The following is a 140,970-nucleotide window of genomic DNA, read 5'->3' on the forward strand; positions in this document are numbered from 1 at the left end:
TCATGGAAACATTCCCGCGGAGTATGTAAAATAACATGTATTTTTTACAGTGTATAAAACACAAATGAGTCTGACACTTGCTTTTCTCATTAATACTTCATGGAGGTTCCTCTGAGGACAGAACAGACTTAACTCATTCTATTTTTTTTATTTTTTTATTTTTTTAGTATTGGGGCGCCTGGGTGGCTCAGTCGTTAAGCCTCTGCCTTCAGCTCAGGTCATGATCCCAGGGTCCTGGGATCGAGCCCCGCACCGGGCTCCCTGCTCCGCGGGAAGCCTGCTTCTCCCTCTCCCACTCCCCCTGCTTGTGTTCCCTCTCTCGCTGTGTCTCTCTCTGTCAAATAAATAAATAAAATCTTTATTTTTTAGTATTCTCTGCACCCAACGTGGCACTCGAACTCAGGATCCCGAAATGAAGAGTTGCATGCTTTGGGGACTGAGCCAGCCAGGTGCCCAACTCATCGTATTTAACAGCTGATTCTCCATAGTATGAATAGAATACAGACTATTGGGCCATCTTCCTGTAAGTAGAATCAAGGTGATTTGTTTCTCTGTCTCTCCCCTCCCTCCTTTATCACTACAAGTAATGAACACTGATGTCCCTTTCACAGAAAGCTGGGAAGTAGGCTTAGGGTGGGAAGAGCTACAGCCATTCGAATGCCTGCTCTTGGCCAACAGAATCTCATAAACTGTGGCTCCTGGGCCTGGTTGCACTTTGGAATCTCTCAGGGAACTTTTCACAAACAGGATTCCAGAGTCCTGCCCCAGGTCTCCAGGCTCAGAACCTCTCCGGGTGGGGCCCAAGATCCCCCAGTGATTCTGACACCACCATCCATGCACTGGCATTTAGATACCCCTGGGCCCTCCACCGGCTGTGGGAGGTAGGTGTATTATTTTCATTTTGCCAGTGAACAAAAGGAGACGAGTGACTTGTCCAAGGTTCCAGGCTTGGTGACAAAGCCAGGACTGGGCACAAAGTTCTCCTGACTCCCAGTTCTCAGGTACTAGTGGTGTTAAGGAAACACTTTCTCTTCTGCTTTCCCACCTTCAGGGAGGGGTTTTCACTTGCCCAGATTGGGAAGCTGCACTATTAATATTTCAGTGGCTTTCATGACTTAGGCCGGGGGTGGGGTGGGGGGGAACGTGGGTTTTAGAGCTGCACAGATCTGGTTTACATCCTTCCTGCCCCCCCGAGTGGTAGCACCCCTCACGGGTTTGCTGTGAGCATTAAATGAGGGGACATAGGGGAAGTGACTCACACACACAGCACAAAAATCACTTAGCAAAAATCACAAACCCCCGATCACCCTTTCATAATAGGAGCTCATGTGGTCCAGTGTTGGCATTTTACCTGCATCTCATTTGCTTCTCAAGACAGGCAGGTGAGATAGGTCTCGCTGTATTCACGTTACAGGTGACAGAACTGAGCCCCAGAGAGGTTAATAACTAACCTCAAAGGCAGAGCTACAAAGCAGAGTGGAAGGATTGGAACCCAGGGATCTCACTGGAGTCCCAAAGATTCACTGCATCCACTAAGTAAATTGTATCCCAGAATCGGCTCATTTGAGCCTAACAGGGCAATGCCATCCTCAGTAAAGCTGAGTCTTGCATCAAACAAGGTTCAACACAAAGATTCACACACCAGCTGCCCAAAGCTCACCCCCCACATTCTCAGGACGGAGACCAACATCCGAAACCAGTCCCTTCCACCACCACTTCACCCCTGCTCCCCACCAGGCATTCAAGAGACAAGCAGGGAAACGTTCAGCTCCCCAAGGGTAACAAGAGCCCAAGAAAAACACTTCCAGTTACTATCAGGCACTGGAGTTTATTATTTCACGCAAAAGTTAGAGGCCAAGGCCACAGTGTTGTTAAACACCTCCCTCCCAACCCCACCCCCAAAACTCCCCCCAACTCTGCTATAAAAACAGAACACAACAAAATACCACAGTTCAGGTGGAGCCAGTAACAAAGAGTGGCTCCAAAAAAAACAAGACAAACACAAGACACAACATCGTTGCACATTTATATGAAACTTGCCATGGCCCACAGAGAGGCGGTCATGGCATGTCAAGGAGACCGTGAACCCAGGGCATTTGGAGGTTCAAGAGAGCTGCCACTTCTGGCCATGTCTTCTGGGCTCTGCTGCAGGAACTGGGAGTGCTGAGGGGCCAGGCAGGATGCTCATCCCACTTTGGAAGTTCATGTCAGTGAGCTGGATGTGCTTTTGGTTGGGGAAGATGATGTCACAGACTCTCTTTCCAAAGACAGGGATGCAGGGAGAGGGTGGGGGGCACAGACAGCCCCCCATGTCTAAGGTAAGGAAGCCAGCCAAGAGAGATGCCTTCTCCAGAAAGCAGGCCCTCCACTGGACACAGCTCACAGTGTAAGGAGCCAGCGCCCTTGCATTCACATGACATAAAGCCCCACAGCAACCGTTGCCACCAGGAAGCTGAGCGTAAGGACCCATCGGAGGAGCGGTGCCTGGGAGAGAAGGCTGAGCTGGGGCTTCCCTCTGGGAGTCTCCGTGGGAGTCGAGTCTGAAAGAGAGAGGGGGCAATGTCACCAACAGGTGGACAGAGGTGGGGGGTATGGGAGGTCACAGAAAAACACAGCAAAAGGGCCTCAGCAGTCTCTAGTACAGTCCCTGCTCAAGGCCAGGATTCTGCTAGCGCAGACGGGGAGCCCTCTGGCCACTGCTTAGATGCCTCCAAAGACAGGGAGCTTACTACTTCTCCAAGCTGTCCACTTTTCCATTTTCAGCCAGCCCACATTGTGAGAACACACCCTCCAGGAGCACTCGAGGGGACCACACTGCGTGAGGGTAAAGACCCCTCTCCCTACCAGGTAGCTCATCCCATCCCATCAGGACTGGCCTCCTTCCCATGTTCCCAGGCACAATTCCACCAACAGAGGGTTCCACGTGGTCCCCGCTCAGGTGGGGAAGCCACAGGGCAGGCGGGGGAGGGTGGCTCCAGGAGCAAAGGCATCAGTAACCTGCCGAGCAGGCAGCTGGGCTTCACCTCTTTGTTCACCCCCGCCAACCGCCGAGCCACAATCCCGCCCAACCGTGTGTCAGGCTCAGTGAGGGTATATTTCGTGGAGCACTTTGGTCTTTCTGGAAGTTTTCCAGATATTCTCTCAGCACATGTCTCCCTCTGAGGCACATGAGAGAGGAACTGACATGCAATAAGACCCAGGGGGGTTCCTTGTCTTCCCGGTGTCCCATGGCACGGTTAACAGCTAGGACCGCTCCCAGCCACCCTGCCCCACATCAGGCAGTCTCTGCTCAGGAACCCTGAAAGGGCCGAAAAAAAGTATCTAAATTAAGAGGCTCATGGGGCACCTGGATGGCTCAGTCCGTTGAGCATCCGACTCTTGCTCTCAGCTCAGGTCACAACCTCAGGGTCGTGAGTTCAAGCCACACACACACACACACACACACACACACACACACACACACACACACACACACATGCTCTGCCCATGACTCCTGACACACACACACACACACACACACACACACACACACGCTCTGCCCATGACTCCTGAGGGTCCTGTGTGCCACACACACACACACACACACACACACACACGCTCTGCCCATGACTCCTGACACACACACACACACACACACACACACGCTCTGCCCATGACTCCTGAGGGTCCTTTGTGTGCACGTCTGTACTTGTAACCAGTGAACTAGAACTTGTCGACTGCCCTTGATTTTATTCTTTTTTTTTTTTTAAGATTTTATTTATTTATTTGAGAGAGGCAGAGAGTGAGAGATAGAAAGCACGAGAGGGAAGAGGGTCAGAGGGAGAAGCAGACTCCCTGCCGAGCAGGGAGCCCGATGTGGGACTCGATCCCGGGACTCCAAGATCATGACCTGAGCCAAAAGCAGTCGCTTAACCAACTGAGCCACCCAGGCGCCCTCGACCGCCCTTGATTTTAGAGACTGAGGTTGCACAGCTGGCCCTGAGCCACACTCCGAAAGATGGCCCCAGGGCCCTGTGCCCGCACTCTACTTCTCACTTAAAATACTCAGAAAACAGAGACAGACAGCTGGGCCCCGGGCTCGCCTTCCACAGAGCTCATCCCGGCGGGGAGGCCTCACCTTGCACCCCACTGTCAACACGCCGGCGCAGCCCCGGGGCCTGCGAGGGGCTCTGGTCCTCGGGGTCCTGGCTCAGCAGCTCCTGCAGCTCCTCAAACAGCTACAAGACAGAAGACACGCGAGCCCGCCCCAGTGAGAGATGGCACTAGGCCCCGGCCGAAGATGGTATGTTAAGTTGTGCTAGGAAATCTTGAGGATTTCACAAAATCGTTAAGAAAAACATTGAGCAGTCCCATTCCCGTCACCCAGCTTTTGAGAGAAAATGTGACAGGTGCATCTGCGTCACCTGCTTGCTCCTCCCCTCATGCTCGCAGGCAACCAGCATCCTGTCATGAGGGCATCCTGTTCATGCCCTTGTCCCGTGTCCTGGCCATGCCTGCACCGCCTGGGACCCTCCCCCCGCCATGCCAACCTGGCCACACACACACACGATGGCAATGTTGTAGCGGAGTGCTGTCGCAGAGGGCTACAGCGGTGCCCGTCACATCCCCAAAAGAACACAGCTGACACAACAGGGCCGGCCCTGTGGCAGCTCCTGCCATCGGGCCTCGATGGGTATGAACTCACTTGAGCCTCCCAACAACTCTAAGAGGCGGGGGCTGTTATAGCCCCATTTTACAGATGGGGCAACTGAGACGAGAGCAGCCAGCTAGTCAGTGGCAGAACTGAAAGCCTGGCTTCACCACAACCCACAGCCCCTTCCGCTGCACAGAACCATCCCCAGAGTGTCGGGGGGAGGGTGCAGGGGTGCAGGGAGGGTGCGGGGGCGGGGGGGACGGCGGCCGCCCTGGGCTGCCAGACCCTCACCTGAATGTTGAGCAGGAACGCAGCCTGGGCCTCCTCGAGGACTCGCTGCCTGACCTCGGGGGTCATCTCCAGAGAGTTCATGCGGGAGCGGTAGAGTTGCTTGAACTTCGTGGGGCTGGCGATGTTGGGGAAGGTGAAGAAGTCCACGCCCTCCCCGGAGCTGGGCAGGGCCAGGGCCTTCTGAGCGATCTTCTTGAGGACCTGGCCCCCCGACAGGTCGCCGAGGTAGCGGGTGTAGGCATGGGCTACCAGCAGCTCCGGCTGCCTGCGCCCCACGTCCTGGAGCCTCCGCACGTAGCGCCGTGTGGCCTGTGTGTAGGGGATGGCCTCCTGCCAGTGCGCTCCGTACCAGAAGGCCATGTCCCGCTCCAGGGCAGCCTTGCGGTGCAGCTCTTCTGGGAAGTAAAGGGGGGCGTAGACCGGGTTGTCCCGGTTGCGCTCGATCTCCTCCTCCAGGGCCACGTAGATGTGGTAAAGAGAGGCCATCACCAGCTGAAATGGTCAAACGAGTAGGTCAGGCTGCTGGCCTCGTGCAAGAACCCCACCCAGCCTCTTCGTGGCTGCCTTAGCGAGACCCTCGGGGACTCCCCAGGCTGGGCTCCCGCCTGCTGCCGCCCCCCCCAACTCCAGTGGAACTGAAAACCCTTTCACTCCACTGGATGAACGTGCAGCCTAACTTATTCCTTATAAAACCCCAACAGAGGAGTTGCTATCCCCGCTTTACGGAAAAGGAAACTAGGCTTGGAGAACGTAGGAGACGGTGAGACCTCACAGGAGCAAGAAATGAAAACTGGAGTCAGGCCGAGGCGTTGCTAGGAGCCAGCACAGCTCTGGAGCAAGGGAGGACCTGAATGAACGCCTTCCGGGGAGCCTCCCAGCCCCTCTGGACTTTGACCTCCGATTCTCCTTCCCTGAGACCCACTCTGAACCCCACCACCTCCAGAGGCTGGGCTGGGGGGACCGGCTCAGCACACCTTGGCTTGGGAATCTCCCGTTACACATTAATACTCTAGTCTGAGTTTGAAGGAGGACCACTGGTTGAGGTTTCCGACTTATTTCTGAGCCATGAACCTTCTCAATGGGGCAGAAAGCCAGGCAGCCAGATACAAAACAGCCTGGGTTATCGAGTGTGCCAACCTGGTTCTAACCTCAGCTCCCTGGGCTGTGTGACCCTGGGTAAGCCACCTGCCCTCTCTGGGTCATGGAAGGTCTGAGCGACTGTCCCGTCAAGCCCTGGTCCCCTCCCCTGCCAAAGGGGACAACGATGTCCTAAAGGGGGCTGACGTGAGAGTCAAGGAGGGTGACACAGGTCAAGTACTAGACAGAGGCTGGCACTTGGCCCTCAGTTCCGAAGCTGTGGTGATAAATGCCCCCCTCCATCAGCATCCTCTACGTGAGCATGGGGTTCTCTCCCGGATCTTCGTGCCCACTTTGGACTCAGTGGCTTAGAGGCAAGATCCAAAGTCCCAGTGTCTGGGGATGGGATACTCCGGCAGTCACCTCCCTGGATCCTGCTGGCCCGCAGCCACAGTCCAACAACTGGGTATATGCCATCTTCTTGGGGGGGGGTGGACGACGGGGAGAGGAAGCCAAGACTAGACGTGGCAGCCAAGGGCCTGACCCCCTGGAACCGTATGACACGTGTCACCGAAGCATCTCTCCGACTGGAAGTGGGGGGAGGGTGCAGGCCGCAAAAGGGAGGGAGGGGTGTCAGGAGTCAGGGGATAGAGCTCCCCACCCCAGCACCTTCTGTTCAACCTGAACAAGCCTCTCCTCGCACTGATGTCTGAACACCTGACACCTGCCCGATTCTTCGAGCGCTCGCCTTCTATTTGCATGAATTCCTCAGCCGTGCTGGGAAACAGCAAAATCCGTGCCTAGCAGAGAGCGGGTGCTTAGGAAGACCCTGCTGTCGAAATCCCACTTCACAGAGGAGATGCCCACAATCTTCCTGTGAGCCAGTGGTTGTGCTCGGCCTCGAACACATGCCACCCCTTACCTGAATTCAGAGGCACATCAGAATTAGGTCAGGAGCACTAGCTTTGAAGGGAAACCAGCCTTGGTCTGATTGCAGCCTTTCCCATTTACCTGCTGGCTGTGTGACCTTCCGCTAGCTCCTTCACCTCTCTGAGCCTGCCCTTCCTCATCTTCCTTACCCAGAGCTGAGGCACAGATTAGAGATGGAGTGCGTAAAATGCCCAGCACAGAACAGGGGCTCAGGAACTGGCTCTACTACCCTAGCCCCTCCACGGCACTACATGGCAGGCTGTGAACTTGCTACGTGACCTTGAGTAGGTCACCTGCCCTCTTTAAGCCTCAATGTCATCTGCAACATGATTCCCTTGGACATGCCCCTCTGGTCCCTCAGCATCCCTGGTCCCAATCCCCACTTAAACCACTGGCCTGAGCACCTCGGACACACTCACACCCGTCACACCCTCCAGCGGTGCTGGTCCCACCAGGCCACATACCTTAAAGCCTTTTTGGGTCACCTGGCCCTTCTGGAAGTTCTTCATGAACTCGGCATTCTCCGCCTGGATGTGCACCTCCTTGGTGGCCTCCTTCAGGGCCTCTGACAAATCCTGGGGCATGCTGCAGAAGGGAGGGAGGGAGGGAGGGAGGGAGGGAGGGAGGGAGTGAGGGTGGGTGAACACGGATGGCTCCGAGCAAGGTTCCTCCCAACGCTGAGTTTCTGAGGATGCCACCTGCCCATCAGCAGGCCTTTGAGTGGTATCAGGCTTCTCTGCAGAAATAAGTCCATCCCGCCATCTGATACACAGGCAAGGTTCCTAACTACCTTAGGATGCAGCCCCATCAACATGCTCCAAGTCATATGACCAATTGGGAAATCCTGGTACCAGTTATTGTTTGGGGGGAGGTTTGCAACACCCAGGGAGAAGTAGCCCCGGCAGTATGAACGGTCATATTTCATATGAACATTCATATTTTATAAGAACATTCATATTTCATATCATAATTGCTTTGATTGGCTTTAGACCCAAATTTAATTCATCTATTCTATTGACATTTCACACTCAAATCCCCTATAATGTTACGCTCATCATAAAAGCACTTGGGTTAAAAAATCTGCAAAACTCTGTTTTACTCAAAGAAAAAAGTCCCTGAGAGTATTTCTGCCCCATGTCCGTCTCCACCTCCTGCAGAATTGTCATTTCTCTTTTCTCTCCCGTACTCCTTCCAGAAACATCACCGTGGTTCTATACATACTCATCAAACTCTTGGGAGAAGGGAAGGGGCCAGACTTGGAGGTGGACAGACTGTGGTTCAAATCCCAGCTTGGACACCTGCTAGCCAGGGGGCCTTGGGCTTCTTGCCTCCCTAAATTGTGCAGTGCTCATCTGTAAAATGGGGACAGGACAGCCACAGTGGTGTCTGGTTCAGGTGCTGGACCGCTAGTAAGAGGAGGATGTGGCCACCAGGGGGCTCTGGCAAGAGAACGAGCCACTGTCACCCAGGCTCCTCGGCAGCCCCAGGGATTCTAGATTAAGCAGACAGCACCTCCAAGGACATTAAATCAAAAAGTACAAAAAAAAAAAAAAAAACCATAGGGACACTCCCATCTGGTTACCAGCCCTGTGCCAGGGAGTCAGACGTGTAAATCACCTTTCATCCCTCTAATCACCCCCCACCGGACAGGACCGAAACCGGGCTCCTCCTTAGTCCAAAGCCCAAGGGAACTCAGAGAAGAGGCTTCCCGGCTCTGTCTCGGAGAGGGGCTGCAGACCACAGCTAGGCGGCACGGCAGGGGCTGCCCTCCCGGGAGAGACCGATTCCCCGCGCCCCGCGCCCCGCGCTTGCCTGTCGGGCTGCGGGCGCTCCATCCGGCCGGCGCTCGGTACGGGCTCCGGTGCGGGCTCCGACGTGTCCAGACGCGCAGAAGGACGTGCGAGAGTGACTGTGCCGAGCGCGGCCGCGCCGTCCATTTATCCCAGCGGCGGGTCACGTGGTGGCGGTCAGCAGCTGATCCCCACATTCGGCCAGACGTTGCAACACCCGCGCCGCGCCCGCCCCGGGCCAGCGGGGGCGGAGGGGGAGCGGTCATATGACCCAAAGAAAACAAAGCAATTTAAAACAGGACGCTTAAAAAAAAAAAAAAAAGCAAACCTCCTGTGGAAATCTGAGCGGCTGTGTGATTTCGTCCCTTCCAGAGGCCCCCATGGCAGGACGGGACTTGCGCACCTTGGGATTCTGAAAGGTCCAGAAAGCTGGGAGGCTAGTGGGCAACGGCCGGGACGTACGAGCCCCAGACCCTGCCTGCTGTCCCCTCCTCCCCGTGCTGCGAGCCTGCGCTCCCTAGACGTCACCTCACCCCAGCGGACCCTGCGCTGACAGCCTGCGTCCTAATTCTCACTCTATATGTACAATTAGGACCTGTTTTTTTTTTTGGAGCACCTACTAAGTGTTAGAGACTGTATTGTGTTTATGGTTCCTCCCTACAACTATTCTCTGGGGTAGATCACTACCATTTTACAGACGGGGAAACTGAGGCAGGGGGTGATGACGTGGCGTTCCCGGGGTCACACATAAAGCAGGAAACTGGGACCCAAACCTGGGAGTGAGTTGAACTCTGCCTTCCTCCTCCAAAGCTGTCATAGCACTTGGTGCACACGCAACCTGAGAGCCATGCCCGGCACACAAACTACTTCCCTGCTTGCATGCCTAGGGCGCTCTTCCAGAACTTGTCACTGCTGACTCCTCTCTTCACAGAGCCGGCCCTTTCTGGGCCACTATTGAACTAGGTCTGCAGGAGATCCATCACTTAGGACTGGGGGACAGCAGGTCCCTGGGTGAGCCCAGGTGAGAAAACTGGATGATTCCTGAAGTCCTGTCCCAATGCCACCATTCTGGATTCTAAGTTAAAATACAGAAACACAAACAAAAAACAAATTATAAAAAGGTGACTTTGGCTCAGGACAGGGATGCTGTTTGGAAACGGAGGTAGCAAGTGCCCCACATCTGAAAAAATGCAAGTACAGGCTTGAGCATGGTCTGTCAAGCATGGATTCCCCAACTGGGGGACTGTGGTGGCTGAGTCCTGCTGTTCCTTCCATCCTCGTGTGTCTAGGAGGCCCTGACGCTTGGAGACAGTCTTCAAGAAGTGGGCAGTGGGTGCATCTAATCCGAGGTCAGAGTTCTGGCCCTTGAGCCACCCTCTTGCAGGGTCACTTACCTGAGTGTCAGTCACCAAATCAATCTGGCGATCGGGAGGTTGCTGAGCCTTCCAGATAGAGGGGCTGGGTCAAGAAGTTTAGTCTATAAACTATAGCACCACCTCTGTTTCTGTGAACAATGGTTACCATACTAATAGCTAATATCCACCGAGCCCCGACTGTGCACCAGCTACTATTTAAACACTCATGCATTAGCTCAATTAATCCGCACAATTACCCCATAAGGTTGGTATTATTATTCCCATTTTACAAACGAGAAAACTAAGGCAGAGGAAGTTAAGGTTTTGAACCCAGTCTGGGACAAAGATTTTTAAAACTTCAAGGTGAGGTGTCCTCTCCCAGAGATGACAAGATTCACAGAGGTCAGAAGTAAAGCTGTAGCTACTAGAAGATTTGAAAAAAAAAAAGAGTTGTCAACGGGCACCTGGGTGGCTCAGTTGGTTAAGCGTCTGCCTTTGGCTCAGGTCATGATCCCAGGATCCTGGGATCCAGCCCTACCTCAGGTTCCCTGCTCAGCAGGGAGTGCTCCGCCCTCCCCCCTACTTGTGCTCTCTTTCAAATAAATAAATAAAATCTTTTTTTTAATTTTTTTTTTTTAAAGATTTTATTTATTTATTTGAGAGAGAGAGAATGAGAGATAGAGAGCACGAGAGGGAAGAGGGTCAGAGGGAGAAGCAGACTCCCCGCTGAGCAGGAAGCCCGATATGGGACTCGATCCCGGGACTCCAGGATCATGACCTGAGCCGAAGGCAGTCGCTCAACCAACTGAGCCACCCAGGCGCCCTAAAATCTTTTTTTTAAAACTTTTTATTTATTTATTCATGAGAGACAGAGACACAGAGAGAGAGGCAGAGGGAGAAGCAGGCTCCCAAGGAGCAGGGAGCCTGATGCGGGACTCGATCCCAGGACCCTGGGATCATGACCTGAGCCGAAGGCAGATGCTTAATCATCCGAGCCACCCAGGCACCCTCAAATAAATAAATAAAATCTTAAAAAAAAAAAAAGAAGTGTTGCCAAGGATTTTCTAGAAATGAGGGCTATTAGAAACCAATGGCCTCATTAGAATGCAAGTTTCCTGGAGGGCAGGGACTTTGCTTTGTTCTGTAAATCCTGGAGCCTGGAACAATGCCTGGCAGGTAGCTGACTGGTCTGCACTGATTGATTGGAAAGAATGAATAGATAAACCACAAGATTTTTCTGGTAAACATGATAATATCCCTAGGCTGCCCCGAAAGGGCTGGAATCAAGTTACAAACTGCAATCTTAGCCCAATTTTATGGACCACTTTCCATGGGCAGACGCTTTAAGTGCAGGATTTCATTTAATCCTGACATCGGACTTCCAGGTTATTGTCAGTTTCATCTCCATTTTGTCCACATAGACACTACGGCACAGAGAGGGTAATAGCTTTCTCAAGTCACACAGCTAGTAACAGCAGAGCTGGGATTCCAACTACAGTGCTTTGCAGCCAGAGCCCATGCTCCTGACACACACACCCCCCCCCCGCCTCGCCACATGCCACATGTCCTGTCACAGAGGGGCACATCTGTGCCCCAGGAATTTGGGGGATAAGGGTGCCAAGGTCTGAAAACTTCCCTGAGCACATCCAGAGCCTGTCAATTCAGGAACCCCAGAAAGCAATGCTTGTGTGATCTGATTCCTTCTTATCTAACATGGGGGAGCAGAGGGCCCTAGTGGGGACTGACTTGCCCCGTAGGACAACACAGAGCCTTCAGTGACCACGGGTTCCTGGCTCCCAGTCCAGGCTTGCTTCTCATTCTAACTGCTGCCCTAAGAGCCCCCGCCTTGACCAGAACAGACCCCACACACCGACAACCCCGGGGCCGAGGAGGCTGGGTCAGAGCTGATCTGGCTCTTTCCTCTGTCCCAGTGTTGAGTTTGCGGTCCTTCCGCGTGCTGATTCAGCTTCCTGACTTCCCCTTCCCTGCCCTCAAGCAACTGGAAAGATCCAAATGGTATTCTTTCTCCTCCTGTGGTAAGCTGAATAATGCACCGCCCCCTCCCCTCAAGGATGTCCGCATCCGAATCCCCAGAACCTTTGACTATGTTCCATTATGAGGTAACAAGGATTTGGCAGATGTGGTTAATTTAAGGATCTTGAGATGGGGAGATTATCCCGGATTATCCTCGTAGGCCTAATGTAATTACCGAAATCCTTCTAAGAGGGAGGCTGCAGGGTGACAGATACAGAACGGGACATGACAAGAGAAACAGGACTCCAAGACTGGAAGATGCTAGTGTTGAACAATGGAGTCGGGGGCCATGAGCCAAGGAGAGCAGACAGCTTCTAGAAGTTGGAAAATGTGAGGAAGTGGATTCTCCCCTAAAACTCCAGAAGAAGCACCCCTGCTGACCTGTTTCAGGACTTCCAACCTCCGGCTCTCCGGAGAATAAACATGTGTCGTTTTAAGCCGCTATGTTTGTGAGAATTTTTACAACAGCAACAATAAAGGAGGATGGCCCCCCTCGAGGCCTGCCTTCCTCATATGGGGAACAGAGCCTCAGCTTTGGGAAGCAGGACACAGATGGATAGACCCTGGGAGTTCCTCCTCAACTGCTCCCTTCTGTCACCTCCCAGCATGACGTGGGGCATTCCACCATGAGAGCTTGATTCCCTCGGAGGACCCACCCCCTCTTCTCCACACCTTCCTCCCGGGGGTCAAATGCTTGAGTGGCTAGAATGGGCCCGTTTCATACGAGTGCTAGAGATACAAAGCTGAAGAGGTTGGAAGCCCACCTTGACAGAGTCTGTGTGCTCAGGATCCTAATAGAAGGAGTCTGGGACCAAGGGAAAATGATCTGGAACGGGGGGCAGGGGGCACAAATGTGGGTAGAAACCGGGAAGGAATCCAGAGGTCTGCTGTCAGCCAGGCATTCTTCCCAGCATGGTCTCATTTCATCCTCACCAAACCCAGGAGGTGGGAGTTCCTCTGTGGTGGGCAGAATCACAGCCCCCGCCCCCCCCCCCCGGGAGATGCCCATGCCCTAATACCTGGAACCTGGGACTAGGTTATGTGACTGGTTGAATACGCTCATTGCCCTCTGCATCTGTCATGAAGATTGCAGACTTCAAAGTGGGGGAAATCCTGCTGGATTCTCTGGGTGGGCCCAATCTATTCACAGGAGTCCTAAAGGTTGAGAGCTTTCCGTGCTGAGAGGCAGAGGAAACAGGGCAGGAGAAGTCTGATGTAGGGTCAGGAGGACTCAGGAATTGCAGTGTTCAATCAGGGTCAGGTCAGGGTGGACTCACAGGCTAGGAGGTGTGGGAAGAAAGTTGTTCCAGGCAGCCAGGGAGAGGCAGGACCGAGGCCCGCAGGTGGGACAAACCCGGCAGCAGAGAGAGGGAGGTCTCACTTGAGATGGATCGCTGTGGATGCTGAGGGGCAGAAGGCTGCCCATCACCATAATCCAGGGCTCGGACAGGACAGGCTGAGAAGCAGCCTAGGACCTCCGCGTTCTAAAGGCAGAGCCATCAAGAATGTCAGAAGAATAGGAAGTGGGAGTGAGGATGGAGAGGAGTCCCAGAGAACTTGGAATTGCCAGTTTACTGCCACGGGGGATGCTCAGCGGTGCAGTCTGGGACAAACGGCCTTTGAGATGCCTGGGACAGGGCTTTGCAAACAACGTGCAAAGACCAGAGATAAACTGGAGGCTTCTGCTCTTTTCTGGAAGCTTCTCTTCTTCCAGACTGCTGTGAAAGCTGCCCTTTCACCGAGACGGCTCAGAGGGAGGCTGAGGAAGTCGCCGGTGACTCAGCAAAATCCGCCTTCCTTCCCTTTTGTCTCTGCGAGCCCCCCTCCCAACCGTGACTCAGCAGAAACGCAGTTGCTTGAGGGGAATGTGGAAATCTGGACTCAGCACTCGGCTGGCACCGCCCATCGCTTGCCTGAAAAACAGAAGTGGTTTTGGACGGAGGACAGGCGCTGCCGTCTCCCAAGGCTCCGATGGTGAAAAACAGAGGTGAGACCCCAGCTGAGGCTGGGGGACACGGGGAGGCTGGCCTGGGCTGGATGGTGTTCAGGGATTGCTAGGTGGGATACTGCCCGATTCCCAAATCACCAATAAAGCCAATTTGATCTTGAAATGTACTCAGTTGAATCTTGTTTTTTAACAGTAATAAAAGAGCTCCCAAGGGGCGCCTGGGTGGCTCAGTCAGTTAAATGTCTGCCTTCTGCTCAGGTCGTGATCCCAGGGTCCTGGGATCGAGCCCCGCATTGGGCTCCCTGACCAGTGGGGAGTCTGCTTCTCCCTCTCCCTCTGCCTGCCGCTCTGCCTACTTGTGCTCGCTCTCTCTGTGTCAAATAAAATCTTAAAAAAAAAAAAAAAAAAAAAAAGAGCTCCCAAAAGCAGTAGGACAAATAGTCACCAGGAAATGTTAACATTTAATTCGGGGAGCTTATCATCAGCCTCCTGCAAGGGCTGGGGAGCGAATAGCAGCTTCCAACCTGCCAGTGGAACACCTTTGGCTCCTTACCTCCTTCACTCCTCCGGCCCTGGGTTTTGCAGATAAGGTGACTGTGACCACATCACCCCTTTCTGGTCAACACCCTTCACTAGCTCCCACTGCCCTTGGCATAACATGCAAGCTCCTTTGCCTGGCACACCTGGCCCTCCGCCCTGGGCCCTGGCCACCTGTCCAGCAGGAGGGCCTCACCCCACCTGCTCCCTCACACCTTGCATGCCACTCTCAGAAATACCCCCTCCCAACTATCCAGGCACACACCCCTCTGGCCCTTTGCTCAGGGTGGTCCCTCCCACCTAGAATACACATCCCCCTCTCGTGCTCCTTTGTCAAGCTCTTCATTTTTCAAGACTCAGCCCGGAAACAGATAATAGATCTCAATGAAAGAGTGAAGCCTATAGGGGCGCCTGGGTGGCTCAGTCGTTAAGCGTCTGCCTTAGGCTCAGGTCATGGTCCCAGGGTCCTGGGAACAAGCCCCGCATCAGGCATCAGGCTCCGCAGGAAGCCTGCTTCTCCTTCTCCCCCTGCTTGTGTTCCTTCTCTCGTTGTGTCTCTCTCTCTGTCAAATAAATAAATAAAATCTTAGAAAAAAAAAAAAAAAGAGCGAAGCCTATAAAAATAAAGAATAAATCGGGGCACCTGAGTGGCTCGGTCGTTAAGCGTCTGCCTTCGGCTCAGGTCATGATCCCAGGGTCCTGGGATCGAGCCCCGCATCAGACTCCCTGCTCCGCGGGAAGCCTGCCTCTCCCACTCCCCCTGCTTGTGTTCCCTCTCTCGCTGTCTCTCTCTCTCTCTGTCAAATAAATAAATAAAATCTTTAAGGGGCGCCTGGGTGGCTCAGTTGGTTAAGCGACTGCCTTCGGCTCAGGTCACGATCCTGGAGTCCCGGGATCGAGTCCCGCATCGGGCTCCCCGCTCAGCGGGGAGTCTGCTTCTCCCTCTGACCCTCTTCCCTCTCGTGCTCTCTATCTCTCATTCTCTCTCTCTCAAATAAATAAAATCTTTAAAAATAAAACAAAATAAAATCTTTTAAAAAATATAGAATAAATCATAAAGGAAAATCTCAGGGACCTTAGATTGGCAGATTTTTCAAATACGACACTAAAAGCACAAAATGTAAAAGAAAAAATATTAATCGGCGGGACCTTATCAAAATGGACTTTTGCTCTTCAAATGACACTGTTATAAAACATAAAAGGCGAGCTAGAGACTAGGAGAAATTATTTGCAAACATATATCCGACAAAGGACGTGTCCTGCGTCTCTGGAATACGTAAAGAACTTGTACGATTCAATGTTAAGAAGGCAAATAAGTTAATTTTTAAAATGGGTAAAAAGTTTGAACGGACAATCCATCAAAAGAAATATATGGATGCTAACTAAGTGCATGGCAAGATGTTCAAGTTTATCTATCATCGGGGAAATTCAAAGTACAATGAGATAGCACTACACACCTATTTGAATGGCTAAAAATAAAAAGACTACCCCCGCCCTGTTGTGACTGTAAAGCAACCAGAACTTTCACCTTCTGCTGGGGGGTCTGGAAGGGATCTTAACCTGATACCGTAGTTAAGTGTTTGGGGAGTCAAAACTTATCATGGATTTTCAACTGTGCGGGGTGTCCCCGTGCCTCGGCTGCATTATTCTTTGTTGAGAGGCTATGTAAGCCCCAGTTCCTGGACTCTTTTCAGTTACTCATCACTGTTTCTCCCCCGTGCGTGTGTGCTACATGTGTTAATCAACTGTTGCCTGTTAATTTGTCTTTGTCATTTTGATTTCTAGGGCCCTGCCTCCAGAACCTAGGAGGGTAGAGGAAACTACCTCTCCTACAGTACAGCCACTTTTGAAAAGAGTTGGCAATTTCTTCAGAGACCAAACAAACACCTGCCATACAACCCAGGCATTCCACCCCTGGGTATTTACCCACGAGAAATAAAAGCGTGTTTCATCACAAAGACTTGTATACCTATGTTCACAGTGGCTTTATTGCTAATAGTCCCAAACTGGAAACAACCCATATATGTCCATCAGCAGGTGAATGGAGAAACAACTGTGGTATAAACATACACTGGATTCCCAGCAGTGAAGAGGAAGAACCATTGTTCCATGCAACAAGACACAGGAATCTCGAAATAATAATACTGAGCAATGGAAGCCAGATTAAAAGAAAAAACTTCTTACTGTCTCATTACATTTATGTAAAATTATATATAAAACGAATACAGGATTTTACAAAATTCGGGGAAATGCAAGCTAATCTCGTCAGATCAGTGGTTACCTAGTTGGAGGGGAGATTACAAAGATTACAGAGGACCATGAGGTCGGGCTCAGTGCTCAGCATGGAGTCGGCTTGAGATTCTCTCTCTCTCCTTCTGCTCCCCCACCCCCGCTCATGTGCGTGTGCACACAAACACACACACACTCAATCTCTCTCTCTCTCAATAACATCTTTAAAAACAAAACAAAACAGCAAAAAACAAAGGACTGTGAGGAAACTTCTGGGAGTAGTGAATACAGTCATGATCTTGATTGTGGAGATGGCTTCACAGGTATACTTACGTCAAAACTCATCAAATTAAGGGGCATCTGGGTGGCTCAGTCGGCTGGGCGTCTGCCTTCGGCTCAGGTCATGATCCTGGGGTCCTGGGATCGAGTCCCGCATCGGGCTCCCTTCTCGGTGAGGAGCCTGCTTCTCCCTCTGTCTGCTGCTCCCCCTGCTTGTGCTCTCTCTCTCTCTCTCTCACACACACACACACTCTTTCTCTCAAATAAATAAAATCTTAAAAAAAAAACTCATCAAATTATATACTTTAAGTATGTAGGGTTTGTGTCAATTATATCTCAATAACAACAAAAAAATAAAGTTGTAAAACAGACTGAGCCCAGCTTTCCTAAAGTTTCTCCTGCTCACCTTATAAGCCCCTCCCTGAGCTTCCTGTGCCCCAGCCGCCCTCCATTCCAACCGTGAGCTCCATGAAGGCAGTGAGGACTGCACGGGATCCACTCTCTAGGCCCAGAGCCCAGCATATGGCGGGCAAGCACAACAGATTTAACCAATGAGGCTTAGCCGGGTTGAACTCCCCACCTGCAGTCACATAGCTCCCTGGGACTTGAGGCCAGGTGTATCGGTCTCTTGTAGGGGAGAAAAACGTTTCCTTTCTTTCCTTATAGGTTCTTAGGCTGATTTAATAATTACATGGACATAAAACAGATTTACTGGAGAAAAACAAATTTAATTTTGTACTCATGAGAGCCTATAAAAATATGGGACTCGAAGAAATGACCAAATCGGGCGCCTGGGCGGCACAGTCAGTTGAGTGTCCGGCTCTTGGTTTCGGGTCAGGTCATGGTCTTGGGGTCATGGGCTCGAGCCCCACATTGGGCTCTGTGCACACGTAGCATGGAGTTGGCTTGGGACTCTCTCTCCCTCTGCCTCTCCCCCCGCCCCCCACTCTCATGCTCATGCTCTCTCTCTAAAATAAATAAATATATCTTTAAAAAGAGGGGGGGAACAGAAATGACCAAATCAGGCAGCTTTTATAGCTTTCAGACAAAGAAACAATAAATTTGTGAACAATTGACAAGCCAAGGAAGTCCGGGTTTGGAGTAGTTACTTGGGGAAAGAACAAGCTTTATTTATGCAGTCTTCTCTGCCTCGGATGCCCTATCTCTGGCGATAAGGATGCCTTCTACCTTCCTGGTACAGCGAGGGCACCTTCCACATGGGAGACTTATTTCCTGTTTTCAGGGGGGACAAAGGAGATTCAGAGTGTCCTTGGCACTGGCTGTTTCTTAAATAACTTTAACTCAAAATAATCAATATGCCAAAGTGGCATGTTTTGGGGTGGCATATTTTGCTCTCCTTCACCTTCAAGCACACTCAAGTTCTATAGCAAGCCGCTGTCTGGAGACCCTGGGCCCGCGGCAGTGAAGGTGGGTAGAAAGAGCAACATCTTTCTCAGGCACTGTCCATCTTCTGTTTGCCCAGATCCAGTGACTGAAGACTGGGGACCAGACCAGGCAGCCATCTGGACTCTGGAGAGTTCAGGCTGTGAGGACAGCATGGCCAATATGGAGCCTGACTCCAGCTCCAAGACCTGGTTCAATCTGGTTCAAGAGGATCAAGGCACTTCTAGGTGATATAGACGGGTTAAAGCAATGAATTCTAGAAGAGACTGCAAGTCCAGGATCCATGACTTACCACACGTGTGCATGTCAACTCTCTAAACTTTATTTCCTCATATGACAAATCGATAAGTAATAACAGCATCAGCTCCAGGGGATGTGGTCAGGATTAAACTGGTTTAACATATGTAAGAGGCTCAGAATGGGGCCCAGGGAAGAGGAAGGCTTCACTAAGCATTCCTCCTTCTGTTTGGTTAGAGAGTGGCATCCAGTTCCCCTTTCAGGATTCCGCCAGAGCCTTTTTCCTACCTAGAAACTTCCGGATGGGTCACTAAAATCTCACAAACCTTGCTCTCATTTGGGAGTTCAGAACGTCAGGGCCCTTGGGGGCACCTGGGTGGCTCAGTCGGTTAAGCATCCGATTCTTGATTTCAGCTCGGGTCATGAGCTCAGGGTCCCGCGTGGGGCTCCATGCTCAGCTCCAATCTCAGCTCCGCCTGAGATTCTCCCTCTCCCTCTTCCTCCACCCCTACCTGCTGCTAGCTCTCTCAACAAACAAACAAACAAACAAAGCCCCACCAGAACCTCAGGGTCCTCATCTTAATTTTTTTCTCAATAAGTAAACTTCCTTGAAATAATTTCAAATGTCCAGAAAAGTTGCAGGGATAGTACATGGAATTCCTCACCTGGATTTACCAGGTGCTAACATTTTGTCACATTGGTTTTATCATTCACTCTCTCTCTCTCTCTCTCTCTCTCGATTATAGATACACACACTCTCTCTCTTTTATATACATATATAAATATATTTCTGGTTTATTAGAGAGTGAGTTGCAGACATCATACCCCTTTGCCCCCAAATTCTTTAGCATGGATTATGCCAGAGTACAGTCTCTTGTAACCACGATTATAAACAAGTATGATTATAAACATCAGGGACCCTAACTTCAGCACAAATACATTATAAAAAGCCTACATTCAAAGTCATCAATTGCCCCGCAACTGTTCATCCCACTGTCTGGGTTCCAGTCCAGACCCTGCATTGCGTTGAGCCGCCCCGCTGCTCTGCTGTCCACAGCCCCCGCGCCCCTGTAGAGAGCAAGATGGAGTCACTCATGTCCAGCAGGTGCCTGTGTCTAGCAGTGACGCAAGCCGTGAAGGGTATGGCAGCTAAGAGATATCCTGAGACCAGATCAGCTGACACCCCAGAACTGGTAACAGGCAGAAGTACAGCAGGTCTGCAGGGGTCCGGGACTGCTGAAATCCCTCTAAAAAGGGAGGAGTTTGGCGGCACACGGTCAGACCCCTCAGACATGACCCCTCTCTGTCTGACCACTTAAAAAAAGCAGCTGCCCCCAAAGGTTCTGCCGGATTGAGCTCCGCTGCTTGAACATCACCCGCAGCAGGTGCCCAGGACTGACCCAGGCGCCACCCAGGTCTTATCTCCCCTGCGTGCCCACAGACTGACCTCAGGTTTGGTTCATTAACTTCCTACCCACTCTGTTATCTTGTTGACTGTGTGTCTTGTCTTGTGTTCTGCTTTGTGTGCCAGTAAGAACCCAAGTCAATCACGTCTCCAAATGCCACTGAGTTTGGAATCCTGAACCTGCTTTATAATGACGTTAATCTTGCTCAATGACTGAATAAAGCTGACCTCGTGGAAGGACACAACTCCTGTCTTCCCTAGCGTGCTGGTGACAACGAGCTTGTGGCTGGGAAGACAGGAAGGGGCTGCTTTTTGCACTGGACCCCCTGTTTGAGTAGACCCCCGCCTCCAGGTGGGATCACACGCCCAGCTCGCTGGGCTGCCGGGTTTGCAGAGCCGGCCCTCCGAGGCGCTGAGCAGGTCGGGGTCCCTAACGTGAGGCTGGGGAGGCCGGCGAGGACCCGCGGAGCAGGTGGCGGGGGTGGCGGGGTGGCGGGGTGGCGGGGCAAGGACGCCGGCTCCGCGGGAACGCGGCCGCCTGCGGGCCCCGCGGGCCCCGGGGAGTCGGCGCCTCCGCCGCCGCGGCGGCCCGGATTTCTCCCCAGGGGAGGGAGCCGAGCATCTGAACCGTGACTTAGCGAGAGCGGTCCTCGGACCGTGACTCAGCGAAAACAGACCTCGGGACCGTGACTCAGCGAAAACAGACCTCGGGACCGTGACTCAGCGAAAACAGACCAGCGATCGGGACTCCGCGCCGAGTCTGCCGGCGTGACTCAGCAGGAAAGGGCGGCCGGGGTGCGGGGGAGTCGGTTCCTCCGCGGGAGGCCGTCAGCGCCCCGACCCCTGCCCCCGGACCCCCGCTGAGCTTAGCAGCCGCCAGCGCCCGCGGGGCCGGGCCTCGGGGAGCGCGGGAGTGGCAGGTACGCGGGCTACCTGAGCAGGTGACCTGGAGCAGGTAACTCGGCCCCTCCCAGCGTCGTGGGCAGCGTGGGGTCGGCTGCGGCGGCCTGGGAGGGTCCTCGGCCCCACTGAGTGATCCCACCATTTCCTTCTGCCCAGCTCAGCCGACGCTTGGCTGCCTCAGTGTCCCCGTCTTCAAACTGAGGGGCAGAGAGAAGAAGCTCCCTTCACTGGAAGGCATTCCGTGGGTGTATGTTTATACTTTAAATAATCCATTTTTATCCCCACTGTACTGCCCTGAGGTCTATGATCCCCAACTTGCAGACCACCGTTGTTAACGTTCTAGTGTATTTTTTAGGATTAAAAAAATAATCCACTCTATCATGCCCACAAAAGAGTATATTCTACAGTATGATTCTGTACAAGGAACAATAACAGGAACATAGCTTATGAAGTAGCTTTTTCTCTTTTTTCTATGCAAATTCTATATGATTGTGATCCTAATGTCTATGGTATACCTTTGTCTTCCTTTTCCTTCATTAACACAACTGTTTTCCCAAATTGTAACAAGGCCCTTGTAAGCATTATCTCAAAGGCCTCACAAAAATCCATTCAGGAGACATTCATTCATTCAACACAGTATCCCGCCCCAGTGCCTGGGGCCTACTGTTAAACCTTTGGGTTGCTTCCTATTTATTTTTTTCCTATTGAAGGAGAAAGATAAGGACTATTTAAAACATTCTCAGTGGCTTTCACATACTAGGGGAAGGGCGTTTTTCATATCAGAGAATTGTCTTTATTTTTAAACATACGTTGCTGGCTTTCCCCTGCTCCCCAAGATCTGGATGGAAAGGTTAAGAACAAAGGAGGAAGAAGGGTGGGCTGTGAGGGACGTCTGAGACTAGGGCCTTCAACAGATGCTGGGGGCACCTGGGTGGCTCAGATGGTTGAGCGTCTGCCTTCGGCTCAGGTCATGATCCCAGGGTGCTGGGATCGAGTCCCGCATCGGGCTCCCTGCTCCTTGGGAGCCTGCTTCTCCCTCTGCTTCTCCCGTCTCTCTCTCCCTCTGTCTTTCATGAATAAATAAATAAAATATTAAAAAAAAAAAAAAACAGATGCTGGAAAGCAGCAGGTGAACTGACTTCTCCCTGAGGCTTACCTAGGGCTCACCATACTTCAGGGGGCCACAGAAATGTTTTAATTTTAATTTCTTTTAAAATCAGAAGAGGGGCGCCTGGGTGGCTCAGTCGTTGGGTGCCTGCCCTCGGCTCAGGTCATGATCCCAGGGTCCTGGGATCGAGCCCCGCATCGGGCTCCCTGCTCCGTGGGAAGCCTGCTTCTCCCTCTCCCACTCCCCCTGCTTGTGTTCCTGCTCTCGCTCGCTCTCTCTGTCAAGTAAATAAATAAATAAAATCCTAAATAAAATAAAATCAGAAGAAAACAGGGGCACCTGAACGGTTCAGTCAGTGCCTGTCAGAAACCTGACTCTTGGTTTCCGCTCAGGTCATGATCTCAGTGTCCTGGGATTGAGCCCCAAGTCGGGCTCCCTGCTCAGCAGGGAGTCTGCTTCTCCTCCTTCTCGCTCTCCCCCTGTGTGCACGCGCCGCTCTCTCAAATAAATAAATAAAATATTTAAAAAAAATAATAAAATCAGAAGAAAACAAAAGATACAATAATAATAAATATAAAATAATGAATCCAGTCGAGAGTGTATTCATCTCTATACTACTGCAGTCCTAAAATGCTATTTTTAATTTTAGTTATTTAGTTATTTATTTTTTAAATGGAGGAGAGGGTCCTCAAAGACAAAGGTGCCTTGGGCCCGTGAAAGTCGGAATGCATCCTTGCTGGTAAGCGGGGGTCTAGGATGAGAAAGTGAGCAGTAAGAAATTGCCAGGGGTGAGAAATGGCCCGTGGGCTTGCTGGCAGAGGTAGGCTGATGCTAGACTCCTAGTAGCTGCCTGGGTGGTGCGCCTGGCAGTGGTCCTTCACTGCAAACCCTCAGTCAAATCTACCCTTCACAAGGGCTCCAGGGGGGTTCTTTGCAGGAATGAAGGCATAAGCCCCCAGGGAAGAGATGGAGGAGGGGTCTGAAACTGGCCAGGGGAGCAAGGGGGGCTTGCAGGACAGTGAGCTCCCTGGAGGGTGGGTGGGGCTGGGACCTTGGCGTTTAATTTTCCTTTTCCTTTTTCCTAATTAAAGGGAACACCAAGAACTTGGGGGTACCATGGAAGCACACACTGGGTTACAAATCGTTGTAAAGAACAGCAAAAGGAACATCTTCAGGCGAAGTGTTTCCTACATTTTTGATTATGGGTTTAGATGGAAAACCAAGAGCAGAATTACTGACTGGGCCAAGCGTAGAACTAAATAATTTTAAGGATTTTGGAGTCTTGGGGCACCTGGTTGGCTCAGGCAGTGGGGCATGTGACTCTTGATCTCGGGGTTGTGAGTTTGAGCCCCACGTTAGGGGTAGAGATTACTTATAAATAAAATCTTTGAAAAAAAGACTTTAAAAAGATTTATTTATTTATTTGAGGGGGGACAGAAAGTGTGGGGGGAGGGCCAGAGGGAGGGGGGGAGAGAGAGAGAGAGAGAGAGAGAGAGAGGCAGACTCCCCACTGAGCATGAAGCCTGAGGCAGGGCTCGATCCCAGGACCCTGAGATCATGACCTGAGCCGAAATCAAGAGCCAAATGCTCAGCCGACTGAGCCACCCAGGCACCGCCTTCCCCCAAAAAGGCTTTTAGAATCTTTTGCCTAATTATAGGTAAAAGTAAATGATTACTTTTTGTAACTTTATTTCTCATGTTTCTATAGTAAATACGACTTTTGCCACTGGGGCTCAGAGTGGGGGCAGTTTGCTTTTGTTTGAGTGACAGCCGGGAGGAAGGACCACCCCAGCACTCTGCAGGATGGTGTGCTGTTTGGCTGCAAGTGAAGGCACTGAGGGGTCTGGGACTCACCCCCTAAGGTAGGAAGAACGGGCACTGGGGCTTCAGGAAGAGGCCCTTTACCTTCTACCCAGGGCTGGGAGGAGTCCTATCACAGGTTGGTTGGCATGACTTTGCCCCTGAGCAGCTGACTGGGCAGTTGGGTGCCCGTGGTGTGTGTGTGGGGGGGGTGGGGAGGGGTGGAGGAGGGTGGTGGGGAGAGGTGGCAGGAGTGGATGAGAAGGTTGGTGGTGGTCGAAGGCGAAGGAAACGCGCTCTCTCTCTGTCTCTCTCCTGGCAGGTGCCTGCAGCAGCCCCCTCTTGCCCGGAGCTCAGCTTCAGTGCTCTGATTTCCTGAAAAGCCCTCCTCATGCCCCTGTGGAGTTTGGGGTGAAGCTCCAGGGAGCCTGAGGGTCTGTTATAGGCAGAACTGTGTCCCCAAATTCACCTGTAGAAGCCCTAACCCCCAGTACCTTCCAACGTGATTGTATTTGCAGATGAGCCTTTACAGAGGGGATGAAGTTACAACCATGCTCTTCGGATGGGCCCCGATGCGGTCGAACGGGTGTCCTTCTAGAAGAAAGACACCTGGGCGCATGCACAGAGGGAGAACCTGTGAGGACACACCAGGAAAGCTGTTGGCAAGCCAAGGAGAGGCCGCGGAAGAAACCACACCTGCTGACATCTAGACCTTCGGCCTTCAGAAGTGTGAGAAGATCAGCTTGTGATTGTTTGAGCCACCCAGTCTGTGGCGCGGCGTCACGGCCCGTGGCTGGCACACTGACACCGGGCCCGAGACTCAAGACCGGAAGGGGCCCCGGAAGAGCAGGCTCGTTCAACTCTCCTTCCTCTCCTCTCCTCTCTCCCTTTTTATTTTGAAAAAATGCCAGACCTACTAAAAAGCTGACACAAACAGCACACTGCACGGCAGTACACCCTTCCCTTGGGTCCCACCTTGTCGGGAATTGGCTGCTTTTGTGTCTCTCTCTCCTTTTCTCTTCTTTTATTATTTTCCAGAACCATCTGCGAGTACGTTGTGGACATCCTGCCACTTCACCTGTAGGAGCAAGGACACACATCTGCATTGTTACCATCATAGTAAAGACAATGCTGACACCCTAACGTCCTTTACTGTCAGCCCACACTCACACTTTCCCAGGGAGCCCCCAAAACAGTCCTTGGGGAGGACCCCCAGAATCTAGTCAAGGTTCATGCCCTCCTCTTTTGCTGTCGCGTGTTAGGTCTCTCGTGGCATTGACTCTGGAAGAATTGTTTGGAGGAGACAGGTCAGTTGCCTTGAAAATGTGCCATGTTTTGGATTTGTCTTTTTCCCTCATGGTTAGATTCTGGAGGAACGTTCCTGGACAGAGTACTATATGGTCATGTTGCGTCTCCTCATCGGGTAGAACCAAGGAAACTGAAACCCAGCTAGTCAGTGGCGGAGTTTAGATGCATTTCAGTACCAGATTATATTTTTAAAGATTTTATTCATTTATTTGAGAGAGAGAGAGAGAGAGAGAGAGAGAGAGCAAGCGGGGTGGGGAGGGGCACAGGGAGAGGGAGAAATAGACTCCCTGCTGAGCAGGGAGCCCAAATGACACAGGGCTCAATCCCAGGACCCTGAGATCATGACCCCAGCGGAGGGCAGACTCAACGGACTGAGCCACCCAGGCGCCCTTCAGTACCAGATTTTTTATTTGCCTTTATCAAGCCTGTGACTGATTGTGTTGAACAGGAAAAGTGCCTTTGTGTCAAGTGGGGGGTGTTCATTAAACAAAGGAAAACAGAATCTATTAATATAAGCAATGCTGTTCTTCCTTGTAAAGCCTGGTGGTTAAACACACACGTAGGACACAGCTTTGAATCTCATTTGTAATAAGCCATGTGACCTGAGTAAGTCTTTTAACGTCTCTGGGCCTCGGTTTTCTTATCTGTAACATGGGGATAATAATGGTACCTACCTCCCAGGCTTGTGTGACATGAAATTATCCATGTCAAATGCTTCGCGTGGTGCCTGGCTTGTAATTAATTGCCCAATAAAAAGTAATTATTCTCATGGATGTGTTTTTATAATTACAATTATTGACAAATAAAAGTGCGCCGGCCTTATCACTTCCGTGCTTCCCCACTCCCTCAAGCGAGTCAGCAGGAACGAGGTAGAGGCCGATAAGAGTGGGCAGGCCATAGCTTGAACTTGAGGGAGCCCCCGCTAGGAGGAAGGATGTGGCCTGAAGCCTGAGTGTCCCAGGATTCTCCGCGGGGCACAGGACTCTGGGCGGCACACTGTGGACCCTGTGAGTGGTGTCTGAGGAGCAGCCTCTTTCCCCAGAGCCCTTGGGGGGGCTCATTCTCCATGTACCCCTGCTAAAGGATGGGGTTGCACTTCCTGCCTCCCCTGGGGGAGGAGGACTTATGTCAAATTTCAGGCCTGAGCATCCTGTGGCCAGTGTGAGACCCTGCACGGCTCTTGTTCTCTGGCTTGGAACAGGCCATTCGGATGATGGCTTCTCCCCCTGTCTGGGTCCCCAGGCGCCTCTCCCTGCCAGCCCGCCATGGACACGCGTGTGCACAGAAAACCACCCTTTCCTGGGGTGTCGTGTCCAGCACGACTACAGTCAGCAGCCCCGTCTTGTATGTTTGAAAGTCGCTAAGAGAGCAGATCTTAACAATTCTCATCACAGGGACACCTGGGTGGCTCAGTGGTTAAGCGTCTGCCTTCGGCTCAGGTCATGATCCCAGGGTCCTGGGGTCGAGCCCCGCATCGGGGCTCCCTGCTCAGCGGGAAGCCTGCTTCTCCCTCTCCCTCTGCCTGCCACTCCCCCTGCTTGTGCTTGCTCTCTCTCTCTCTCTCTCTCTCTCTGAAAAATAAATAAAATCTTTAAAAAAAATTCTCAACACAAGAAATAAAAAAGATAACTCTGTGAGGTGATGAACGTTAACTACATTTGTGGTGATCATTTCGCAAGGTATGCTTATATGAAATCATCGCGTCGCGCCCCTTAAAACTAGTATAAAGTTCTAGATTAATTACATCTCAATAAAACTGGGAGGGAAAAAAAAAGAAACGCTCTGTTATTGGAGCAGTAGAGGGGGGAGGCTTGTTTATGACCTCAGTGTCACCCAGCCCACCGGCCGGCGGCCCCTCAGCCACGCTGCTCCCTTCCCAGCTTCCCCCGTTCCCTTCCAAGGGCTGCCTCAACTCCCCCTCCTCTCTCGGCAGCCGCACCAGCCCCTCGCTCCTGCCCCGCATGCCTCTCCCCTTGCCCACCTGGCCACCCAACAGTGTGCCTGGTGCTTCCAAACCCACCTGCGAGGGGCCTCGGTTCTGCCCGCGGCAGCGGGACCCGCATCCCCCATTTTACAGACGAAGAACCAGGGCCCACAGAGCGGACAGGGAGAGACGGGGCCAGGATTAGACCAGCAGAGACAGGATGGTGGCGAGGGATGAAGCCCGTGGCTCACTGTGTGTCTCCTCCCTGCCCCCCCTCAGAGGGGAGCGGGTCTGTGGCTGACCGGGGTCCCCCCCGGTCCCCCGGCCTGCCCGGCCCGCTCCTCTGGTTTCCCAGAGAGCCACACGGGTGAGCCCACCTTGCCGCTCATGGCACGGCTCCTTCAGAGGTTCTCTGGAGGATTGGAGTGGGTGCTGGGTGGCCCCCCGAGAGTCCAGACCTTTTTGGTCCCCGATGAGTTACTGGGAAAGTCCCTCACCCTCTGGGCCACCTCCAGGTCCTCTGTCAGGAGGGCCGCGCAGGAGGCCTCCAGGGGCTGGACGGGCAGCGTGAGTGAGGGAAGTCGGTTGGGGCCCACATGCCCCAAGGCAGGGGCAGTTGGAACTCAGCTCCAGCCAACTCTTGGCCCTGTGAGACATCCCCTTTTCTTTTTTCTTTTTTCTTTTTTAAAAAGAGAAATGAGAAATATCACATTGGTTTTCAAACACTGGCAATAAACTCCATTAAAAAAAAAAAACACCACTCCAGGACTTGACATAGCCCTCCAGCGGCCAGTTTGAGGCTTCTGGGGTTTGGGTTCCCTCTAGCTCTCCGGCTGCTTCTCTGATTGATTGGTCTGTGATTCCTTGGGGGGGGGGTGGTGGTCAGGTGGGGCTGATCCCGGAGGGGATTTCGGAGATGGTCATTCCTGCTTCCTGTTTTTTGGCACGTCCCCAAGCTGCCCTGTGACACCCGGCCTTCCCTGGGGGGGGGGTGGGCACAGACTTCATCCTGCCAACACTGTGTGTGCCGAGCGTTCTGGGGACCGGTGTCATCTGCGCTGTTGTCATTATTCCACCCGAGTGAGGTCTTTCAGGAATGGGTCATCATGGTCTGGTCCCTTAGGAGTTTAGTGGCTGGTCTGGGTTTCATGGAGACTGGAACCCTGCTTCGACTAAAGAAGAAAAGGAAAGAAAAATCTGCTCATTCCTTGTGTGTCTGGGAAGACAAGGGCTGTGGCTTGCTTCTCGCTGAGTCCTCCGAGCCTAGCACAGAGCAGGGCAGGGTCACAGCGAAGGCAGCCCCTGCGGGGACAAGGCGGGACGGACGCTGGAAATACTGAGCCCAGCCTTCTGAGCTGGGGGAACAAGACTGAAGAAGGCAAATCAGGATCAAAGAGGGTGGGGTGTGTCTGTTTGCCTTAACCACCAGTTCGATTTTTTTTTTTAAGTGAACTTTAAAAAAAGGTTACTTAAGTAATCAAAGCCATTCAGCTTGTAGGTTGTGAAGCCCAGAGGTGGTGTTTTTTTTGTTTTTTGTTTTCATTGTGGTAAAATACACATAAAATTTACCCTTTTAACCATTTTCAAGCATGTAGTTCAGTGGCGTTAAAGACATTCATACAATTGTGTGACCAGCACCACCATCAGGCTCCTGTACTTTTTCCATCATCCCAAACTGAGACAAAGTACACATTGAACAATATGTCAGTTAGAGTTTATGGCTTCACCGATGGCTTCATGTTGGTGAAAAGGGTTCCCATAGGAAATGGTGAGTGTCCCATCACTGGAGGCATGCAAGCCTAGACTGACTTGACTAGCAGAATGGCACCACCAGTCTATGACTGTGAACTTGTCCTTACCAGGTTTCTCTTGGAGGGTGAGACAAAAAGCCTTACCTGTTGCTAACTGAGATGAGAAGTTTTGCCAAGTGGGGGGGGGGGGTTGTGTCCCAGGGGACATGATTTGACCTGCACTTTATCTGCGTTACAAGCTGCCCAATAATGAGGCTCCCTTATATCTCACACATCCCCCAGTCTCGTCAGGCCAGTCTGGGTCCAGCCCCCAGATGTGGCAAGTTCATTCATGCTCCTGCCCATGCCTTGCCTTCCAGAAACGTCGAATAGCCCCCCTCCACTTCTGCAAGGACTAGGAGAGTATGTAGTGTATGGTAATCGGAGGGATAATGTTGGTTTTCTACTCCACAGCCTCCCCCCTTCCCCTTGATGACAGACTCCCAAGCTGTTCAGGATTCAGATGAAAACATGCTCAGGGAAGGTGGGTCCAGGGCCAGGGCATGAATCAGGATTGGTCTAAGGTGTGGACGCTAAGCTGTCTTGTGGTTAATGCCATTCCTCTTTGCCAGCACAGTCACAGAGGTGAATTCCCAGATGGAGGAATGACATGGTCAGGAGGTTTGAAGTGACTTGTTTTGAGCTGAGTCCTGAAGGGTGAGTTAGTTAACTGGGGGTCAGTAGGGCTGTTCTAGAGGGAACAGCACATGCAAGGGCCCTGTGGTCAGAGTGTGAACCATTTGAGGTGTGAAAGCCAGCCTGTGTGTGTAGAGTGCAGAGATCTGGAATGTGGCAGGGCATAGACACCCCCTGACCCCCACCCCAAGGCCTGGGAGCCTAGCCTGGGAAGTGGGTCTCTAACCTGAGAGCAAGTGAAGGGTTTTAGGGGTGTGTGTGTGTGTGTGTTGGGGTTTGGTGTGGGGGTTTTAATGAAACCCGGTCAGATTAGCCTTTTGACATTTATTCTGGCTGCATGTGAGGAAGACGTTGTGGGGAGGGCAGAGTTGATGCTTTAATCCCCTCGCTTCACGCCAAGTCCAAGTCTGAAGTCCTCTGAAGATCTCTCAGAGCCTGGATGCTGACGTTTTCACCACTTCCCCTGCCCCCACGGCCCCTGCTTCTTCCTCAGTGATTCTGCCGCTCCTGTGCTGACTCAGATGTGAAACTTCACCCCTTCTCCATTTACACAATCCTACTCTTGACAAATACTTGTGAGCAGAGGATTTACTAAAGATCCTGAGGTCACAGAGACACTTTCACATGGCAACTGCGATAGGTCTGTTCTCCCGGACCTTTTGGGGATACCCTGTTCCCTCCCCTCCCTGGGTCTTCCCTGCATCCTCAGCTTCCCCTCCCCTCTTGCAGGTGGTTTCGGAAACCGGGGATTCCCTGTCACAGCAAAGCGGTTCCAGTCTCCCCAGCCTCCCATCCCCACGCTTACACATCCGAGGCATCGTTCACAAACCTGAAGGTGACATCGGTTCATTTTCTCCCACCGCTGCCTTCCTCCAGGCCCAGCCTCCCATCCGCAGCCTTTGTGACGCCTCGGGCAGTTTTGCTCACTTCCTGGTCACTTTCACAAACATGACAAAGTCCCTTCCCAAGCTCATCCTCCTCGGTTTGACATCCCCCCTGGCCCACCCCCCACCTGCCCCTCGGTACTTCGGGGCCTTGCTGGAGGGGCATGGGGGTGGAGTGCCTGCTCCTTCGCCCCCCTTGGCTCTGTCCTCCTCTGGGTCCCTTTCTTGTCTGGTGGGCTGTGGCAGGGAGGAGGGAGATGGAGGGGCCTCTCATCAGCGGGTGCCACCCTGGTTCTTGCTGCGTGACACCCCTCTCTGGCGGGCCCTTGATGTCCTCTGTGTGGCAGGTGTCCATGCAGGCTCTGGATGGACTGGGGTTGGGGGGTGGGGAGTGGAAGAAGGGATGGCTCCATCTGCATCTGTGCTGGATGAACGCACCTGGACCAGTGGTGAATGGACCTCAGGGCAGGATGAACGAGGGAGGGAGGTGGGGCTGGAAGGGAATGCTCTGGCTGGCTCAGCCAAGGGGCTCAACCACCCCCCCCCGGCCCCCCAGCTCTGCTGCAGCATCGGGAGACACCCCAACGCTGTCTGCCCTTGACCCTCAGCCGGTCAACCACGGCCAGGGCCACGGCCACGGCTGAAGGGCTGGTGGGACAATAACTGGGGGGCGAGGGAGGGAGAGGGGCTTCCTGCTGGAAGTTGGGAGGCTAAAAGCCAAGATCCCCAAGTGCCGGGGAGGGCGGGGCCAAGGGGAGAGAACCAGTAGCTCATCTGAGAGTCAAGGCGCCCACCCTAGAGCCAGGTTTGCAGAGTGGAGGGACCAGCGCAGAGGCCAGGGTGGTCCGGACAGGTGGTGTGCAGCCACGGTGGTGCCCCGGCCAGGGTGAGCCCAGCTGTCCTCGGCTCCTGCCAGTGTGGGTCAGGGTTCTGGGTGGGTAGGCCCCAGCGGGGCTGGACGAACAGGCCGGGCAGTTAGTTCCCAGGGACAAGGCGGCCTGGAATGCTCTGGCTGGAAGGAGAAACTGCCCGGTGAGCCACGTAGGACACACAGTCCAATGACGATGTATACTGGAAAAGAAAAATATATTAATTCCTCCACGCATTGTAAAATGTTTTACAGACAACAAAACCAAAACGGACAAGAAAATTTCCAAATCCAGGGTCCTTGGTGGAGAAGTTTATACCCCGCTGGGCCGGTTGGTCTCTGGGGTGTAACATTCTGGAGGAACCTGGTGCAGAGGGAGGTGCCAAGGGGGGTTTCTGCACAGCGACTTCCAGGGCCCTGAGCCCCCCTTCCTGCTAGGCAGGTCCGGTGGGAGGTCTGCACTCTAGTCCTGCCTCCCTGCAGGTGGCCAGGAAGCTTCTCCAGACTCCATGGTGCCGGGTGCAGCCCCGCATGGGGGTGCAGTCCCGCCCCCCAGCTTAGGACCCCACCCGCATTTGCCTGTGCAAGCGTGTGCGCACGCGCGCGCGCACACACACACACACACACACACACACACACACACACACACACACACTGTGCCTTTGCTGGCTCCAAAGCAGCCCCAGCCCTGGAATAAACTGCACCTCTCACACACACACACACACACACACACACACACACACACACACACACACTGTGCCTTTGCTGGCTCCAAAGCAGCCCCAGCCCTGGAATAAACTGCACCTCACACACACACACACACACACACACACACACACACTGTGCCTTTGCTGGCTCCAAAGCAGCCCCAGCCCTGGAATAAACTGCACCTCACACACACACACACACACACACACACACACACACACACACACTGTGCCTTTGCTGGCTCCAAAGCAGCCCCAGCCCTGGAATAAACTGCACCTCACCCCTACTCCTGCAAGGACTCTTTCTCCTCAGAAAAGAGCACTCAACAAGGCCTGTCCACTTCCCAGCTGTGTGACCTTGCTCTGGTCGGCTGACCCTCCGGAGCCTTACTTTTCTCCTCTTTAAAATGAAGAGTCCTTTTCTTTCCGTCTCAGGAGTGGCAAGGGCAGGGTCCCACCACCTCAAGTGCATCCCAAGGGCAGGGAGCATCAACAGCCCCCTGGCCCTCCTCCTCAGTGGGCCAGCTGCTTCCCCTTTCTGGGGGCTAGCTTGGGGTGGGGCCAGGGGTTGGGTGCAAGCGTGTTCCCAGCTTGGGTTTCACTTCCCTCCTGCCTCCGAGAGAGTGGGCCAAGCTCCCCAGTGGGCACCCAGCATGCTGCCGAGGGGGGATTGCCCAGGGGCCTTGTCACTCAGAACCGCCCCCCCCACCTCCCACGCCTGCTGCTGACCTGCCCGGCAGGTGGTTCCCCAGCCTGACCCAGGAGCCCCAGGCCAGGCTGGAACAAGGTAGCCTCCAGCCACCTTGCACTGGGTGGGGAGGCAGCGTGGTGCCGAGGCAGGCCCCTCCCTTCCCTGGGCCTCTGTTTCCCTGGCTGTGACTCTTATTACCAGGGATTTGAGGCCTGGGTAGGTGTGGACTTCTCCCCGGTGTCAGCCAAGTCCAGAGGTGCAGCGTGAGCATGGAGCGAGGCTGGACAGTGGGGGCGAGAGGAGTGGGGCATGGAGTGGCCTAGGGCAGGGGCAGGGAGAGGCCAGGGCCCTGAGTCAGAGGAGAGGGGGGCGGATGCTTCCCCAAGTGGGACCTTGCCCCGGAGTGGGCAGGAGCGAACCCTGCAGACTCACGGTCTTGGGTCTGCTCTAAGACATACACTGGGTGGCGTGGGGACCAGGACAGCCCATAGCCCAGGCTCCATCTGGGCACCTGTGACCTCTTTTCCTCTACTCTCCCAACCCTGGTCTGCCCTTGGCCCCAGTGGCGGCTCCTTCCTGGGCTCCCAAGGCCAATTTGGCCCAAGGATGGACCTTCGAGGCACCCTCACACCTGTCCCAGGGGAGGGGGGCAGGGGAGTGGAGGTGGGTGTTCCGCGGGGTCACCCTTCCGCAGAGCCCGTGTCCCCGTGCCGAGCAGGTGGGCCTGGAAGAATGGCCGGGTTCCGGAGGGCCCCGGTTTATCTGACCGGGCTGGGCTGAGGGTGTCCCACCCCTGATTTAATCTGTGAAGTCCTCGCCCCCAGGACCTCAGAATGTGACTGTATTTGGAGATGGGCCTTGAAAGAGGGGATCACGGTTAACTGAGGTCATGAGGGTGGGCCCTGACCCGACCTGGCCGGACATCAGGACCGTGCACACACGGGGACCGTGGGGTCGAAGGGAGGAGGCGGCCCGCAGGGCGGACACACACACCTTGCTGTGGTGGAAGCCCCTCAGCCTGTGGTGCTTTGTGAGGACGGTCCTACTTAACACGCCGACAACGCAGGGCTTTGGGGGGCTGTCTGACACAGGAGGTAGGCAGGGGCAGTTTGGGGGTGGAAATTCCAGAACCGCACAAACGTTCGGATGGTTTGTGGAGACAGTGGAGACGTGGACGTCACTTCAGAGAGGCTTCCTCGGACCATCCTTCTTAGAAGCAAACGCCCTCGGCGTTCTCCTTCTGCTCCTGACCCAACAGTGGGTTGGAAGCCAGTAGATGGGGATGGGGCCCGGCAAGGCAGGAGGGGTGCCAGGTGGGCTGCCGCAGCCTGGAGTGGGGTGCTGGGGCCTGCGCAGGGTGAGGAGGGGTCTGAGCAGGGGCTCCGGGGGGTCCAAGCAAGGAGAGGAGGACACCTGCGGGGCAGGGCAGTGGGGGCAGCGGGGGTGGGGGGCCAGGCTCCTCCCTGTTGAAGGAAGCGACAGACAGGGAAGGGAAGGCCCGGAGGAATCCCACGTGGCTGGATTGTAATCAGAGAGGCCGGTGTGAACGCGTGCGTTTCTGCTTGCACAGGCAAGCACCATCTGATCTGCACGCTCCGTCCAGCGGGAAGCGCGGGGCCAGAGCGCCCTGTGCTTTGTAGGAGGCACCGGCAGAGGACAGGCCTGTTTGCTGCCCACCCCCCCTCCCCGTTTGTCTCGTCCAATCCTTCCCATAACCCTGTGAGTCGGACGGAATGAAAGGGCTGAGGTCCCTTGTCCAGACCCACAGAGGATCCTTCCCACCGGAGCTCCCAGCCCCGCACCAGTCAGAGTGTGTCTGGGGGCCGGAGGCAGAGGGCAAGGGAGTTTGCGTGGTTTGGATTCGGGGACAAGGACCCTTGTGCGGTGGCGCTGAGGGCGGGGAGGGCAGTGCTGGAACTGGCAGCCACCTCGCCCTTCTCGGGGTCAACACCGGGACGAAAGGGGTCGCCTTGGCGGCGGTGGACCCTGTCCCCGCTTGCTGCTGGTGCGTGCGGCGCTGCTGCCATCTCGTGGTCACCCTGGGACACTGCACTGAGCCCCTGTCACCAGAGCGGGGAGGGCTCTGCAAACCACACACGGTCCGCTGAGCATGCACGGCCACCTGGGGCGGCAGCCCCGGCCTGGGAGTGGCACAAAGGCACTGTCGCAGGAACTGGGCTTGTCCTGGAGGCAGCGAGCAAGCACCCTGGAGAGCTGGGGTCCCTGAAATGACCCAGGAGCCCGAGGGCCAGTGCCCCTGGCGGGGTGTCGGGAGCAGAGGCTGTTCCGGATGCAAGGGGTACCACCTGTGGCAGTACGCGGGGGGTATCTTCTTGACAGGGGATGGGCCACTTGTCGTCTCAGTGAATCCTTACCACAGCCCCCTGAAGGAGCAACCGCTACAGTCCATTTTACAAGTGAGGAAACGGAGGCACAGAGAGGCTACTAATTTGCCTAAGGTCACAGAGCTCTGGAGCGGCCCGGCCCGATCTGCGGTGAGGACAGTTGGCGAGGCTGGATGCGCACACTCGGCTGGGGGACAGGTGGGGAGGTCAGTGTCTAAGCCCAGGGCGGGGTTCTGGAGGCTCAGGGAAGCCGGGAGGGAGTGCAGCGGGTGGAGGCTCTGCCCGTAGCTCTGGGGCGTGCTTCCCACGGCCCCCAGGGGCTGCCGGCAGGGCTCCATTCAACTTCTCCGTGTCCCTGGCCTGGTGCCACCTTCCGAGGCAGCTGGGCCCCAGCAGCAGCAGCTGGTGCCTCATTAATCCTGTCCCACCGCCCTGGGGCCCCCGCCGGCCGCTGGTCCTCTCTCCTGGGGGGCCGTGCGACTTCCGGCTGCTGCCGCGGGGGGGGGGGCGGGGGGAGGCTGCCCTGAGGAGGGGGGTCCCCCCAGTGCTGCCCCCTGAAGGGGGAGCCCAGAGGCCTTCCTGCCGGGCCCTGCCACGGGCCCGGGCTCACCTGTCCAGCCTCGGGCCGTCCCTGGCCTCCCAGCCCCGTCACCGCATCAGTCTCCTTCCCGCATCTGGAGCAGCACGTGGCGCTTTTTGTGTTTGTCTCTGTTGCCCCCTTCCCTGCCGAGTGACCCACCGGCCTGGCAGCGGGCCGGTCACCTCGTGCTGCCAGCGCGTAGAACCACGCCCGGTGTGCAGCCGGCGCTCGGGGGATCCCACACACAGGAAAGAACCAACAACTTGGCTGCTCTAGCCATTCACAGGGCCACGAGCCCCTGGAGCCGGTCACAGAAGGTCCCCTGGGCTTCGGGGCTTGGATCCCCGTAAAATCACCATTCCCCACAGGGGACCCCTGAAAACAGTGCCGTCACTCACCTGGGGGACAGATGAAGGAGGCAGGCACTGAGGGGTGAGTCGGGCAGGAAGGAAAGGCAGCAGTGCAGAGGACTGGGTCCCGCCCTTCCATTACTTAGTGGGTGACTAGGTAAGCCCTTGCTTCCCTGAGCCTCAGTTTCCCCACCTTTAAGCAGCGATCAAAACTGTCGACCACACAGGGCTCTTGTGACTGTGGAAAGGCCCAGGCTACGCTGAATGACGTGGGGAAGGCTGGGGGAGCTGCAGGGGAGAGGGAGGGAGGTCAGGCTTGGGGACAGAGGTCTGCGAGCAGGGGTACCCCTGCCAGAGCTCACCAGGATCGTGTGTCCCCCGTGCCCCGCCACGTGAGCGGGTATGCGTGTGTGTGTGTGTGTGTGTGTGTGTGTGTGTGTGGCCGTCAGCGGTCCAGCCAAGCCAGGAGCAGGGGAGTGGCCCCCTACGGTTGCCATAGCGCTCGTCTGACCCGCAGGGCTGCCGACCTCAACCATGCAGGGGCAGCCGGAGAAGGTTCGTATGCTGCCGGAGGTGAACTTCTCCCCACACGTGGAATCAAGCACACAGCTCAGCTCAGCGCCCGATGCCAGTGGCCTGCTGTGTTGTTGCCGGCAGTCAGCAAGGAACGGCCGGGTGAGGAGGGGGCCTCTGGAGGCCATGTGCTGGCGCGAGCACGGACCCAAGGGGGCAGCAGGGCTAGCGACATAAAGCCGTCCGGGGCCATTCGGAGGAGGCCAAAGTCGCCAACACCTGGTCCCCTCTGAGTGCTGGGGCAGGCTAGGATGGAGGGGCTGCTAATGCCCGAGGGGAAGCAGGGAGCAGAAGTGGCCAAGCCAAGCCACTCTGGCTTCCTCCCAGCTGTGAGTCAGAGCAGCCTGGGCAGGGCTGGCAGGGCTCCACACCTCGGCCTGGGGGTCCAGGAGCCCCTTAACACCTTGTTAAAACCAGAGTCTTCCCGTTGCCTGACCTCACGTGCAGCTCAGATGTGCAGGGGGCAGGAGGGCAGCTCGAGTCTGGACCAGCTGAGCCTGGTATGAGTGGAGGGCAAGGGCCCAGGGGGCCTCTAGCTCACCGAAGCCATCAGCCCAGGCTGATGGCTGGCTGCCTGGGGCAGTGGCATAGCTGCTCCCCCCTCGCCCCCCAAAAGAGGTGGTTTAGGTTGGAGGAAGAGATCAGACGCAGGGTGCGGCTGCCACCCGCCTCCAGGCTTGGCTTCTCTGCAAGCTCTGAAGCCTGGCCCAGACAAGGAGACCCCCGCCTCCCCTGCTCAGGGGATGGACAGGCCTGGGGCTGTCCCTGGAGTTCTTCACCCCACCTCCACCCAGAGGGCTGGCAGGGCCTGGTCTCCTGCGCACTCAGCCCAAGCCACCCCTTACATCATAGGTGCTGCCTGCCTGTCACAGATGGGAGCCCGTGGCTGCTCAGAGACAGACCTGGGCCACAACCCAGGTCCCCCTGGACCCAGGCATTCTGACTTGTGCTCTCTCCCACAGGCTGAGCTTTCAGGCAGGTCAATCGCTCCACCACTGAGGGCTGGGCCATGAGGTTCTAGCATATGCCTTAAGCACTGACTCTTGGGGAGCCTGGTGTGGAGATTCCAGACTGGAAAAGGTGGTTCCCCAAGACCTGGAGCTCTCAAGCTGCCATGCTGCATGACTGAATAAGAACGGACACCCTACGCCTGGCCTGTGGCTCAGCTCCCCAAGCTGTGTGTTAAGTCACCCAAACTGAGCCTCAGTGCTGCCTTCTGGAAAACGGGGACAAGGTACCGACGCACGAGGAAACGCTCAGCACATGATCAACAACTTCATCTATGCCGTGTTCTCTGGGCCGGGGCAGCTCACGTGACCCACTGAGTCACAGATTCAGCATCTGTGAGATGAGATGCTAACTTTACTTCCCCCGGCGTCTCGTGACAACTCCACGAGCCCGTGTGGACGCCCGCACTGTCTACACCTGCTCCCACGTGCTTCTTGTTGCCGGGCAGGAGCTTGCCTGAGGGGGCACAGCAGGGTGGAGGTGCCCTTGGGATGGAGGGATGCCACTCAGAGAGCAGTGCAGCCTCCTGGCAGGGCAAATCGTGGCTGACCCGCCCGTACCTGGTGACAGGTGTTGCTGGATGCAACCCGTCCTGCTGCTCGTCCTATATCATCTGCAGGTGCCTGTCTCCTGGACGGCCCCCAGCCCAGCCTAAAGCAGTCCCTGTAAGCCACTTCCCAGCTGGAGATGAACAGTGTCGCTAGCAGGGTGCTTTTCTACCTTTAATTGGGGATACAAAAGGCACCTCTCCCAGTACAAGGGGATCAATCAACAGGTGGGTGGGCCCAGTGCCCGGTGGAGCCCTGCCTGGGAAGAACAGAGGGAAGTTGCAGGAGAAGGCAGTGGAGGTCGTGGGGGTCACAGGTGCTCCAGGCAGCCCCGGACGCCTCCCCTTTGCGGCCTGTGGAGGTCTCACCCCCACCACATGCAGCTTCGTACCTGGACAGCGTGCAGCTTGGCAGCCCCCTCAACAGCTAGCCAGACAGAGCCTTTGGACTCCACCAGGCAGGTGCTGAAGAATGGCCCAGGGGCTGTGACAGAAGCTTCTGCTGTCTCTAGCCCCCAGCCGAAGCCTCGGCTGACAGTGTGGGCGCCTCTGGGGATGGGTCCAGGGAGGGGATCACCCAGGGCAAGGAGTCACACCAGGGCGAACAAGCAGCCAGCCTGTCACAAGACCTCCTGCTTCTCAGCAAAGTAGTGGTCGGTTGGGGTAGGGAAGGAGGCAGGAGTTGGCCGAGATCCCAACGTGGAACTGACCCGTTACCCCAGTTCATCCAGCTGCCTCTCCACAGCCCAGGCAGCTGGGCCCAGCCACAGCTGGGTCAGCCCATACTCGAGGAGGAGAGAAGGGGGTAACAAGCCAACCTCAAAGCAGCCTTAACACCGAAGGAGGGAAAGAAGCCCCAGCCAAAGGGTGCGGGAGCAGCAGGGGCTCGAGCTGCAGGCGCCAGGCCCCACGCTCATAAGGCAAACAGCGTGTCCTCATCTTTCTCCTGGGTCTTCTTTCGAGGGGCAGCGCCACGAGGGGGCCCCGGGGGCCCTGGGGGCCCCTCAGTCGAGGGGCTGGAAAGGTTGGGCAACCGATCGGCTGCTTTGGCCCGTTCTTCCAGGAACTTGTCAAATTCTAGAGGAACAAGAGAGGGGCTGAGGGTGGGTTCTGCGGCCACAGCTGGGGGGTGGCGGGGGAGGAGGGGCAGGGGGCCGGGGCCTTCTACCTTCGCTGGTGACGCCCTTGGGCTCCTCCGCGTCATTCCCCTGAGAAAGCAGCAGGAGGCAGAGGTTAGCCAGGGTGGTCCTGCGAGGCAGGCACAGGCCGCTGAACCCCAGGGGGCCAGGCTCAGGTTCTGGCTGGGCCCGGAACCTGAACCTCAACCCCACCCCTTCCTGAGCCGCAGCCTTAGGTTTTGCCCGACTGCTCTGTGCCTCAGTTTCCTGCGTGGCAGAATTGGTTGTCGGGAAGCTAAAATGGAATATTACACAGAACACCAAGCCCAGGGTGTGGGGCGCTATGGGTCCTCAATACCAGTTCCTTTCCTTCTGGTGTGTAGAGAGTGGACAGACTTGGCCTTGTGGTGGGAAGGGACCCAGAAATGCAGACCACGCAGGCTAAAGTTGGGGGTGGGGGTGCCTTCTGCCCACCACCTGACAGGGACCCTTGCCTGACCTCGGGCAGAAACAACGGTCCTGGCCGCCGGCAAAAGGCAGCCTCTGGGCCTGGGAGCGCTCAGGCCCTTGGTCTTTGGTGCCCAAAGGTGAGGTGGCAGATGCGGGGGAAGGAGCCCTGGACGGGAGGGCTGAGGCTGGTCACCGCTTCTGATCCCTGGGGGCCGTAGGGCTCTGCAGACGGCCAGAGCCCCTGCTTCCTCCGGGGCTCGGCACCCGTCACCGCTGCTCATCAGCCTCCTGATCTGTAAGATGGGGCTGCCGGTGGTTTCTCTCGGACAGGTGCTGGAGGGCTCCCTGAGCTGGTGCAGGCGCAGGGTGCAGCGTGCTCACGGTAACCCTCAGCCTGGTCTGCCTTCCCTCCAGGCGGCCAAGACTCCCAGGGCCCCACAGTGTGGCAGCACGCTCAGAAAGGGTCCGCTCCAGCAGCTGTGAGGCGTATGGGGCCCAGGCCCTCCTCCTGAAGGGAGCGCCCACCAGAGGGGTGGTGGGAGGTGTCCCACACTGATGCTCCCTCCTCTCCCCACCAGCTGTTCACCCTGCCCCTGTGACAGTCACGTCCTCGTGAGACGAACAGGAGCCCACGGTCAGCTGGGTGAGAAATGCACCTAAGCCTCTGTTCCTGGGCTGGGTGGGCCCCGGCTTACCACGTCCGTGGACAGCCACTGCTCGATGTCCTCCATGAGGCAGGCCTGGGTGACGGGGATCTGGAAGGAAGGGCAGAGGGTGAGGCAGCGAGGGGCAGAGCACTGGGCATCAAGATGGAAGGCCCCAGCAGCTTGGAGCCCACTGGCTGGCCGGCCTACAGCTGTCACCTCCCCCCCTCATGAAATGGGGCCACACATGCCGCACACCCTTCTGGGGTGGTCAAGATCCTCGTAGCCCCTCTACCATGGCTCCTGCCAGCTCCCTGGGACCCACAATTCTGCCCGCTGGGCCGGGCTGTGGGCAAGGGGGCTACAGGGCCACTAGGCTAGGCAGGGCGCGGCGAGGGGGCTCCTAACGGCTGGAGCACGGACATGAGGAAAGAACGGAGTCCTGCTGCCTCATGCCAAGGGCGCTGAGGAGGTGCCGGGCATCAGGGCCGGGCCTAAGCACGGGATGCTGGGGAGCATCTGATGGGAGTATCTGAAGCCCGGGGAGGGGCCGGCCATCGGGGTTGGGTAGGGAACGGTGGGGCAGCCAGCCTCTGTCCCCGCCCCTCTGCAGACTCAGAGCTCCCGAGCGGAGGGGCGGAGAAGCACCAGAGCGCAGGGACGGGCCCAGATGACCAGACCAGGCCAGGGACGGGCCCAGATGACCAGACCAGGCCAGGGACGGGCCCAGATGACCAGACCAGGCCAGGCTGGTGCGCTCAGGCGCTGTGGCGACTCACGGGGCCTTTCGCTTTGTGCCGCCGACACATGGGCTCTGCCACAGAGGCTCCCGCAGCGGCGGGGACTTCCGTCTACACTGGGAGGAACCTGGGGGGGTGGGGGATGGGGAGAACTCGCACAGAGCAGGTGCTCAGGAAGCGCTAGTTACTATTTACCTCCTTCAGGCAAGAGAGGGAGACTGACAGTCTTTCCCCAGCCAGGCGGGCTCTGTCCCCAAGCTCTGTCCCCGGCACCCGGCACCCGAGGAGCCCAGGGGCGGGAGGAGAGCCCAGGGCAGAGCAGAAGCCCACTACCCAGCAGTGGCGGCGGCGGCGCGTGCTCTGGGCTGCCCACACCAGCCCCCTCTCCCCCTCAGCTCTCTGCTGCCACTCAGCCAAGAACCGGCGAGCCCCAGTCACCTCCCAGCTGCCAGACAGGCCACCTGGGCCTGGCTTCCGAGGCAGGAGCCGGAAGTGGGCACCGAGGGGCCGTGGAAGCAGGAGCAGAGGGGGTGGGACCGTGCTGATGCTGGGTGGGGGGGGCACCCACAGCACCCCTTGTTCTTCTCTGCGGCTCACGGTCCTGCCCCTGCCAACGGCACCACTAGGTGGGACCCCTGCCAGCGGCAGCCTCCGTTCTCTGGGCTGGCCGGCCTGGCCTCTCCTCACCATGCCTTGTCTCCTCATCCAGGCACTGAGGCTCTTCTCACTGCTGCCTCCCATCTGGGTGAGGAAAGGTCACGCTGAGGGTGGTGGGAAGGGCAGGGCCAGGGCTGCTGATGTGCGGGCAGCCTTCTCCACCACGGACGCCCCTCTCAGGTCGGCAGGCCGATCAACTGCCTCAGGAGGCTGTGCACGCATGTGTCTGGGTGTGGGCGTGCACATGTGTACGCACATCTGTGCAGGTGCAGGTGCTGTGGTGCCAGTTGGGGCGGGGAGGGCCAGGAAGCAGGAGAGGGTGTCTCACTGTGGGATGAACCACAACGGCCCTGGGACCCCAGGGTTCTGAATACGCTGGGCAAAGCTTCTCCTCCCTTTCCAGAACAATCCTGGGGGCATGCCTGTGCAAGCCCAGAAGGGCGGAGTAGGCAGCTGTTAGCCCGTCTGCTGGCTCTGTGGCGATGCTGATGGGTGTCCCAGGATTAGAATATGGGCTTACTCAGTCCCCTCATGTATATCGATGGGCAACTGGGATTCTCGAGGACCCCAGAGATGACTGGTGGCAGAGAGAGGCCAGAGTCCTGCCTCCCTGACCCTGGAGAGACCGGCCCGGAGCCGGGACTTGCTGTCCAACACCCCCGCGACTTGTGGAGCCCAGGGGCAAACCCTGGCTGCCCCCAGAGCTGGAACTAGACGCCACTCTGCACTTGGCTGCTTGGAATCAGGCCTGTCAGCTTGGTGGGAGAGAGCCTTACCAGCACCCAGCCAGACGTACTCACGTTGGGAGCAGGTGTGTAGGGACAGTTTTAAGAACATCATACCCTGATCTGATGGAAGCCGCTTAAATCTCTCTCGAGGGATCAGAGAGGAATAAGCAATCATTTAGCAGCTTCTGCTCTTGTGCAAGTAGAGGTGTGTGTACGTGTCCTCTTTGGGGCTGTGAGGCTGTATAGGAGCCAGAAGATCTAGGCTCTAGTTCTTGTCATGCCCCTGACATGTGTGCCCCTGAGTCGCCGGGAGCCCCTGGGTGAGTGACACCTGTCTTGGGCAGCAGCTCCTTCATCTGCAACTGGAAGGAGTTGGCTATGGAGTTAGCCTCTGTGCATGAGAGGCCAGGTGGCCCGAGAGGGAAGAGCTTCTAACAGGCTTCCAGAGTGTTTGGATTCATCTGGATTCCGGGCGCCAGATTTTCTGGAGTGTTCCCCTCTGTTCCTGAGAACTCTGCAGGCCATCTGGGGCTCTTATTATCAGTTCCAGCTATGGAGCCAGAAAGACCAACGGCTGTGACATCTTGGGCAAATGACATCACCATGCTAAGCCTCGGTTTTCTCATCCGTAGGTGGGGGCAACCACCCAGCAGCGCTGGGAAGATCAAACGCCTCCCTATGTGCCAGGTACCACGCTAAAAATGTTACACCTGCTGCCTCCCTTGGCCTGTCTCTGGACCTCAGTTTTCTCACCTGTCAAAGGGGATAATAACATGCCCTAAGGGTTTGTGTCAGGACTCAGAAAAGGGGGATATGTAGAGGGTCTGGCACAGGGCAGAGGTTGGACAGATGACCGTTTACAAAGGAAAATCACAGAGGCTCTGAGATACAGGTGTGAATGTGCTCTGCTTGGAGCCCAGCCATGCAGCACGCACGGGAGATGTGTCATGCTCTAGCTGCTCCTGCCCCCACAGCGTACCACGTCTTGCTCTGCTCTGACTTGGGAAGGGCTCCTGAGATGCTGAGGATGCCTTTGGGGAATCTCCAGGATGCCCCACCCACTGGCATACCGGGCAGCTTCCGCCTCCTAGCTGCTCTCCCAGCCTCCCACGCTGGATCCTTCTAAAATGGACAGATAAAACTTCCCCTCTGCTCAAGACTGACCATGGCCTCCACTCACACAGTGCTCCTGGCTGCCGGAGGCCTTCCGGTCCCTGCTGCCTCTTAGGCTCTGTCTCCCGTCACCCAGTCCCACCCTGGCCTCAGAAACCTGTGCTGTCCCTGGGCCTCACCCCTGCCAATCCTCCCCTGCCTCTCCGACCCCTGGGCCCTGCCGTTTCTAGCCGCCTCCCAAGCAGCTACTCTGTCCACTTACTGGAACAGGAACTCTTGCCGCCCCAAAGGCATCCAGAGACAAATTCAAAGGGATGGGAACTGGACCTGGAGTTCTTGCCAAGGGGGAGGGGCCACCCAGAGAGCACACTCAGTGCCGGGCACGTGGCTCTCACTCTGTACGTGGCCAAGCACTTCGATGGAACTAAAATGGTGTCCCTGGATGCCTCCCTGCAGTTTTAGGGTCTGTCCTCTGGTCTTCTCTGTCCACACTCCTGCAAATAGCGGGACTCTAGAGAGGCGGTGAGGCAGAGTGTTGACGGAGCTCAAACTCTGCCAGGTACCTTACACATTCCCTGTCACACATCCTCCTGTAAGCCACCGTACAGGTTGGCCGCGTGCCTCAGGACACACAGCCAGGAAGCCATGGCGCTGGGACGGGAACCCAGGCTGTGGGAGTCCAGCTTCCCGGCCCAGACCCAGGTGCATCCGAGTCCTTGCTCCAACCCTTCCTCGCTGGGTGAACCTGGGCAGATGACTGAACCTCTCAGAGCATTGCCTCCACTGTGTGATGGCAATTACCACATTGGCGGCAAAGGGCCCAGCCCCCGGGGGTGGGGGGGAACCGGTGGGCAAGCATTCCCTGGCTTCCCTTCTGGAAAAGTGGCCGTAGGACCCTCTGCTTACCGATCCAGTGTTCTGCTGTCGGGCATCCAGGGCTCCCGCCAGACTATCTGCTGCTTGGGGGGCTTCGTATTTCACCCTGAAACACAGAGGCCACTGCCACCATGAACACTGCCCTTGCTGTTCCAGGTATGGCGGGATGCAAGGGTGGGTGGGGACGAGCTGGACTCACATCCTGGGTGGACCTGGGTCATGCCCGGGTAGCGGGTAGCTCAGGCCCTAGGAAAGGCTCTGACGCTGCAGGTCTGCAGGGGAGGGCAGACCTGGGCTCAGACGTGTGACCGTGACAGGCAGCAACGAGGCTGAAGTGACGGAGGGTGGTGGGCTGGCCAAAGGCCAAGAGCAAGCTCGCCAACGGCTCTCACCAGATCTGGCCCAACTCCAGGGCTGAGAAAGAGCGCCCATGCCCCCATGCCCATGGAGAATCCCATATCTAGACCCTTCTTCGAGCAGCTTCCACTTTGTAACGTAATAAATCGTGGTTCTGTATGAGGCCGCCTTGGACGGGGAGTTCCCTTCTGCTGCTGGAAACAGCCCGGCAGACGGGGTGTTCCCTTCTGCTGCATGGCTCCCCAGCACCAAGCTCCGCCTGGCCCGCCCTGCCCTGGCAGCATGGTGGAAGGCCCTCTAAATGTCCTGGGGGCTGCCAGCCAGCCGGGCGGGGCAGGGAGGGCAGCGGCTGAGCACCAGGAGGCTGTTTGCTGTGCCTGAGGTGAGTCTCAGTGGGAGCCAGAGGCGGCCTTGGGGACTCAGCCGTGAGTCTGGCAAAGAGTGGTTATTCTCCCTGTGCAGCGTCCACGGAAGGAGGCGAGGTCTCGGCACTGGCCCAGCCAGGTTCGAGGGAAGAAGGGCCCCGCACGATCACAGTGGCAAAGCGAAAAGCCCTGCACTTCGGGATGGGCCAGGTCGAGGCTTCAGGAACTGGGACCCCATCGAATGAAACCCTTGCAATGCCAAATGGCCTTCCTGGGAATGGGGCAGACAGGCACTCCAAAGGGCCTCTTGAATAAGAGCCCCAAGTCCCCAGGCAGCCGTTTGACAGCACTGTTGTCCACTCCCTCCTGCAGGATACGGAGTTAGCCAGAAGAGTGCCATCGTGAGCTGGCTCATCCCCCAGTGACGTGGCTCCCGACCATCGGGGGGCTGGGCACTGTCTGCGGGGCTGAGATGGAGCCAACCTGAAAGCAGGGTGGCGGGTGGTGTGCTCAGGCCCCTCTGGAGGGCAGCTTAGTCTCCGTGGCTCAACCTGTGCAGTGAGAGGGGGTGAGGGGGAAGTGATGGCTAACACCGGGCCACGCGTCCTGACCCGGGGAGGGCCTGCCCACTCAGGCTACGGAAGTAGCCCTGTCGCTTTCCCTCTTTCCCTCCAAGACACGGCACGTGTGTTCCGGAAAAAGGTAGGATAAGGCAGGTCCTGCCCTAGGAACATACAGAAACCCATCCTTTTCTTCACTCAAAAGAACTGTATGTTCTTTCCTAATTACGTCCCCCGTCTCTGCTTTTCTGTGTCTCTCCAACCCACCCGGCCCTGGGGACGAAGCTTGGCCAACCCTGGGGCCATGCCTGCGGCAAGGGAGGGCCGAAGACAGCCCTGAAAGAGGTAGCCCACAAGGCCCACTCCCAGCTGTAGATGCTTGGCCAGGTGTCTACTGCCCCACACCCGGTGCAGGCGTGGGGAGGGCTACCCCTCAGAGGGTTGTGGGGAGGCCGGTGGGCAGGGACTGGACCTGGGGTCACCTGGATGACAGTGGCACTAGGGAGGAAGTGGAGCGTGTCCCCAGGATGATGATACAAAAGAAGGTGAGGAAGAGCATCCCACTTTCAGCAAAGCCTGGCTAAGGTGCCCTGAGTCTGGCTCGTCCAGATGCTCCCTGTCGCTCTCCTTAGTATCCCAAGTGGAGGGGCCTGCTCAGCTGGAGAGGCCATGACCGTGCCAGCTGCGGTCGGGGCTGGAGCAGAAAGACAGGAGCTGCCAAGGAGCTGGGTCCCTGGTGAGCAGATGCAGAGCTGGCACAGGCTGGAGGGAAGGAGTCAGGGGGAGGGCGCCTGGGTGCCTCAGTCAGTCGAGCGTCTGCCTTCGGCTCAGGTCATGATCCCAGGGTCCTGGGATCGAGCCCCGCATCGGGCTCCCTGCTCGGCGGGAAGCCTGCTTCTCCCTCCTCCGCTCCGCCTGCTTGTGTTCCCTCTCTCGCTGTGTCCCTCTCTATCAAATAAATAAATAAAATCTTAAAAAAAAAAAAAAAAAGGAAGGAGGAGCCAGGCAGGCAGAGGTGTGGGCCAGACACCAGGTGGGCAGAAAAGGCCTTAAAGGGTTCAAGCGCCCCAGGAGACAGGGTGAGGAGGGAAGTCCAAAGGCCAGTCAGGGGGCTAGAAGATCCAGCTGGGGCCTAAGGGAGGGACTCCCAAGCAGAACAAAGCAAAGAGGAACTTGATGCTAGGGCACTCTCCTCCCTGTGGGCTGCCTTCTGCTGTGGTGGAAGCCAGTCCCCAGGGAGGGCGTGCAGGAGAACCCAGGACCCGAGGAGGTACAGGATGTGCCCTCCCCCCAGCATCTCATGCTTTCCTTGCCTCCGAGCCTTTGCACACACTGTTCCTATAGCCTGAAATGGCCTTACTGCCTCTCATCCCCGAGGTCCAGCCCTGAGCACCCTCTGCAGAGGTGCCAGCCACCACGCATGTGTCCACAGTGCCTGGCATGCCCCTCCAGGATAGCGGTTAGCACAGCACGGTCTCCCCATGAGACTGCAGGCTCTGGAGAGCAGGCGCTGGGTATGCTTTTCTCTGCCCCACCCAGGGCCCTGCTTCCCAAAGGAGCGATGGCACAACAGCGAGCCTCAGCCAGGCTGGTGGGCCAGGACGAGTGCCGGGGGCTCTCCGGCACGGCCCGTGTGCTCCGCCCTGGGGCCTGGCGGGCAGGCCACCCTCCTGGCTGCAAATCCCACTGGACTCATTAGCTTCCACCCACACAGCGGGCCTCACAGTGCCCCAAACTCCATGGCAACCGTGAGCTGCTGGTCCCTGAGCACCGGAGCTTGGGAGTGCAGACTGCTCAGACTAAAGACGCAGCTCATAGCCCAGGCTGCCTCTGGTCAGCGGGAAGGGCTGAGCAACCTCACGGAGCCAGGCCAGCCTTATCAGATCTGACCTGGATGTGGTGTGCAGAGGGCATACCTGGGCCCTCGGAGGCCCACTGACAGTTCCCAAAGACAAGGCAAGGTGGGGAGGGCAAAGGTCATTCAAATGACCAGAATGACCACTGGGGAGCCAGGGCCAACTGCTGAGGGGATCCCTTAATCCAGAGCTTCCCTTGGCTGTAAATCCTGGCTGCCCCCAGCTCAGTCCTGGGTCCTGAGCAAAAGGCTGAGAATACCAAGCAAACTGCTTCCCCTGACAAGCCTGTACGGGGCCAGTCTTGAGGAGCTGAGCCAAGGGGCTGGTCTGGGCTGCTGAAAGCACCTCCCTGAAAACACTGTCCCCAGGAAAGGACAGAACCCCAGCTCTGGTGCAGAGGGGTCAGATCCGAGTAGAACAACAGGGACCTCTAGAGGAAAGTTAAGGGTGGCTAGTGATCACGAGAAATGACTCGACAAGTCCCTGAAGTTTTATCAGGGATCTTCCCTGCCTGCCCTGGAGGGCTTGGTGTGTGGCCTACAATGTAGTGGGGAGGTGGGTCGGGCTGGAGACAGTTTTGGAACCAGCAGCCTTGGGCTCTCAACCTAGCACTGCCACGTATCAACGGCCTGACTTGGGGCAAATGACCCAGCCCCTCAATGCCTCGGCTTCCTCCTCTGATCAGATCATGTAAGACTCTGGCACACAGTTGCTCATCAAACCACAGGGGTCCCTTCCACCTCCCAGGCCTGCCTGTGGGGCATGAAGTCTACGTCTTGGCCACAGGACTGTCCAGGCTGCGAGCGACTGATCTAGGGAGTAGGAACTCTGCCGTCCTGAGGGGGTACAGGCAGGGGGCTGTGTGTCCTTCCACGTGGCATGCCAAACACCTGGGTTCAGGGGCCCAGAGAGGCTCTGCCCTGACTGGGGGCAGCCCAAACTGTGGAGGATGGGGTGGGGGTGGGGGCAGGCCACTCACTCTTTCCGTTGGTCAGCCAGAGAACTGCCCCGGGTCAGCGCAAACATGTCAAACTCGCCTTCCAGTTGGCCAGAGGCCTCCAGAGACTGCAGGCCAGCCCTCACGCTGCTGGAGCCCAAGTCTGCAGGGACAGAAAGGCACATGAAGGGCCCGCCACCTGTTCCTGCACACTGGGCAGGGGCTGAGCTGCCAGGCCCAGGGATGATTCTGGAGAAGCAGCGGGGTGGGGGGTGGGGACAGTGCGGGTGTAGGAGGGGGCAGGCCACCTGTTGGCTGAGGGACTGTGGGCACGTGACCTGCTCTCCCCGAGGCGGAGACCCCGGCCCCCTCCCAGGGCAGCTGTGCGGAGAGCAGGTAAAACGCGGCCCAGTGCATCTGGCGCAGTACATGGCTGAGCAGTGGGCGAGAGATGAGACGTGTGGCTGAGTTTTCAAACAGCCTAGCAGCAGTGGTTCTGGGCTCTTGATTACTTCCTAGGGCTTGGCACAAGCACGCAGCCAGCTGTAGGGACACTAATCGCAGCGATGGCAATGGCGACTGCTGGCGTGCTGGGGGCGCGCACCCCGGGCCCGGCGCCAGTCCAAGCCCCCTTCGTGCGTGCGCTTACCTAGTCCTCATGGCAACCCTGCCTGTTACAGGGCAGCGAGGGGGGCACAGGGCGTTCAAGTGACTAGCCCCAGCTCGCTCGGATGGCTCAGGTCACAGAGAATTCGGTGTTGAGGGGCGACCACAGAGCACTGGGCTTCTGAGGTGTGAGGGCGCTCGGGGGTTGGCGGGCTGGGAGGGAGAGCTCCATGTGTTCGGTCCTGGGCACCCAACCTTGCAGTGGGGGTCCAGCCCAGCGAGGTGAGGTCTGGGCCGACCTTCTGCTGCTGGCACTCCAGCTCCAACAGTCTAACAGGAGGGCACCCCCAAACTGCAGGGGTGCCCACCATAATGTGCCCTCGGCCAGAACCCCCACACGGCACTTACTCATTCCCGCCAGCTGGGATGAGAGGCTGCCAGTGGCCGCCTGGTCAGGGCCCATGTCGATCAGGTCAGCTGCCGCCTCGACCTCTTGTGGGGCCTGGGGAGAAGGGAGATGCCACTGTTGCTCGAGGATGTGTCAGGAGGGCCCCAGCAGCTAGGACTGGGAATCAGCCCCACGGCTGCCTCTAGCTCAGCAGCACCCCCTGGGAGGCTGGGAAGACCCTGGGGCATCAGCTGGTGGCAGAGCCTTAGTTATCTTAAAGGAACAGTGACAGAAAAAGTGAGAAGGGGACTTCTCTCTGGGCCTGGATAAGAAGGCACATCCTATGCAGGATGTCCAGGGAGGGAGGTGAGCACAGCCCTCCGCCTCCTTCCCATCAACACGGGCATGATCTGGTCCCAGAAAAGCGCCTTTACCTTGCCGGTCTGGCCTGTTCGGAACCGTTCAAACCTACGAAGACAGAAACAAGCCGGGTCAGAGAGACAGAGAGGCCCCTCAGCACAGCCCAGCTCCTCACGCTGCTGGCAACCAAATCCACGGCAGTGAGTCACAATTAGGGGGACCGATCCAATTTATGCCTGCTGTCCCCGGGGAACTGTTAACAGTACCCCTCGGTTCACTTGCCGGACTGTCGCAATTTGAATGATCAATCATCTGGCCACTTGTCATGACCAGCAGTAAGCGAACCAACAGAAATAGGCTAGAACAGAGGAAAATGGGGATGTACGGTACATGGCAAAGCTAAGTGCTGTTTTATCAAACGTGTTCGGTGATTCGCTTACACACGTGTACCTGTGTCACTGGCTCTCCGAAGTGGTGTCAGAAGACACGCATCTCTTATGCTCCTTCCTGGAGCCCCTGGGACTAGCCTCCGGGCTGCCGAGGTGGCTGCAGAAGGCCGTGGTCTGCTGAGGGCTGGCCCTGTCACTTGCTGAGTGACCGTGGGTACGTCCCTTCTGAACCTCAGCCTCGTCTATTACAAGGGGACAGCGGAACCTCCCGCCCACGTGTGAGGACCCGGCGAAGACCCTGACTACAAGCAGGACCGTGAACTAGGAGGCAGCAGGCATATGGCAGGCCTGACACCTGTGGGTGTCAAGGGGTCCTAGTCATCCCCAGATTGGGCCCTTGGGCCACCTCAGCCTACACCTCAAAATGGCAGAAAGCGACTCTTCTATTCCACTGGGCCAGGGAGCAGGAAGGGCTGGGCAGACAAGGCCCACAGCAGGCCACCCCCCCCCACTCTCCACTGACTCAGAATCACTCGGGGTCTGTTGCTGCAGAAAGACAGGAAGTGAACGAAGGCTGGAGAAGGCTGGATAACTGTGTCTTGACTCAGACATCCCTGGTTGCTAAGTGCTTACAGGTATCACTGCGCAGACTCTCTGTCACCCCACGGGGCAGATACAGAGAGCCTGGCACCCCTTCTCCCTTCTTTGGTAATAGCACCCGAGTGCCGTCTGGGGAGCAGCTCTTCCCCCATTTCCTAGGGTCCTGGTACAACCACCTGCAAGGGGCCCTCTTCCCTTCGCCAGCAGGTGGGTACAACAAAGCTGAGCAAATCCATTTCTCCTGGGGAGCTGACTCTTGAACGGAATGACAGAAAGTGGGCAAGTGTCTGGGGCCCATTTCCTGATGGCCACACCCTAGGAACATGGTCCGGGACTTTCTGCCTTGAGACCTCCGAGCCAGCCTGTGATCTCTCTTTCCTGCTCTGCTGGCGGGACTCGCTGTTTGACTCTTCTTTGGATTCTGAAAGCTCTCCTGTCCATAAAGGTTTTTCTTCTCATGAACTCTTTTCCTGCTTAACTGAGTTCGTGTAGCGTGCAAAAAGCCAAAGTCAAGTAAGTAGAGGGCCCACGGCAAGGACAGAGCAGCCCGCCCGCAGGGATGCGGCGGCAGGGCACACTCTGGCCTGGAGAGCAGTGGTGGCAGGCTGCGTGGAGCTCATGCCCACCGGGGAGGGAGAAAGCTGACGGCACACGTGTCTGAGAAGGCGGTGGGAGGAGGCCAGATGGTGCGGACAGGCAGGCAGGGGAGGGAGCGGGCTGGGGCACAGCTGGCCAGAGGCCGGGGGGAGGCGGCGGGTTACCGTTCGTGGCGCAGGAACACGTTGTTGAGGTTGTCATTGACGATGAGCAGCTCCTCGGTGAGCTGTTCATTGGCGATTCGGGGGATGAGTTCTAGGACCCGCTGCTGCATGGCTCGGCACGTCCGGTTGAGCTCCTGCGGAGGGAGGGGGAGAGATGGCCTCAGCCCCTGGGCCCAGAGCGCGGCTGTGGCCGGGCTCCACAAATGCGCCTCTGGATCCCGCCTCTGGTGTCCTACGCCAACAATGAGCACAGGGGAGACAAGCCACAGGCGAGACAGTGCGTGCAGACCTCCCGCTGCCGCCTTTGCTCGGGTGAAAACCAACAGTGCCAGTGGTCGGTGGGACACACCGCAACTTCTCTGGGTGACTGGGATCTTTTCGTAACCGACATAAAAACACCAAGCCGGACCTCTCCAGCTATTATCTGCAAACCCTGATTTTGAAATTTTCCATTATTTTCCCTAATTCTTTTTTTAAAAAGATTTTATTTATTTGAGAGATAGAGAGAGACACAGCATGCACGTGTGTGCGGGAGCCAGAACACGAGCGGTGGGGCGGGCAGAGGCAGAGGGAGAAGCAGATTCCTGGCGGAGCATGGAGCCCAACACGGGGCTCGATCCCAGGACCCTGAGATTATGACCTGAGCCGAAGGCAGGCGCTTAACCGAGTGAGCCACCCAGGTGCCCCTTCCCTAATTTCTTTTTAAATACTTTTTACTTTGGGGCGCCTGGGTGGCTCAGTTGGTTAGGCGACTGCCTTCGGCTCAGGTCATGATCCTGGAGTCCCGGGATCGAGTCCCACATCGGGCTTCCTGCTCAGCAGGGAGTTTGCTTCTCCCTCTGACCCTCTTCCCTCTTGTGCTCTCTTATCTCTCATTCTCTCTCTCTCAAATAAATAAAAATCTTTAAAAAAAAAATAAATACTTTTTACTTTGGAATAATTTTAGATTTGCAGAAAAGTTGCCAAGATAGTAGAGCCCTCCACTCAGCTTCTCCTGAGTTTGGCGTCTGTCAAGACGAAGACGTTAACACCGACCCCACGCTACAAACTCAACTCCAGACTTCCTTCGGTCTCGCTGTTCTCCCACTAACGTCCTTCTGCTCCAGGACCCCACACTGCACTCAGTCGCCATGTCACTGACTGACTTTTAATTGGTAAATTCTATATTTAAACTCTCTTTGGGAAAGAGAAAAAAACTAAACGCCACAGCAGTGTAAGTTTTTCATTTGTAAGACGGACTCTTTCTTCAGGTACCAGCCACTAGGCCGCCGGATGCCTGGGTCACGGTCTCAAGGCGCAAAGAGGCGGTTGGCACTTTTCTCCCACAAGCACCGTGAAGACCAGATGCTGCCCCACTACTGACTTCGGTTCTCTTTTGGACTGTAACCCCACCTCCTAGAATTTCCTCATCTGCCTTTATTGTGGGGCGGGGCGGGCCCGAGTGACTTTCAACACCCTGTGGGCCTCCCTTCTCTTCCTCCTGTGACCAAGCACACTTGTGGCTTTGTCCCCACTTCCTCACCCTCCCCTCTGAAGAGCAGAAGAGCAGTGGCTGGAGCCAGTCTCCTGGGTTCGAATTCCAGCTCTGCTGCTTACCAGCCATGTGACCCCAGGCACATTACGTGCCCTCTCTTCGCCTCAGTTTGCTGATCTGGGAAACGGGGATAACGACAGTACCTACGTCCTGTAGGGGGTGGTGAGGGTTAGGTGAATGACTGTATACCAAGTGTCTACATCAGAGCCCGGTGCACGGGAAGTGCTCATTACTTGTGAGCTGTCACCGCGAAAACCAAATCACTCACACTTGGTGGCTCCTGGGCCTTGGGGTCCCCCAGCTTTCTTGGTACCGCTATGAACTGACCTCCACAGGTAGGGTAGGGCCTTCGGTGGTCCCCATCTGGGGATGGGATGGTGGGACTATCGTGTGACACGTGGAGCGAAAACCTGTGGCTCCTACCGGCCCCGGGGGCCCGAGACCAGCTGCCCTCTCCTCCCCAAGCTGGCGCTGCTCTCACACCAGCCTGCTAAGCTCCGTACTCTGAAAGGGGGAAATCAGAACAATCTTACAGATGAGGAAACTGAGAGAGAAGCTATTCTGTTCAAACCAGAAAATGCTAGAGCCCTGAATTCCAATATGATGGAGCCCAAAGTCTCTGCCCAGTTTCAATCTCTCCCACTGTGACCACGAAGTTCCGAGTAAGCCGTGAGAACTGTAGCGTGGCTAGGGAAGAAATGTGTGTGGGCAAATGCTAGAGAAGTCACCTGGGGGCAGACGGGTGCCTGCTCACCTGTAGCAGCTCCAGGTCTGCAGGCTCTGCCTGGGTGGGCACCAGCTCCGTCAGCATCTCCGACATCACCCTCACGTTCCCACTCACCATCTCGAGCTCGCTGCGCAGCTTTGCGATCTGAAATACACCGGCGGCCCTGGTGAGCTAAGCCAGGGGTCCAGAGCCACTGTCGCTAGCGAGGAGAGCCTGGCACCACGAGCTGGGGTGGGGTGGGGGGGTACCCAGAGGAGCCGACCTGCCAGTATGCTCTAGGCTCTTGAGCCACAGTCCTGCGGTGGGTTGCCCCCACCACCCTGAGAACCCCTTACAGAGGTGCTACCAACCGTTACCATCTCCAAACTGGGGAGCCTGGTTCAGGGAAGGCCAAAAGCGGTGGAGCTGTGAGTAAATGCACACAGAGTACGGCTGGAGGCCGCCAGCTTTCCCTGGGTCCCAGGTGGCAGCTAACAAGGCCCTGGAGGGCAGCTCCCTGCCACGGGGAGAGGGGACCATCAGCAGACCTGCTTCCCTCCCTAGGGTGACAGGATCTCACTCTGGCTCCTAGGACGGCAGGATTTTACTCCCCCGTCCTGTCCTGTGAGGATGGGATTTTGTCTTGCTCCTGGCCTGCTCCTCCTGGTCTGTTTCGGTGTCCTGGGCTCTTCCAAGCAGGGGTCCCCGGGCCACCCCCCATCTTGAGTATGACACCGAGATTTAGCATTGGTTAAAAAGACGGTAGCAGGTTGTCAGTGACCCAAGGGTTCCAAAGTCTTGGCTTGGGGAATCTGTGTAAATCAAGTTGCAGAGTCTCCACACAGGGGAGGTGGTGAAGGGTCCTATGCTGTGGGGCTCTGTGGGGAGTGAGGTCTCCTCAGGAGCACTATGGACACTGTGAATGTCCAGGAAGCAATCAGTATGGAAGTTCTAAAATTAATCGGGACAAAGAACCCTTTGCCATGGAATACTGCATGGGTCTAGGATTAAGTGGCCTACATTTTGAGAAATGCACGTGACCCCGCTGATTCCAGAACAGGAGTGTCACTATATAAATTCACGATGCCTGTGTGAGCAGTGACCATTTACTGACCACCTACTAAGTGCCAAGCATTTAACTTTTATTGCTAATTCAACTTCACCACAGTCTTAGGAGGCAAATATCATTATCCCAGCCTCTGCAGGTGAAGAAATGGGGGTGCAGACACTGCGGCTCACGGACACCTTCCAAACCCTGCAAAATGCTTGGTGTGTTTGGCCTATCTAATGAACGCTCTCAGTATACATAAGTGGAAAGACTACTGACCATAAGCCCAGTGTGTCCAGGTCAGATGGGACCTAATTACAACGGAGTCTGGGAGTGGTATCACTGCCTGAAAGCCTTAACATGCCCCAGGAGACAAAAGGGGAGCTGGACATTAACTCCTACTCAGTTGGGTTTTGCAAACTGAGCAGGCACTGGACATAATCAGTCTTAAACCATGCAGATGCCAGACTTCAGGCAAATTGGTTAAAATCATAACCTGGTGACATAAAATTTAGATCACAAGGTGATTTTACAATTTTTATATACCTTTAATTATCTGTCCAGTCAAGAAAACTTTTCTAGTAATACTTGTAAGTCTGGGAGGTGATTTTATAATTTGCTATAAGGTATCAAATACAGAAGTCTCTCTTCAGATAGGCTGGGGTGCGAAGGGCTGCTGGGAGGTTTGTTCATAAATCCAAATGAGATAGTGCAGATCAGCAGGTGCGCTTTGGAAGGTCAAGTTTCACTTTGTTTCCATCACACACCTGTGTCTCTCTCACCAGTACCTTCAGCAGCTAAGCTTTCACAGTTAGCCGATAGGATGGCTCTGAAGTTCTTAACACGCCTCAAAAGTGGGCACCCCAACCATGCAAGGACTCCACTTGCATCCCAACAGCCACGGCTAAAATGAGAGCGCACTAGGGTGCTGAGTGTGTAACTCTTGATCTCAGGGTTGTGAGTTCGAGCCCCGTGTTGGGTGTAGAGAGTACTTAAATAAATAAATAAATAAATAAATAAATAAATAAAATGAGCACACACCCAGCGCACACTGGCCATGGCAGCAGACACCCCTTGTTGGGGCGAGCAGTCTCAGCAGGTGGCTTTGCCCCCCTGTTCCCGGTGGAGGAAAATGAGGGACAGAAGCTAAGTCAGTGGCCGTGTGTCTCTGGTGGGTAAGCCTGCAAAGCTACTCATAGAGCCCCAGACCCCGGCCCCTGGAATCTCACACTACACCTCAAACCTTCCTGGGGCTTGGTGGGAAGCATCATGGTGCAAAGGAAGGGTTTAAAAAATTTTTTTCTGTGCAGATGCTTTAGAACTGTTTTTAGCCAGAACCTCTGTTCAAATGGAATCTTATTTGAGCACATAAACAAACCCCACAAGGAAAATGGAGCTGCTGTTGTTGAGGAGGCCGCCTGCTGGGCACTCCGCACCCCCACCCCCTCGGGGGGCCGCCTGAAGGGCTCCGCGCACCACACAGCTTGGCAAACGGCTGGCCGAGGGGCAGGACAGAGCCTGCTGGGAGTCAGGCAGACCTGAGCTTGAGTCCCACTGCCCTCTCTGATGAGCTGTGTGTGGCTCTGGGCAAGTGAGTTTATCTAATAAGCCTCATCTTTGAAACGTGGGGCGGCTACGAGGACAGTACTTTTCAGACTGAGTGGGGTGCCCCCTGACCTGCGTGGCTCTGACTCAGGCTTGTTTACCTGCTCAGGGGTGGGTGTGATGGGGGTGTCACTGGGGACGGTGGCCGGCACGGGCAGAGGGGTGGTGTGCGGGGTGGAGTCTCCTCCATGGCTGGCGTCCGTGCCCACGGAATTCGGCCCTGATGGTGCCTCTGAGCTGAACACGGTCTAGACGGTAGAAAACGGGATCGGCGAGGCCGGTAAGGGAGGAGACAGCTCCCCCACCCCCGGCTCCCCTTCCCACTGCCCCCACCAGCTGTCTCTCCTCACCCTCTGGGGCGTGTGGATGGGTGACAGCATGTCCAAGTCGGTCATCGGGAATTCCAGGCCCTTCCTCCGCAGGTCCTCGTAGACGGCCACCACCCCTGTCAAGTCGGGCGAGCTGCGGAACGCGTCAGCCCAGGACTGAGAAAGGACAAGGGGACATGGCCGGTAACCACTGCTCACAGTCTCCCCTGCGAGCCCACCCCCTGGAGAGCAGAAATTCCCTTGCTGACTCGCTGGTCCTTGGACTACGGTGCCCAGGCCTCCCCACACGCAGAGCCCTCCAGTCAGCGGACGACCAAGACGGCCCCACACGAGAAACTGATGGAAGCAAAGGGACACAGAGCAGCAATGGCAGGGGGCACCAGCTCTCCACCCGGCAGGAAGCTGGCCTGGAGCTCGGCCCGGCGCGCCTGCCTGCCCGTGCTCACCTGGATGAGGTGGAGCACTTTGTCGTGCACGACGGTGGGCGGGTTGTTCTTGGGTAGGATGGTCTTCACCAGCACGCCCTCCACAAAGTCCTGGCTGGCTACCAGCAGGTGGAAGCGGTGCCCGCAGTTCTTGACGCAGGTTTCTAAGACCTGGAGGCCGGGAGGTGCCCGTGAGCACTCATCCGCGGACGGGGGGTGGGGGGTAGGGGGTATCCAGGACTCCCACCCTGGCACTCCGCCTCCATCCCAGAGGACAGGCTGAGTCCAGGCGGGGCTCCCTCAAGTGAGATCCTGGAACATGGAGAAGGGGGGACAGTGCCCTGATTCGGGGGCTGGTGTGCTGGCTAGCCCCCTCCTCGCCCCCGTGGGGTGGCCTCGGTGCCTAGAGAAGCCTGCCCGGATGCTGTTTCCGAGGGGGCCACAGCCTAGAGGGAAGGTAGCTCTCTGAGTGGAAATCAGAGCGAACTTTCATAATCCTATGGTGACCCTGCAGCCCCAGAAAAAAAGGTGCTGAGCTTCCTTCCCCATTTCTGCTCCCACTTCCCGGCAGGAGGTGCCTTGCTCTTCCGGGGAGCTGGATTCACCGGATGTAAGCCCTGCTCTCGTCTCCACCCCAGCCAAGCCCCTCCGGCAGCCAGGATGCCCACTCTCGCCTGGCTTGTCCTCAGCCGCTGGCATTTGCTTTATGTTCATTTCTCAGGGCACCAAGTGCCAGTCAGCAGCACCCAGTGTGGCCTGCCAGGCTTTCTGCCCCCCCCCCCCCCCAACGCCTGGCTTCACTGAGCTTCTGTGTCACCTGGCAGGTCCTCCGGCGCAAGCTCTCCGTATCTGGTTCTGGAGGGATGTGGGCCTCAGTGCGTCTGCTCCCCATGCCCGCGGGCTGGAGAGAATTTTTCCAAATGGCCTCTCTTGCCGCTCCGTGTCTGCCGGCACTGTAGACAGGACAGCGCTCTGCCCACAGACCTTTCCTTCCCAGCCCTTGGAAGAGGAGCCGCAGGGTGGCTGGAGTCCTGCTGGGCCTGGGGGACGTGTGGTTCTACCATGGATGGACAGATGGATGGATGGGGCACTCACCGTGAGAGCCAGCATCACCTCGTGGAAGTTCTTATTCCCTACGATTCTCTTCTTCACTGCTCGGAAGGCATCTTTGGGACTGGGCAGAAGGACAAAAGGAAGGATGGCCTGAGGAATGGAACCTTCTTATCCAATATGCGGGGCTGCCTACCTGAGATCAGGAGGCACTGGAACACAGGGATGGCTTTTACTTATCTGTCTTCCCTGTGTCCTGTTTCCTGTTGAACACACGAGTTCTAATCACAACACAAACTGCTTGCACCAAAGTCCTCAGTAGATCATAAATACTTGGCAGAGATTCTCTGTGTGGACCATGGGCGCCCTGCACCAGAATCCCCTTGGGGGGAAGTGTGAGGATGTGTTAAAAATGCAAAACCCTGGGCTCCCACCCTAGACCTCTGAAGCAAGCTCTCAGGGAGGCCCCCAGGGGCGCCCTGTACATACTGAGGTTTAAGGACCAGTCAGCTGCCAACATAGAGTCCCAACGCCCCATCCTGGCCACTTCCTCTCTCCACCCATCCTTCTACTTGGCTAAGTAGCCACACGTGCCGGCACCGTGCGGGGCGACGCGTTCCCGGGAGACCCACATCAACGTGGGAAAGAAGAGGGGCCTGCAGTCGGAGTGAGTGGGGGTCGGGGAGGGCGGCTCAGGGCAGTCCTCTCTGAGGAGGTGGTATCACAGCTGGGTGTGAAGGACGAGATGGAGCCAGCTGCGGGGAGCAGGGGAAGGGGTTCAGGCAGAGCAGGGAGGGACTGAATGGAGGCCGTGCGGGGAGGCAGAGGGAGAGGGAGAGGCTGAAGAGGCCCAGTGGTCACGGTAGGGAGGGTGGATATACCTAGGCGCAGGGGGAACCCTGAAGGCCCTGGTGGCCGCCTGCTCCCCCCGCCCCACCTGCTGCCCGTACCGCCTTGCCCCTGCATCCTGCCCTTCAGCACTGTACAGGTGAAATCAATGTTGCCCCGACGGCTCTGTCCTAAAAGCCTTTGTGGCCCCCGACTTCCACGTCTACCTGGTGAAGGCACAGATAAAATCTGCCTTACGCACGACTCTTTCCCAGTCCCCCATTTCCCTGGTGTGCACCCACACGGCACCCGCACGGCACCCACCCGGGGCTGCCTGGCTAAAGAAGCCGCCTCCCGGAAGGCGGGGATGGGATCCCCTTTTGACACTCTGCCTCCCCAGAGGAGCACTCTCCACCCACAGGAGCATAAGCAACATTTCCTAGGCTGGTCAGTGGCCCCTGGGGCCTGTCCTGCTGTCTGCCAGGCATCTGTCTGTTCGGTGCTGACCCCCTCAAGGGGCAGGTGAGGAAAGGCAGGGACCCTGATACGGGTCCCCCAACATGAGTGAAGGCGGCAGGCAAGGTGGGGAGGCGCCATGGAGGCCTATCAAGGCTGTGACAGACAGGACATGCATTGCGGTCCCTGACCGGTGGGCCCCTGTCCCGGAAGTGTGAGCGCAGTTTGCAACCCAATGCCCTAGGGCCCTTCCTCACCCTCAGGACTCCTCGCCTGTGGCCACTTCAGCTCCCTAAAAGGACTTGTCCCCGCCTCTCATACCGTGGCCCAGAGAAAGGGCATGGCATTGGGAATCAGAGGTCCCGGCTTAGGTGCCCCTCTCCCCACAAAGCACTACCAGGCTGAGGGGGACCTCGCAGGCCAACTGGATTATCCCAGTGAGAAATGGAGATGGAAGTGAGGTCTGCTCTGGCTGTTGATTCTGGTTTTCCGGAACAAAGGCCTTGTCAGACAGTCTTTCCCCGATCACCGTGGCCTTCACACCACATCCCACCCTTCCTGGGTTTTCCTGAGAAGGACAGTGACCCTGCTTTGCCTCTCTGCTCCCCTTAGGACCTTGGGCTTATTGCTGGAAGAATCTAAAAGAGCTTTATGTCTGAGGATATAGACCCAGGGAGGTATGGTGCCTTGCCCAAGGTCACACAGCTGGTCAGTGACAGCTAGTCAGAGACCAAGAGCCCAGGGCCACGATGCCTCCTCCACAGCACGTGCCCTGGTGTGACCTGCATACGGGAAATGTTCAGCAAAGGCTAATGCTGATGGGCTCTCAGTTCTGCTTTACTGTCACTGCCTTCTCAGTGTCCCCTGACCCAAATCTTAAGGAAATGAAAAGTCTATTCTTGCTCACAGAGAAGGCTGGGAGTCCCCCTGCCCATTCCAGCTCACAGAATGCAGAACGGTGCTTGGGGTCATGTCCCAGTGCCGGGGCTGCCAGCTGGCCTTGTCACAGGAGGATGTCGCCCAGGTGACATTCTAAAAGGTCCAGTTGGTCAGGCTGCCGGTGAGACACACGCATGGGCTGGCAGCCTTCTGGGGCATCTCTCTTTCGTCTAACTCATGACAGGGCTGCGTGGAATCTTGGTTCCCAAATACCTAAAATGCCACACTGTTGCCTAGGGTGGGACTCAGACAATGTCTGTAGGCCTCCTGGCACCAAGTACCACCAGTGGGGTCTACCTGAGCACCACAGCGGGGTGGGATGGGACTGCTCCGTGGCGGAGGGCAGGCTGGGTCCCCCACCCCCAGCCTCCCCTGCGGGCCTCACCCTTCCTCCGTCTCGTTGATGATGTCGCAGATCTCCATGTTGAGGGCCCAGTCCTCGCTCTGCAGGGAGCCATCTGTCGCCTTCTCTGTGGAGGAGAAACCACAAGTCACAGTGTGGGGGTGCCCAGGCGGACAAACTTAGCTGTGTGCAGGCGCGTGGTGCGGGGCCAGGGCAGGAAGGAGCCAGGGAGGAGGAAGACGATGGATGCTTTCTGGGCACCCAAGAAGGAAGGGCCAGGCAGTGCGCAAACGGCTACCTACCTTGTCTTGTTTTGTCATTTAATGTGTTTTTAGGCTGTACTTTATCTCTGTATTATTTTTACTTTTTAAATTGTGTTAAAATGCACCTAATATTTGCCATCTCAACCATTTTTCAGTGTACAGTTCAGTGGCATCAAATATACTCAGTGCTGTGCAACCATGCCCACCACCCTCTTCATCTTCTAAGTCTGCAGCTCCCCCTCCCCATCTCCCCTCCCCATCCCCCCCTCCCGCAGCCCTGGGTAACTACCACTACACCGTCTTTTTTTTTTTTTTTTTAAGATTTATTTATCTGACAGAGCACAGCAGAGGGAGAGGGAGAAGCAGGCTCCCCACTGAGCAGGGAGCCCGATGCAGGGCTCGATCCCAGGACCCCGGGATCATGACCTGAGCCGAAGACAGACGCTCAACCCACTGAGCCACCCACGCGCCCCAGCACTACACTGTCTTTGCAATTCTGACTCCCTAGGGGCCTCATTATGTGGAATCGTACAGTACATGGCCATCTGCATGTTCTTGCCAAAACACACGTGCTAGGTAAGGCGGTTCTTTTATTTTTACATTGAGGTGAAGGTCGCATCTCATACAATTAGCCATTTGGAAGTGTACCACCCAGTGGCACTTAGTGCGCTCACAGTGCTGTACAGTCATGACCTCTACCTCGGTCAGGTTGGGCCGAATCAGAATAGGATTTCCAGGCTGGAGACAGCTACAACATTTTCGAGGCCGTCAAGGCCAGGGTCACTCCAAGTAGGCTCTAAGCCCAGTGTGGAGCCCCACGTGGGGCTTGAACTCACAACCCTGAGATCAGACCTGAGCTGAGATCAAGAGTCAGATGCTTAGCTGACTGAGCCACCCAGGTGCCCCATTAAATAAGCTCTACCACAGCACAAAGACAGTCTGGTCCCCCGCTTTTTGGGGCCGACATTCTACCACACAAATTACCCCTGGCTGGCATGCGCTGTACCTTAGTTAGGACTCTGGGACTAGCCAGGGCTGGTCAATGTTTTAAGGTTCAGGGAGTAAGACCCTTGGTGTCCTGACCCTGGGCGCTATCCACGTCCCCCACCATCACAGCCCTCTCCTCTGGCTCCCACACCTGGCCCTGCCGGCACAGTGTCCCTGCCGGCCATCTGTCGTATACCAGCAGCACCTGCGGGACCAGGCACGTGCAGCTCGTTATCCCACGTGACTGTACAGACATCCCACACGGTAGGCCCCCTCGCTCTGTTCACACCGACAGCTGCCCCCTCACTTGCTGCATAACTGGTGCCCAGAGGGGCTGAGGCGTCCTCTGAGCCCAGGCCCCATGACCAGGCAGGGCCCGTCCTGCGGGACAATGCCTGGGCTGGGCTGGCGGTCAGCTCCCGAAAACTGTGGCTTCTGTGATGTCAGTTTTGAAACTGGCCTGACCTCAGTTCCGCCTTAGGTCCTGCGGACAGATGGATGCTAGGGGAGCTCAGGGCACAAGCCCGGCAGCTGGGGCGTCCAGGGAGGGACCCAGCAGCAGGGCAGGGTGCTTTTCTCCCTAGACTATGGCTGCGGGAAGGGAGGAAGAAGGCTTCCTTTAAAAGGGTTGAAAGCTGGGCTCCTTTATCCCACAGTGATGTCCTGAGTGGGGCTTCTTTTTGTCACACTCCCCACCCTTGGGGACTCACACACTTAGCCACGTGGGACGAACTAGAGAGAGCTGGACAAGTGCCCCTCTGGGCAGAGGGAGCCACACTCCATTTTGGACGGTCGGGGGGGGGGGGACGGACAGTGCTAATCAAACATGCGGGACCTGCTGCTCCTTCAGAAACCACACCTCGGCGACCCCCAGTCACATGGGCCAGACTTCCGGCCACAATGTTCGGCCACCTCCAGCTCCTGACTCTCCACCCTACCTGATCCTTCTCGCCTTGCCGCCTTGCCGGCTGCCTCAGCCTGGCCTCTTCCCCCCAGGCCACTGCCTCCGCTAATCCGGCCTCGCTCCTCCCCCTCCACGCCCCCTGCTGCCCCAGACTGAACTTTCTGCACCCTGGAAGTGACCCTGCTCCTCCCATGCCCCCAGTGCTCCGAAGGCTCCCCAGCCCTCGGCCCGGCCCACGTGCCCGTCCTCAGCAGCAGTGCACTCACACCCGTTACAGACCAAGCGCCGGTGAGCTGCTGACACGCGGACACAGCTGAATCCTCCCAACCCCGTGCGGTGTGCATCACGGCCGTCATCGAAGTGGTGAGGGAATGGGGACGCGGGGAGGTCACACAGTGGTCACCAGGGGCCAGGGAGCTCTGCCATCCCAGAAGTGTCCTCCTGCCCCCTCCTCCCGGATCCCTGGCTCCAGCAGCAGGCCTTTTGATGCTTCCTCAACTGGACCGTCCCAGTGACCCCTGAAAAGGAGGGGCACCTCACTTCTCCTGGGGGAGGATCCTTATGGTTTTAGAAGGGATTCAGGGCATTCTGGAAAGGCAAGCGGGCTGGTAAGGGGCAGCTGGGGCATTTACAAGCCAGAGGAAGGCCGCGGCCGGGAATCGGGCGGGTGCAGGAGGACCTGGAGCACAGGAATCTGGGGACATCTGTTTTGTTTTTGTTTGGAACCACAGAAGTAACTTAGCTTTGTGATTTTGGAAAGGAAGGAGAAAAACACTGGCACTGGTCACCAGTTCCAGGAGAATGATAACCGGCTTCCTGCCCTCTGGGCTGTGGGTTGTAACCTCCCAAGGTCCCGGGCAGCTACTCTGCTCTAGTCCCTAGCTCCTGAGGCAGCCAGGCCCTGCACTCCCCCGCACCCCCCCGCCCCCTGGGTTCAGGCTGCAGGGCTGCTGTCTGGGGCTGGTAGTCCTGTGGCCATGGATCACGCCCCCCCCGCCGTCTGCCTGTCCTCTCTGTGTCAGGCGGGGTGCAGACACCACCTTTCCGGAAGGCTCCAGGGAGTCTGCCTGGTGCGGTGGCAGGCCCAGTGGCAGAGGCTTTGGAGTGGGATGAGTCTAGCCCCTTGTCCTAACTTGGGGACCACAGGCCCACTCAGTCTCTCTTCTCTTCTCTGTGAAACGGAGATAAGATGGCTTGCCTCACAGGCGCTGCGACTTTTCAGGTAAAGAGCAGTCCTGAGTAATTGCTAATTACCGTGACTGTGACCCAGGCTGAGAGCAGGCAAAAGTGGCCCCCAAAGACGTGCCAGCTCCAGGCCCCTGGTCCCAGCCTGCTCATTCTTGGGGGGGGGGGGTCTGAACAGCTGGAGGGCAGTGGCCTTCTCGGCTCCTTCCACTGCTTTGGAGAAGTCCACGTCTTCAGGTGCTCCACACCATGCACTCAAACCCCACTGACCATCTGCTCCCACGTCAGCCGTGGGGGCAGCAGCCTAGAGCCTTCTCCCCACCACCCTGCATGTCCAAACAGCCACCAAGTCTGTGAATTCCAGCTGGTCAACGCATCTCTGAGTTGTCCCCAGTTCTGTCATCACTGTGGCGGCTCTCAGTCAGGCCCTGTCACCTCCTGCGGGCCTGGATGTCATCTCCACACTCTTCTCTTCAAACATAAATCCAACTAGTACTTTCTTCCATCTAAAAATTGTCCCTTCACCCCCTCAACTGGCTGAGGGTCAAAAACCTGAACTCTGCAGGGCGGAGAGGGACATGTGGGACTGACCTCGGCCACAGCTGGCTGTCCTCCCCTCCCTCTGGGGCCTTGTTCTTGCATGCCTCTGGGCTCCTGCCCGGCATGCCTTTCTTCCCTTTGCTTGGCGCCGGCATCACAGATGATGATGACAACCCCCGCCCCCAGTGTACTCACCCGACAGTAAGCACCAACTATGGGACTCAGCACTTCGCACTGACCCCTCACCACACCCTTAAGAAAGAGGATGAATAACTGAGGAGCACAGAGAGGTCCGTACCTTGCCCACAGTCACACAGCTCACACACTGCAGAGCAAGAGATTCAGACTCAGCGAGGTCTGGTTACCAAATCTATACTGTTACCACTACCTTCTGTGCCTGGACGACAACAAACAGTGTGTTCAGGGGGTACAGAACGTAGTGGGGAGCGCATGTGCCGACTCAGGGAAGGAAATGAGCCGGCTAATCCCGGCTCATCTTTTAAGGCCCTCACCCCAGTGCCAGCTCCTCAGTGTATCTGCCAACTGGGCGGACTGTGTCACTGTGACCTGTACTGTCATTCCGCACGGTGACAGTAACATTGGGAGGAACAGTGGCAAAATGACTGGCATTCGCTGACTGTCTGCTTGTCCAAGCTGCTCAGTAGACCTCCTCTCGGGTCACCTCCCCCCACTCCGTCCCTACCATGGAGGGGGGCAGCTGAGGTCCACTACCCGCAAGTGCAGGAGCGTGTGGCTCTGAACCCCTGCGCCTCTCACTCTGCTCGGGCCCTTCAAGGACGTCTCTACCCAACTAGGGCAGGCCCTGAGCTCTCGGGGGCCTCTCTCTCTCACCAGGGCCTTACCTCTGCTGGGACAGAGAGTAGAGGCTCGTTCAGTGTTTGTGGAAGGCCAACAGCCCTCAGACTGCTTTGATGCTCTGGTTCCGCTCTGAGTACCTGCCCCCTCCCTCCCCGCCCCACCTGCCCCGATGCCACACACTGTTTCTCAGATTGTAAGCTCCCCTCCCCCTTTCCACTTTGAACCCCTCTCATATTGGGGTGGCTCTTACAAACAATGACCTGCCAGAGCTCAGGTGCCAGTTTTTTTTCTTTTCATTCTCCATGGTGTCTTAGGTTCAACGAAATGTGGCTTGTAAGCAGTGAGGGATGGCCTTAAAGGCCAGTGACAGCCTGCAGACCTGGTCCCACCCTAGGCTCCGACCCAGTCTAGGGCAGGTTCCAGACCCAGGGGAGAGAGATGCAAATAGGAGTCAGCTGACCATGATAAAGAAAACAATGACATGGCGGATCAGCTCGATTGGCTCCTATAGGCCTTCTTTGAGACCTTAGCCCAGCAAGGGCGTACGCAGCCATGTTCCGTTTAGACCACATTTACTGAACACCATCTTTCCATCAGAAACACCGCCCTCTCATGTCACTCAAAGGAACCACAGTGATCCCTCCAGGGACTTCCTTCTAGGCTTTACTGTTTGGGGATTTTAAAAAACATTTATATACTTTTATATACTGGTACTGTGGCTAAGGCTTGTTTTTATTTATTTATTTATTTATTTAAAGATTTTATTTATTTATTTGAGAGAGAGAGAATGAGAGACAGAGAGCACGAGAGGGAAGAGGGTCAGAGGGAGAAGCAGACTCCCCGCTGAGCAGGGAGCCCGACGTGGGACTCGATCCCGGGACTCCAGGATCATGACCTGAGCCGAAGGCAGTCGCTTAACCAACTGAGCCACCCAGGCGCCCTGTTTGTTTGTTTTTAAATAAGAATCCGATTCCTTACCTTTTAGAGATACACTGAAATATTTATGAGTGAAATGATACGATGTTTGGAATTTGCTGTAAGTAACACCCGCCCTCTGTTCGCTTCCCTGCTCCCTACCCATCCACCATCTGCCTCCATCCCCTGCCTAGTGCCCCTTATCCCACCCACCCACCCTTCTACTTGCTTTCTGTACACCTTCTTCCCGCCCATCTCCCTCGCATCCTCCTCTCTGCCCTCCCACAACATTCTCGGAGCCGTATTATTCGTCCAGCCCTGTGGCAGGTGCTAGAGAGGCAAAGATGAAGAACAGAATCCTGGTCCTAAAGTGGTCAGGGATGACAGCTGGACAAACATTTTCAGAGCAGAGTGACGTGACTGAGGCCAGCTCAGGGTGCTGGAGAGCCAGGAGGCAGGGGTGAACACCTGCAGAGGGAATAGGAAAGGTCTGAACTGAGCACAGAGCACAAGGCATCGGGGGAGGAGGTTTTTGGGAGAGGAATGGCATTTGCTGAATGAATGAATCAATGATGAGTCATGGAGGATGTTGGGAAGAAGAGGAGAGAAGAGGGGCTTGCAGGTCAGTCTCAGGCACCGGGGAGAAGTGACCTGAGGGAGGGAGAAAATCCCAGGGGGCGTGAGGCAGCCGGAGGAGAAAGGCGAGGCTGCTGAGGTAGAGGGAACTATGCCAGCAGCCCAGGATGGCCCGTCCTCGAAGCGGGCACGGACCCGTGCCAAGCCCCACAGCGGCAGACACTGTGCAGTCTACCCAGCAGCCGTCCTCCCTGCCCCGCCCAGAGTGCCAGTTCCGGTCCCCTTCGCAGCACCTGCTCCAGAAGTGGGCAAGAGACCCTGTTCTGGTTCCTGGGGGGAAGAGGGCTGTCTGCTGGCCAGTGGCGGGGAGAGGCATCCCTTCTGGAACACAGAGGCACAGCTCAGGGAGGAGAAAGCCTTTTCTCCTCCTCCTTTTTTCCTCTCTTCTGGGAGGCTAGCAAGGGAATGTGGTGCCTGCAGCTTGGGCCCAGGAGGTGACAAGCTCAGGACAAACACCTTGGTATTTATTTATTTATTTATTTATTTATTTTTTTTTTTACAAGATTTTGTTTATTTGACAGAGAGAGACACAGCGAGAGAGGGAACACAAGCAGGGGGAGTGGGAGAGGGAGAAGCAGGCTTCCCGCTGAGCAGGGAGCCCGATGCAGGGCTCGATCCCAGGACCCTGGGATCATGACCTGAGCTGAAGGCAGTTGCTTAACGACTGAGCCACCCAGGCGCCCCACCCTGGGTGTTTAAAGACACTGTTGAACAAACCAACCCTGCAACTTCAGACCAAACTCGGCTGTGGGACCTGAGCTATCCTGGGCTGCACCAGGGCTTGGCAGGCAGGACTTGGGGTGGAGACTCGACTCAGGCCTTCTGTCCACACCCCCGGGTCCTGCTCCTTCAGGGCTCTGTGCTGGGAGCTTGTCCCCCTTCCAGGAATGTGCTCCTCCCTGCCTCCCCACCTTAAATCATGCTGCTAAGCCCAGCTCAAGGTCAGGTCACCATGAGAAGCCTGCCCTGACCGCCTAAAGGGCCTGCTCCTTCCCTCCTGGGGCCAACAGCATTTTGCACAGGTCCCAACTGTTAAGTTCTGCTTGGTGGGGCTGTTAAAATAACTACAGAATTGATTTCTTTGTTTCTGTCTCTCCCATTAGGCTGCGAGCTCAAGGGTGGAGATTATTATGGCTCAGGAATTCGGTACATCAGACGGGACCTGGCCCCTGATAAACCTGTGGTACATGTTTGCTGAGTAACTAACTGAATGAAGGATGAGGTCATACACACCAGGATAATAAACCTTTGTAACACTTTAATTTAAATGAAATACTCCCACCCTTTGGCCTCCATTGGTCCCTTAGTAGATGTTGTGTAGAACCTTAATCTTTCTCCCAATTGGCAGTCCTTCGAGTATTTTTTTTAAAGATGTATTTATTTGTTTTAGAGAGAGAGTGAGCGTGCACATGCTTGAGCAGGGGCAGGGGCAGAGGGAAGGAGAGGGAGAATCTCCAGTAACCTCTGCGAGGAGCCCAACATGGGGCTCGATCTCACGACCCTAAGATCACGACCTGAGCCAAAATCAAAAGCCAGTGGCTTAACCGACTGAGCCACCGAGGCGCCCCTCCTTTGAATATTTTTAAAAAGTGCCATGTCCCCCCTTAATCTGTCCTCTGCACTAACGTCCTCAGTCCCTGCAACCATGCCACCCTAGACACGATCTCTAGAGCCTTGCCATTCTGACTGATCCCACTGGGGAGCAGACCCGCTCAGCAGTCCTTCTGGAAATGCAGCATGGGAACTCACTCACCTGCCCACACTGGATACTGCATTTGTATTAACGCACTCTGTGACTACGTGAGATATTTATTAATTCCACCTTGTGGAGCTGACTCCTACAGAATTTGTCCTTGTGAAAGGCACTCATTCTCCACTGGCCACAGCACTTAGCTCTTCCAGTCTCCCCTGCAGCCAGAAGTGGCTGATGACGCAGGTCTGGCCAGCTCCTGAGGAAGGTTCTGCTCCCCTGATAAGAGGGGTAGGGCAGCTGGCTCCTTCACCTGCGCCTCCTGCCACACAGGGACAGGTGACAAGCATGAGGATGAAAGCAATATGCTAATGATGGGGGTGGGGGAGAACTACAGAAAGAGCCATTACAAACAAAATCATTCCAGATGGACCCAGACATTTTCACTCAATGGGAAACCCAGCACCCTCCTTCCAATTCTAAGAGGAAGCAATGAGGCGAAAAAGTTAGAAGAGTGGGATCTGGACAAAGACAAATTCCACTTTAAGTCCCGACTCACTGGCTGTGGGACCCTGAATGAATTCCCCTTTCTTAAAAAAAAAAAATTATTTATTCACTTATTTGAGTAAACTCTACACCTAACATGGGGCTTGAACTCATGACCCCAAGATCAAGCATCGCATGCACTACCGACTGAGCCAGCCAGGAGCCCCCAACCTGAAATGAATTCCTTGAACTCTCTGTACCTCAGTTTGTCCCCTGCAGAATGGGGATAAAGAAAACATTCACCTTCCAGGGTTGTGTGAGGAGGAAACGAGAGAATGCATTTCAAGTGCTTTGTATCCTAGCACACAGCGATCATGAAAACAAATGTTATCGACTACAAAAATGTCAATAAAAATATGTTTGAAAATTTCAAGCACTCCACAAAATGGATTTTTTAAATTTTTTTTAAGTAGGCTCCACATCCAGCATGGAGCCCAACATGGGGCTTGAACTCATGACCCTGAGAGCAAGACTGGAGCGGAGATCCAGTGAAGGACGCTTATCCAACTGAGCCACTCAGGCGCCCCATACAAATTAGATTTTTAAGTCACATACATGCAGAAGCCATTTTTTCTCAGCAAGCAAACTGACTTGAGGCCTACACTCCAAATGAACAAGTCTCTCCAGACCCAGCATGGAAAGTTCTACCAGTTTCCTAAGTTGCTGAGCCATCCTTCCTCAAAACCCTGGCTCCCTCTCTCCTGCCACTCTAACCACAGTCCACAAGAGGAACTCTAAAATACCTTAGGAGGGCATTACTTCTGCAACCCACAATTTTAGAGCTGATGTAGCTAACTATAGTAGCTAACAGAAGAACAGTTTCGGTTACACGGAGGAGGGTTTGGTAAAACTGTCCAGGTAAGAGGAGCCCAGGCCGTGAAAGCAGAGGCTTGGTGTGGCTGGCCAAGGTGCCTGTGACATTCTCTCCCTCCTCCAGCTTGTGAGTGTAAAAGATGTTACTGACGACACCCTCTCCCCTCCCTCAGTCCTTCTTTCTCTCATCTCTCTTTACCTGCTGAGATTAATTTATTTTATTGGATTGGCTCCTGTGAGTGTGGAGGCTTGGTAAGTTCAAAGTCTGTAGGGCAGGCCAGCAGGCTCGAGTCCAAAGGCTGTCTGCTGGTGGAATTCCCTCATTTGGGGAAGCCACCTTTCTTCTATCAAAACCGTCACTTAATCAGACGAAGCACACCCACACTATGGAGAATCATCTGCTTTATTCAAAGTCTACTGATCTCATTTGAAAAATACCTTCACAGAAACATCTAGAATAATGTTTGACCAAATATCTGTGGATATCATGGCCCGGCCAAGTTGACACATAAAGTTAACCACCCCAGGGTTTATACTGCATCAACGCCAACAAGTTCCCATTGAACAGGGGACACCTCTGTTTGTTCTGAGATTCTGCGGGTCTCAGCCTCACGCAGTCTGGAGGGCTCTGTTCTCTTTTCCTCTCTCCCTTGTCCCTGGCTCTTCCCTTCCCTCCTCCACCTCCTCCACCTTCCCCGTTTGCGGAGGCAGGGGTCTCTCTCAGAGGTTTTGTCACTTGCCTGGGGGGCACAGAAAGGGCCAGGAAAGGGCAGAGCTGGTGCTGACACCAGATCTTCTGATGCAGGATCCAAGCTCTGACCCTATTCACACTGCTGTCATCGGAGTGACCAGAAGGTGCTACGCAGGATCACATCAGGTGGGCTCATGGGCAAACTTGGACATTGTTGGAGTTGTGTTTTTACTTGAACGTGGAAGAGAAAAACAAACATGAATTCCTCCATGATTTCATGGATATAATCACACAGGATGAGGTCATATTAACAATGGCGAGCCAATAAAAGGAAAACATTATGAAAATAAAATGAAAGGTGGCACAGGGCAGATATAAACCACAAAGGTGGTGCATGAGGGACAGAAGTCTGCAGAGTGCTAGCCTAGAGAGAGACCTCCTTGGTAAGGAGGTATAAAGAGTTAACTTGTCCTGAATCCCTGTTTCTCACGGCGGGGGGGGGGCGGGGGGGCAATGGTCCCAAGCTAATTAGAAGACACTGAAGGTTTTGTTTTTTGTTTTTTCTAAAACCAGAAGAGCGGAAATCCGGCACTTTATTCTTATTTCTTTGAGCTCAGTGAGGGAACAAAACCTATTCACCAGTTCTATCCGCAGGGTCAGGCAAAGGCTTTAATTCCCAAGGAAGAATGGGATCCACCCCACAGCCTGAAACCTGACCTGTCTATGAATGTGGCTGCCACCAGCCAGTGACTGCTCATTCGCCAGGGACAGCAAGACCAACACCAGAGCCACAGCCCTGGGTTGATACCTTGGCTCTGTCATAATTCAGACTATGCCCCAGCAATGAGGGTAACACCAGTAAAGAAATTGCAGCCGCTAACAGGTACGGACACTTACTACCTGGCAGGCCCTGGGCTGTGTGCTGCCCAACACAGCAACCTCCCAACACAGCAAAATGGCAACCACAAGTGATACATGTAAAAAATTCTTATTTTACAGATGTGAAACTGAAGAACAGGGAGGTTATGTGACTCGCCCCAGGGTAACAAAGCTGATGGAGGCTGAAGCAGGACTCAGACCATCTGGTGTGACTCAAGAGCTCATCCTGGATGCCTTACTATGCAGCCCCAGTTGACCCAAAGCCCTTTCTAGACATCATTCCCTGTTGTCCTCAAGACAGAGACTTGGGTTCTCAGCTCGTTCTAGCACTGAGAAAGCAGGGACCCAGAGCTTTATGACAAGAGCCCTCCACCCCCCACACCCCGAAGGGCACACTGTGGGAAGTAGGAGGGATTTAGACTTGGGAGGCCCAGGGCTGGAGCATCCTCAGACATCTGTGACGTGGGGTTCCCCACTCTGAGGAACACTGCCTTCCATCATTCTGCATCTGGCCAGCTGGTCTGATCCAGGGCGGCGAACTATGAACGCACGTGCCAGTTAAGTCTGCTTTTGTATGGCCCAAAGGCTAAGAATGGTTTTCACATCTTTAAACGGCTGAAAACAAATCCAAAGAGTATTATTTCATGACATGTGAAAATGATATGAAATTCACATCTTACTGCCCACAAACAGTCGGACTGGACTGGAACACAGTCTTGCCCATTCACCTACACACGGTCTATGCTGCTTTTCTGGTAGAGCGGCAGAGCTGAGCAGTCACAACAGAGTCCACAGGCCCACAAAGCCGTAAACATTTACTTTCTGGATCCTTCCAAAAAGTTTGCAAATCCTGGTCTAGTCCTTCTTGGCAGCCACTGGGGGAATCCTCCTTACAGCCCCCCGCCCTCCGGCCTCTACCTGTGCCCCTCCAGTGGTGGAGAACAAGCAACACCGAGGCAAGGGGCTGGGGCTGTGTGTGCTGACCCTGAGAGCCCCTCTGGTGACATCGCTCTCTGCCCTCCGAGTCCGCAGAGTCACTCTACCACTCCTCTCGAGGCCGTTAGTTCCTTTCCTCTCTCTGGGGCCCACCCTTCCCCATCCTCCTCCGTCCCCTTGGCTGCTCCTCCTCAGTGCTCTGGAAGGAAAGGGAGAACGGCAGCACGTTGCAGGCAGGCTACAGGCGAGGGGCATGTGCCATAGGTAGGAGCAGAACTGGAGCTGGGCCCAGGTCTCCTGCCTCCCAGCTTGCCGTTCCCTCGACAACATCGCTTGGGCGGCCAGTGTCCAGCTCCATCACTCCCAAAATGGCCCTCCAGAAGGCCCGAGGTGTTCTCTCTACTAACACCTGGGGTCTCCCCTCTATGATTCCTTCCTGTGGCTCCCCTGGCTTGGCCTTTGGGGATCCCCAAGGGCAGCTCTGCCTGACTTCTTCCCCTCTCCCATCCATCCCAGGACCCAGCCTTAGGCGCGGAGCTCTCCCGTCATGTCCAGCAGCCACCACCTCCAGTCCAAGCCCTGGGAGCTGGTCCTCGGGGACTGCCCATGTTGATAGCATCTGTCGAGCGCAGTGTGCTTTCTGAGTCAGTCGGGTCTCTGACTCAAAGCGCCAGGGCTGGGCTGATAGTCAGAAACGGGCCATGCACTTCTTGGGTCGCCTTCTGACATCTGTCTATGAAACAACCCTTAGGATCTGTCTTCAGAGGATACTGGAAAGGGTTCTGAAATCCTTGCAAGGAGAGAGCTGTGTCAATGCCACCTCGTACTAATGACCTGGCCACAGGCTGCTGCACTTGGGAAGCTCTCCTACTGAACGATAAGGCTGAGTGACCTGGCAGTGGCACGGACTCACGTGAACTGTGGAACGTGGAGGGCTGGACTAATGTAAATTCCAAATAGGTACCGATCGGCCAGATACAGCGTGGTGAGGGGTAGGAGAGGACAGGGGCTCTGAGCCAGAGAAACCTGGGTCTGGATCCCGACCCCAAGTAACTGTGAAATGATATGTTCCCTCACACTTACTTTTGGTGAAATGGAAAAAATAGCAAAACCTTGCAGCGTCACCGTGAATATTAATAACCAGGCATGGTCCGTGGCCCATGGTATTTGCTCCCAGGATGTTACTTTCTTTTTCTCCTTTCTTCCCTCTTATTATGGGCCCGGGACCATGCCAGGTGCCGAGGGTCCTGACCAGCAGGGTCCAGTCCTGGCTCTCAGGAAGTCTAGTCTAGCTGGGGAGACACACATGCACAAGTACTAACAGAACGGGACAGTGCTCTGTGAGTGTGCGATGGTGGAAATAATAAAGACAATGGTGGGGACAGCAAGAACTAATGTTTTCCGCACACTCACAATGTGCCAGGCACTCCCAGGGAGGCTGGGGGGCGGCTTGCTTCATTCTCACCACCACCCAGAGAGGTGGTGGATGCTCTTGTAGCCAGCATTCCAGCCAGGAGGAAGTGGAGGCTCAGGGCCCAAAGGCAGAGAGTGAAGAAGCCTGAGGAGCGGGGGAGATGCAAAGGCACGAAAGCAATGGCTGGATCTGAAGGGGTCAGGAAAGGGGTCAGGGAAGGCCTCAGGGAGGAGGTGACAGTGCCTGAGCTTTGAAGGATGCACACTGGAGCAGGCACGCCGGGGAGAGGGAGCAGCAAACAGAAAGGTGCTTGGGTGTGTGGGAGGATGTGGGCTTTGTGAGTTGAGTGACACTCACCCCTGATGAGCATCACTGGAACTCTCTGTGCTCAGGGAGGCCAACTCTACAGAGCCCTACTTGCAATAAAGGGGATGGAGTCAGCAGCCTGGAGATTCTTTTACTCCTACAGCTTATAGAACTACTAGGTCATCAATAATCACAGCCAATCAGCAGTCCTTCCATCTCTTTCTCTAAAAGAAACATATGGACTACTGAAGGCAAGGCGCCTGGGTGGCTCAGTCGGTTAAGCGTCTGCCCTTCGGCTCAGGTCATGATCCCAGGGTCCTGGGATCGAGTCCCACGTTGGGCTGCCTGCTCAGCAGGAAGTCTGCTCCCTCTGACCCTACCCCCTCTTGTGCTCTCTCTCTCACTCTCTGAAATAAAATCTTAAAAAAAAAAAAAAGACTCATCTCCTTTAAAAAAAAAAATACTGACGGCATTTATGCAAATGGCAGCTATTCTTCATTTAATTCTACTTTTAGAGCCTCTTCAGCTTTGCTTTGGTTCAAATTTCATGATTTCATGGGTTCTGGGGAGTTCATCACAGCTTCACTACCAATTCCCTGGGGGCTTGGGTGAGTCAGAGTCTCCTCCTGTGTAAAATGAAGGGGATGGGCTAGAATGGAGCTTTTCAACATGTGGTTTCCAATCCAGTGGCATTAGCCTCTCTTGGGAATTTGTTAGTAATGCATATTCTAGGGCTCACTCCAGAACCTAGAGTCAGAAACTCTGGGGGTGGGGCCCAGCCATCTGTCTTTAACAAGTCTTCCAGGGAATTCTGAGGAGAACCCTGAGTTAGAAGACCCCCAGTGTAAGGACCCCTTCAGTAGTAAAATTTGGTTTGGGCTCTAAGCTATTATAACTTAGTAGCATTTTCTCTGGGCAGAGTATTTCTTGTGACAGACTGGCAACCCTCAGGATAAGAAGAGAAGCTGTTTTCTTTGACAAACTAAGGCCCAGAGCTCAGGTGAGCTTTTCTAGAAAGGTTCAGAAAATGCGGCTGACTTTGAAGGTAAGAAGTAAGAAGTCTCCAACTTGGCATGTGATGAAAGAGTGGTATCTGTTGTTGGAGAAATAAAGATGAGGGGAGAGCCGTTTTCTCTTTTCAGCTCCAAAACAATGACTCATTGCGGGGTGTGCGTGGCCAGGAGCCGGGAGGGTGCTCCTCAGAGGGCAGCCTCCCCTTCTCTGGTCCAGGAGCTTTCTGGCTGTAAATAAATCCTGGACTTCCCCCCACCCCCCTTGGACAAATTTGATTACAAAACCTCAGAAGGGCCACAGACAGCCATGGTGCTGATTACATCATAGAGCTGGGGTGACAGTTAAGTGAGGTTTGGCTTCCAAGACAGTAAGAAAGGAAAGAATGTCTAAACGTTCCAATTTTTCCAGTCTGGACTGAATGCTAAAGGCCATCAAGAGGATGAAGGAAGAATTTCACAGTACTGGCCACAGTTTCCAAATTCGAGGAGGCACATCCAGAATGCCCCTGGGGAAGTGTTAGCTGTTTGGGCCAGGGCCTGTGGTTCTTCCCTCTGTTGGTGCACAACAAGGAGCACCTATGAAACCCTCCGCCCAGCTATTTCCAGGGATTCCTGACCCTCACTTGGTGGTATCTCAGTGACAATCCGGATAAATTTTACCACTTTCTTTTATATAGCAGGGCTACCTGCCAGGCACGGTTCTAAGTACTTTACAATTATTAACGAGCTGAACCTTCACAACAACCCCACGGAAGCAGGGACCATTAATATACCCCTAATTACAGGGAGGAGGCAACGTCACAGAGCTAGTAAGTCTCCCGTCAACAGGGGGCAGGAGAGCCAGGAGACCTGGGCTCCCAGTGAGTCTGTGCCTCCGGCCAGGGTGCTTGGCCCACCCGTCCACTGAGAAACGAGGGAGGCGGAACCAGGTAGTTCCTGAGATCACTTCCAGCTCGAGGAGTCTGCGACCGTGCGGTCGACCTGCTGCTGGTCTGGCAGGTTCGCCAGCGTCTGGCCCGGCCCCGGGAGTAGCAGGGTTGCCTGGCCCCGTCCCCACAAGTCGCCCGCCCAGACGCCAAGCCCCGGTCTCCTGGTCCTGAGAGAAGGGACTTATAGCCCTTCTCCGGTATCCGTGTCCCGAGAGCGCGGCGAGCCAGGAGGGAGTAGGCAAGAGCCTAGGCGCCACGCCCCGGGCTGGGGAGGCGACGAAGGAGACAGGCCGGGGCCCCAAAACGGTAAAACCACGGAGCCCCTTCCACCCCCAAACTTTCTCCCTGGATTCACCGACCCCAGCAGCCACACATTGGCTGAGCCGCGGCCGCCCGGACCCGCGCTCTCTCTTTAGCTATTGGCTGACGTAGGCATCCATCACAAGTCGAGCCTTCCTAATGGACCATGGCTTTTGTCAATCAAGGTAGGCGGGAGGCTGGGCGGGGCCAGGTCGGGGAGAGACACGCCAGCCTCGTTCCCCTCCCAGCCTCCCTCCAGAGGGTGGCTTGGGATCTGGAGGGGCCCCGGGGGACCGAGACCGGGTGCGGGGCCCTGCGGCGGGGCTAGGCGGGGCTCCGGGGACTCACCGATGCGCTGTCCCACCGGAGAGCTGAACGGATTCCCCAGAAGAAAGTCCATCGCCGCGGCTGCCCCAGCCACCAACCCGGGGAATCAGCTGACAGCAACCGCCAGCGACGCCGACCCGTCACGTGACGTGCCGGACGGTCCGCGAGGAGGCGTCCGTGGAGGCGGGGCGTAGGGAGTCGAGCGCGGCCACAGGCCCCGCCCCTGGCGTGGAGGGTCGGATGCCGGGAGTCGGAGGGCGATGACCTCCCTGCCACTCACTCGGCGTCTGCGGACATCGCGCACGATGTAGGGCTGGGCGGATCTGGGGGCGAGGCCTCTCCAAGCCACGCCCCAGCTTTTTTTTAAGGGTGCTGCTGTCAAACGGTCGCAGAGCAGGGAAATGACTTGGGTAAGGTTACACAGCAAGCTCAGACCAGTTCTCACCCTAGTGACCTCACTAGACTACGCCCCCGTCGCTGGGGTTGACAGCATCTCTGGCCTGTTGTCTCCCTGCCCTGATAGAGCTCTTCCTATCTGATGTCCAGGCCTCCCTGTGGCAAGATGTTGCTTGCAGCTGCTTGCAGCCCACATTCGCTTATCTCAAATTGGAAGGTAGCACCAGGGGATTGCTATTCCTTGACAGAACCAACTCAGTGACCTGCAGCGAGGAATGGGCTAGAGCCCAGAGTGGCAGAAAGCACCCAGATGTAGTCATTAGTGGGGCCCGGGACTCATCTCTACCATTTACTGTGTGATTCAGACAGCGAGCTTCCATTTTTTCCGGATGCTGGAATTAGATCAAAGACTGTACACCTTTCTTTTTTTTTTAGGTCACAGGCTCCTTTGAGAACTTGAAGAACACCACCAATCTTTCGGAAGAAAAAAGGGCAGAGATACAATTTAACTTCAGGGACTTTCTGGGGTCCCCGAAGTACAGTAGTAGACCCCAAGTTAAAAATTTTAAGACTCTCAAAGGCCCTTCCTAGTTCTAGGATTCTAATATCTTCTTCAGCCTTCCTATGTACCAGGTTTTAGGTATTTCACCCACACATTAGATCAGATCTGACCTATTACGTTTGTTTGTTTTTTTTTTTTTAATCATATGTAGTCCAAAAGATACAATAACCACTGCTTTGGTAGTCTGGGCTACTGCAGGGTGGCTTTCATATTTAATTGATCACAGTAATTGTGATTTTAATTAGGCTAGTAAATTGTACAAACTTAGGATGATGGAGAACCTAAAATCACTTCCTTATGTTATCTTGTTTGAGCAGCCACAGGGGCTGATAACTTTACTGTACAGTGTAAGAACTTTATGGAAGTCTTGTACTCCTGCTCTTTGAAGTGTTTTAATAATGCTCATGAGACCTATTCATAAATGCCCTTCTCCCCACTAGTCTAGCTACTCTGTGAGGGCTGGGATACTGTCTACTTTGCTCACCACTGTTGTCTAGCGTGGTGACTAATATATGAAAATTTATTTTCAAAGATTTTATTTGAGAGACAGAACACGGGTGGGGGGAGGGGTAGAGGGAGAGGGACAAGCAGACCCCCCTCTGCCTCTCTCTCTCTTTCATGAATAAATAAATAAAACATTAAAAAAAACCAAACAAACTAGTGATTGTTAAGGGGCACCTGGCTGGCTCAGTTGGTAGAGCATGTGACTCTTGTTCTCAGAGTCCTGAGAACGTATTTTTTTTTTTTTAAGATTTTATTTATTTATTTGACATAGAACACGAGCAGGGGGGAAGGGCAGAGGGAGAGGGAGAAGCAGACTCCCCGCTGAGCAGGGAGCCGGATGTGGGACTCGATCCCAGGACCCTGGGATCATGACCTGAGCCGAAGGTAGGCGCTTAACTGACTGAGCCACCCAGGTGTCCCCAGCTTATTTTTTTAAGTGTTTGCTAACAAGGAACAAACTCATTTAGTAAACAGTGTTTTAATTTTTTAAGTATTTTAGTAATATTGATATCAAATGCCTTCTTGAGGGCAAATATGTCCCTAAGACTGACATATTGCTTAAATGGGATGTAACCTGTTATATCCTTCAAGTCCTTTTAGACAAAAATCAAGATCCTCTACCTCCAAAGTTGAAAGACAATAGTATGACAAGAAAAGTGAGGCCTGTCTAGTAAAAGCCAGCCAGGACAAGCAGACATTTGAACGATGGAAAAGTCTTGGGTAGTCTTCCTATGATCTCATTTGCTCAGGACTGTCGATAACAGAGAAGGATTCTGATGGATTCCATACACAATCCGACTGTGAATGTGGTTTGGGGCAGAAGAGAGCCTAGGCCCTGGGTCAGCTGTGCCCGTGTGCTGCTTCTGGCTTTGCCATTTACTAGCTGTGTGACCCAAGGAAGAGCACTTTTCTGCATCTGTCTCATTTGTAAAGGGGGTAACACTCATAAGGCTCGTGGGAGGATTAAGAGAGAGAAAACATGCAAATCGCTCTTTCCTAGTCACTCAGCAGTCTTGGTCTCTTTCTTGTAGCCTCTCCCTAAGAGGTCAGCCTTCCCATTGATCGAATAGTCCACCATTTCTGACTAGTAACACCTTGGGTTTGCACTGAAATTTTTACCTTGAGAGGTCAGGTCTCCATATATTAAATGTTCACAGTGTTACTAGACACTCATGTCAGGCTGGCTGGCCGCAGGCTTGGGGGTGGGAGTGACCTTAACACTTCTTTACTGGTGGGACTTCAGATGCCCATAAGGACTAAGTGACCTATCCAACATCACTCATTTAGTCAGGAGAGGACTGACAACAGCATGAAATATATCATGTCTAAGCACATGGTTCAGATGTGACCCTTAATACACGACTGCTATTTTCCTGTGTTAGGCCAACACTGTGGTGTACATACACTTTCATTTATCAGTGAATAGAGCTTCTCTTATCAGAGTCACTGGTTTTTAGTTTGCAAGAGAGAGAACACGAGACTCTACAATGTAAAAGTTAATAGAGACAGAGCAAGATGTATGTTAGGAAAACGGCTAAGATCAGAAACTTGGCCTCTAGTCCAGATTTTTCTTTTTAAGAAAATCATGGTGGGATATAGGTGGAAAATGACAGGTTTTAGAATTTCATAGCAACTTGGTCAGGAACAGGGAAAAGATACCTGAGACCGGACTAAAAATATTAAAAATGTGATTTTTAATAATATAAGTACAAAATTTTATTTCTTTATACAACTGTAATGGGATTTGGATCAAACCGCTAGAATTTATTTAAAAAACAAAATAAAACAATGATATAAAAACTGCAAGAAGGTCTGAATCCAAAGTTTTTCCTCTAGTAGTACCAAATACCACAAGGTACAGATTATTATACAAATGTGTACAAATTTAAATACAAATACAATAGGGTTGGGTTTTAAAGGAAAACAAACAAAAAGCAGGTCCTCATCAGGATTTCATTAATGTGCACAAATGACAAGGGCAGGATTGACTTCTTCCGTACTAATCCGTGTCTTCAAGGCCCCTTGTTGATATACCCTGTGTCAAACAGGAAACTTCCATGGGTACGGATGAGGCGTGGCACAGGGTCTAACACATGAAATCAAACCCAGATTTCGGCTCTTCTTGATTTTGGTTCCCAAACATACCCGTTTCCTTCTGTTTCCCCAATTAAACTTCACAACTGCTCTGAGCTGAGGGCTGATCAGCAGCCAGAGTACCATCAGGAAACAAAGCCCTGTGACCACACTGGTGGGGAGAAGGGAAGGGATTAAGTCAGATGCAGGCTGGCTGCACGGTCCTCAAAGATCTACTTTGATGCTGTAGTGCTCCGTCTAGGCCAGGGGAAGAAAGCACAGTTACCCCGGAGCTTGGTTTTGGCAGGGAATCTCACACCAGATTGAAAAACAACCCTGAAGTGCTCACTGTCTTCTTTGGAACTGGGAAGCAAAAGTCTGGTTCTTTGGAAAAGTGGGCAGCTGGGAATGGTAACATTCCTTTTAACTTTGCTTTCTTGACATTATTGAATTATAAAGAATTAGAATCCCGACATAATTATTCCTTTTTGAGGCACAATACCTTAAAATGTAGATGCTTTGGAGTTCTCAGAGGAGACCAGAGGAAAGAAGGAGGGAAGAAATGACAAATCTGTATCTTCCACATGCTGTTGCTGGTGGAGGCTTTTGTTATTAAATTATATATACAGAAATTTACAGGATAAATTAAAATCTAAGAGATTTTAAAGAGTTAAATACACATAATTAAAACACATTCACACGCTCACATAAATAAACCTACATGAGAATCTAGTACTTTCTTTTGCAATTCACTTATGTGTGGAATGCAGAACACTGGGTATCTATCTGCCCACCAGGGGAGCCAACAGGATGAACCCAAGAATCATGCTGGGCAAAGTTCATCTTCCCCAACCATCAGGCAACTAAGCAGCAAAACCTTTGAGGACTCAGTGACTGAGCTAATGCTGCCGATGGAAGATATCAGCAATTAGTTCCGTAGATGGAATATTCTGGGTCAGCTCACAATATATGCAATTCAACTTGTGCAATAGCAGCTTTACCCTCTCCAAGGTGTTTTATGCTGCTGGGGCTCACGTAACTCCTTGGCCCCTACTGAGGCTGCTAATGGTACCGATGATTACAAGAAATTTTGAGACACGGACACCTGTATAGCAGGAATGGGAATGAACCCCCTACGAAGTTCACCTAAGCCACTGCAGTAACTGTACGATGGGAACGATTTCATCACTTCCTATCTAGGTCACTTAAGTTGAAAGGCTTTGTACGTTCAGTCAACTAGCATCTTCCCATAATCTTTCCTATTACATTTCCGACAGTAAGACAGGTAAGGCAAATGGTCAGTGATGGGTCTGGAGGTACAACTGAGTTTGGAAAAAATCACATTTTAGCTGTCCATAAAGAGATGCCCTTGGCACCCAGAACAAGCCCCCAGCCCCCAAGTTACATTGATTTTTAAGGCAGATTTATCCACCACAGGAGAAAAAAGAATCCCAAGCCCATATTCATGCCAAGGTTTCTTCTTGGCTAAACCTTTGCCATTTCATAAAATTATTAAAAGCAAAGTAGTTGCAGTCCTATGTATATATTGTACATTATATATATATATATATATATATATGTATATATATAAAAATTTAAAACCTACACCTGGAGGCCAGTGAAGGGATCTGGAACAGTCATATATACACAAACCGGCAATGGGGGAGGATAAGGTCTCTGTCCCGGGACGCCTTGCTGTCACAGTCCAGGCATGATGTAAGCAATGTTGTCTAGTGTGTTTGACTGCAAAACAAGGGAAAAGGTTCAGCTGAAGGGTACTTGACCTTAGGTCCCCGAGACCTATTTCTTTGTTCAGAGGCAAGAGATGAGAAAGGAAACTGGGAGTTAGAGAAAGCAGCGGGAGCCGCACCCTGCTGTCTGCTCTGCTAGGAGCCTCTCTGCTGGCTCTTCCCATTAATCCTCGGAGAAAAGGCAGAAGACTCCTGTACTTTCTTTGTGTGTAGAAGAGCAACTAGGCCACAGAGGCGTTGCGGCCCCTCCAGGGCGAGAAGGCTTCCCTCCAAAGGACTGTTTAGGGAAATGGCAGGATTTCTAGCTGCCCTGAAGGCATGGCCTGTGCTCAGCAATACGGTACCATGTTTGTGGGCCAAGAGACAGAGGGAGAACCATTTGCCAGGAAGCCTAATGAGCCTGGGCTCGACAGAGCTCATTAAGGCAGGACCTCTGCGGCTCCCGAGGGGTCTGGTTGAAAAAATCCAAGGAAAACTCACCAAGACCTGCTTGGGACAGCCGTTCAGTTCAGGTAGTTGTGTGGTCAGACAGGCCAAGGGGCCAAGCGCACAGATAATGGAATCCAGAAGCACTGACAAGCTGCCGGACACGGCCACCATGCCCTGAAAGGAGAGCAGTAAGGGTTGTGACTCGAGTCCCACTCCTGACACGCCCCCTCCACATTCTGGCTGCTTTCCTCACTGTTCTTGATGTCTTGCCACTTCTCTGCAACTTGCAGCAGAAATGGGAAGGTATCTGCTTTGAAAACTCTGTAAGTTGTTTAAAAAGAAAACTTCTACAGTACATTCCCAGGTTCCTTTTCTATATTCCCAACCCACCTTACCCTCTGTGCGACCCAAGGTCAGTCACCTAGACTAACCTACCCCGGAGAGCTCCTGGGAAGATTTGTGGAGGTCGTGTGTGCAAAAGTACTTTTCTTATGAACTCCACGAGTATAGCTCAAATGTGATAACTATGAGAGTTCTACAGCCCTACCCAACTAACATGTGACACACACATACGTGTACTTTTCCACCTACGTGGCTTTTTGATAGCTGACGATACCACTTTTCTGGGTTGAACTGTTAACTCTCAGAAAGAAGTGAATTGAGTTCATGTCAAATTTTAACACCTTGCACAATTCATAATGTCTCTCTCTGTGATTCAAATAGATAAGAAATAAGACTGCTTGCTGCCAGTGCACCTGCCCAGCTCTGGTATCATCTGCTTTACCTAGAAGCACTGGGGTACTATGCCATCTAGGGAGACAGCACAGCACAGTCCTTCAGAGAATGAGCTCTGGGCTCAGGACTGCTGGGTCCCCCACTCACTGCTTCTGTCCTGGGGCAAGATGCTTCCTATGCTGTGCTGTAAACGAGCCTACGCAGAGGGGATTAAGGGAAATAAAAGCTATAAGGTATTTGGGATGGTCCCAGTTACATGGTAAGTGCTCAAAAAGTATCAGTAGTTCTTCTCATGATTACCAAAATCTTCGTCTCCCAAACGGCATTTCTGTCTGCCTGCTAGGTCTCTCACTGTGTTTCCAGATCTCAACATGCTATAAAGAGAAATCACCTCCTCTCCTCCTAGAATCCCTTCTCTGCTAAAGTCACCACCCCTCACACGACTATCCAGTCTCAAGGCCTTGCCATCGCTGACTCTTTTTTCCCCCTATCCTAAGGAGGCTTCCCTCTCCTCCTCCCAAGGGAGGTGGTGCAGCAAGGGGTCAAGATTAGCCTGGACCTCAAGGTCGTGCCCCCAAATTCAAGCCTCTGTTTTAGCACTTGGGGCTGAACTCCAGAGCAAGTTACTTAATCTGTTTTTTTCTTCTGTAGGAGAGGGGGAACACAAATTCCGCCCCATGTAGCTGCAGTATGAATTACATGAAAGAATCCACAGGAAGCACCTGAACCAAAGCTGGCTGAGGCAGCAGTCAACCAGTTAGCAATTAATAGTATTATTCCATTACTTTTGCCCTATAGTTAATTATAGCTAATATTTTATATCTGACTCTCCTAATGAATTATAAACAACTTGAGGGCAGGAATCATGTCCTATTCCTTTTTATATTCTCTCAAGAACTGCTGGTGTTCTGCACACAGTAAGCCCTCCATAAATATTTGTTGAATTAATTAAAATCTTTGTCATTTCTGGACTGCATTACTGTTACATAACGTCTCCCCAGTTCTGGTCTCTTTTCACTCCCAATCTGAAAGAGAAGATATTTCCAGAGAAAACCAAATGCAAGCTCTGATCACATCCCTCCCCACTCAAAAAAAAAAAAAAAAAAAATCCCCATAGTTCCTCCATAGCAGAGTATAAACATTTGAGAGCGTCCAAGGCCTTCTGTAATTTGGGCTACGGCCTTAATTTTCAGCCTTCCTCCACCTTACATGTTGGATGTTCTAGATTTTCATCATTTTAGCAGTAAAACCCTTTTTTTCAAACAAAGCCTGATGTTGAAGAAACAAAACAAACAAGCAATGGGAAAACAAAAAGAGAAAGATGGGGCGCCTAGGTGGCTCAGTTGGTTGAATGTCCAACTCTTGGTTTCGGCTCAGGTTGAGATCTCAGGGTCCTGAGGTCGAGCCCCATGTCGGGGCACCGCACTCAGTGTGGAGTCTGCTTGAGATTCTCTCTCCCTCTCCTTCTGCCCCTCTCGCTCGTGCTCTCTCAAATATATGAAATCCTTAAAAGAGAGAGAGAGAGAGAGAGAGAGAGAGAGAGAGAGAGAGAGAGAGAGAGAGAGAGAGAGAGAGAGAGAGAGAGAGAGAGAGAGAGACGCAAACCAAGAAACAGACTCTTAACTATAGAGAACTGATGGTCACCAAAAGGGAAGTGGGCAGGGGGATGGGTGAAATAGGTGATGGGGGCTCAGGAGTGCATTTGTTGTGATGAGCACCAGGTGAGGTATGAAGTGTTGAATCACGATATGGTACACCTGAAACTTCTATTACACTGTATGGTAACTAACTGGAATTTATTTTTTTTAATTTTTAATTGTTTTAAAAGGTTTTATTTATTTGTCAGAGAGAGAGAGAGAGAGAGAGAGAGAGAGAGCATAAGCAGGGGGAGTGACAGGCAGAGGGAGAAGCAGGCTCCCTGCTGAGCAACAAGCCCGATGCAGGGCTTGATCCCAGGATCCCGGGTCATGACCTGAGCCGAAGGCAGACGCCTAACCAACTGAGCCACCCAGGCGTCCCAATTAACTGGAATTTAAAAAAAAACTTAAAAGAAACCCTGATATGGAATCCCAATATATAAAACAGCTAGAAGATCTGGTTAAAGTGGGAGTGGGGTCCACGGCCCCAGTGGGGCTCCTTTCATCCATCTCTGCAGAAGACTGCGAAGTCGAGAAACAGGGATGTGCACCATTTTCTGGTTTTGGAAGGTCTCTCTCCAAAGTCTCCACGAGACAAAACCCTCCAGACCCTTTCAGGCCCTGCTGGAAGAGTACCTCCCTTTGACAAAACCTCTCCTGACTCCCACTAACTCTCTTTGTTCTCTAGCTACTCTCACTGCATCAGCGAGCACAGAGCAAAGAGGGAGACAGGGTTAGGAGCAACGCATGCTGGGCTCTGCCACGGTGTGTCGACTTGTAATAGTCACTTAATTTTATTAGGCTCCTGGTATCCAATCTATAAATGAGTGACTTGTAGAAATCAATGTTCCTTAAAGCATAGTATGCAATTTCAGGTGGCATATAGGTGTACATTTAATTATTTGATGTACCCATTGTGATGTACTATATTAGAAAAATATTAGAATATCAGATTTGTGACATCAAGGATATCATTGTGAAAGCATGGATAGATTTATTCAAATAAAAATATAAGGTAAATAACAGTGTGAGTGGTGCAAGGAAATTGCAAAATCGTGAAGATATACGCAAGTGACTGAAGTCTGGGAAAAAGCGGCCTGGAGGGGGATGGAGAATTATGCTAATGTGTACAGAGTTTCTTTTGGGAGTAACGAAAATGTTCTAGAATTAGGTAGTGATGGGGCCACGATTCTGTGAATATACTGAAAACCGCTAAATCCTACAGTTTGAAAAGGTGAACTTTATGGTGTGTGAATTAGATCTCGATAAGACCATTTGTTACATAAAATAAAGTGGCTGGAAAACCTGTGCAAGTCTTTCCCTTTTCTGGTCACATGTATGTGTGACTCTCTCCAAGCAGCTGCTCACAGAGGCCGGCTTCTTTTAGTTGCAGATTATATATACGCTCTACCTTTCCAATGAGACTCGAAGTTTCCTAATGATATCAGCAGGAAACCATCAGGAAGAGCATCAGATTTTCTACTCCCCCAAGTTTTAGAATGTCTAGGTACTCAACAAATATTTGCTCAACTAAATGGAAATATCAGGGGAAGTGTGGAATATGGGAGGGGCATAAAACAAATCATTTTTACTTCTAACTTTTCAGGAAACGAAGAATCACTAAATATGAAAAATAAATAAGGATCCCAGAATATTTTACTCTGGAAATATCTATATCTATTTAAATATCTGGGTCTATACGAAAATACCCTAGTTGTTTTGATATCTACAAAGTTATTGAAATTAGTCAAAAAACCTGGATAACCTTCATCTTTTGTGGCTTTTGCCATTTTATTTGTTGAGTAATGATTCGACTTCCACAGAGAAGCAAGTGAATAGTTTTATATTCCTACACTGATTTCTCAGCTTAGAAACGGCTTTAGCAGCTGAGACTGATTTACTTGCTGGAATGTCCTATTAGGACCCAGTGGAAAACTGAAATACTAGACTATTGTGTTAGCCAGGGGGGCAATATGATTAGAAACTGAATATGGTAATAGAAATGGAACATGACAGCTTTGCAGGTTAAGTGATTTTGAAACTGAAGCTTAAAAGGACAAAGATCTCCCCAGGGCACACAGTGCTGTATAATTCAACGTGGAGTAATGAAGAGCTTGAGAATCTCAATTTCCCTATTTGTTACCTATTTTCTTTTCTTTCTTTTTTCTACCTATTTTCAAAGAAGTAGAGGCACTCTTAATCCCCTATACAGTTTACTCTGTCTCTCCGAGACCTTACTGGAAACGTGCAGAAAAATTCAACCATCTTAGAAGTACAAGTGAATAAAACTTCCATGGGATTTATATTCATTTTTCCCATGTCATTTAAAAAAAAATCAAAACGAGTTACAGGATCATATGTCGACTGTATCTCAATAAAAACTAGGAAAAAAAGTTATAGGAGATTCTAACTCCTTTTTGTGCCATTGTTCAATAGGATGGTGTAAGCGTAAACTTTGAGAGCCAGTAGGAAGATTCCAAATCTCTAGACGTTTTTACTAGCATATATCTTCTTTGTCACTCTCTCCTGAGCACCTGGCACATTCTAGCACACAGCAGTAGTTGCTCAATGGATGCACGTGGAAGGAGTACATGGACTCACATCCTACCAGAAACCAGCTATGCTGACAGTTAGTTATACTCACCTCAGTTTCCTGCAGGCGGTGTCCGATGAGGCTTAGGGACTCTCCCAGCAGCTGTAGATGAGCAGCGACATCAATGGGCTCTGTCTCAGGGGCTTTGGCTGGAGAGGACGGCAACAGCAAGGTAGTGGGCGGGGATTTCTTTTGGGGTGACAGTACTCCTGCAGAGGAAGCTGAGAACAGAGATGAAAGAGAGAGATAAAGCTTGTCTATGGCCTGGAACACCACAAAAATGTTCTTCCTGCTTTTCCCCCTTTTATGAGCTATACCAGGCATTAGCAAAACTATGGACTGTGGGCCATATCTGGCCCATGACTTGTTTTTGTATAGCCTGTGAGCTAAGAATGGCTTTACATTTTTATTTTTTAAAGATTTCATTCATTTATTTGACAGAGAGAGAGCACAAACAGGCAGAGAGGCAGGCAGAGAGAGAGAGGGAGAAGCAGGCTCTCCGCCGAGCAGGGAGCCCGATGCGGGACTCGACTCCAGGACCCTGGGATCATGACCTGAGCCGAAGGCAGATGTTTAACCAACTGAACCACCAGGCGCCCCTGGCTTTACATTTTTAAATGGTTGTAGAAAAAATAAAGAATATGTGACACAGAGTGTGGTATGGACAACAAGACCTAAAGTATTTACTCTGGCCCTTTACAGAAAGTTTGCTGACTTCTGATTTACATTTTCTAAATTTTTTTTGCAACCTGCAATATTCGGTCATAACATCTGGGTATCAAGATCCGCTTCTGAACAGACTGCTCTCCCGATTCCTAGTAAGGAAACAAGATTCACAACGCTCTAGGGAAGAGAGGGTCGCAATCACTACCTTTCACTTTCACGGGGACTTCTGAGCAGGATGCTTTTCTTTTCACAGTTGTAGCTTCTGCTTTGTTCTGTTTGTGTTGCAGATACTGAGCTTTTTGCTTCCAAATCTGCAGTCAGATCAGGACCAAATAAATTACGATAAATGAAACGACAAGACATAAAAGGGAAAGCAGTTATGGGAGAGGAGAGTGAAGGAAAAAAAGGGAAGCCTGGAGGGGAGAGGGCAGGGGCTGGACGGCAACTAAGAAGCTGAAAGTTACTGAACAGGCAGGCCTCAGACGCTGACTACTGTGATATCTTAGCAGTGGACTCTAAATGTTCCTCTGCGCTAACAGGCAGGTCTCGGCATGGATTCTGAGATCACGCGAAGGTCGAAATGCAAAATCATGGGGTAAACATGTGGCTCAGTACGCTGTCCATGGGGTTCAAACAGGTCTTTTGACCTGCTGGTTGGCAACGCCAATCAGAGGATGACAATGACACAGGAATGGGAACAAAAAATAACCTAACCTGGGTGACAAATATTTTCATTTCACCCAGATGAATTCCCAGACCACCTTCACATCACCTGATTGGAGAGTGACTGGGAATGATTCCGATAGGATTAGTTACCTTTGCCTTCCTGGTTTGTTGACAGTGGGGTACATTATTTGGTAATAGCCGATGAGGAGGATGACCTGCAACCAGCTCACCTAGTGAGCACAGCCCATATTTTTATGGTTGGCAGTAATCAGGAGGCAGGTGACCTCTCTCCATTCTCAGATCTGGTCTCACTAGTTGCTGTTTGCAGGAAAGGGCTGATTTTAGACTCTCTTTTCACCCTTAATCACTGCCCAAGTTAGGTCGTCTTTTGGCTCCAATGTAAGGTTGCTGGAAAATAACTAGATGAGGCTAGAAAAGATAGCCTTCCTGTAGCTGAATCCTCACTAGAGTAAACTGGCACCAGCCAGTGTTAACGCCCTCTGCAAAACCATTTTCTATTGATTTGTGATTTTTTTTTTCCCCCGCTGTTTTCACTATTGGCTGGATGGGCTATAGGAGAATGACACATTTTGGAAGGCATAAAGCAATGGAAACTGTGTTTGTAAGGAAGTGTACTCACCAGTTTGTCCTTTTCTGGCAATTGCTTCCACACCTCAGCCAGTTTTTTACTAAGTTCCCCAAAATCTGGCATAAAAGAGTAAAAAAACATAACACAGTAAAGGCTTGACTATAAACCAAAGAGAAGATTGAGAAGAGCAAAAACTAGAAAAAGGATTTTCCACTCAGATTTAAATAGCACAAGGTTCTTTCAGAAAACCAAACTAAAACCCCATCACTTTTCTTAATTCTTTTCTCTAGGGAGGGAAGGGGCTCTTTTAGTGGTCATGAGACAGGCTCAAATTCTCACACATCTATTCTCCAGGGATTTATCCCTTAAACATCTTTCTGGTGTCTTTTAATTCGATCTCATTTTTACAGAGCTTATCAACTTAGGTTAAAGAAAACCTGTTCTGTAGAATTTGACGAAAGCTGTTAGATTTTTACCGAGTTTTGAGAGCACAGAACCAAAGAATTTCCCTTGAGCAGTCCTCTAGATGTGCAATGTTGCCCTTCCATTTGTACAGCAAGGTCATGCTTTATAAAGCACTCAGATCTTTTATGGTACTTCATGGGTGCCTCACAACAACCTTGATGTGCAGGTTGGGAAGTTATCGTCCGCATTAGGCAAATGAGATTTGTAGAGGTGAAGTGACTTGTCAAGGTCTGTGGCGGAGTGTTTTTCTCACCTCACTAACTTCTGACACAGAGACAAATATGAGCAATGTAAGTCTTCTCGCTGTAACTCACACCCAAGGGCCAGATTAAGGAAAAGGTCAGCTGTAGGATCTTGGAAACAAACAACCGAGGATTTAGTACTATGCTTCAGAACATTTAATTTTATTCAGTTCCCCATTTTATCAGTTTAAAAGCTATAAACAGAAAGCTTATCTCTTTTATGGATGGGGTGGACGAAGACAAAATCTAAAGTGACTTCAGAACCGAGGGGAAAAAATGAGATGTGTGTTATAAAGATAGGAAGAAGCTGCCTGCTGATTAGCTGCATTAACCGCACTGTTGCAGAGATACAAATGGAAAGTGACAAAACCGAAGACCGGAAACGTTCTTACCTATACCCGGATGGTCAGCCACGATGGTTACGCGATACTCTTTACAGAACACCTGGTAGGCTGACATGTTCTTCTTTTTAGGCTAGTGAGACAAAAATAGAACAGGGTAAGACTTCATTAGAACACAAATCGGGTAACCCTGAATCCATGGTTACAAAACAGAAAAGCGACCTATACTTTTTCATCAAGGGAAGAGTTCTAAACCCCTAACCAGCTTCTTAAACAGGATAATTTTTAATTATATTTCATTTGTAATTATATTTATTTAATAAAATCACATGCTAAATTATTTTTAGATTTTTCAAGTTGCTGTAACTACTTGATAATTACTTGGAAAGCCATTCATTCTTCCTACATACAATCCCATGTTACATGTTTCTTTGAGGACTACATGTTGAGAAAACCTTATACCCTCTCCTGGGTTATTTTTCTTGTCTTTGAAAAAAAGAACGATATAATTTCCCTTTACTTTGGGACCAGAAAGCCAAGAGCCAAATGTATGATTTGTTTTGTTCCTCTGGTTTTGATTTCTAGTCTTCTAAGTTTCCTGATCTTGCTTTTCCTGTTACTTGTAGTTTATCATTATTTTATTACTCACATTCTTGTGGTCCAATGTGAGAAGTAAATAAATAACTGAAGACAGTTCTTTGGTAGTCAGTGTAAGATGATCCTCTCTCACTTCAACAAACTGCTTTGTGCTACCTGAAGCATGTTTATTCTTCACTGTATTATGACACCTTCACAAGCAGGAAGGGTAGAGTGACAGGATTTAGCAAGGTAATATAGCAAAATGGAAAGAGCCTGGACTTTGGATGCCACAAGGTCTAGGTTAGAATCCTGACCATACTACTTATTAGCAACACAAACTGTTTCATTTCCCGGAGCTTTAGTTTCCCGGTAAGTGAAACATGGATAATACCATTTAACTCGGAGGTGGGAATTAATCAAACAGTATCTGGCACTTCAGGAGGTACTTGGTAACATTATTACAGTATTATTTCTCTGATAGGCAGAATCCCAAGATTTCCACCCCCTGGAGTACACACCCTGCATAATGCCCTCCCAGTGAGCGTGGGCAGGACTGGTGGATATGGTGGGATATCACTCCCGTGATTGTTGTTATATGGCAAAAGGGACTTTGCAGATGTAGTTAAGGTCCCCAGTGAGTTGACCTTTTTTCTTTTTTTAAGATTTAATTAATTAATTAATTAATATGAGAGAGAGGATGCACGCATGCGAGTGGGTGGGGGAAGGGAGAGGGAGGGAGAATCTTAAGCAGACTCCGCACTGAGTGCAGAGCCTGATGTGGGGCTCCATCTCACAACCCTGAGATCATGACCTGAGCCAAAATCAAGAGTTGGATGCGTAACCGACTGGGCCACCGTCCCTAGAGAGTTGAATGAGTTAATCAAAAGGGAGAGCATCCTGAGTAAGCCTGACTTATCCTGGTAAGTCAGATGAGCCCCTGAAAGAGATGAGACACAACAGCAGACACCCTCCTGCTGGCCTTGAACTTGAGGAAAACAGTTGCCAAGAGTTCTACAACTGCAAGGAACCGAAGCTGCTGCCAGCCTGAAGAGGACCTCTCGCCTCACAAGAGAACCCTGCTCTGGCCAACACCTTGATACAGTCTTGTGAGAGTCCAAGCAGAGAACCCAGTTGAGCCCTGTCTGGACTTCTGATCTACAGAGCTATGAGATAATAGTGGATGTTGTTTTGAACTACCAAATTTGTGGTAATTTGTTAGGCTACAACGGAAAACTGTGAGTTCTTGTATTGGCTTCCAAAAAGCCGATACAAGCCTTTTTTTTTAAATTTAAATAAGGAATGTTGGTGAAGGATAATAGGGTAAAATCATTTGACCTCAACCAGATAAAGAAAACAGCAGCAAGGCCTTTACTTTAACCATTTCATCTAAATAGTGAAGGCCCTAGTTTTGGTGTTCTGGTGAAGGCAGTCCTGTTTTGAGATGCTACAGAAGTGAGTACTGGGTGCTGCATCTTTGTTATTAATTTAGGAGCAGCTGCATATCCACAAATGTTCCAAGGGTTCTAACTAAGGTTTGATTCTTTCAAATCCCCTTTATTGAGCCCCAGATACAATGGAGTGGCGCTGCACAGACGGGAGTTCATGTAAGTTCTACATTTGGCCACTTGCAAGAGAGAGAGATGGATTGATTAGTCTGGGTGATTCCATGAACCTATTTTTTGGCGCTAGTGTGACAAACAGCATAAATCTGCTTTTCCTAGATAGTTCATATAGGTCCCTCTTAGTGTGTGCAACTCACTACTCAAATGTGATTCTGATATTTGTAGTTAACATAACTAAAAAAATAATAATTATGGCTCCTGAACCTACGCCAATGACTTCACCTGGTGCTGAGAAGAAACCAGCTGCACTGGGCTGACATTCTGTCGGACTCAGAGTCTGTCGGCCTTTGTTGTGAAGCCAGCCTTCCCAAGGGATTTTCAGGGAAACTTGGACTACTTAAAATCCTCACCTTATGTGCTGATCTTAGAACCTAACCACTGTGCAAAATGCAACTCCCCTCTGTGGACTGAAAGTTTGGAATGCAAACTGAAGGGTTCAACTTTCTCCAGGGCACAGAGATTTTTCTAAATGTAGTTTAGTAGTTAGAAATACACAAATAATGGGTGATCTCTTTGCATACAAAACATTTCTACATGATTCCAAAGACAAGGCCCGTAATTCCACTCTAGACTTTCTAATGCAAGAAAACACAGAGTATTGCAAGTGAATCACAGTGGTTACATCTGGAGTAACAGGACTCCCCTTAATACAAAGGTACTATTTCAAAAACTTGGATACTTTATTATTACTAGCAAATGACTGCCAACAAATCCACTTACTAAGTGTGACTCACAATGTTGTAATTGTGCAGCCAGAAGCTCCTTTTAAGTGTTTGATGACATATACCACAGTATCAAGACCGTTCAAAGAGTAACTTCTTAATAATGCTCTTTATAAAGCAGTCATGCTTAAGTCTTAGGAAATAGAACTCTTTGACAATCTGATGAAAATCCCTCTTCAAGCCCACTCAAAACTCTAGTCTAAGAACATTTTTTAAAGGATAAAACATTTAGGGCCTAAGGCAAAACATAACTTGTAAAGCTTAAAAATAAAACTTGGCTTGGAGTATCTGGGTGGCTGACTCAGTTGGTTAAGACTCTTGGTTTCGGCTCAGGTTATGATCTCAGGGTCGTGATACTGAGCCCCGTGTTGGGCTCCATGCTCAGTGCAGAGTCTGCTCCAGATCCTCTCTCCCTCCGCCTCTATCCTTCCCGTACCTCATGCCCACGCCCACAAGCTATCTCTTGCTCTAAAATAAATAAATAAATAAAACCTTACAACAAAAACAAAAACAAGGAATTCCTGGGTGGCTCAGTTGGTTAAGCATCCAATTCTTGATTTCAGCTCAGGTCATGAACTCAGGGTCATAAGGCTGAGCCACGCATAGGGCTCCACACCGGGTGTGGAGCCTGCTTAAGATTCTTCCTCTCCCTCTGCACCGCCCCCCCCAATAAAACAAAAACAAAACAAAAAAAAACCCCACAAAAAACTGGCTTTCTTCTTCTGATGACAAGAATCCAATTGCCTCATTGATATTAATCCTATGTAGGAGATGCTGTATAAAAGCATTACCTGTAGAAATTCCCTTTAAACCTTACAATAACCCTATGAGGTAAATTCCGTTAGTACTGCCATTTTATCTTTCCAACTTAGAAATTTTTTAAAGTAACCTTTCTGCCCAACATGGCGCTCAAACTCACAACCCAGAGATTAAGAATTGTATGCTCTACTGACTGAGCCAGTCAGGCGCCACATTACTGCCATTTTAAAGACGAGGAAACTGAGCTCCAGAGTCATATGTGTTAGGAGTGGCAGGGCTAGCATCTGAATGCAGGCGGTCTGGCTTCAGAGCCCGTACTCGTAACCATGATACCATCTGATGTTCTTCTGAACTAACTTGACTGAGATCCCTAAATCTGATCTGGTTAAAGGAAAGGGTACCAGAGAAGTAAGGTTTTCACACCAAAGCTTTTATTTGAACCATTCTGAATGGAAATCTTTCTAAAACATACTCTATACTTCTGTTATCTCTCATAATACACCACTGAATATAATTTTTTTCCTTTTTATTGTTATGTTAATCACCATACATTACATCATTAGTTTTTGATGTAGTGTTCCATGATTCATTGTTTGTGCATAACACCCAGTACTCCATGCAGAATATGCCCTCTTTAATACCCATCACCAGGTTAACCCATCCCCTCACCCCCCACCACTGAATATAATTTAAATAACCTTTCTGTATAGTGGAAAGAGCATGGATTGTGCAATCACAAAGACCTGGGTTCAGATTCCTGCTCTGCCCCTGAAACAGGAGGGTGCCCTGGGCAGGTTCTTTCACTTCTTTGAGCTTATTTCTGTGAAATGGAGATGATACTGTCTTCACCTCATTGGGTTCCTATGAAAATTCACTGATATACCACAGATAAAACACTTAGGGCAGCGCTTAGAACATATTACAAACCATAGATATAGCCGTTCTTGTTGTAATGTACTAATTATGACTCAACTCCACAACCCTTTCCTAGAAGGCAGGCCTGCAGCACCTCTGCCTGCCTTTACGAGCTCACTCTAACCTTCTGCCAGCTTTACTTCTGTCGCTTGGACTTCCTGTGGTTCTCTGAACATCCTTTGCCTTCTGGCATCTCAGTACCTTCACATACACCTTTCATTCCTCAAATGAAATACCGATTCTTCATTTCTACCCGATAGTTCCTATTTGGCCCTAAGATTCAGTTCAGATGATACGGCCCACCTGAGGGAACCTCTGACAACCCAGGCTTCCCTTGTACTCCCTCGGCACTCCACACGTGCCTGCACTAAGGCTCGACTCACTGAAATACTTTCCGACCTCTCTTCCTACACCCAGAGCACTCTTTGAGCTGACAGGATGCCAGCTGGCACGCCATCTTACTCATCTTTAATCCATAGCACCTGGCCAGTGCTCGGCACAACTTAAGTGCAGAAGAAATATGCACTAGATGGATAATAAAGTCTCAGAATTGTGTGTGAAAAGGGCAGAGTGTGAATCCATAGGCTGGGTGCTCGTTTGCTCTTCTACGAAGAACAGAACAGGGGCAGGGAGGTCATGTGACTCATCTCTGGCCAGCAATTCCTTTCCCCAGCGCCCAGGAAGCGCTCATAAGAGCCGCAGGAAACTTGCTTTTGCTCCTTGCAGACCCTGTTTTCTTTCTAGATCTTCACGGTTGTCCAAACAGGTGAGATAACTGCAGTCTGCTTCCTACAAGGTAGGTGTTATATTATAAAGCAAGACAAAACAAAAACAAAACCATAAAAGCATAGTCTCCTTGCTTGGTCTAATATGCGAAATAACCAGATGAGAAAAAAGCTTTAAAAAGATGTTTTCAAGCATACTTTACGCTTTTGAAGAACTTGGGATAAAAAACAGTAATTGTAACCACAGCTATTTATGGGGCCAGGCCCTGTGTGGAGCATGTTCCATGTATCTGCTATTAATCTAAAACAATTGTGTTTTACAAGTGAGCTGTGAGGAAGCATCACCAAAGAACAAAGCTGGTAAGCAGCAGACTAGAACAAGGACCGAGTCGGTGGTACTTGAGCCCACGCTGTTTGCACTTCATCATACTCTGCCTCTTCGACTTAGAAACAATGTCTGTATGTCTTAGTGGGATGGATCTCAGACACTAGCACATGGCGTCAGTTTCCTCTGACCCAGAACCTACTTTTAGCTTTGACGAAGGCACACGGCAGTGGATGACCATCTCTCAAAGTTTTAGAAGGCCATGTGGTATAGTTGAAAGACTATGGGAGTGGGTTTCAAGAAATCTCTATTAAAATTCCAGCTCTGTGTCTTTTCTTCTCAGCTTCTTCCTCTGACAAATGGGGCTACTGATACCTATCAGTGAAAACCGTTAGAAATGCCAAATGCCTAGGATGTCATATGCCTAGACGCATAGCAGGCACACATTAGATGGTAGCTACTAACTTTTACCATTTATCACTGTTGTCACTCAACTTCGGTTTTACCAGAGGGAGAATGTGTGCAATACCATCACAAGTCTAGCTACAGCTGAGACTTCAGGGTATCACTTGATCAACAACAATGTGAGTGTGCCAGATACCAGGCCACCTGGCTGGACTCAGCTTGCTTAGAGGAAACATGAACGTTCTGGAAACATACTGATAATTGGAGGCATGCCTCTGAAGTGGCAACATCACAGATATTATTTTGAGGAGTAGTGAATGGGCTTTTATTGATTTAGTAAAACCCGAAGTAAGGTATCTTTGCAACGTTACTGGATCCTGCTCCTCCAATACAAAGACTTCCACGCCACTGGGATGATCTTAAAGGGGACATCATCAAGGTATTACCAGCTGATTGCTCTACTCCTTCTCAGAAAGCAGGATTCAACAACGAACCAACAAACAAGCAAACAAATAAAACCACAAAAAGCCCCTCCCCAAACAAAACTCAGCACTGGGAGCATGACCTTTCCCCGGAGACAGAGCCCAGGCCCCTTGCCCGTATAAAGAGTCTCCAGTGAGAATTTCCATCCCTGCTGCCTCTACTTCTCACTCCTGCGTGGACTCGGCCAGGCTGGTTCCCATTCTCCCTGCTGCACTGGAGCTCCTCATCCTCTCTACTGGAGTCCAGTCTGTTCTCGAACCATCTGCTCCCTCACTTCTGTGACACTGGCCGCTCTCCGGTTTCTCCTCCCACACCACTGCTCCCCCTTCCTTCTCCGGTGCCCCAAGCTGCGCGCCCTCCGGGATTCTGCTCCGGGCTCTCCACCCTCCTCCCCGCTCACAGATTTCATCTGGTGCAAAGGAACACTCCAGCTCTCACCCCAGTTCCAACTGCTCTACTGAGCCCCAGGTCTTGCATTTCCATTGCTCTCTGGAACTTCTCCCGTGATGGTGATTTTAACAACTAACTTTCACCGAATGCTCACGAATGTGCAAAGCCAGAGTTCCTGAACTCAGCTGGGTGCCCATGTGGGTTTTCATGTGGTACTGGCTTTTTACCACAGCCATCACTGCAGACCAGCATTGAAAAGACATGGCATTCATCGACAGATGAATGGATAAAGAAGATGTGGTATATATACACAATGGAATATTATGCAGCCATCAAAAGGAATGAGATCTTGCCATTTGCAACGACGTGGATGGAACTGGAGGGTGTTATGCTGAGTGAAATAAGTCAATCAGAGAAAGACATGTATCACATGACCTCACTGATATGAGGAATTCTTAATCTCAGGAAACAAACTGAGTGTTACTGGAGTGGTCGGGGGTGGGAGGGATGGGGTGGCTGGGTGATAGATATTGGGGAGGGTATGTGCTACGGTGAGCGCTGTGAATTGTGCAAGACTGTTGAATCACAGATCTGTACTTCTGAAACAAATAACGCAACATATTTTAAGAAAAAAGAAAAAGAAGAAGATAACAGAAGAGGAAGAAAAGGGGAGTATGTCAGAGGGGGAGACGAACCATGAGAGATGATGGACTCTGAAAAAGAAACTGAGGGTTCTAGAGGGGAGGGGGGTAGGGGGATGGGTTAGCCTGGTGATGGGTATTGAGGAGGGCACGTTCTGCATGGAGCACTGGGTGTTATGAACAAACAATGAATCATGGAACACTGCACCAAAAACTAATGATGTAATATATGGTGATTAACATAACAATAAAAATTAAAAAAAAAAAAAAAGAAAAGACATGGCATTATTGAAAGGAATGGAACATGTTAAGATGTTGCAACTGTGAATTACCTCGAGCTAGTAGTTCCTAAGGTGTCCGACCGATGCCACACACTGCTGTTTCTCTTGAAAATACATTTAAAATATCAGTGGTGAGTTCGCTGGGGCCACAGAGGGCCTTGGCACACTGTGGCCCTAAATAAACGCTTTTACATCTATTATCACCTCATTTAACCCTTAACAACCCCATCAGGTAGGCCTGTCGTCATCCACACTTTCTAGATGGAGAACTTAAGCAACATGCCCAAGAGCACATAGTTTGTGATTGGCACAGTCAGGATTTGAACTCAAGTGGTTTGACTCCCCAGCCCACACTCTTAACCTCAGATATGCTGAATCTCCTGACAGTTATATCTTAAAATCTAACCTGACTTATCTTCTCCGAAAACAGCCATCCTTCTTGCTTGTCTATTTTTGTTCCAGTCCTGGTCATAGGACCCAAAGTAGAAAGGGCACACAGAGGCTTTCAGCATTCCTACCAGTTGGCTTTCCCATCTCTGCTCGTTGTAGTTGGGGGAACGCTATTCCTGAAGCCTTCCTTTCTATCTTTTGGTGGACTTTTAGATAGTTCTTTTTTACTGAAACACAATCAAGGGAAGGATTTTTTTTTAAACTCCACAAGATGGGGCACCTAGGTGGCTCAGTTGGTTAAGCGTTTGACTCTTGATTTTGGCTCAGGTCATGATCTCGGGGTCATGAGATTGAGCCCCGCATTGGGCTCCGCGCTGGGCATGGAGCCTGCTTGAGATTCTCTCTCTTGCTCTGCCCCAACCCCCAAACCCTGCTTGTGCATACGCGTTTGTGCCCGCTCTAAAAACACCCAAAAACCAAACTCCACAGGAAATTTTTATGCATAGGTCAGGTTTTAAAAAACATGGTATATGTTCCATAAATACTTGTTGGATAAATAAATGATTACATTCCGAGTATGACTACCTGAAGTTTGGACAGTCATGATCAAATACCGATTCCTAGTAAAATTTTTGCTATAAATCAAAGTACCTTTTTTTTTACTAGCAATTGCTAGCTACATGGGGGAATTATAAATAAGTCCTACACTGGAGGAGATTATAATTTTATTTTCCAAGGCGCCCAGGTTCAAAACCTTAAGGGCCATTTTTTTTTTTTTAAGATTTTATTTATTTATTTGAGACAGAGAGAGAGAGCGCGTACAAGTGGGGAGGAGTGGCAGAGGGAGAGGGAGAAGCAGACTCCTTGCTGAGCAGGGAGCCCGATGCTGAGCAGGGAGCCCGATGCGGGGCTCGATCCCATCCTGGGATCACGACCTGAGCTGAAGGCAGACGCTCAACTGATGAGCCACCCAGGCGCCCCTTTAAGGGCCATTTTTATACTCATTTATGCTTCTGCTTTCCCAGACCTAAGCCCTACTGCCAGATCTTGTCAGTTTTTCCTTCAGAGCCTCTCCTGTCTCTTTAGCTGTTCCTATCAGGCTTTTATAGTACTCAAAACCTCAGACTGTAATAAGCTCCTGGGTGGTCTGTTACAATCTCTCCTCAGTCTCACCCATCCACTGCAGTGCTATTATTTTATTCTTAAACGATTACTGAAAGCACATCTACTAAGTCCTGCTCATAAGCCCAGAGTGCCTGCTGCCAAATCCTTAATTCAAGATTCTTTGCAATTTGCACCTGACCTACCTTTTCAATACTTATGTTTGTACCCATATATTCATTCATTTGACATCTATCACAAAATGCCGACCAAGGACATTGAGGAGTTGAAGATAGCAGTAAGGTGACTAAAACTGTCCCTGAGGAGCTTATAGTCTTTAACAGAGGAAATGGAATATGCACAAAGAAAACTCCAACATAAGGGACAGTAAGTGCAGTGACTTCCCACAGCAAGGTGTTATGGGAAGTCAGAAGTTAATTCTGACTGGAGGGTCAAGATGTCTTGGAAGAGGTGGCATTTGATTAGGTCTTGAAGGGAAGGCAGAGCTTCAGTAGATGAAGGAGAACAAAGAAGATCACTATAAAAAACAAGCAAAGGAAGAGGTAAGACTGTAAGGGCTAAGTTTGGTTTCCAAACAGTGTGTGTAACACAGACTAAGGGGTAGAGCGAGAAGGGAGGTTTAGGGCTAAATCCCAGACAATTATGAATGCTTGACTAAGGGTTTGGACTTTGATATTTATTCATTCAACAAGTATTTATGGACTAACTACGACAGGCCAGACTGTGGGTTCAGTGCTAGGGATGAAGTGGAGAGCATGACAGACATGATTCTGGTCTTCTCGGAGCTTACGCTCTAATGTGAAGGAGGTAAGGATCCACCGAAGATGCTGAACCAGAGGACTGTCCACATCAAAGTCGTACTTAAGAACATTCTGGCATCAATGTATACTAATTACATTGGGGAAGAAACAGAAAGGAGGCCCTTTATGACATTAAATACAGGGAGGGATGAGGTCCAGGGTGGGGGAGTAGTAATGGAGGACACAAAGACGTGGAAGTTATGAAGGAGGAAGAATATCAGGCTCAACACTTGAGTGGACATAGAGGAGAGGGAAAGCAGGGAAGAGGGAGATGTAAAAATGAGCTGTAAGACTGGGAAAAAATCAGAACAGTAAGGACTGACTGGGAAGGGGTATGAGAATGCTATTTCGGATGATGGTGATGTCTACATCCTGACAGAGGTTTGGTCACACAGGTATGTGCAACTGTCAAAACTCGCCCAAATGGTAAACATGTGTACGCTTGTGCATAAGTAAATTCTACCAAAACAAAAAACAAAAAACAAACCCTGAGAACAAATACTGAACTTAAGTTAATGATTTGCAAGCTGAAGTGTTTAGGGGTGAAGTGTATGATATCTATAATTCACTTCAAAATACATTATAAAAGATGGATTGATGGATGGACAGATGTGTGATAAAGCAAACAGCAAAACAGTAATTATAGAATCTCTTTGGGTGGCATATGGTGTTCACTGTACGATTTCAAAGCTTTTTGTTCGAAAAATTTCATAATGAAGTGTTGAGAAAAATGATTATAAGCATACAGTTTTGAGTTTGGGCTGACTGGAAGGACACGGGGGACATAAAAGCAGATGGAGGAGGAGATGCAGGTTCGGGAGGCTGGATGATGAGCTTATTAGTCAGTGACACATGGGTCTGAGGAATCCAAGGCATTAAGGTGGAAATATTTATCAAGCAGTTAAAAACGCAGGACTAGAGTTCACTTGTTCTGCTGTGCTACTTCCTAAACATCTTTCTGCCTTCTTGTATTCCCTTCCAGTGAAATCCTTTTTCTTCTGTAAGCTTTCTCTGACTACCCTGTCCTCCTGCATTCAGCACTATAAGATTAGTTCATGGCATTATCATATATTAATAGAATGGAAGTTCTCCGGATAAAAAGAATCTTACACAGAATATATATGATTTCATGAAGCAATTTTCAAATAAATAAATGAATAAAACCTGACCTAGTATTTGACTATCCAGTTCTTTATGCTCACACTCATTCTCGGCTGAGGAGGTATAGTTTCGTTTTTAATTTCTGAGATATACATACTTAAAGGGCACTCTCTGGGGTGCCTGGGGGGCTCAGTCAGTGAAGCGTCCGCCTCTTGGTCTTGGCTTAGGTCACGATCTCAGGGTTGCTGAGATCGAGCCCCTTGTCAGTCAGACAGAGCACTAGAGCCTGCTTAGAGTTTCTCTTCCCTCCTCCCTCTACCCTCCCTCTACCCCCTGTGTGTGCACGGGCACACACGTGCATGCCTGCTCTCTCTCAAATAAATAAATCTTAAAAAAAAAACAAAACACTCTTTGCAGTGGGAAACATGACTTGAACCTCAATTACAGACTGAAGTGAAACTGCCATTCCCAAATTCTTAATACACTTGACTTTCTCCTTCATAGCTCCTCTTTCAGACTTTATCTGACATTTCATTTTGCAGAACTCTAAACATGGGAAGAAAATGGTTGTCCTTAGGTGGTGAAACTAACCTTTTTGACCTTTTTCTTTCCATGACTCTGAATTTCTAAATTTCTATAAAATTAATATATTACTTTGATAGCAGGGGGGGAAAAAGCTTATTTTTTACAGAAAACCTTTAATGACATAGTGGTCAGCCCCTAAAGTACAACTGCTAGAAGATTTCTCGAGTTGCAGGAAAAGAAGTTAAACCAAGGTGGCTGATTTCTCCTTCTTACCTTCTCAGCAATCAGCACGCTCCCTAAGGTCAGGAGCTATGTCCTGCTCAGCTCTGCACCTCTCTCCACCCACTGGAGCACTGGGCCCAGCAAACAGTAAGCACCCACATAGGAACGTGGTCATTATTTTCCTAATTTTGAAGATCTGTTTCTCAGAAGGAACTCAGAATACCTCTTCGTCTCTCTCAATTGCCCCAGGCAGACAGTGCTGCTCAGTGAAAGAAACCAGGTTTGGGTCCCGTGAATTCCAAGTTCAACGGTATCCCTAAGCCTACGCTTGGCACGATGGGAGAACAACTCTATTAAGACAACCCAGGAAAAATTAAGATTGCTCCTGTTTTTGCACCACAGAGACTCGGCCACTGGCCACATTTTACCTCCTGTCATCCCATCAGATTGGCCTCACCATGCTCCCTGCCGTTCACCTCAGCTGCCTAATTCCAAGTCTGCTTACTACTATCATCTCTTACCACCACACTTTAAAAATATGGTTTACCTTTTCTCCTCTGTCTCTTTCTCTGTCTTTCTCCTCTTTTTTCTTTTTTTTCTCACTATGCCCGTCTGTGTGGAGGCTGGGCAGTGGCTGGGCAGGGGCAGCAGCTCCAGTGTGGGGGACGCTGGGAGGAGGGCCAGGTGCCACCGCGACTTCCCCCACGGCGGCAGCTGCAAGGCCTGAACTTCTCTTGGACTTGGAGTGCCGCTTCTCTTTATGCTTCTCCTTGTCCTTCTTCTTTTTGCTCTTCTTGGACTTCTTTTTCTTCTTGACTTCCCGGTAAGAGTCGTCGATGACTAACTCCCCAGCCTCTAGCTCCCCACCAGAGGACGAGTCCGATTCTACTAGAATAGGTTCAAGTCCTGAAAGATCAAGGTTAGCACTGTGGGATTCTGGGAACTGGGAGCCATCCGCCCCACAGGCTTCGGGGCCGGGAGAGGAATGTGGGTCTGAGGAGGACTTGTGCTTCTTCCGGGCTGTTTTCAGAAAGCTCTGTAACTCGTGACCTAGGAATAAAGCACCTTGCTCATCCCGAGCTGATTTCTTAGAGGATTTTTTCACAGTCGCTTGCTGAGAGGGGTACTGAAAAGGCTCCTCATCAACCGAGCTGCTTCCCTTCTCCTTTGGTGAGAGAATCAGTTTCATCTTTAAGCCATCGGGCTCGCGGAGGGTCAGTGTCTCCGTATTCACATAGAGCGGTTTCATTTTTTTTGATTTGTGGGAACCACCATCCTCCAGGGACAGCTCCCCACTGCTTCCGCTTACTTTCTTCCTGTGGTGTTCCTTTTTACTCTCTGAATGACTTGAAGAACTAGAGGATTTCTCCCCCGTCTTTTTGGAGGGCTTGGAGCCTGTGGCCAATGGGGAAGTGATGGCTTTCAACAGGTCCATGGCTGTATCGGTAGACTGCGGGCCGGACTTTTTCTTTTTCTTCTGTGACGATTCCAAAGACGAAAGGTCTGGAAATAATCAAAAGAAGTAATGTCCACACGACAAACCAACTTCCAACAAGTTTCCTCTCGCACCAAAAAACACTCAACTAACATGAGGAAGAGGCTCAGAGAAATGATTTGAGGGGAGGCCCTTCCACTGATTTCCTGATGACGCCCGTGTGCTTCTTGGCTCGGTAAATGCTGCCTGACCCTGGACACAGTTCTTGCCACTAACGTTGCTTCTCTTCACTGAGTCTTCACAGTAACCAGAGAGGGTAGACCCAGAAGAACGGACTAAGCTGTGGGATTACGAGCAGTTACAATTTAGGTTACACTGTAGACAGAGTGTCATTTGCTTCTGTGTTCAGGACAAGCCCATTCTAGTAAAGGGTTAGTCTCATCAGCTATGCACGTAAGAGAGCTAAGAAAAACTGGTCTTGTGAGTGGCTATGCACTGGACTGAGAAGTAACCCACAGGTGCAGGCCAGAGGGCCCAGGACTACATATGGCAAAAGGGATGCTAGGTAACAATGGGCAGAAGATAAGTGGATGATTGGGGGGAGAAGGAACCTGGTACCTGGTGTATCACAAATGAAGACTGTTCTTCTATGCTGAATCCTCCAAAATACCAGCCCTCCACCTCTCTCCTCCTTCACACTGGTTTATCGGCACTCAGAACAAGAACCACTGTCCTGTTAAATAGGCCACTGAGTCAGCAACATCTGGATCCCTTTCCCCTACCCCGACTCCAAGAACCAGTGATGTGTTCATCCCACCTGCTGCCCTTTCCCCTCCTTACCTCCATAGTAGTAATCATCAGAGGAGTGCTTCCTCTTCTTCTTGTGCGTGTCCGTCCCCAAGAAATAAAGCTCACTATCCTGGAATTGAAGAGGAAGAAGAATTGACCACTGAATAAGATGATGAGGCAAAAGCAGTTTGGAACCAATTTTGTTCTCTGATTTCTGACTTTGGAAAACAAAGTAAAACACAGGAAATACTAAAAATAGACAGCGAACGATGTTTATTTTTTTAAAGTTTTAAAAATATGCTTCTTTCTTCAAGTGCTAGGAAACAGGACGTGAGATAGTTAAAAACTTTCCTAATTCACATGTTTAGAATTTACCTTTAACTTCTTCTTGGAAGAATTTCTGACCTGAGCAGCGATTTCTTCCTCTTCCCTTAAAAAATCTTTGTAAGAACGTTTCTTTTCTCGTTGGCTTCGGCCAGCGGCTAGTCCTGTATCCTCAGAGCTGTGATCACCATCAAAGCAATCTGAAAGCCAGGTTCGTTTGGGAAACGGAAGGAGAAAGGCAAGTAAGTGACAACCAAATCACCACATATGTAATGCAACAGTCCCTCCATTTCCAAGTTAAAATAATGTTTCAACAAGTCCATTGGAATATAGGGCTAGATCGAGGGGGACAAGAGTATTTCTTGATGACCTGGCTGCAAATACAAGAACCAAACCTGAAGAAACAATGCTTCCACGCTATGCAAAGGCCCAGTGTGCATCCTCAGACATGGTTTCTTAGTTGTGATTTGGCAGGTGGACCCAGACTTGCAGAGGTAAGGCTGAAAAGAATAAGGATTCACGTGCTGTGCTGCTCTGTGGGAGTCCAAAACGTGATTCCTGTCCCCAGGCTCCTGCACACTGGAGCTGGCAAGGACCACGAGTGCTGCAGGGGATCACCCCAAGAGACTACAGAGACTTATATTTCAGACTCTCATGTTGGAACCCTGTCCTGGTTTTCGCTTCCATGGGCCCAGTCTGGGGATGATGTGGAGGCTGAGTGTCATAATACTGCTCTAGGCCATCACTTGGGAGTCCAGGCTGTGATGGCCAGTCCTGGTCTCTGTGTCCATGGGCTGCAAGGATTGAAGAGGACACCCCCTTTAGAATGCTTCTCAGAATAAGGGGTCATACCTTCTTTCTTCACGGAGTCATCATAAGCCATGGCGGTCCTGCAGGGCCTTTGTGAATGTGTCACTGTGTCCAGGCTCCTTCCCGTCTACAGGGCCAGGTCTGAGAAACAAAGAAGGAAAACCCTCCTGTAATGCGAAATCACTGTGGAGAAGCAACCTTCCAGATGGAAATGCGTAGTGATCCAAGGGCAGGCTGGAAGGGCAGCAAGAAATAAAGGAGTGTCTTGTCACCTCCTCATTCTGTTTGCAAATATACTGGGGTTGAAACTGCAGGAAGTGTACTGGGCTTAATTTGATGTGATTTATGAGTTAGAACTGTGGTTTGGTGAAGTATATAAAATACCCCCATATAATAAAAAATATCTCAAAATTAATGAGAATTTCTGAAATGCCAACAGGACTGACAACACTGAGATGGTAAATACTGACATTAAGTCAGAGGGATAAGTTCAATCACAGTTACAAAACGCACAGATAAAGCAGGATGCAGAGGAAGACAGATTACAGCAAACATTCCAGACCATAAAATCCTACCATGTGGCTCGGTGACAGGCTAAAATCTATTGTATTGCAGTTTAAACAGAAATGATAAGATTAAAGGGATATTAAAGACATTTAGAGTGTAATTTTTTGGCATGCATTTTGTTTATATGAATTTGCTCAAAACTGTGGAAGTGTAAAAGCAAGGACACTTCTTATATTGGTCACATGACAGCTTTCAAGGCTATCAGGCCTTTCTTAAAGACTAGGTGAAAATAAGGAAGAATTATCATTTGTCCATTGGTGGTGAGTTTTTATGATTATTAAGATTTTCACTGATTTGAAGAATTACTGTAATTTAAATGTTCTAAATATTATTTTGAATTTGTTAAAAAAAATTTTTTTGGACATCCAAGTTGTCACTGACTTTGACAATGACAAGCCACAGATTGTACTCTAAGGTAAAGTTCTTCAAATACTTTAAGGACAGGCAATGTCACAAATCCTGTAGGAAGTCTTTGCAGGAAATTTAAGAATGACATTCTAAATATATTAAAAATGTTCTCATCCGGTTAGTGAAATGCTTACAAGGTGATTGGATTGGTTATTTATTTACATTTTATTTTACCTTCATCACTATATGGGGATTTAGAAATGCTGAAGGGCTCTTCAGCGAGACATTGCCAGTCCCTTCAGGTGGGTATGGGTAATACTGAAGTATGTAATTCTTATCAAAGAAAATTTGATTAACAAGGGAAACTCTCCTAAGAGTTACATTTACAATAAACGAAAGGAAAAAAGACTTAACTGCACAAGTCAGATAAACTACAATGCGCAGACATGCCTAAGTTGAACAAAGAGAAAAAGCATTACCAAGAATGGTTTACAAGGAACGTAAAGAAAAGTAACATAAAAAAGCATTTCTCCACTTCCCTGAGAAGGAGAAGGAAGAATGGACTTGGTCAAAGTTAAGAGAATCTAGAGTGAAGTAAAGAAACCAAATGGATTCAGTTATTTTAGTGATAAACCAGAGAACTGCTTGCTCCCAGGGCTTTTCACAGGAAATGGAAGGGGATATAAGGTCAGAGCTCATGTAGAAATACAAGGTAATGTATATCATGTAGCCAGTTTTTCATGCTCCAGCATTCTCAACTTTCTCAACTAGAAGTTACTGCCCTCCCCTTTCCACACAAGTGGTGCTGACTCCAAAAGTAGTGAAGGAAAGGGGAGTCATGGGGAACCACGTCCATTCATTTGAAAATCGTATGCCCTCTCACTAGCACCACCAATATACTGACTTTATTAGAAAAAATATAGGTCCTGTTAGTTTTCATAGGCTGGTAATGCCAAGAAATACAACAACTTGAGACCTCAAGTTAAATGTTTTCATGCCAGATGAATTTTGGCTAAGAATGTTTGACAAGGAAACAATCTTAAACATTTATTGTCATAAACATGGCCATCAATCTGTTGTCAACAAGAAAATTCACTTCCAAAGGAAGCAAAGGCAGGCCCTGAGACTTACAGGCCAGCCTCCTTTTGACTAACATCAAAACTAACATAAAACAGAGTTGAATAATCTAACAGTCACAGAGGGAATAAGTACCTCCGGAGACAGTATGAGAAAGAAAACCATGATGTGACTTCTGAACTATGAAAAAAATGTTCATGGTCTCGTAACTGCTTTGAAAAACCACCAGTGGATTTAAAAAGTTGTGAAAGGGAACAGGAAATCAGTTGATCTTCAGAGGCACAGGCAACACAGAAAACACGTGCTGGTGTGAGCACTATGTATTGGAATTAGGCCTGCTGCTGTTTAAATTTCCATAAAAACATGAAAAGTGTTTTATAAATTACAGGATTAAATAACCTGTAGAGAAAAAATTGAGTGGGGCCTGAAGGCAAGGCCGATTTGCTAAAGAACTGGAACAGTTAAGAGTTTAAAAAACTAAAATTAAACACAATGGACTATGCCACTCACAGCTTGGGCAGACTTATGGACCTTGAATTTTTAGGTTCTTTAAAAATCAAGACATTATTGCAGCTCAGGGGTTAGTTTTGGTTGCTGACTCATAAAGGAAAGATGAAACCAGATAAAGAAGTCTCAAGCAACAGTGTGGAAGAAAGGCAGAGTTAGGACAACATTTATATAGGATCAGATGACCCATTGATATTCCTTCCAGGTCTTGCATATTATCCATGATAAACTCAGAGTTCAGGGTTAGGCAGCAGATTGTGGGATTAACGAAAGTAAAAAATGTTAGGTTTGATTTTCACATGAGAAAGCAGAGGCCATAATTACATTAAATGTTGGCAAAAGTTAAACAGGTGTCAAATCCCATTCTCCTGAATTCCATCAAATTCAATGTTGTCAACTTCAAGAGGCAGGGATAGTTTTACAATTATGTTCCTCTCAGTGTGCTAAGAAATGACAACATAAGCGAAAGTTCATTATTTAATGTTGCGTACGGAGGCCAGATACAAGCCATCACAAAGAATGCGTACTTATGCAATGTGCAAAATGTTAAATGGCTCTTCTGGGACTCTTCAGGATATGAAAAAGGGAAGGTGGAGCTGCTGTTCCACGTGTAGAGAAGTGTCCACATTTTGTTCAGGCAACAGCTTTCGGGTTTACCAAAGTGATGAATGAAAAAGCAAAAATCAGCAGGTATAGTACTTTCTTATGTCGCAGGTCCAAATGATAATTACTGGGGGGGGGAAAAAGGTTCAGAAGGTGATTTGTTTGAGGTCATCTGAGCCCCAGCAATCGTTAACAAGCTTCTTCATTCCAGAATGTAAATGAGCGTTGAAAAAGAGAGAACAAATTAATCCCCCTGATCCGAGCAGTAAGCAAAATCCTGAATTCCGGGTCTAGCCCGGGATGAGAGCCTTGTTCAAGAGTCCGAGTTCTCTTCCAGCACTCCCTCCACGAACTCAAATCGCCTCTCCGTGCAGGAAAAGAAAGGAAGGTGCACATCCAGCTGTCGGCAGTTTTTTAAATTGTTGCTGTTGTTGTTTATTTCTGGGATAGTGCAGGTGCTGTCTTGTCATTTTTGTAGAGATCTCCTCCAATCTCAGAACACAGATACTCCGAATTCCTGCCACTCCCTTCTCCGGGAACCTACCTATGCAGCACTCACAGCCCCTGCCAGCTCTGGAAGCTGCAGAGATCCCGGCAGCCTGGGATGGGGATTGAATCCTATCACTGCATGGCAGCTAAACGGAACCACGACCACCGCACAGATCGGCTGACAACACACATTTCCAAAAAACCACCAGTACAAATTTTGACAAGCTTTGTCCAATCAACAGGCTTTCCTTTGAGTTTTTTATTTGTTCTGCTGTAAGGGAATATAATCAGCCACCTGCTTAACCGGCAGAGAGAGGGGGAGATGGTGCATGATATAAAGTGAATCTACAAGTAATAGCTGTGGGGGGAAACGGGCCTGTACGGAGAAGATCGCACTACGAAGGCACGTTCCAACTGGGTCGCCCGCAAAAAGGACACACAACACCGGGTTATTTACACAGAGAGCCCCCAGGACCACCATTTTTGCGGTCCCCACGCAAACCAAGGGGATTCTCCCGGCCGTTTTGCAGCAACAGCTAGTTCAACAAAGCTCTGTGAAGAGGAAAAGAAGAAAGCTCCTCGCATCCTCTCCTGCCAGCCGAGGGCCGGGCCCTCCCGCCGCCCCGACCCCGGGGCCCTTTCGCCTTGACAGCCCGGAGACCCCGCACCCCGGGTCCCGAGCCGCAGCGCGGCCCCGACCCGGCCCCCGCGTCCCCGGCGGCCTCCCGGCGCCCCCGAGGGCGGAGACGGCCCCGGCAGGGGGAGGGGCGGCCCCGGCCCGCAGGCCCCCGGGGCGGCCGCACGCCCCCTCCCGGCCCCGCAGCTTTCCCGCCTTCCCCATTTGAACAGCTCCCGCCCGCCTTCCTTCGGCGGCCCGCTCCAGCCCCTTCCCGGGGGCGGACTGCGGCCGCTACTCCAGTCCCCGGCTCGGCCTCTGGGCTAGGCCGCACCGGGCCTGACGCGCCCCCGCGGCGGTGTCGCGGGCCCAAGCGGCGGGTGGCGGCGGGGCGGGGCCGCTGCCGCCTCGGGGAGGGGGCCCAGGCCGGCCTCGTGGGGGCTCCGCTCGCCGCTACCTTCACTCGGCTCGCCCGGATCCCGCCTCAGCGCCGCCGACCGCCGCCATCTTGGAGAAGGAGAGAAAAGCGCGAGCGGCCAGGGAGCCTCAGTCGAGCCCAGAGCGCAGGCTCCGGCTCGGGGAAGGGGAATCCCGCTCCTGACAGAGCGCCGAGCGCATCGAAAGAAGCGCGCTACTTGCTAAGCCCGGGAACTGGTGTTGATTGAGAATTGGCTGTGGGGCCAGGCTTGGGCTGGAAGCTTTATGAACATTGTATCATTTAATCCTCACTGCATCCCTGTGAGGTAGGTTTGGTCACATTTTACAGATGAGAAACAGGCTCAAAGAGGGGTTAGGTGACTTGCCCAACCGTACACAGGTAGTTGGAGGAGAAGGCAGATACTACTCCAAGTCTTCTGATACTTAATGAAGGGCTCTTTCCTCAAGACTATGCCATTTCTTTCGAGATATTTTTGTACATAAATGCTCTTTCTGCGAAACCTAGATCATGCAGGTTAATAGCAGCGGTGCTTATTTGGAATTTGGCATCTATGTTTGGGTGGTTGGCATATTTCGGATGAGGTGGAAGGACATAGTTTTCTAACAATGCACTATAACATAATTTGCATGGTGAATCCTCTTTATTTCTCCTCACGAATTGTTTGCATTTAAAAGTTGGAAACAGCCCTCAGACAAACGAAGAGGTGCCACACACAGGAGAAAGAGGGGTTTTTCAGATTTGCTCTGGAGAATTTGGACTCATAGGTAGAAATTACTGTTTGAAGCTCTTGGTTGCATATGAAGACAAACTCATTTTTCTAGAGCAGTTCAGTCGTGTTTGGCTACCTTGTAAGGTAGTGAGCTCCCCATTACCAAAGGAATTCAAGAAGAAGCTAGTGCCTTCGTTACCGTAGAATGGAGAGGTTGGAGATCTAGATTGGTTTCTAGCATTGTGAACCCCATGAAACTCTGTGCAAAATTATGCTTTTGTGCACCTGTGTGTTTTTCTGGGGTTTAGATCCTATCAAAGATTAGGAATCCCTATTTTAGAGGGCTTTCCAGTCCAGAATTGGATGGGTGCTTTAAGGGGATGTAGTAACACTGCTCATTTTGCAGACTGAGAAACTGAGACTAAGAGAAGCAGATGATTTGAACTCAGAACACACTGCTAGTTAGTGATCGGATAAGGATTAGAAACCAGATTATCGGACTCTTGGTTCAGTGCTCTTTTCACCATGTGCAGCTTTCTCTCCCTCTGCGCTGAGTGGAATATTGGATTCTGTTTAATTTGCTTTTATGGTTGTGAGATGCTGAGATGCTAAAAGAAGCATTCAAAGTTGTTGAATTTATTCCCAAAATGTAACTGCGAATAGTAAATAAAATGACCACCATGGCCCCATCCTGCTCACCAGAAAGATAGTCAATAAGTTTCACCAAAAGGTATGGGATTTCTCTCCTGGGACACCTTGCCTGACATTAGGCTTCCCTGCGAGGTATTGAGGAGCCGTGAGAACGTATTTCCCCCCTGTTCTTCAGTATTGGTCAGGATGTTTTCAGCTGGGAGTGACCTGATCCCAATTCAAAATAGCTCACTGGAAAAGGACAATTTATTGGCTGACATTACTGAAATGTCCCTGTGGGCGTGGCTGGATCCAGGGAAGGACTCAAGTCTCTCCACAGAGGTGCTTTCCTCTGAGTTGGCTTTATTCTCAGGTTCCAGGTGATGACTCCACCTCCGGGCTTGACCATTCTTCCAACTACCAGTGTCTCTGGACAGGACGTTTCTTTTACCCATTTGTTTTGGGAGACTCTCATTGCCTGAATTGGATCAGCAATCAGTATGAGCAAGGGTGTGGGGCATGCTGATGGGCTAAATCAGGTCACAGGCTCACCCCCCAAAGCAGGATAAACGCAAGGAAAATCAGGGGTTATTGTCAGATGGGTAAAGGAGTGTTAGGTAGGGAAGGTGTCCACCCAGCCCTACCGCTGGCGTGGACCTGCCTGCCTCAGGGTCCTGCTTGTCCAGTCCCTTCTTTTATCCCACCTGAGGTTGGGCATATCAAGTTATTGCCCATCTTAACCTCCTGAAGACCTGAAGTCCATTGCTCCTCAGTCTGTTCCCTTCCTCCAGTCTTGTATCACTGCATGTATGTTCATTTATTTAACAAATACTGATTGGAAACATGACATGGGTCAGGCACTGTCCTGGGTGTTCAGAAGAGAACAATGAACAAAACTGAGAGTCTTTCGGACCATGAGAGACGATGCACTCTGAAAAACAAACTGAGGGTTCTAGAGGGGAGGGGGGTGGGGGGATGGGTTAGCCTGGTGATGGGTATTAAAGAGGGCACGTTCTGCGTGGAGCACTGGGTGTTATGCACAAACAATGAATCATGGAACCCTACATCAAAAACTAATGATGTAATGTATGGTGGTTAACATAACAATACAAAATTAAAAAGAAACTGAGTCTTTGACACCCCTCCCCCCCCCGAGCTTACATTCTTTTTTTTTTTTTTAAAGATTTTATTTATTTGACACAGAGAGAGAGATAGTGAGAGAGAGAGCACAAGCAGGGGGAGCAGCAGGCAGAGGGAGAGGGAGAAGCAGGCTCCTGGCTGCGCAGGGAGCCCGATGCGGGGCTCGATCCCAGGACCCCGGGATCATGACCCGAGCCGAAGGCAGCCGCTTACCCGACTGAGCCACCCAGGCGCCCCCCGAGCTTACATTCTAATTGGGGTGGGGGGCAGAAAATAAATAAATAGGGACCATGTTAGGTGGTGATCAAAGGTGGAGAAAAATGCCAGGTAGGGTAAGGGATACCAGGAAGGAGTGGAGGTGGGGATTTCTATTAAAATGTGATCAGGGAGCCTCCTCTGATGGGGTGCACCCCGGAGGCTGGAGGCTGAGGCTGGTGGCTGGTGGTGGGGGCTGGGAGGCCAAAGCCTCCTGGAACGGATGCAAGGCCTTCCTCTGAGCCTTGATGGAAATATATTCTCGACCGAGTGTCCTGCCCTGGTTCTTTTGTTTCTGCAACTTGCAAAGGGAGAAAGGAGGATGGCTTGGTAGCCCCAGGTGGGGAGGGGCCTGGTCACAGTGGGCTTTGTGAGTAAGAACACCTTGTCCCATGATGGCATCTGAGATGTGTGAAGATTGGGTGCTCGCTGGGCCTTGGGCTAGTCTCTGGCCCGCTGGACCCCAGTAAGCTGCTCAGCACATATGGTATTAACAGGTGGCCATCAAGTTGTGCTTGATTTGGATGTTTTCTTCTTCGGATTGTTTTCCTGTGCTTTGCCCTCTGCAGCTGTGTTTGGAGCAGCTTTGTTGGGTCAGGCCCAATGGATACGCACATGACAAGGCCCTTTTGGCTGGGAGTGGTGGGGCCTAATTAAAACTACCACAAGCAACAGGAAGTTTATGGCTCATGTGAAAAAGCATTAAGAGTCAGAGAGAAGCTGGCTCTCTAGGCCTCCGAGTCCAGGGATTCAGATCCCTCCCTCCCGGCTTGTTCTCGTAAGTTGGCCATCCTCATGCGCCTGGAGTCATGGCTGCAGGTAGCCCAGGCTTCTGTGCTTACAATCTCCTGACCAGAGAGGGAAGAGGGCTTCCCCACACCCGCTCCATGGGGAGGAATCGCAGGGAGGAACGATTGGTTGCCTTGGGGGTCACTGGTCGTTCCGTGTTGTGATGGACCGTTCCCAGCAGAACCATTAAGTTGGAACCGGGGAAAGTTGATCCACAAAAGGATACAGGAATCTCTTCTGGGGCAACAAATAGTAAACCCTCTGTGATGAGGGGCGCCTGGGTGGCTCAGTTGTTAGGCGGCTGCCTTCAGCTCAGGTCATGATCCCAGGGTCCTGGGATCGAGTCCCGCGTCTTGCTCCCTGCTCGGTGGGGAGCCTGCTTCTCTCCCTCTCCCTCTGCCTGCTGCTGCCCCTGCTCATGCTCTCTCTCTCTGGTCTCTCTCTCTGTCAAATAAATAAATAAAACCTTAAAAAAAAATCCTCTGTGATGAGGCAATGATGCTCTGTTCCTGCTTCTAAGCAGCCCCGATCTCGTGTGCAGCCTTGATTCGGCTCATCGCTCGATACCTGCCCCAGCCACACTGACCTTCTCCTGGTTCTCTAAGCATGCAGTGCCCTGTCGTGCATCCATGCCATTGTGCACATATGTCCTTATGTGTAATGTGTCTCCCCCACTCCACTGCTTTTGCCATCTCGGCACCCAGAAAGCTCCTATGTATTCTTCAAGACATAGCTTGGGTGCCCCCTCTCCAATCATGCTCTGTGTTCCCACACACCTGATTACATGCACCTCCCACCCTGCACTGCGGTCATCCTTTGACATACGTCCTTTCCCTGTTCCTCAAGTGTAGGACCACATGGTAGGTGTTCAGTGAATCCTTTCGATTAAATGTTGAGTGAAGAGTGGGACAGACCGTTTTTCCTGGGACTCTGGGCAACAGAGGTGAAAGCTGCTTGGGAGAGTTACAGAAGGTGTGACAGCATTGGGTTTGGTTTGCCCACACCCTCGCTCATCTTCTGCAGCAGACGTCAGTGTGCAGACCTCAGGAATGGCCATGTAACTCCAGCCTGGTAATCATAATCCACAGCTTGAGCTTTCCTGGGGCTGGATCAGGCCGTCTACTGCCCCTTCCATGCTTTACTGTGAGAACCAGGGATTCCCCCCTCCCCCGTGATGTGTGCTGGCTGGGGGCTTCCCTGTCCTTTGGAGCCCCTCTGGGCTCCCTAGTCCCTATGCTCCAAGAAAGAGGGACCCCTTGAACTGGTCTGTGTCTGTGGGGTATGGTTGGTGGGATAGGGTGGGAAGGCATTCCTGGTGGAAGAAACTGGGTAAAAGGAGGCAGGGAGGCTCAGGGCCACATCATATCCTCAGAATGACAAGCAGTGGGGTCAGCAGTGGGAATTCTGGGGGAGGTTGGGGCCCCCCGGAGAGTTTGTACTTCATCTGAAAGGGCATGGACCAGCACCCCACCTGGCTGTCTCTCTCCCCCACTGCACATTTCTAGCTGACGGCGGTGACCCTCTGTTTCTTCTTTCCTCCCCCCCAACTCCTGCAGGAATATAATTTTAGCCTTATAAGTTCAAAGTACAAATATTCATGTCCCCACCTCCTGGATTAAACAAATGTTAATATTTTATATATATATATAGATATATAATTTTTTAAAGATTATATATGTAAATTTTTAAAGATTTTATTTATTAATTTGAGAGAGAGAGAGAGCAAGAGTGAAAGAGCAGGGGGAGGGAGAAGCAGACTCCCCCCTGAGCAGGGATTCACACCATGGGGCTCGATCCCAGGACCCCAAGACCGTGACCTGAGTGGAAGGCAGATGCTTAACCGACTGCCATCCAGGTGCCCCTATTCTACTTATATTGGCTTGTTCTAAATTTTATTTAATTTAAAAATTTTTTAGGAAAGAAAACATGACTACAGTTTGAATCGCATCTCCGCCTCCAGTACCAGTAGCTCGCTCCTTTCCCTCTTTTCTCAGAGGAACTGAAATTGGTGCGTGTCCTTTCTGTCCATGTTCTGATTAGACATATGCATGGGAGGTGAGATTAGCCTAATTAATGGTTCAGGGCATTAATTCAGGAGCCGGACTTACTAGGTTAAAGTCTAACCCCATTACTTTCTAACTGTGTGATCTTGAGCAAGTTCTAGACATCTCTGGGCCCTAATGTCTATCTTCTCAAAATGGAAATAAGGAAAGCAAAGCCCTTACACAGCAGCGCCTGGTATCTGGAAGGTGCTGTATGTGTTAGTTACTATTATGCACAAATAATGTATGGTGTTATGTTGTATCACACTATACCATCATTGTTTCATAAAGCCAAGTGGTATAGAACCAACTGGGTAGCAATTTGTGTTTTTCACTCAACGTGCCACATTTGGGAGACTTTGCTTCTAGCCAAATTGGAATGACAGGGACCAGATTTCTCTTGCTGCCCAAAACAATTGACAAGAAGATCCGGACCAAAATATAAGAGACAAGGGTTTTCAGACCTTGAATATCAGGCAGCACAGGACAACAATCCCTGAGATGTAGGGGGACAAACAAAGTGAGTCCTGTGATTGCTTCGGTTTACCGCCTGAAGTGTCCAGACTCCAGCATAGGGAAGGGTAACCCAGATGGCACCCGGTGGTCTCCCTGAGTTGCGGAGATGGAGCTAGGAGTTTGGAGAGGTTAGGGTGACGGATTCTCGGGTGGAGTATGAATGAGGAGAGCCCGGCCCAGAAAGAGCTCTGGAGCGCCATAGGGAGCCCCCCTTGAGTCTTCTGCTGAGGACCGATCAGTGCACGTATGTGAAGAAACTACCTAAAGCCAGGGAAAGAACTCAAAAGGATTAGAGAGAACGATTCCTATAGTTGATGCAGGGCTGGGAATAGTTCAGGTTCTCATCAACCAGAATGGAAAAACTTTGTAATTCATGGATGTCTTGCAGAGCACTCAGTTGTGGGGGAAAGGTTTAGCCCAGAATAAAGGCTGCTCTGATTCCACCTAACAAAACTTAAAACAAACCTTAGGAGGATCAAACTGTTTTCAAGTAACTTAATTGTATCACAGAGCAAACCGCGGGACTATCTATAGGAACGCAAAATATCCAGTGCATGCCCCGCTAAAATTCACAATCTCGGTAAAAATCACCAGGCATGCAAACAAGCAATAAACTATGACCCATAACAAGGAGAAAAATCAATCAATAGAAACAGACCCATAAAAGACACAAATGATAGAGTCAGTAGACAAGGACGTTAAAACAGTAATTATAACTATATTCCATATGTTCAAGAGGAGAGAACAAAGATTAAGCGTGTTAAGCAGAGACATGAAAGGTATAAAATGGGTTCAGGAAGTCACCTGGTTGTAAAGTTTATTTACTTAGTGGGAAGCAGATCCTCCCACTAAGTAAATAAATCCCCCAAAACAGGGGCGCCTGGGTGGCTCAATAGGTTGGGTATCTGCCTTTGATTCAGGTCATGATCTCGGGGTCCTGGGATCAAGCCCTGTGGTCAGGCTTTGTGCTCAGCGGGGAGTCTGCTTCTCCCTTTCCCTCTGCCCCCCCCTCCTGCTCTCTCTCTCTCTCCCTCTCAAATGAATAAATAAAATCTTAAAACAAAGCAAAACAAAACAAAACAAACAAATGTAAGAAGACACTGAAAGGTGGGGAGAAGAATGTAGATTTCAGGATCTAAACAACGTGTCCTTATCCTATACAAAAATCAACTCAAAATACATTAAAGACTTAACTGGAAGACTTGAAACTATAAAACTGCCAGAGGAAAATACAAGGGGAGAGCTCCTTGACATTGGTCTTGGCAAGGATTTTTGGGGATATGACACTACAAGCAAAGGCAACAAAAGCAAAAATAGACAAGTAGGACTCCAAACTAAAACGTTTCTGCACAGCAGAGCAAACAGTTAACAAAATAAAAAGGAACCCTATGGAATGGGAGAACATAATTGGAAATCATAAACATACACATATATATTTTGGGGGGTGAGGGGCAGAGGATGAGGGAAAGAGAATCTTAAACAGGCTCCACACCCAGCACAGAGCCCAATGTGGGGCCTGGGCTCAGAACCCTAAGATCATGACCTATGCCGAAATCAAGAGTCCGACACTTAACTGACTGAGCCACCCAGGTACCCCTGCAAATCATATATTGGGTAAGGGTTTAATGTCTGAAATATATAAAGAATTCATGCAAGTCAACAGCATAAGAACAGATAACCCAATTAAAAAATGGGCAAAGGACCTCGATAGATGTTTTTCCAAAGAAGACCCACAGATGGCCAACAAAAGCACGAAAACGTGCTCGGTGTCACTAATCACCAGGGAAATGCGAATCAAAACCACAACGAGAGATCACCTCACACTCGTTAGAGATGGCCGTCATCAGAATGTCAAAAGATAACCAGTGTTGGGGGGATGTGGAGAAGGAACCCCTGTGCACTGTTGGTGCGAATATAAACTGGTACAGCCACCGTGGAAAACAATGTGGAGGTTCCTCAAAAAATTAAAAATACAATTAATAAAATTAAAAAAATAATGGGTTTATACCCAAAAGAAATCAAGTCACAGTCACCACCTCAAAGAGATACATGCATTTTCATGTCCACTGCAGTATTTTTTTATTTTTATTTATTTTTAATTTTTTTAATAGATTTTATTTATTTATTTGAGAGAGAGAATGAGATAGAGAGAGAGCACGAGAGGGAAGAGGGTCAGAGGGAGAAGCAGACTCCCTGCTGAGCAGGGAGCCCGATGCGGGACTCGATCCCGGGACTCCAGGATCCTGACCTGAGCCGAAGGCAGTCGCTTAACCAACTGAGCCACCCAGGCGCCCCATGTCCACTGCAGTATTATTCACTATTGCCAAGATATGGAAACAATCTTAGTGTCTGTTGACAGATGAATAGATAAATGAAATGTGTATATAGATATATATATCAGGACATTATGTGAAGTGAAATAAGCCAGAAAGATTTATATGTGGAACCAAAAAAAAAAAAAAGCACTAAACCAAAAAACCAATCCTCTCTCCCCCAAACCCAAACTCCTCAAACTTATAGTAATAGTAGAGTGTGGTTAGCAGAGGCTAGAGGTGGGGCAAGGAAAAAGGGATATTAATCAAAGGGTACAAATTTCCTGTTAAAAGATGGCTGAGTTCTGGAGACCTAGTGAAAGGCATGATGACTGTAGTTAATAACAGTGTATGGTGTACTTGAAATTGATCTCAAGGATAGGAACACACACAGACGCACACATACACAATGACTACGGGAGGTGATGGATGTGTTAATTAGTCTGATTGTTTTCATTGTTTCACAATGTATACGTATATCAAAACATCATGTTGTATACCTTAAATATATGTAATTTTTTATCTGTCAAATAAAAGAGAGAAAGAGTCATAAACTTGCAAACGTATGTAGAATTGTTCTTAATACTCTCTTATTCTTTTGGTGTCTGCAGGGTCTGTAATGATACCCTGTTTTATTCCTGATCCTGGCAATTTGTGTTTTCTCTCTCCCTGTGTCAGTTTTATTGATCTTTGTTTCACTGATTTCCTCCATTGTTTTTCTGTTTTCAATTTCACTGATTTCTGCTCTTTGTTGTTTCCTTCTTTCTGCTGCCTTTAGGTTTGAATTTCTCTTCTTTTTCTAGGTCCTTGAGGCGGAAGCTTCAAGGACCGATTTTAGACATATCTTTCTTTCTGATGTATATACATTTAGTGCTGTCAGTGTCCTTCTTAGCCCTGCTTAGCTGCTGTCCCATGACTTTTGATATATCGTATTTGCATTCAGTTCAGTGCTTTTGTGCATTTCTTTGAAACTTCCTCTTTAACTAAAGGATTATTTAGAAGTGTGTTGCTGACTTTTCAAGCATGTGGAGATTTTTCTGTTATCTTTCTGTCCTTCATTTCTAGTTTGATTCCACTGTGGTCCACCAACACAATGGGTAGTGTTTCATTCTCTCGACGGTGGTGATTGTTTCACTGGTGTTTACCTATGTCAAAACACCATCAAATATCACACTTTAAATGTGTGCAGTTTAAAACATGTCAGTTATACTGACATAAAGGTGTCAAAATGTAAAAAAAAAAAGACTCAGAATTTCTAGAAGTGAAATCTACAACACCTGGGATGAAAAACGTGAGAGATGGGGTTGATGACCAATTAGACTCTCAAGAAGGGAAGGTGAATGAACTCTGAAGATAGAATGAGATGAACAATCCAAAATGAAGCACGGAGAAAAAAGACCCTGCAAAATGAAGAGTATCAGTGAACTGTGGGAAAACTGTAAGCTTAATAGAAGTGTGATTTGAGTCTCTGAAAGAGGAGAGAGTAGATTAAAAAATATATATTTTATTATATATATAAATTAGAAAAAATGAGAGAAAATTTTCTGAATTTCCAAACTCACAAATATAAAGAAAATGACACCAGTGCACATCATAACCTACTTGCTTAAAACCAGGGATAGAGGGACAACCTTAAAAGCATCCATAGAGGGGCACCTGGGTAGCTCAGTTGGTTAAGCGTCTGACTTTGGCTCAGATCATGATCTCAGGGTCCTGGGATCAAGTCCTGTATTGGGCTCCCTGCTCAGCGGGGAGCCTGCTTCTCCTTCTGCCTCTGTCACTCTCCCCGCTCGTGCTCTCTCCCTCTTTCAAATAAATAAATAAACCTAAAAAAAAAAAAAGCATCCATGGGAAAAAAACATTATGTGCACACAAGGCTTACCTCTGTGGGCCCAAGGCTACTATCCCTAGAAAAGCCTACAAATGAGTTTGGCCCTTGGCTGATGTCTGGGAACTTGGCATTTGGTCAGGGGGTTGGGTGGGGTGGGGGAAGTTGGGGGGAGTTGGGGGGAGTTGGGGGCAGGAAGCTTCTCAAATACAATGAGCTAAGAAGGACATTTCACCTTTGTGGCATTCTTCCCCAAAGCCACAATCTTGGCCTAATCATGAGAAAATACACAGATATACCCTAAATTGAGGGACATGCTCCTCAAGACTGTCAAGGTCATGAGAAACAAGAAGACTGATAAACTGTCACAGATCAGAGGAGACTAACACAACTCAATGCCAAGTGGCATCCTGGCCTGGACCTTGGAACAGAAAAGGTCAGTGATAGAAAATTGGTAAATCCCAAAGTCTACAGTTTAGTTCACAGTAATGTACCAACGTGGGTTTCTTGGACTTGATGGATTTACAAGAGTCATGTGAAATAATAACATTAGGGAAAACCAAAACAATGTGAGTTGTGTATGAGAACTTTTGCTTCTGTCTGTGCAAGTTATCTGTAAGTCTAAAATTATTCCAAATAAAAGGCTTATTTTATGGGCAGAAGACATGAACAGACATTTCTGCAAAGAAGACATCCAAATGGTCAACAGACATATGAAAAAGTGCTCAACATCACTCAGCATCAGGGAAATACAAATCAAAACTTCAATGAGATACCACCTCACACAAGTCAGAATGGCTAAAATTAACAAGTCAGGAAACGACAGATCTTGGCAAGGATGCGGGGAAAGGGGAAACCTCCTACACTGTTGGTGGGAATGCAAGCTGGTGCAACCACTCTGGAAAACAGTATGGAGGTTCCTCAAAAAATTGAAAATAGAGCTACCCTACGACCCAGCAATTGCACTACTGGGTATTTACCCCAAAGATACAAATGTAGTGATCCGAAGGGGAATGTGCACCCTGATGTTTATAGCAACGATGTCCACAATAGCCAAACTATGGAAAGAGCCTAGATGTCCATCAACAGATGAATGGATAAAGAAGATGTGACACACACACACACACACACACACACACACACACACACACACACACACACTGGAATATTATGCAACCATAAAAAATGAAATCTTGCCATTTGCAATGACGTGGATGGAACTAGAGGATATTATGCTAAGTGAAATAAGTCAATCAGAGAAAGAATTATCATATGATCTCACTGATATGTGGAATTTGAGAAACAAGAAAGAGGATCAGAGGGGAAGAGAGGGAAAAATGAAACAAGACGAAACCAGAGAGGAGACAAACCATAAGAGACTCTTAATCTCAGGAAACAAACTGAGGGTTGCTGGAGTGGTGGGGGGTGGGAGGGATGGGTGGCTGGGTGATAGACATTGGGGAGGGTATGTGCTATGGTGAGCGCTGTGAATTGTGTAAGACTGACAAATCACAGACCTGTACCCCTGAAACAAATAATACATTATATGTTAATAAAAAAGTAAAATTAAAAAAGGGCTTATTTTAAAAAGGTTGTCCTTTGAGAAGACCAATACAGTTGATGAATCCCTAGTTGGACTGATCAGGAAAAAGAAGAGAAGGCATAAAATACCTCGATCAGAGATCAAGCTATAAAACGCACACACACACAATTATCTTTGCTCTCAGTCTACATTGGTGCAGGTATGTCCAGGTAATTAATTTTTGCAGCTGTACAGTATTCTGTTTTTGCAGTGCACCAGATTTGACTGATTCATTGTTGTTACTATTGGCATTTACATCGTATCCATTTAAATGATTATTAGAAGCAGTAGCACAATAATCTTGTTCAAGTCCCTTGTGCAATTGTGTGAGAATTTCCTTGAGGAGACTCCCGGGAATGGAAATCCTATATCCTAGGACATATATTTACCTTTGCCAGAGATTGTCAAATTGCTTTCCAAAGTGGTTGAGTGGATTTCTGTATTTTTTTCTACGCTTGGCTTCCTGAGGTCTGTTCTGCCTGATTTGGGGGCTTCCATCTCTCTCCCTCTGCTCCATTCCTCTTATCCATGAGACAGCTGATCAAGGTTGATCCTAAGTGATAGAAACAATGTTGCCCTTCTCACCCAGACCTGAAATAACCTTAAATACCTCTTGAATTTCAGTCTTCCAAAACATTCTCAAAGCTGCAATTTCCTGGTCAAATCCAGCATAAGAGAAATCAGCATGGTGTACGTATTTGCCCATTCCCCTGCTAACCAGGAAACTGAAGATCACGTTCACAGATACCAGTTAGTCCACTTGGTAGTTTGAGATACACATCTTATTCCCATAAGAACTGCTTTTGGTACCCGGCTGGTCTCATCCTATTGGTTTCTCAGATGAGGAGAGTGACATTTGGAAAGGTTAAGTGATATATCCAAGGTCACATGATAAATTGATGGCACGATAAATTTTTGATGTTCTTACCGAAGATGCTTAACCTGAATCTAATTGCGAGCAAACATCAGACAACTCAAAACGAAGGATATTCCACAATATGACTGGCCTGTATTGTTAAAAAAGTTCGTGCCAGAGGATATGAGGGAAACCTCCTTCTCAGTTTTGTTGTAAACCTAAATCTGCTTTAGAAAAGAAATAGTCTTTTTTTTAAAGATTTTATTTATTTGAGAGAGAGAGAATGAGAGACAGAGAGCATGAGAGGGAAGAGGGTCAGAGGGAGAAGCAGAACCCCCGCTGAGCAGGGAGACCGATGTGGGACTTGATCCCGGAACTCCAGGATCATGACCTGAGCTGAAGGCAGTCGCTTAACCAACTGAGCCACCCAGGCGCCCTAGAAAAGAAATAGTCTTAAAAAATGTCATGAAGCATGCACGTATGGATATTTGCACACACACACACACACACACACAGCTGAAGAACTGTTGCAGGTTAACAGAGACTAAAAAGACGTAACAACTGAGCACTATCATGATCCTGGATTTTCTTTTGCATAAGTGACATTATTGAGACAGTGGGTGACCTCTGAATGAAGTTCCTGCAGTAGATGATGCTTTTATGTTAATTGCCTGATTTTGACAATTGGGCTATGGTTTGTAAGAGAATGTCCTTGCTGAGAAACACGCACTGAAGACTTGGGGGCAAAGGAATATGACACCTGCAACTTTCTCCACATGGTTTGGAGACAGCGCAGACACCCATCTATCAAGAGGGAGGGACGAAGAGAGGGAGAAGGCCTGTGTGGTACAAGTGCACGTGTAGGGAATTTGAGGGAAGGGCATGTGAGAATTCTTTGTGCTACATTCTTGCAACTTTTTTTCTCAATCTGAAATTATGTCAAAATATGTCAAAAAAGAAAATGCTCCCTTAGCCCCATCCATCTCACATGGGCTTCCAGGCTTCTGTTCATGTGGTGTTTTTTTTTTTTTAAATAAGGATTTTATTTGACACACAGAGAGAGCACAAGCAGTGGAGAGCGGCAGAGGGGAGGGAGAAGCAGGCTCCCCTCTGAGCAGGGAGCCTGACACAGGGCTTGATCCCGGACCCTGGGATCATGACCCGAGCCGAAGGCAGCCGCTTAACTGCTTAACCGACTGAGCCACCCAGGTGCCCCACTTGGTGGGTTTTTTCTAAAGCTTGTGATGGCCTGGGAGACAGGGACATGCTGGGGAGCGGGGGACTCCTGGAGAAGAGTCACCCCCCCACTCTTCTGGGGTCTGCAGAGTGGTGCATGAGGTGGACACACACCCTCCCTACCCTGTGCAGTGTCACTGGGGCCTTGGGCGGGTTTTCTTGAGTGCATAGTACAGGCGATTTCTTCAGAAGTGTTGATTGAGAGGCAGAAGAGTATGCCCATGTCAGTACATTTTCCTTAAAACATCATTTACAGATCAAAATGCCCTTTGTATCAGGCAGCGCTTACATGTGAATCATCTTATTGAATTCTTAGAACCACCCTCCGAAGTAGACAATCTTACTTAGATACATCTTAGTTACGGGAAAGAAACCAAAGCTCAGAAGGGTAGTTACTTGCTTCAAATCGAAGTACAAGTAACTGTACATCTAGATGCTGATCTCTGAGCCTCTGATGATGATGCTACAGCTCTGGGGTTAGAGGGTGGGGCTACAGGCTGATGAGGAACGTGGAGGAAGCTGATGGCCAAATTGACCCGCCTGGCTTTGTGCTGGGCAGGTGCCGCGTCAGACAGGTTCTGGGCTCCTTGAGGCTTTCCTCCATGTGTCCACCAGAGGGTGCTGCTGGCCCAGTTTAGAAATGCTTTCCCCTGGACCTTCGCTGTGGTCAGAGGAGGAGTTGCTCTACAAACCAGTAAAGCTGAAGCCTCAGGGTCCTTCCCTTGCGCAGACCCCTTCTACTTTTGCACCCAATTTTGCATTCACAACGGGCTATGTCTCCATGAGAGGGCTCTCTGAATATCTCTGGTATCGTCATCATACGGCTTCCTGAACTTGGGTCTGGCAGACCGGAGCTGACTTGCTCTGCCGGACACTGCGTGGATCTTCTGGAGACCCTCCTGCTGTCCTCAGCTCCCATCCTATTTCCCTGGATACTTGCCGTCTGGTCGGCTCCTGGACTTCCCACAGCCCACTCACACAGACCGTCTCAGTTGGTGGAGGTCTCCTGACGGTAAACCTTGTGTCTTTCCCAGAGGCGGACCCTGAGATGAACATTCGTGTCCAAATACTTTATTAAGTTGGTGCTCCCAGGAAACACCTGTGAGCGAATTGGGGGAGGAGGACAGGGAAGGGAAAGAAGCCAAGCAAACTCTCGACTCTAGGTGAGGCTCCAGCATCAGCCTGACTCTGCGTGGGACGCTCTGGAATGTATGTTAGACCTCAGAGCCTGTCCGCACTCTGAGCAAGGTCGCTGGGCTTTCATAGTCTCATGCCAGACCGTCACTGGCTAGGAGCTGCCCCCAGGGGGCTGCAAAGCTGCAAAGCCACTCCTGTAGCCATATATACAATGGAATATTACTCAGCCATCAGAAAGGATGAATACCTAACTTTTACATCAGCATGGATGGGACTGGAGGAGATTATGCTAAGTGAAATAAGTCAAGCAGAGAAAGTCCATTATCATATGGTTTCACTTATTTGTGGAACATAAGGAATAGTACGGAGGACATTAGGAGAAGGAAGGGAAAAATGAAGGGGGGAAATCGGAGGGAGAGATGAACCATGAGAGACTATGGACTCTGAGAAACAAACTGAGGGTTTTAGAGGGGAGGGGGGAGGGGGGAGTGGTTAGCCCGGTGATGGGTATTCAGGAGGGCACATACTGCATGGAGCACTGGATGTTACACAAAAACAATGGATCGTGGATCACCACATCAAAAACTAATGATGTATTATATGGTGACTAACATAACATAATAAAAATTTAAAAATTAGAAAAAAAAGGCAGGCTTCCAAAGAGAGTTTGCAGGTGCAGCCTTTAGAAGCAAAGCACCGAGAAGCTGCGAGGTGTGCACAGGACTGGGAAGAGCCTCTGAGGGAATGTGGGTTGGGTGGGGCACTGACAGTGTCCCCAGTACCATCCTTCCTGGCTGGTTTTATTTTGTTTCCCAAGCCTGTTTTTCTTGCAATCAGCCCCTTGTTTATCCTAGTGGCTTTAATCTTCCTGGAGTTTCATTGCTAAAACTCCCCTTGGAGAGGCTGCTCCACTTGCCTGGGGAGGGATGGCAGGCAGCAGAGTGTCTGTGCCTGAGGCCACCCCATCATCCCGTCATCCTCGCACCATCCATCACAGCTCGCCACCATTCGGGTAAACTTGGACACACTCATTGTGTATTTCCATAATGTCGTCAGCTGCCCATATAGCATCGAGAATATATTTCCCCATTTTAGAGTGCTGGTAACTCAATTTATAGCAATTTATTCCACAAAAGCAGACAGTAACTCAACTGGCAAGAGGAAAAAAAATCCTACCAACCCACCACTGTCTCTGTGCGCTGGAAATCAAAATGGTAATGCATGGAATAGATTTCTGCAAGTAATAGGCTTGGTCGGCAGACATGTGAGCTGAGTTAAATGCCTTTTAAGTAAATCTCAGTGTGAGTTATCTGTTCACTCAGACGTGCATGCATAGAAACAGGGAGGCTGTGTGGACAGACGGCACACGCTGTCCCTTTCATTATCCCACACTGAGATTGCGTTGTTAATAACCACAGTCCAGGGGACTGCAGATTTTCCCATCACTGACAGGCGGCTACCAGTGTGATGTAGAGGTATTCATTCATTCATTCGTTTGTTCATTCATTCCCCAAGCCTTTGTGAGACCCAAGTTGCACCAGGCATTGGAGGTGAAGAGACGCAGACAGAGCTGGGGGAGACAGAGCGACAGACAGGTTAGGTGGTAAAGTATTAGCTGCTGTGAGAATGGGCAAGGTTGAGGGCCCTGGAGTCAGACTGCCAAGATTTGAATCTGGGCCCTGCCACTTACTCGGGCAAGATGCCCGACCTCAGGTTCTTCATCTGTAAGATGGGGCTAGAAATCCTGCCTCCCTAAGAGTGGATGGGAGGAGTAAGTGACGGATGCATAGCATGGTGCCTGACTGTAGGATATGCTCAGTAAATGGTTGTTGCTATCATGGTTACTGACATCTATCTGTACAGGGCTCCACAGAAGGAGGGTCAGGAAGATTTTTTTTTTGTTTGTTTTCTTAAAGATTTATTTATTTATTTGAGAGAGAAAGAGCGTGCACGAGTTGGGGGGAGGGGCAGAGGCAGAGGGAGAAGCAGACTGGGGCTTCATCCCAGGACCCTCAGATCCTGACCTGAGCCAAAGACAGACACTTAACCAACTGAGCCACCCAAATGCCCCGGGTCAGGAAGGTTTTGATGGAGGAGGTGATACATCTCCAGAGATTTGATGTTGCTGGCTCATGTTAGCCAGGGAAGGGACCGAATGAGGGGAAGGCGCTGGGGTTTGTATGAGTCTGCTCAGGCTTCCAGAACAAAGTATCACAGACTGGTGGCTTCACCAACAGACATTTGTTTTCTCACAGTTCTGGAAGCTAGAAGTCCATGATCAGGGTTCCAGCTGATTCGGTTGCTGGTGAGAGCTCTCTTCCTGGCCTGCAGATGGCCACTTCCTCTCTGTGTCCTCACATGGTCTTTTCTTCGTGTGGGTGCAGAGAGAGAGAGACAGAGACAGAGATCTCTTGTGTCTCTTCCTCTTACAAGGACACCAGTCCTACTGGATGAGGGCCCCACCCTTATGACCTCATTTAACCTTAATTACCTCCCCCAAGGCCCCATCTCCAAATATAGTCACATTGGGATTTAAGGCTTCAACATATGAATTTTGGAGGGACACAAACATCCAGTCCATAACAGAGTGACTGGAATACGATCTAAAGCTCCTGTTTCCCTACTTACTAGCTGTGTGACCATGGGATTGGTAATATTTAGTCAATAATATTTGTCTAACTCTGGGGACTTTTATATGGATTAATTCAGGTAATACTTTGCATTGGAGAGACAGAAAGTGTTGAAAACTATGGTATTTCGTGCAGTGATGGAGCAGGATATGGCTCATGACAGCAGGGAGAGGCGATGAAAAGGCAAGAACGTTTTGGTGCCCACCAGTAGAGAGGTCGTCCAATCCACTGGTTCATTGACCCACAGGAGGAGTCAGTGCTCAGGGGTGTGCAGTGGTTCTAAATCTGGTGGCACATCTGTCTGAGACTTCCACTCCTGCTGCTTCGGACAACCCACACTGCAAGAGTGATTGGGCCTTTGGCATTATGAGGTGCCACACCTGTCATTGACCAATCAAGACTATGCAACAGACCTTCTCATTGGTCCTTTCTTGTCAGTGCATCTGGCCTCCTTCCTCAGCAGTGGCATGAATGAAGCCCACATTGGACAAGCTAAAAGGACCACACACTGATTGTAGATCAATGAACCTCAGGAATGCCCTTCAGCAGCTCAGGTTTGCAATATGGCAAGCTAATTCTATGGAATAATCATCTTGGCAAGGCTGGTGTGTCTTGCAGATATCATTGCCAATGGACTAAAGTTAGGGTCTCCTACAATGTTAAAAAAAAATCACAACTTGTATGACTCATAGGCCACCTTGTGTCTAGTCTCAACATGAATCTCATGCAAAGAATTATAAGTCCAGAATCCAAAGTAACTGAAAAGGTGATTACTTTTTTATTGCAATCCCCTTGTGAAAATGACAAAGGGAACGGACATTAAAAGGCACAGCAAGACTTTTTGGAACTCCTGTACCCTTATTTTTTGTACTCTTCATGTCCCTCACATACACAGTGTCCCTCTCCCCCATCCGCCCAGCTGTAACATCTCTCCTGTTTTTGTCCCCTGCCATCCACTTCAATTACTCATTTATTCAAATTTGTGTTGAGTCCCGTATGTGCCAAGCTCTCTGAATACAACAAGCAGACCAGACACCCATGGATCTTGCTTCCTCAAATTTACATTCCTTTCCCTGTCTGCTTTGTTGAGATATGATTAAGTTTATATTCTTTGATCATGGACATCTAGGATCATCTGTACCCTCCCTAGAAGATTCCTAGAAACCACTTGTCCTACACGAAATTGATAACTTCTAAAGGATCATTAGGACAAGAAAAACAGGTCTTATATTTGGAAGGGACTTTAGAGATCATCTGGTCCAATGTCTAGGGGTCTAGGTTGGGGGGATCCCCCTCTGTAGTACTTTTGGAATCACCTGGTTTTACCTTGGCTTATCCAGCATATTGTGTCAAAGAGATGGTTACCTTTCTATATTGTTTACTGTAACAACCCAGCCACCTGGAACAGTAGGTGCTTGATAAATAATTGTTGACTTTTGGGTGAATGGGGAACTCCTGAGTCTATGAAGCAGACTTTCCCACTACTGGACAACTCTAACTTTTAAAGAAAATTTTTGATAGTGAGCCCAAATCTGCCTTCCTATCACAGAGTCTCATTGCTCTGAGTTCTGCCTGCACAGAATGGCAGTTGTCAACAAAGCTACCCTCAGACCAAGTCTAAGACAATTTCTGCAGCAACTCTTTAGGAACTGTTTCTTGGTGCTTGTTGCTGAGCCACACAAGGGAATTGCGCTTGGTGCTTTGTCTTAATATCAGTGTCCTAGAGTCTTTTCTGTATTGGGATTTGCAGCACTCCCTATATTTAGACCAAAGGAGACTCAGCTGTCTGGGGAGGGCTTGTCTGGGTTGTGGAAATCACTAAGCTGAAGCTTTTATGGGACTCATCACTATCTGATCAATACATTGAAATTGGGTGTCTAGATATTGTTGCTATGTGCTAAATATTTTCACTTATTTATCTATTCATTCAACCATTCATTTATTTATTCAACAAACATTTATTTAGCACTTACCATGTGCTAAGCCCTGTGTTAATCACTATGGGACCTGGGAAGAATGAGAAATCTCTTTCTCAAGAAGCTCAGTCTGGTGGGGCAATCAGACGTGAAGATAAATAATTGCAATATATTGTGATACATTCTATAATAATCATCTGTATAAGGCACAATGGGAGCTCCAGAGATGGAGGGTCCATTCTACTTAGCAGATGGGGTCAGGAAACTCCTCCTTGAAGAACTGACATTGAGCTGAGTTTTGGAGGTGGACCAGATAGATGGCATTGAGGGAGGTGTTGGAAGAAATCTCCAGGTAAAGGTGCAGACAATGCAAACGCTTGGAGGGGCAGAGTAGCACCATGTGTTTGGAGAGCTAGGCATGGTTTTGGATGGCAGGGCTAGGGCATGTGGGTAGGAGAGCAGCACACTGGAGAAGGAGGCAGGGACCTTTGAGGACAACGCCATCATCAGCTCAGAGCCACTCATGTCTGAACACACTTTCACTCAATCCTCTATGTTTCTTGTCATTCTTGGTTTTAAGGAGATCATAAAAGGCTAGCTAGATTTTAAAAAAATCATTAAAATATTTGAACGTGCTTGAAAGTTGAGATATACTGCAATGAATTCTCATATATTCATCACTCAGATTCAACAATTATCATGTTTTTGCATGTTTGCTCTATTCTTTTTTTCCTTTTTCCTGGCCGAAATGTTTGACAGCAAACTTCAGACATCATGGCATTTCATCCCAACATACTGTATTATGTATTTCTAAAAAAACGGTCTTTTTCTTATATAATCACAATGCCATTAGCACACTTAACAAAATTAACATGATTTTCATCATTTCATCTAATATATGGTTTATGTTAAAGATTTTCCAAGTGCCTCGGAAGTATTTTTTAGGACGTGGGTTATTTGATCCAGGATCCAGGCAAAGTGGGTAGGAGGATTTTAATGTGAAGAATTTGCTTGATAGCTATTATCAATAAGGGCGTTGGTGGGTAGGCTGTTGGGCTTGCTGTAATAATCCCCACCTCCTGGCACACATACCCATGTATAATTCCTTCCATGTGAGTAGGTGGGACCTGTGACTGCATATAACCAATGGAATAGGTAAAGGTGAAGGAACATCACCTTTGGGAAAACATTCTGGAAGATTCTGACTTCCATTGTGCTGAAGGATTCCCTCTCACTGGTTTTGACGCAGCAGCTGCTGGGCTCTGAGCTGTCCTGTGGAGCAGCCCCATTGGCCCGGAATTGAGGGCAGCTTCCAGCCAATAGCAGGCAAGGACCCCAAATGTGTCACAACCAGAGTCCTTTCAGACAAGACCCCAGGCCCAGCGGATACCTTGACCACAACCTCTCAAGCGATCCTGAAGCAGAAGACCCAGCTGCGTTGTGCCTGGGTTCCTGGCCTCCAGAAACTGAGACAATACATGTGTCTTATTTTAAATGGTTAAGTTTGTGCTAATTTTATGCAGCAATAGATAACTAACACAGATGCATTGGGCTGCTAATAATAGAAAGCCGAACTACCGGTGGCTGAAAGTATAAGAAGATTAATTGTTTGTGTAATGGGAAATTAAGGAGTTACAGGGCTGTTTCAACAACTCACTGCTCTGGTCATGGACCCAGATCTTTCTGTCTTCCTGCTCTGTCATTCTCAGTGTGTTGGGCGATGTCTCCTATCATGACTGAATTATGGTTGCACCAGCTTTGAGCATCCCATCCTGCCTACCACTGATCAGGCAGTAAGGGAGAGGGTGTCCCTCGCTTATTAGGGAGACATAGCTTTCCTAGAAGCACCTGGTAGACTTTCCCCGACAGCCTAATTTCCAGAACTGGGTTGATTGCCCATACATGGACTTAGTGCCTGGCAAAGGGAAATAAGACTGCATGACTAGTTTGGACCAATCAGTTATGGTTCCTCTCTCTCTCTCTCTTTTTTTCTCTTCGAAGGTTTCAGTTGTCTGTTGCCTTTAATTAAACTCTAAATAGAGAACACATTCTTCTATGATTATAATATGGAAATGTCTATGAACAAAATAGATGACTTGTTTGGCAAAGACCTAGGAAAGGATGGTGTCAGCCAAGTTCATCCAAGGCATCAAGCAGCAGCATCTATGAGGCCAGGACGTGGTCAGTGTTTGGGGACGGAGGTAAATATCTGCAATCCGTGCATCCTTTTGATTTCTTCTTTCAGTGCCTGATTTACCATCTGGTGCTGCTGGACAGTTCTCTTCTCCTTAAATTCTTCTGACTCAATCCAGATTTCATACATTGCCCCACAGCCTCCTGAAATGTCGATGACTTGGATAGCTGTAGCTCCAGGAAAATTTCCTTTGAGAACTTGGGTCACTCTGAGCTCCCCCTCAGTTTGCTAGGTAAACATTTGCTGGACACAGTGGAGAAGAGGAAGCCCGCGGATCCCACGGAGCAGTGGCGCTGCCGTGGCTGGGCTCCACGCCACCATGCCCGGCCGCCGCAGCCCATGGTTCCTCTCTTGAGCTGGGTACTTTGTCACCTGAAAACAAACAAACAAACTGATGTTTTACTCACAGGGGAGAAGGAAGGAACAGTACCTGGACAGGCCAGAGCAACACTGCACGTCAACGGGGGGCATGTGTGACCTTTCTACACATTGAACCTGCGCACCGGGCCTCTTCCCTCAGCCTGGCAGGAGCTAGATGGAACTTTCTCTCCCTCAGGCTGATAGCACCAGCCATCACTGGGCTCCCGTCTCTTGTATCCTGATGGATCTGATGATCAAAGGAATCCAACCATCAGGGCTGGGCCCCTTTGGAACACATGTCTGTTTTCTGAACCCAAGTGAAAAAAAATATCCATGCATTGTTCAGGACCGAGCATCACAATCTACTGAGTCAATACATGTCAGACTCCGTCAAACTGCTCTCATTATCTGTACTGTTAAATTAGGAAAATAAGTTCTGTGAGCTTCCATTGTCCAGTCTATAAAATGGGGATAATCATGTCTACCTCATTGGGTTGTGAGGAGTAATGCTAAATGCCTAGCAGAATGCTTGTACTGTAGAAAGCACTTCCTACCTCGGTTACTCCATCTGCCCCTCAGGTGTCTGCCGAAATGATGCCGGGTAACAAGCATCTCCAGGCTCGCAGGTATGCAGCACCAAGCATTTGGTCCTGTGAGAGTTGTGGTTCTGCTGGGCTTCTCTGGGCTTGGCCGGGCTTGGCTCTGGGTTCAGGGCTGCTCCATATAACTCCGTTCTGGGACCAGCATCTCCCAAGGGCATGCTCTTCCCGGGGCAGTGATGGAGCACAGGAAGCCAAGCCACACTGTGCAAGCACATTTGGAGTCTCTGCCCACTTCATGTCTCCTCCTGTCCCTCTGGCTAAGGCAAGTCATGTGATCAAGCCCAACATCAATGGAGTGGAGAAATCTAAGAAATCTACTGGGAGGTGCTGGAAAATCACATGACAAAGGGCATGCGTTTCTATTACAGAGAGGGAGTGAAGAATGGAGAATAATCCAACCCCCCTCGGGAGAATGCCTGAAATACAAAGAATAAGTGCTTGTTTTAAGATTCTGAGTATTGGAGTTAATTATGCAACTTTATGGCTGTAAAACATAGCTAATACATGTCCTTTCCTCCTTCTTATGGTATCAAGAGAACTTTGCACTCCTTATTTTCTTTGCTTGGAGCCCCATCCAAGGGGTCCTGCACCTCGGGTCCACCTGAGGGACCCCAGTTCACTGCAGCCCCTCACCAAGATGCTTTGCCTGGTGGGGTTTCCCTACAGTAACCAGTTGCATGTAATAGAAACCAAATTCAAATGACTTCAGGGGACCTGGGTGGCTCAGTTGGTTAAGTGTCTGCCTTTGGCTCAGGTCATGATCCTGGAGTCCCAGGATCGAGCCCCACATCAGGATCTCTGATCAGGGAGAGCCTGTTTCTCCCTCTCCCTCTCCCCCTCACCCTGCTCCTGCTCACTGTCCCTTGCTCTCTCTCTCTCGAAGAAAGAAATGAAATCTTAAACAACAACAGCAACAACAACTTCAAGCAAAAGGGGATGTTTTGGCTCAAATGATCATGAAGAGGGGCACAGCTATGTTTCAGGGACAATAGGAATGGGGTCTCGAATGTTGCAAAGACTCTCTCCCCATCCCACCTTTGCTTTATTTGGATGTTGGCTTCATTCTTTCAGGCTGGCTTTGTCCCCATACTGGGAAATGTGCTGACACTCCTTTCCTCACATAGCTCACATTCCCCACAAGAGAGGGACTGAGGTTCATTTTCTCTGCCCTGATTCCCAGGGAACTTGCCCAAATGGAATCAGGGCTTCTTCCTGAGCCCATCACCGGTGGCCAGGAGCACAGAGGCTGAGGAAGGTGGCAACTCCCATGGTTGGTAGAGTTGAAACATCCTCCTGAAGATGGTTATGACTCCAGGGTAAGGGGAATGTGGTTCTTGAGATAAAATAGTATAAATCCACCCAACACCTCTTGAAGTCCCCAAGCTCAAGAATAAGTGCAGAAGTGGTGGGACTATTTATTTATGAGAGTAGTTTTAGGGGAAGGTACAGAAATTTCCCATACATCACCCGCCCACCACTCAACCTCCCCCATTATCAGCATCCCCCCACCATGGAGGTACATTTGTGACAATGGATGCACCGACCCTGACACACCATACCCACCCAAAGTTCATAGTTTACATTAGGGTTCACTCCTGGCGTTTGATGGATTTGGAAAAATGTGTACTGACATGAAGGAACTGTTTTTAATTTTTGATTTGCCAGCAGCACCTATATGACTTTTTAAGCACTGGGTGTTATACACACCTGATAAATTATTGAACACTACCTCTGAAACTGATGATGTCCTATATGTTGGCTAATGGAATTTAAATAAAATAAATAAATAAATAAAAATTCTTCTGAAGCCAGGGTTTGAGGTTTTCTAAAGGTCTCTGCAAGCGTTTTAACTGGGGACTCCTGGGGACTTTGATTGGGGTCCGTTGCCAAGGGCTTATGCACTGCACTTGGAAGCAGAGGCCTGTCAACCCTCTTCCTGTTGCCAGTAATTATTTTCCTTCTTTCCAAGAAGGACAATTCACATTTTTTTCAGGAGCACATCTGGTATGCGGCTTCATACCATGGTTCAGAGACAGTGATGACTCTCTCAATGGGATGGGGGGGGCGGATGGACTTTTTAGCAAGTTCAGTCTGGATGAGGTTTAGCTGGGAAGGGATGGGAATGTCCATTTATGTATTGTGAATGAGGGCACCAAACCTTACATATCCAAATGAGTGGAAACTCCTCCAGAATGCTCCCCTGGGGAGGAGCAGGGCTCAGGACCTCCTGAACTGTCTTGTTTAACTAGAGCAGCTGATAAACCAGAAGCCTGGAAGCAGAGTCCTGCTAAAGTAAAGGGTGTGCTGGATGGAAGTTCTGGTGCAGCTGCAGGGGCCGGGAGGATGTCCAGGAGACCAGCAATTCTCAAATGCCCAGTGGAACCATTTGGCAAGTTTAGAAAAATCTGGATGCCCAGGCTGAACCCATACCAGTTACATTAAAATCTCTAGGAGTAGAATCAGCAGCTTTTAAGACTCCGGGTGATCCCAACGTACAGCCAAATTTGAAAACCAGTAGTCATTCTAAGCCAGAGTCCCCAAACATTTTTGGTAAAGTGCCAGATAGTAAATATTTTGGGTTTGCAAGCATGTGGTCTCTATTGTGACCACTCAACGCTGATGCTGCAAAAACAGCCATAGACTATGTGTAAATAAATGAGTGAGGTGATGCTCTAATAAAACTTTATTTCCAAAAACAGGCAGTGGCCTAGATTTGGCCTACAGGCCCTGGTTTGCTAAGCTCTGCTCTAGACCATGCTGTGTAGTTTGGGCTATAAGCGTCATCTGGGATCTTGTTGGAAATACAACTCCTGGGCCCCTGGATCTGCATCTACATTTTAACGAGATTCTCCAAGTGAGTTGTATGTACACTGAAGTTTAAAAAGCACTAATCTAGACCAGTGGTTCTCCAGCAGTGGTCCCTGGATCAGCACCATCAGCATCCCCTGCGAACTTGTTAGAAATGCAAACCCTCAGGCCCTGCCCCAGATGTCCTGAATCAGAAACTCTGGGGATAGTTCTGATGTACCTTAAAGGTTGAGAACTGCTGGTATAGATAAGTGGTTCCCAGACATCAACTCATCTCCGGAGATTTAAATAATCCCCAGGTTCAGAATCTCTAGGAGTGGGCATCAGTATTTAAAAACATTTCACCAAGCAATCCCAAGATGCACGTGAATTTGAGAACCAGTGCTACAGGTGGATATTGAGAATGTGGCCATTGGTTTGGGTGGTGTTTTAGCTAGGCTGTGGTGGGAAGGCCCAGCCTGGGAAGCAGATGTGTGGAAGACACTGTTGATTGATCAGCCAAAAGTTTCCCCTACCCTTGTGTCCTTGCTCAGAGAAACTATGTGCTTTTTTAGACGCTGGGCCCTTTCTCAGCCCCAGGGAGGGAATCATGATTGGCCTGACCAGTGAACAGTTCAGGCATGGGTGAATGGTCCAATCTTGGCCCAGGGAACCAAGAGCAAGTTGGTTATTTGTTGTTCTGGAAAGCTAAAAACAAACAAACAAACAAAAAACCATGGTAGGAAACCCCTTTTTCTCTGAATGTGTTGTGTGATTCCTGGAAGTGCTGCAGCCTTCTTGGGCCTATAAGGCATGCTAAAGATAGCAGAATAGAAAGCAAGCAAAGCACCTGGGGCCTTGAAGGTGGTATTGAACCATTGAATTGACCATTCTTGGACTTTTTTGGATTTCTTGTTATGTGAGATAATAAATTCCTTATCATCTAAGCCACTTTCAGTCAGGGCTTTTATTACCTGTAGGTTGGAGCATCCTAACAAATTTAGGGAAGTGATCACTGATGATGTCAAGATCATGGAGGTTTGTCTGCAGATTTGACACAGCCATCTATGGAGGGGCATGGAAGTAGAACTAACATTTATTGAACATTTATTGGGCCAATGACTTTTTATTCTGTGATCTATGAAATACTCCTAAAAATCCTGCATTGGAGGTTTCTTGCTTTCATTTTACAGGTAGGACTTGGAGAGTTTGCAGTTTACTTCAAGTTAAATAGTAGATTCAGGATTCAAATGCCTGCCTTTCTAATTCCAAAATCTATCTGTGATCTAGAGGCATACAGGATCATACTTTCTCTTCTGAAAAGACTGCAAAATTTTAGACTGGGGCTCCCAGTGGAGAGCCTGGGGTCGGTAGGCAGGGATCCCCTCCCAAAGCAGTTACAGGGAACAATGCTAGTAACAAGTGATACCGTTATCATAAGTGGAATGTAGGTAGGAATCTCTCTTGGAGGCAAGGCAAACTCTAATTTCAGAAGTGAAGCACATGGGAAGAGTTGGGCTAGGAGCGTGGGCAACCATAAGCTGTATCCTAAAAGAAGGTTTGAGGCTTCTGTCACTCTCGTGAGTCCCCTGGTTATCTCCTCAAAATGCAGATTTGGACTCAGTCAATCTAGGGTGGGGCCTGGGATTCTGCATTTATTTTTTTAAAGTGATTTCATATATTTATTTATTTATTTATTTTAAGATTTTTTATTTATTTATTTGAGAGAGAGAATGAGCGAGAGAGAGAGAGAGAGAGAGAGAGAGAGAGAGCACACATGAGAGGGGGGAGGGTCAGAGGGAGAAGCGGACTCCCTGCTGAGCAGGGAGCCTGATACGGGACTCGATCCTGGGACTCCGGGATCATGACCTGAGCCGAAGGCAGTCGCTTAACCGACTGAGCCACCCAGGCGCCCGTGATTCATATATTTAAAATTTTTTTTTCCAAATTTTTATTTAAACTCTAGTTAGTTAACATAAAATTTAATATTGGTTTCAGGAGTAGAATTTAGTGATTTATCACTTACATATAACACCCAGTGCTTATCATAACAAGTGCCCTCTGTAATACCCATCATCTATTTAGCCCATCCCCTACCCACCTCGCTCCATCAACCCTCAGTTTGTTCTCTATCGTTAGGAGTCCTTTATGGTTTGCCTCCCCCTTTCTCCTTCTCTCTCTTTTTTCCCCTTCCCACAAGTTCATCTATTTTGTTTCCTAAACTCCACATATGAGTGAAATCATATGGTATTTGTCTTTCTCTGACTTATTTTGCTTAGCATAATACACGCTAGTTCCAGCCACATCGCTGCAAATGGCAAGATTTCTTTTTGATGGCTGAGTAATGTTCCATTGTATATACATCATATCTTCTTTATCCATTCATCATTTGGGGATTCTGCATTTCTAACAAGCTCCCAGGTGATGCTGATGCTCTGTGTCTGGGGACCCCACTCTGAGTGTTAAGAGCTTAAATCCAACCTTCCGAGGCTCAGTTCTCACTTTGTGTATGACCAAGAGCAGGGACAGGCTTGCTAAATGGCATTGGTTGTGGGGAGAGGAGGGTTCTAGGGATCGAGGTCCAGGAGGGACCTGTTGTAGGGCTTCTGGGTGAATCTAGTGCCATTGTCAAAATGGTTTCTGGAATTCTGTCAGAGAATCACCTTCAGTCGAGTTCTGCCATCTTAGCAAGAGGAGCAACGATGTGAGAAGGACATTCAGAGGAGAGGTCTTGGGGGAAATTCTTAGAAGTAGCATTTGTCCTGGGGACAGTGTGATGTGGCAAAACATGTAAGGATTTGGAGTCATTCATTTACCTTTCCACCCATCCATCCATTCATGCATGCATGCATTCATTTGTGCAATAGCGACCGGCCAGAATTGTTCTAGGTCTCCTTCTGGCTCTGTCCTTTGGCAAACCACTCTATTTCTCTGATTCTTAAAATTCTCATCCATAAAATGGGATGAGCATAACAGGTCACCTCACAGGCTTGTTGTAAGGATTAGATGAGACAGTCTAAGGGGAAACTTTCTTAAGTCATGAAAAGGCACCACGGACATGGGGGAAGGTTGTGTTTTCTCATTCACCATGTCCTTCACCAGGTGCTCCTAGACGCAGCACTGGTGTGAGAAGCTCTCTGAACTTCTGCCTTGTGACTGGGACAGGGAAATATATTATCATATGGCACGGCACCTCCGCCTCCCCACCTAGGCTGCCCAGGGGGCTCTGTCTTTGTCAGGTCGATCCCTGGGCCCTTGTGCAGGGCTGAGATAATGAGTCTGGGCAGAAGCAGTCACTCAGACTGGCTGCCTTGATTAATGCTGGGAAGAGAAGGAAGTGCAGAGAGATACAGCTGGAAGCCAGGAGAGTCTGGAAGGTGCGAGAAGATGGAAGAGAGACGAGGCAGCCGGATTGAGTTGGGGCAAGACTCGGGGGAGTCTGGAGAGGTGAGTAGAGGCTTTGGGGGCAGTTTGTTAGATACTGTGGGTGTTGGGGCAAACGGGCACGAGAGCTTAATGTGTGTTACGAACACAGTTCCTTCTTCGGAGGTTTTGTGAGGCTTCGTGTAGGATTTACGTTGCCTTTCAAAAGAGACAGTGTAGAGACCACTTGGAATACAGTGCTGGCTCGCATGCAATACGGTGTTTAGGCAGGACCCAGGCGGCTGTGTTTTACAGGGGTTACATTGATAGGCGGAACGACAGTAATGATGTGGCCAAGAACTAGGTGTATATGGGGGGGAGGGGGTGGAGAGGGGGGGAGGGGGTGGAGAGGGAGGGAGAGACAGAGAGAGGGAGCGATATCAGGCGCTCCCAAGGAAAGGGGTCTTCTACATAAGGAACCCTCCTCGGAGAGATGCCGTGACTTGGGGGCCCAGCACATGAACCTGGTGACGTTAGCGCCCTCTCGGCCACGCCTCCCTCCCGAGGGCTTGGTGAGGGGCATAGGTGAGTGATAGGCAGTATCGTGCCGGGAACACCGAGTCAGAGACGGCACTTGAAAGGGACGCCTCCCAGTGGTCATTTCCGCCCCCCCTCCCTTCTTCCTACGGAGTCCAGCTCGGTTCAGCTCCCGGCCCCTCCCCAGCTTGGGGGGCGGTGCTGAATGCTGATTGGTATAACGGAACACGTCTCCCCATTCTCCTGGCCAGTGAGGGGCGGTGGCATAGGCACGTGATGCCAATTGCCCAATGAGGCTCCTCGGGGCTTCTGGGAAATTTTTCCTCCTCCTTTAAAAGGGGGCGGAGGGGGCGGGGAGGACTCGCTCCTTCCTGTGTTCGGAAGTTGTCGTGTGAGTCTTTGATGATTTGAGTAGGGTGGCTGTGTCGCAAGCGTGATGGAAGGCCGGGAGAACCCCTGAGAAACTAGCCGGCTCCCTCCTGTGGAGTTGCCAGTGTAGCCAACCCAGGAGCAGTTTGCGGCTGCGCTTTTTGTGATGTAAGATAAAAGTCTCACGTTCCGTGTTGGGTCAGGGGAGAGGGAGGCAGGGTCTTGCCAGAAGCCCGTGTGCTCCTGGCGGCTCTTTACTTGCCCGTGGGGATATGTACACTGAGGCAGGGGTGTTGACATGACCATGCAGATCTCCTGACTTCCTCTTGACTCTTGAAGGCACCGCAAGTGACACTGCATCCTCACGGGAAGTGTTCCTGTCTCTCCACCTCGGAGCTGAGTGTGGCCTGGCCATGGGCTTGCTGTGGGGTTTAAGGGGAGGCTTTCGGGGCCACCATATTTGGCAGGAGAATCTGCACGCTGCACGC

The 140,970-nt window shown here is 50.8% G+C and overlaps 3 protein-coding genes, 1 long non-coding RNA gene and 1 pseudogene across 13 annotated transcripts; 1 reads left to right on the forward strand and 4 right to left on the reverse strand.

Moving 5' to 3' along the window:
- Positions 1-1,823: 1,823 nt before the first annotated feature.
- Positions 1,824-8,896, reverse strand: HMOX1 (heme oxygenase 1). The gene is made up of 5 exons (XM_027595605.1): positions 8,744-8,896; positions 7,396-7,516; positions 4,925-5,416; positions 4,118-4,217; positions 1,824-2,540 (listed from the first exon to the last, which is right to left on the reverse strand). The coding sequence occupies exons 1-5, from the start codon at positions 8,866-8,868 to the stop codon at positions 2,410-2,412; spliced, it is 969 nt and encodes a 322-aa protein (XP_027451406.1). The 5' UTR covers positions 8,869-8,896; the 3' UTR covers positions 1,824-2,409.
- An 11,892-nt stretch (positions 8,897-20,788) lies between these two features.
- Positions 20,789-25,565, forward strand: LOC113922119. Of its 5 annotated transcripts, XR_003519895.2 has the most exons (5): positions 20,789-21,104; positions 21,209-21,299; positions 23,869-24,022; positions 24,283-24,394; positions 24,479-25,564. It is a non-coding gene; the product is annotated as an uncharacterized LOC113922119 (long non-coding RNA). The 5 variants fall into 5 exon arrangements; XR_003519897.2 differs by having other exon boundaries at positions 20,789-21,069; positions 24,283-25,565; XR_003519894.2 differs by having other exon boundaries at positions 24,283-25,564.
- A 12,768-nt stretch (positions 25,566-38,333) lies between these two features.
- On the reverse strand, positions 38,334-77,373 carry TOM1 (target of myb1 membrane trafficking protein). Of its 3 annotated transcripts, XM_027594846.2 has the most exons (16): positions 77,054-77,373; positions 60,982-61,066; positions 58,419-58,497; positions 57,345-57,494; positions 56,920-57,054; positions 56,671-56,817; positions 53,965-54,081; positions 51,677-51,810; positions 50,001-50,034; positions 49,587-49,680; positions 48,615-48,735; positions 44,528-44,603; positions 41,811-41,864; positions 40,435-40,494; positions 39,340-39,379; positions 38,334-39,248 (listed from the first exon to the last, which is right to left on the reverse strand). In XM_027594846.2, exons 1-16 carry the CDS (start codon positions 77,103-77,105, stop codon positions 39,085-39,087), a joined length of 1,542 nt encoding a protein of 513 aa, XP_027450647.2. In that variant the 5' UTR covers positions 77,106-77,373; the 3' UTR covers positions 38,334-39,084. The 3 variants fall into 3 exon arrangements, with proteins under 3 accessions (XP_027450647.2, XP_027450648.2, XP_027450649.2); XM_027594847.2 differs by lacking the exon at positions 41,811-41,864 and having other exon boundaries at positions 77,054-77,363; XM_027594848.2 differs by lacking the exons at positions 58,419-58,497; positions 60,982-61,066; positions 77,054-77,373 and adding an exon at positions 58,141-58,412.
- Positions 77,374-80,171: 2,798 nt separating this feature from the next.
- HMGXB4 (HMG-box containing 4) lies at positions 80,172-110,798 on the reverse strand. 4 transcript variants are annotated; one of them, XM_027594443.2, is made up of 13 exons: positions 110,711-110,728; positions 106,089-106,187; positions 105,632-105,736; positions 105,288-105,436; positions 104,964-105,042; positions 104,742-104,856; positions 103,236-104,191; positions 90,733-90,814; positions 89,685-89,749; positions 88,584-88,689; positions 87,764-87,933; positions 82,799-82,921; positions 80,172-82,310 (listed from the first exon to the last, which is right to left on the reverse strand). In XM_027594443.2, exons 7-13 carry the CDS (start codon positions 104,121-104,123, stop codon positions 82,266-82,268), a joined length of 1,479 nt encoding a protein of 492 aa, XP_027450244.1. In that variant the 5' UTR covers positions 104,124-104,191; positions 104,742-104,856; positions 104,964-105,042; positions 105,288-105,436; positions 105,632-105,736; positions 106,089-106,187; positions 110,711-110,728; the 3' UTR covers positions 80,172-82,265. The 4 variants fall into 4 exon arrangements, with proteins under 4 accessions (XP_027450244.1, XP_027450241.1, XP_027450243.1 ...); XM_027594440.2 differs by lacking the exons at positions 104,742-104,856; positions 105,632-105,736 and adding an exon at positions 109,073-110,189 and having other exon boundaries at positions 110,711-110,798; XM_027594442.2 differs by lacking the exons at positions 104,742-104,856; positions 105,632-105,736 and having other exon boundaries at positions 110,711-110,767.
- Positions 110,799-132,381: 21,583 nt separating this feature from the next.
- LOC113923088 lies at positions 132,382-132,785 on the reverse strand (annotated as a pseudogene).
- Between the last annotated feature and the right edge of the window lie 8,185 nt (positions 132,786-140,970).

Source organism: Zalophus californianus, chromosome 9 (genome assembly GCF_009762305.2).
Source record: "Zalophus californianus isolate mZalCal1 chromosome 9, mZalCal1.pri.v2, whole genome shotgun sequence".
Classification (NCBI taxonomy): domain Eukaryota; kingdom Metazoa; phylum Chordata; class Mammalia; order Carnivora; family Otariidae; genus Zalophus; species Zalophus californianus.

Coding starts and splice junctions, on each gene's coding strand:
- HMGXB4 (XM_027594440.2), bottom strand. CDS start 106,119: ATGGCTTATGATGACTCCGTGAAGAAAGAAG. Junction 105,043..105,287: donor CTTCCAAGAAGAAGTTAAAG/GTAAATTCTAAA, acceptor CTTCAATTCCAG/GATAGTGAGCTTTATTTCTT. Junction 87,934..88,583: donor AGTCCCCGTGAAAGTGAAAG/GTAGTGATTGCG, acceptor CTCTGTTCTCAG/CTTCCTCTGCAGGAGTACTG.
- TOM1 (XM_027594846.2), bottom strand. CDS start 77,105: ATGGACTTTCTTCTGGGGAATCCGTTCAGCTCTCCGGTGGGACAGCGC. Junction 58,498..60,981: donor ATCAACGAGACGGAGGAAGG/GTGAGGCCCGCA, acceptor CCTTCTGCCCAG/TCCCAAAGATGCCTTCCGAG. Junction 51,811..53,964: donor CAGACCTGGAGCTGCTACAG/GTGAGCAGGCAC, acceptor CTCCCTCCGCAG/GAGCTCAACCGGACGTGCCG.
- HMOX1 (XM_027595605.1), bottom strand. CDS start 8,868: ATGGACGGCGCGGCCGCGCTCGGCACAGTCACTCTCGCACGTCCTTCT. Junction 7,517..8,743: donor GAGCGCCCGCAGCCCGACAG/GCAAGCGCGGGG, acceptor TCCCTTCTGCAG/CATGCCCCAGGATTTGTCAG. Junction 2,541..4,117: donor TGTTGACAGTGGGGTGCAAG/GTGAGGCCTCCC, acceptor TCTCTCTTTCAG/ACTCGACTCCCACGGAGACT.